This window comes from Oryza sativa, chromosome 7, assembly GCF_034140825.1.
Source record: "Oryza sativa Japonica Group chromosome 7, ASM3414082v1".
NCBI classification, from domain to species: Eukaryota; Viridiplantae; Streptophyta; class Magnoliopsida; order Poales; family Poaceae; genus Oryza; species Oryza sativa.
The window spans coordinates 8,947,796-9,091,217 of NC_089041.1; the positions used below are offsets into that span (position 1 = coordinate 8,947,796).

The following is a 143,422-nucleotide window of genomic DNA, read 5'->3' on the forward strand; positions in this document are numbered from 1 at the left end:
AAAATGAGGAGCATTCATATAAAGATAGGACTACCCATGTTCACAACATTTTTTTTATGAATGCTCCCGATAAAAAAATCCATTGTCTTATTAAAATTTCAAATAAAAATTTAATTTATTACATTTATTTTATTTTTAAAATTTATGTCAAAATTTTCTGCACTAATTATTTAGTCTCATTAGTTTTATAAAATACACATACTGTGCACTCAAATAAAATTTTCAATTGTTTTTGGAGCTTATATTTAAACCTAAAGCATCAAGGGTAAAAATGACATTTGCAACCAAACGTAACAGTGAAATGATGGAAAATGTAACGGTGGGGGCATACAAGGAATCAAATTGAAATTTCAGGAGTATAGAAGGGATCGGGTAAATTTCAGGGGTATGAAAGGGATTGAGTGAACTTTCAGGGGTACACAGTAAATTTACTCATAGATGAATTGGAGCTAGTAGTTGGCTATACTATTAAACTTGCTCTAAGATGCGTACCTTTTAGACTCATAGAGTGCTTTTCAGTTGGAATATAATGACATTAACTTCTTGATTGCTTTTCAGTTGGAATGACATTAACTTTTTGATTGAGCAGTTACCCATGACGTTTTGAACTATTTATGGAGGAAACTAACTAGCTAGCTAGTGCAAGATCGGTATATGCTGCGTAGAATTGATCATTTGACTGTCTTCATACTCTTTTGGAGGAATATTCTGCAATAAGGTGAGATGCTGAAGCTAATAACCATTTCAGACAAGGCTAATGCATATGGTAATGTGGGGCCCAGATGTTGTAATGGCGGCAGAGATCAGGCGCTAACCACTGCATCAAAAATCTGAAAATTAATTAAGCATCGGTAGCTTACGCAACAGTGAACAGAAAACCTGACACTCTTATATATATATGATTTGCCAATGTCCACTTTATGCAAACGTTGACTGTCATATTTTTTATGGCACTATGTTATTCTACAAATTTTTGCAGTTCACATCATGTCGTCGTCCCTGTTAATTATTAGAAAATCAAACAACTCATGTTTAGTACTGAAGATAAAATACACAAAGCATGTGATTGAAGACATTAGATGGATATGTTCATGAACAACTGGATCTAGCAAATATACAATTAGTGTGTCGACATTCTGACTTGTTTGCACTGGTGTTGCGTGATCCATGCATCTCACAATTAATTGTAACTGATGGTGGGTGTCAGCGGTATAATTCTCTGACCCGGTTGATAGAAGATGATGAATAATAATACGTGGAGTAATTAATTAAATTAAAACAACGACGACTAGCTTAATAAACATATAATTGACGAACTAATTAAGTTGTATTTTCTTGTGAATACCATATGTGATAAGGATGTTGCTGATCTATATCTACAGGTACTGTAATTTCTTAAACACATGGGTAGCTTGTGTACAAGTATATACTAGTACATTACTAATACTAATGGGTAGCTTCTTTTTGGCACTTGTTGTGCCGGTTCACAGTGCCAACGGGAACTATCTAGGACCAATATTGATATGTTTGGAAAGCAGAAAAATAAAACAGGGAAAAATAGAAATATAAAACAAAGGAATGTACGTGTAAAATAGAGAAGTAGAGAAAACAAATGAATTTAGTTCGCTGGGGGGTTGTGGATGGTTACAAATGATTCGGTGTTTGAAAACATACTCGTGAATTATCCTTTTGCAGGCCATTTAATTTATAAATCTAAATCCTTTGCATAGAAATGGAGCATCCTGCTAGGGGAAGAAGATCAAGTGCTTTTGGAAGATTGGTGTAAGGTTATCCAGGAGAAGTTCCAGCAAGTGAGACCACGGGTTCTAGCTAGTTTCCCTTCGCTCCATTCCTATAATCCAAACTGTATGCTATAGTAAAATTTACTGTAGTTTCCTCTAGGTTCCTTCCCCCTCCCCTCCATTTATATCCTTCAATCCAAACAGCAAGATGCAGCAGATGAGTGATAATAATGTGAGAAATTGCATATATATGCAGTTCCAATGACAATGAGTAATAGTAGTAAAAACTGTTGTCTCCAGAATGTCTGGGATTTAGCAGGCAGCACGAGTATCTCGTGGTAGGGTGTAATTTTGGCAATGCATTGTTGCGCTCCATGTGCCAAACCCAAAAAACTTACAGAGATCTCTCTGGCATACATCGATGTTGACAAAAGGTAATGATCAATTGGGCTTATAAAAATTTTACTTGGAATATGAATTAATATTCCTAAATATAAGTTTTAGCAAACCCTAGCTAATTGGTGCTAATCAATTAACACTAGCAATCTTGCACACTGCCTAAAAAAGGAAATCTTGCACACTATCTAACGTATTGAGATACAGAAAGTAATTAAATTGGGCATATGTATATATAGAAAATACAGAGATGTATATGTGCCATCTATTTTGTAGCTGGCTGATTTTGAATCAGCTATTCGATTTAGCTACTAACTAATTTTTCATGAACATATTTCCCGAATGGATGTTTTACGAAAAAACATTTAACATAGAAATTTGTAATAGTTAACATGCACTCAATTTATCGTGCACTATATAAGCTGCCTAGGAGAGATATTAGCTGGTACTCCCCTATTCCTCGAATCCTAGTTGAGACGAGTAGTACGTGTTGTTCTTGCTATATAACAATTTTGTTTAGAGACATTATACAAATACAAGTACTCACAGTGTGCGCGCACTCATCTTATTTCTATGAACACACATACATACACCCTACCTCTATGAGCATCTCGAAAAAACTAAGCTGACAAATCTTGCGATTGACAAAGTCAGTATGGACACCTTGTTATCAATGGATACAGTCTACCACTGAAAAAATAATTAGCCGTAAATGTGAGCACCTGTATCTAAAAATTAGAACTTGAACCCGGGTGTGTTGATTCCACCACAAGAAACCTAATGAATTGAGTTACACTCACTTCGTTGCTACATAACAATTTGTTCGTCTATCCAAATACTTAATTATATTTATTTTATCTAAGGCTATGGGAAAAGGCAAGGTTCGTTTGCGCGCATTTAAAAAAGTTACAATATGTTCTCTCTTAAAAAATAAACACTGCCACATAAACCTTCATTAATGTTTGTTGAGAAGATTAATCAGTGTTGGTTTTCTAACAAGCACTACTTTTCGGTTCCCCAAAGAGCTCTACTCTTTGGCATTGATGAGTGGGTAGCATTTGTGGTCGGTTATAAAAGAGTTCAGATCGGGAGAATCGGCTCATTTGAGCCAATGCTTCAAGCGCCTCCCCGATATCCACATACGCATCCATACCCCCTAATCAATCCTTATATAGGGCTTGTTCGTTTAATCCCTAAGAGATCATTGGAGGGGATTGATGGGAAATAATTCCACACCATAACATATATGGAATAAATCCCCTAAAAATCCTCCTCAATCCCTTAGTGGGAGGGATTAGCCGAATAAGGTCTCAAAGATCAATACAAACATGTTCATTACATCACATATAACATTACATTGATTCAGTACTAATCATCATTCCCCATTATCAAGAACAATATTTACAATATCGTACCGCCTTCTCCCCCTCCTCTTCCCTCCTCCCCTCAGTCATCGCCTTCTTCTCCTATAGCTCCTACGGTCACTACACACCAGATCCTAAATGTAAGCTTGAGCAGGCCGCACTGGCTAGATCCGCTCGCACTGAGAGTGGGGATGGGAGCCAAGTCACTTGCCTGTCAAGCCAATATAGTCGATCTCACCATTCCCGTAAAGCCGCTCGATCTCCCTTGCCAGCCTGCCACTCCTTCATTTCGCTCGGTCTAGATTGAGAGAGAAAAAAAGACAAATGGCACATGTGGAGGGCTGAGAGAAGAGAAGAGGGAGCCAGCCTAGCGGTGACGATAGTGAGGAGGACGCGCGATAGTTCCATAGAGAGAACGAGAGGATTTAGTGAGATAGACAGAGAGATCAACCAGGAAAGGATTTTTGTTGGCCTTCAAATAATCGATCGTCCGGCTAGCTCAATCGGCTCAGCTCAGTGCAATACCCATCTATACCGATCAATTTAAAAACCGACAGAAGTCTCACAGTGTCGGTGTTTTTAATGTATAGAGTTGGATTTTTTTAATGAACCAACACTGATGTGATGCATGTATCGGTGCCTGTTCTTCCTTGTAGAGGGTGTGAGCCGTATGGGTGGATAGAACACCCTTATCAGTGCTTTTCTCAACTAAAATTAATAGATGGTACGAGCGAAGCGAGCGTAGCTCCACTGGTTAAGTTTCTTGTGGTTGAACGAGTCCACCCGGGTTCAAATTCTAGATTTGATACGGGTGCTCGTATTTACGGCTGATTATTCATTCAGTGGTAGACGACGTACCGATCGACAACGAGACACATGTGGTGACTTGGTCAGTATCAATAAATGCCGGCTCAGTCTTGCGGAGGTGCTCATAATGATAGGGTGTGTCATAGGGGTGACTGTACGCGTGTTGTGGACATCTGTGTTTATACAGTGTTTTAGAAAAAATAGGACGGTACGATTTAACAGTTGTGTAGTAGTGGAAAAGAGGGTTAATTTATCAGTGGAGTTACCTCATCACTGTTATTTTTTCTTTTGCGGTGACTCTCATACTGACAGTAATGTGCAACTTGTGCAACGCGTGAGCGAAGGGCGGCGTTTGAAAAGAAAGATATCGTCACGTACGATGTGTATCAAAACGTAGGTCTACAGTACCACATGATCGTAAGAACATTATCGCTAAGAAAAGATAATATGAGTAAAAGTCTAAAAGATTGCAAATTTGCATAATACACTCGGAAATTGATAATATGCATATCCAATCCACCAACTTGCACTAATTATTAATTATTGACAGAGATCAAACTACTGCTCCGAAGTCTATACAGTACACTACCGTACGTGTCTCTAGTTTCTGGAAAAAAAGGTACAGCTATAGTACTACTCTTCCAATACTAATATATTAATCTAATTGCTTAATTAATTAATTAATTAATAGTAGTTGATTCATCACAGAAAATTGAAGGACGTTGGCTCTGCCCTGAATTATGATAAATCATATCGTACATATAAATTACAAGGATACATGAGCCACCTCCCCTCAAATGCTTATATATTAATTGCACACCCTTGTCGATCGATCGATCTGCGAGCGATCTGGACCGCACAAATATAAACGAACGGCTCCGACGCACGCACGTGGCATCCATAGAGGATGCACATATACGTACGTAAGTACGTATATTCACAATGTACGCGTATATACGTACGTATACATACGCTATACCATACGTATGCATGTCGATCTTCTTCTTCTCTACCTTGGGAGCGGGATGTCGGCCAGGTCGTCGCGGTACGGCAAGGGCTCGTCGTCGTCGACGGCGAGGTCGCCGGCGTCGGCCTTCTCGGCGTCGACGACGGCGGCGAGGGAGGAGTCGGCGACGAAGGTGACGACGGAGTCCTTCCTGATGGTGAGGTAGACGACGGCGACGATGTAGACGAGCATGAACGGGAAGACGGCGGCGCCGACGAGCACGTTGGCGTACTTGGGGAGGTCGTTGTGGATGAGCCAGCCGACGAAGCTCGTGCTCAGGAAGTACATGTTGATGCCGATGATGAGCAGACCCAGGAACCACGAGAACACTATTATCTGCATTCAATTCAATTCAATTTATTTTTTGACATACATGACGCTAATTAATTCATTGATAGCGTCACTAAATAACCAGTCATCTTTGACGGGTGGTAACTTATATATCTTTTTAACGGGTATCGACTGATGAGCATGCGCAATTTTTATAGGTAGTATATATATATATATATACATATATATATATATATATATATACACATATATATATATACACATATATATATATATACACACACATATATATATATATATATAGCCATGTGTGTAATAATAAGAAATAAATTTACATTTGTTCAATTTTGTTGTAGATCAGTTTATTTATGGTCCTTAAAAAAGAATTACATTTTCTAATGTTGACTTGTATGTGTCTAGAAATGTTTAAGTAGAGATACAACGACATACGTAATGATCTATGTTAAATTATATTTACATTTTACTTCCATGCAAGAAAAAATATATATAGTGTACTGAAGAACTTGGCTCTTCGATGTCTGTAAAGATCAAGCAAGTACGTTACTGCATGATTTTGACACATCATGCCGACGACGCAATACATGATTAATCTCTGGTACTACTGCAAGACAGAAAAATGATGCAGGACGTACATCTTGGTCGTCGTTTTCATATGTACGACGATCCTCTATATGCATGGCTGGACCATATATATACCTGTCCTGCATTGGCCCCTGCTGTGCTATAATACTATTGCATGAGCTAGGTAGCTAATGATTCAATTCAATTCACTGCACATCTCGATCTATATTATGCACACACTGACCTATAGAACATGGTGTCCTGTAGGGGTTGCATGCATGCAGGGTGAAGGACCAGCTAGCTAGCCAACTATCATCATTAATTTATATTCTTTACCAACAATTATTGAAACTCTAATTTCATGCATGGACAGATAGATGCATATATTTATGTTACTTGTACATTTGCTGCCAATTGAGATTAAGAAACAAACTATAATTAAGCAATGCATATATATAGTGTACGATCTTACATAGATAGAGTTCTTGTGGGGCCCCATCTTGCTCTTACTGCTGCTGAACTTGAGAAGAGGGATGAGAGCAAACGGCAGCTCGAAGGACAGTATCATCTGCATGCACACAACACGTACGGATTAGGAACAATTAATCATATATATGTAATTAAGCAAACAAGAACTAGCAATGATCAGATCACTACTTTGATTTGATTTAATTATATATAATTAGTCCTTACTTATTGAGTTGGAAGCTAGTCTAGCTAGATGGTACACTGTATTATATATATGCATGGTGCTATTTTAGATCAGATTGCAAAAAAAGAAAAGATACCTAGCTAGTCAGTGACATTTTGCTAATCAGATCACTACTTTGATTTGGCAATAATCTAAAAAAAGAAGAAAAAGTGCTTTTGCTCTAATGACATATATATATGCTCTTAGTACTATGTCACTAGGTACCTAGTGGATACCCCACTACTACCTAGCTAGCTACATAAATCCGCACGATCGACTGCACACACGTGACTGTTTGGGCATGTGCAAAATTAAAAATTTAAACGCATTAAATTTTAATCGATCGGCGACACGACGGCCGGCCGGTTGCTCGCCGGCGGGCGCCGCCGTATGGCGCACGCAGTTTGCTATAGTAAAATAGTAATAATAGTAAAGATTTGCTATAGTAAATAGTAATAATAAAAATGCTGACCGAAGCGATGATGATGAGGCGGCCGGCGCCCCTGGAGCCGCCGATGATGGAGACGATGAGGCTCGGCGCGATGGCGATGGTTCTTGTCATCAGGTTCCGAAGCCACTTCCTCATCCTGATGTCCAAGAAACCCTGCACATACATGGATCATATCATATATATCAACGCGACATGATGATGATTTATCATATACTCCTTCCGTCATTAAATATTTGACGCCGTTGATTTTTCTAAACATGTTTAACCATTCATCTTATTCAATAAATTTAAGTAGTTATTAATTCTTTTCTTATCATTTGATTCATTGTTGTATATACTACTACTACTCTAGTTTTTTAAATAATATTCATAAAAGTTTTTGCATAAGACGAACGGTCAAACATATTTATAAAAAGTCAACGACGTCAAATATTTAGAGACGGAGTGAGTATATCCTGAAGATCAGTCCTTTGGAGTGAAAAAATAAATATATATTTTCGGGTCCGATTTATCCCGTAACTGAAATACGCTTCATATCATAAATAGATTATTAAGAGGAATGAGACTCGAACTAGATCGGTTAGCCCGCCAGGTAGATTAGGAAAACTAGTTGTTCTCTTTCTCAACGTTCACTTCAGAAAGAAAATTTTACGGTGCGATGGGATATCCTATTTTTTTTAATATAATTTATAGAGTTTCGTTAGCATATTTTTATTAATCAATTGGTTTTCTAAGTATATGTAAACAGTAAAATCGCTGGTTATTGATGAGACTGCACCGTGAAATGGACTAGACCAAAAGAGCGGAGAAATATGGACGAAAGTGGTAAGTAGTGGCAGCAAGGTAGCGTCTTAATTCGATCTGACTTTAACAAAAACATATGGTGAAATCCGACGAGGATCGCCAGATTACCTAATTAATAAAGGAATATTATATCACTAAATATTCGTGATGTAAACAGGATTAGGTGTGCACCCCTACAATTCGTCAGTTAACCTCCATAATTGAACGGATTAACAAATTAATTATGTGGCAGCTAGCCGTTTAATTAATTATAGTTCAATCATTTAATTACGCGCTAAGCTAGCTGGTGATGTACAGGTACAGGTACAGTTAAGTTAATTAATTTAATTAATTACCTGCATGATGTACTGTCCAGCGTATGTGCCGGTAATAGTGGAGCTCTGCCCAGATGCCAACAGTGCCACGCCGTACACGATCGCACTCGACTTGCCCAGCACGTTCTGAACCACATAAAAAAATTGACGTCACAATTTGACCATAAATTAGTTACTCCTCCTATTCAAAAATATAAACATATCTAATAAAGTTATTATATTTTAGGACGGAGAAATCGTGTAGACTAATTCGGTATTATTGTGGTTAATTAAATATTGATTAAATTGAACACATACAAGCTAGTACTACGAATCTGAATAGATTTCTATCTGTAGTACTAGGATACGTCTAATCCATTTAAAAATTTTTAATATTAAGGAGTAGGAAGTAATAATGAATGAATGACCTTGAGAAGGAAGGAGGAGGTGTCGAGGCTGAGGTTGGCGCACTTGTCGGCGTCCTCTTGGGAGAGGTTGGCGGAGGAGCAGGCGGTGCCGGAGACGGAGACGACGGCGATGTTTATCAGCAGCGCCACGAACAGCGCGAACCCGCTCTCGTACAGGAAGAACCTGCACCCGTCCTACGTGGCAATTCACACACCATATAGTACATATTAATTATTAGCCTGGATCTTTGTTCGGTTTCTTTCCATGCATGAAAAAATTCTAAGCTGAATCCAGTGGTACTGGAGCCCGAAATTATAGAAGATTAGTGCTAAAATAAAACTTAGCTAATAAAGTATTGGTTTTCTATGAAATTTACATGTTAATTTAATAAAATTTAAACAAGATTTAAGAGACAGGACTAGATCGAGTTCATGTCCTAGCTACCCTATACCTATCTCGATCTGCCCAGGCTGAATATAGCTACCTTGATTCCTCTGACTGATGCCGGTGTCTTCCTCGATAGCACCAAGGCAGAATGCAAGAACAGATTGTGGCTGCATATATATAAATGCATGCAGTAGTTAATTAACTGATTAGTTGTATGAATTAATTGATTGATTGTTGCGTATGTATGTATGTATGTAAAAGCGTACGGCATGACAAGAGCTCCGAGGAGGGCAATGGCGTCGGCGGTGGCGCCGTCGCCGTTGAGCCTGGGGATGAAGAGCCCCTTCATCACCTCCTTCGCCGGCGGCTTCACGATGCTCAGCTCCCCGAAGAAGCACGCCGCCATCACGAACACCAGCATCGATATCAGAAACTCCAGCTTCCTCACCTGTTTTTTTTCAAAAAAAATTCATCAATCAATTTTCATGCAGTTCCACAGTCAGAGAAAAAAAACTGAATAATGTACATATAATATGCCATTTGAGTACTTGACAATCGATCCAACTAGCTAATTTCATATACTATTCCATTTTTATAATCGTTTCTTTGAGTGCATCCTACGCTAATGCTTGTGATACTAAACAAAAACAACTTACAAAAAATAATTTATACCCCGTATTTTTGGAGGCCAAGAAGCAGTAGAGTGCTGGTGCCGGTGATGAGGACGCCGACCCACACCGGAATATGGAACAATATGTTGAAAGCAAAGGCCGTCCCTATAACTGCATCCACCAAAATTAACAACATCAAACGACATGTAATTAATTAATTAATTATAATCACATCGATCTGTACCTTTCTATCTGTTGATCGATCTATCTATCTATCTATATATCACCTTTGCTATCATCATGTGAGGTATCTTCCATAACTAGTTTAATTTTTTTAAAAAAGAACTTGCATGCATGATCAATTAAAAAGGCAATTTACAACGGTTGAGGTTAACTAATCCCGATCAGCAAAGCTTCGCGCAGCTCCGTTTTGCAACTGCTACACCACTGATCTCTCTTCCATGTTGCTAGATAGATAGATATTTAGATATTGTTGTTATTGTTTAAACACACATGGATGTATACAGGACAGGACAAATGTGAAATGACAAGAGGGTGACAAAATAGTTGTTTACTAATCTGCGTAAGATGATGAACGTACTCACCCAGTGTTTAAAATCTAATCTTGATGTGCATCATTGACACTTTTATGGGAAGCTACTGTGGACGTGGTCACTCCTCTAAACAGCTAAAACGCGCATTTGCTTATGTTTGAAACAGATTATTCAACAGATATATTATTGGTACATATTATCTACCTTATTATATGGATGAATTAAATATTTTTTTAAAAAATGGCTTAGAACTTGTATTCTATGCAATATCGCAGAATATATTTTTTTTAGAAAAACATATTTACTAGCTAGAGACATGAAAGAAATAATATGTGAGAATAATCTGGTGAGTAGCTGAGAAGAACGTGGCTTGATGGTGATTGGTGAGATATTAATTTGCCTATGTTTGTGGATTAGGAATTCCAGTATGTAGGCCCGTACGGTTGGAGCTACATATGCTAGCCAGATCAACTTGTTTTCTTCTACTGTCAGAGAGCTTAAACTGAATTAATTAATTAGCTCAAAGTCAAAGATGGTGACACTGTTAAACACAAGTAGTTTAATAAATTAATTATTCAGGCTGGACCGTGTCAAGTTGTTACTAATAAGTATATACCTTCTGGGATATCTGCAGCGATGACGGCCAACTCTGCCAGCAGCCATAGGAAAATCTTGACGAACTTGGGGTACTCACTCTTGCAGATCTCAGCCAGATGCCTCCCTAGGATGTAAATTAATGCCGGCCATATATTAGCACTTTATCAAGTTGGTAATTACAGTTTAATTGCGTGTCATTTAGTCACCTGTAACCACTCCAAGATTAGCTGCTAGCGACTGTATGATAAGTGCGAAGATGAGTCCAATCAGAATCACCCAGAGCAGCTGCAAATTGAAACAACACAATGGACAGAAAAGCACATAGAAATCAATTAATGGTGCAGATTATTCACTTTTCTCTTTTCTCTAGATGATGTGAGAGTGAGATACATATGCACTGGGGATTAAAAGTGGTTCTGAAAAGTTTGTCAATTTGGAGAATTTGATGGAGCTAGCAGATGAATTAATGGAGTGTGAGTCTGCGAGGGACAAGGAAAGGGACGAACACCTAGAAAGCATGAAAGTTACTCATGCTTTCAGTCATTCAGTGCGTAAACAGTAAAATAAAGTCGACTGTACGTACCTCATATCTGTGGTTGGCTCCGGCTTGCAGATCGGTTTCCACTGTTTCATTTTGTGACAAAATTAACAGTTACAATCCAGAGTTTGTCAAAATAAAAGTTTCAGTTGAGAGAGAGAGAGAGAGAGAGAGAGAGAGAGAGAGAGAGAGAGAGAGAGAGAGAGATTCTCACAATTGCCAGGATCCAAGTAGGCTAAAGACACCATGAATCCAGGACCAACATGGGCAAGGAACCTTTTCCATGCAGGCTCCTGTACACAATTTACCAAAACTGAGAAACTAACAAAAAGAAACACAGACATAATTGAGGATCCAATGTTCCATCAGTCCTTAATTACCACATACACACACACACATGAACATTCATGAGCAATGAATGCCATGCCAGGAAGTACTCTCAAGATCTATCTACATTAAGCTCTGCTCTTGCTTCTGCAGTTACAGTGAACAACTGTCCATGGTGACAGTGGAGTGCTTACAAGAAGACAACTTTGTGATAATTAAGGTAGCAACTGACCTTCATTAGCAGCTGATCATCTGCGTCGAGCTTCTTGGCATCTTGATCATGTGCCGCACTAGCTCTCCAGCTGATGCTCCCTCTCTCACTGCTCTCTCTCTCAATCTCCATTGTTGCTTCCTCTCTTAGCTTCTTCAGGCTAAGCTAGAGCTAAGCTAGAGCTCAGGCTAGCTGGAAGTAGACGAAGAAGAGAATGGTGGTAGTGACGAACTCTCAAGCCACACCCTCCTGTCCTACTTATACACAAACCATGCAAGTATGCAGCCAAATTAACTTGGTGTATGCATGCGTCAAATATAATTTTTTAAGACATGAATAAAAAAAGGAGGAAATTAAAAGAGAAAAAAAATGTGGGGGCCTCCATGTACGTACGGCGTACGTAGAGAAAGCAGAATTAAGAGAGGGGAGAAAGCTCCATTTGGCATCTCCATGGGCACCAAACAGCTTCCTTTCATTGAGGGCATGTCTTAATCTTTTATTATCCAAATGTGTCACACTCGCTAAATATTCATCTGGGCTGTACCTAGGGGAGCCACAGCTTGTTTTGTCCCAAAGCATGGCTAGCTTTAAGCATTTAGTTAATTAATTAATATGATTAGCTTTTGTGTTTTGTGTGTGTCATCACTGATTAGAAAGCAGGAGGGTTATGGTGCCAGGGCCACTATTAATTTGGTGTGGATTTAATTTGGTGGTTTAATATTAATTAGGTGCAAGATCAGTGTCATTGGTTGGGAAAATAGGGATTTTGGTCTAGCTAGCTGGCTAGGTTCCTATACGATTTACTACTTTAATGAGTGTGTTATGCCCTGTGTGCAAAACCTCTTGTGTTCTAGAGGGGAATTGAATGAGAGCCATATGTCGTGCAAAAAGCTTGGTGCCATTGTTAGTTCATTTCTAGAAGAGCAAGAATTAACTAGTAAACTAGAAACTTACATCCAACAAACAGAGTAATTAATTTTAAGATATGCAGTTTACTTGTACACTCAGAGAGCAACAAAGAGCTAAGGTAGAAGTCAATACTATAGTTATGACTTATCATGCATGGATATGTATGCTATAACTAACTTTGCAATCAATCATTAGACCTGACCATTTCTATGGGTACCCTATTCATATAATATGTTAGCTTGCCGATAATGAATAAGGCCAACAAGAACCCAGGCAAAGATTGTGTTAGTTAGAACACTGTAATTGACAATCCTGCCTGCTCATTACTTAATGATGGGTGGTAAGAATGCAGAAAACAGTGGAGTTAACCTCATCAATTTGCCACCAAGCATTTACTCCATCCCAAATTACAAGCTGCGGTTTGACTCGAGACAGTGCTCTTCAACAACAAAACTTTGAAGTGTATTATTATCAATAATGAAACCAACATCATATTAAAGTACATCTAGGTACTAGTCTAACAATACCATATTTATATCACTAAACCTTATATTGTTAGACTAAATGTTAGTCAAAACTAATGAAGTTTAAATTTTAAAATATATGCGCGCCTTATATATAATTTAGTACGAAGAGGAGTTTATACTGTTTTTTGTAAATAAACAGCTGTGAATTTTTCTTTCATCTAGAAAAGGCTGAGGCAGAAATTAATAAAAGGAAAGGGAGAGATGGGAGATGAAGATGACCAAGATTACAAAGAACCAAAGAAGTGCTATAGCGATGTGATTATATATATGGAGGATATATAAGGAAAACAAAGCGCGCCACACAAGAGCTAGCGGTGATGGACCATCATCCAACATTGCAAGGGACGATGGCTCATGTTCTGCAGTATCTGAAGTTTCAACGTCTTAGTGGAGTACTGACTTTGAGGGTTCAGTGGTACTTCAGACACAGGAAAGCCCAACAGGATGGATAGATAGCAGCCGGCCGTGCTAGTATCATATCCAGGGTCTCTACCGATGGAGATGTGAATAATATGTCCACTGTTTTGAGGGCTATGGAGGCTATAGCGGCTGCTATCTGATCGTTTGAGCAACGGCTGATAAACCTTGGAAAAATTATTGAAACATGAAAATGGATGAAAAAACTTAAAAACAACTTTAAAATTAAGTTTTAGAATTTAAATTTTAGTTATGTACCACTGATAAACTAATAAGTAGATGATAAGAGTTTCTAGGAGGAGGAGAGGACTGTTGGGACAACGGCCCAGTAGTTGTGGGAGTTGCGTTCGTGATGGCTATAAAAGTAATTAGGTGATTCCCCGCACTTTACTGCGGGAATTACTAACCAATTCTAAATATATATTTTTCAACAATCAACTAGGAGTAAAAAGAAAAAAAATAATAAAACATCAGGGATTATCAGTACTTATCATGAAACAACAAATGATACATGCGCTTAAATGTGGAACATATTAATAAGTATATGTTAAATTTTATAAAAATGATGGATAGATTTATTAAAATATTGTGCAAATGATGTGACTGGTGATAATTGGATATGCTTGCATATTGATTTGTAGAATTAAATAAATTATAGATGATGTTTTATATTTGCATGGGGTTAAATATATAATTGTTGTTAGTGGGTGATGATGTGACATGGTTGAATGTTGAACTTTAGATTTATAACTTTACAGCATAGATATGGCGGAATCAAACTCACCAAGTGTATATTGAGTTACATGTACCGACTAATTCATTTCAAAAGAGGTAATGAGAAATGATAATTCTCTAACAGTATTCTCACGTGGCATATAATTTACTTAGTTACATCTTACATGCACCAACAACCACGGATCAACCCAAAAAACAATCACTTACTTCTGCGGTCACGACTAATAAGCTAGGAAAGACAAACAATTGTGCAGCATGACCACCATGACCATGACGGGTGAGATGGACCTGTGTCCACGACATTGTGCAGCAGCCCCGGTCGTCCACGGGCACGGTGGTCATGCCAATGTCTACGACCGGCCTCTCTACACCCCCTTGGATGTATGCGGTCAATAGTGGAATGTACATAGTCAATGGTTGTGATCTCTTGCATTTCTGGGGCAACCCTAGCAGCCCTGGCCTGCTAGCTCGATTGCGTCTGTCGGTGATATGGGCCCAGGGTACCCGTGCTGAAGGGAAAAATCATTTCCCCCAGCCATGTGGCCGTGCGTCCCGGATCCCCCGTCGGGGGGTCAGGCGTGCGGGCAAAAAATGGACAATAGATGCCTAGGGGCCTCGGGGTATCCCGTCGCACCCCTCGGGCCTCCACTCCGAGGCCCTCGTTCGGCTACCACGTGGCGGCCGAGTGGACGGAGGTAGGGGCGCTACCAGGCGCATTTATGGGCGGCGCCCCAACCGCCCCCCGTCGTGTTTAATGCGGCGTGGCTGGTCGTGCGCCGCCCAGCAGTTAGACGTGCATCAGTCGCCTTGACCGGGCTATGACCGGATGGGATAGGTGGCAGCGCACCCACGTCTTGCCCTGTGTCAGACAGCGTGGGGGCGGGTATGCCCCGTCCCATCAATGGCAGGGGATCGATGTTCGACCGGTACATCCCATGCGCTTGAGCCCACAAAAGTCTCCAGGAATTTATGAGGGAATGACAAGGGATGTCCCCAGTGTCAGGCGAAGGATGGCGCTAGGGCCCACCTGAGGACGAGCGGCCGCCTTGCTTTTAGCCTAAGGCATGGGTGGCAGCTCGACCCAGGTTGATGTGGGCCCCTCTCCAGGACCGAGATGTGTAGAGGCGGTGTATGTGGTATCCCCTTGAACTATAAAAGGAGGACCTTGCCCACCGAGCAAAAGGAGGACTCTGGGGAGTTTGAACCTTAGGAGAAGACTAGCCAACCGTCTCTTTGGGGTTTTAGGTCTCTTGTAACAGCATAAATAGAAATCCACACATGAGTTGGGTATTACGCTTCCTAACGGCCCGAATCTGGATAATCCCTCGTCTACCTCTTGATTGTCATCCACCGCACTAGCTTGATGCACGGTCAAGATACGCTCTCGATCATCGCGCCCTATCCCCTGGCCGAACTCACAAAGAGGGGTCTCACGTCCTCCCGCTAGAGAGGATCTCTCCTCGACAGCGTCTCTCCCGTGTGGCTGCCACGTGCAACAACCAACATGTTTTAGGCTCCATTCGAGATCGAGCTGAAATGATGAGCTTATATATGGCACATAAAACAAGCTTAAGTCAATCCAGAACGAGCAGTGGAGAGGTCGTTGAGGGCATCAGGACTCAGGCGAGTGGACAGCCGTGACGATGGCGGCTGAGCATGGTCCCATGGTGTGACTTGTAGGTGGTGCCAACCAGCAACGAGGAGGACTAACGTGGCAGGAACGTGGCAGGCAAAGGCACAGCCCCAGAGGAGAGAGAAACATCGGTAGTGAGCTCCGATCGTAAACTGGTGAGCGCGTCAATCTATGTTTCGGGACAAGGGGGTTCCATTTTTCCTAGAATTTATTGACCGATGTGGAGCGGAGGTAGGCTAACAATGATGTTATGAATCTAGAGAAAAGGCGGCCATGGCGGTCATGCATGGCAAAGAAGAGGAAGGAAAAGTTGAGAGCGAATCCTCACCAAGGCAATGTGGTACTACTGGCACAATGGAGCAGCGAGAGAAGCCTAGTGTTGTAGGAGATGCACAAGCCATGGTGCGGGAGTGTCCCAATGCTCGATGATGACATTTCAGAACTTAAAGGCTTACATGTGGGCCCCATGTACAAAAGAGAGATAGAGATAGAGAGATGAGAAACCTAACATGTGGGTCTAAGCTAGGGTATTTCAAAACTTTCATATGGTTTCTCAATCATATTCAACCATAAATTAATATACAATAGGAACGGTGACGAGCTGATTTTCGCGTTTACAAAGTGCTTTCCTCTAAAAGTTAATTCATGCGATGTTTTATAAAGCTAAAACCACGAAGTCACGATGCTCGGTAATAAAATTATCTATGATCTTTGGAGGTCACACAACAATAGCCCGTGACAGATGATTTATCATGCATGCATAAGTATGCTTAGTTGCTAGCTAACTTTTAACTTGAATAAGAAGGCGGCAACAAGTATCCACAAATTATGGATGTTATCTAATTAGCTGTTCTGCTCATGATTTAGGGTGGTGCTAATGGGCGGGTGATCGCCCACAACGATCACCCCCACCCCCCTAAATACACTCCTCTCCCCCTTCCTCCTCCCCTTCTTCTCTTCCTACTACACCATAAATTTTAAAAAAAATAAAAAAACAAAAGTTAGAAAAATTTATGTATAGAAATACTATCTATAAAAAATATTTGAATTCACATTCAAATTCAAATTTAAATCGGATATATAAACTTTTGACTTATAAACTTTGGGTCTATAAACTTTAGGTGTATAAACTTTAGATGTATAGAAATACTATATATAAAAACTATTTGAATTCAAATTCAAATTTGAATAGGATATATAAACTTTTGACTTGTAAACTTTGAGTCTCTAAACTTTTGGTGTATAAAATTTAGATGTATAGAAATACTATATATAAAAAATATTTAAATTCGAATTCAAATTTGAATTGGATATATAAACTTTTGACTTATAAACTTTGGGTCTCTAAACTTTATGTGTATAAACTTTAGATGTGTAAACTTGAGGTGTATAAATTTACTAAAATAGAAAAGTAATGCGGTGCTAAAATAGAAAACCACGTGGAAGAGGGGATGATCTATGTGGGGAGGGGACCGATCGTGCCCAGCGATCGATCGCCGGTTAGGACTTTCGCATCATTTAATTTGCCGCAGAGCATGCGCACATGCCACATGTTAATTCTACCATCTTCCCGTTTTCTGAATTCCGACGACGATGTGCTTGCATATATATGCTACAACGATAACTTCCAAATTAGGCCAATTGATCTGTTCAATTAATTATATGCACGCACTGAGTTAATTAACTGTATGGACAGTAGTCGATCAATGGAATGTTCTTGGTAGCTAAGCTAGGTTAGATGAGACAATTGTAATGCCCCCTTCGAATGCCTAAGTTAATTAATTAGAGATATGAATAATGTAATTAATGTCAACACGCATGTTTGTTTATTTGTACTAGCTCCTTGAACTTTGAAAGATATGAATTGTATAGCCTTTTTGCCAACAATTAATATAGGCATGTACTTGATGAGGCTGTGTAAAATGTCATGGGATTGACATATAGGGTGTGTTTAGTTCCTTAAAAAAATTGGAAGTTCGAAAAAAGATAGAAGTTTAGAAAAAAAAAGTTAGAAGTTTACGTGTGTAGGAAAGTTTTTATGTGATATGATGTGATGGAAAGTTGGGAATAGGAGGAAAACTAAACACGGCCATAGTATATTCCTATAGACAAATGGTAGAGTAGTCCAAGTGTTCGTAGTACTAAGGGCTACGAGGGCCCTCAGCCCTAAGTACTCTTACCATTTGTCACGTAGCACGGTGTACGGTATACCATATGGTCTAAAGATACACGTACAACAGCTTCATGCTGTCGTCGAATGGGAGAAATGACATGCTTGGTGCTTTCGATCTCCTGCTCATCGAGGGCAAATGCTTTCTGTATTGAGATTTTGAACTAATTATAACTTAAGAGCTATAGTTTGATTTGTTTGCAGTTCACAACCACTCCTCAATCACCATATATATATATTTGATAACTCTATTCTACATCTCCTCTCCCCTTACCTCCTAGCGCAGCCCAACCCATCATTTCCCCTTCGTCCCTCCACCCCCTCTCTATCCCTTTCTTCCTATACAGTAGAAACCCACTACAACAATTATTGCTATAAAGCGTATAAAGCGTGCACCACATTTTAGCATATCATTATTTATTCCGAGCCATCGTTGAATTGTTCTGCATGTCTCCAAATCAACAATATCGCAAAGTTGGGTTGGCTGCCATCAAATTTTTTAGCCCCGCCTAGATCACGCACGCTTCTACTGTGAGGGAAAAAAACCCAAAGCGCATCTGCATCAGCGATGCCTGCACGGGAGAAATTCGCGGTGAACCAGGATGACTGCGGCATGGAGAGTGGTGACACGTGCGCGGCTGTTGCCCTATCACCTCTCTCACTTTCCCTCTCGTTAGCCCGATTGGATGCCGCTCCACCATGTCGTGCCTCAGTTTATGTCTCTTCTTTGTTTCCTTAGAAACCGCCATCAAAATTCATCGGAAGTAATAGCAGCCACCTTTTCCTCTTCCCCTCTTATTTTATTGTTCTCCTCCTCGATAACGCCCATGTCCAATGGTTGTTGACATCTTGGAGGTCTCCTAGCTACATGCCTTGCTACTATTTTCTTGCCTGCATGACTGGATCTGTGCGCTAGATAACTAATTTGGTGATTGCCCAAGTTTTTCTTTTTCTACTGCCACTGGCCAGTTGGGGTATGGGATCAGCTCAACTTTGCTTTGGTCATCTCAGCGCTTATTCTTTCCTCCATCTTCACAGATAATTATCAGATAGTACGTTATTCGGAGTATTAATTTAATATTTTGTCACTTTTTAAGATGTGGCAATTAAGAATTTGTCACTCACAGTCTATGATATGTGGGTCCTCATGTGTTTATGACATGTGGACCCAGTGGCAAATTCTTAGTTGCCACTTGTAAGAGTGACAGATAGTTAATTATTCCACGTTATTCTTGCACGTTACTCCTACATACTCCATATGTGTATTTTAGGTACACCTTCCTAATTTGGTACCTCTAAGTTTCTATCTTTTTCCATATGATAAATTTAATTTATTTTCTTTAATAGAAAGCAAATTTAGAAATTCCTAGGTTGCAAACCTTCTTTTTCATATATTTCCTACTGTATAGCAGATTGTTTTGCAAGGAGGATTATTGATTCACGCTATGGTCAATCACGTCAAGTAACTTGCATGTTTTTATTATCTCCCTTTGCAGACATTTCACTAGCCACTAGCCATTAGCCAATATCTATCTAATATCTGCATCAGGTAATGCAACAGTCTATAGTTAAGAGCAAACGTTATTAGTCAGATCGGTTAGCTTCATTGTAAGTGTGCACATGTCATTTCGATGCTATCTCTCTATTTGTCTGTCCAAGTATCAACTATCTATTATATTGGTATTTCTTCAAGTTTACGGTATAGATATGAAGTCACGCAGCAACGCACAGAGAATCAATTAGTCTATACTAGAATAGAGGGAGTACATATGCATCTTTACTCACACAGAGAAAAAGTTAAGTCCATAACTTAAACAAGTCAATGCACAAATTTCAAACATGGTACTTAACTTAATTAATAGTTGCAAGTACATATACCTGTTAATTTATCCCACTTCAAATTGTTGTTTAATATTTTCTAGCTTCACACATGTTCCATACTTACATGTGCACATTGACTCGAGTTACCAGCATTTGATGGGTTTTAATAAGTACTGAGGCTGATAAATGGGCAAGTAGTAACTACTATATGTATCTAGAGTTTAATTAATTAATTTGGTTAGGCCCACATGCCAATACTGGTTTAAGAGATTAAAAATAATTTCTAGGAATTGTCAAGCACATATGAAAGCTCCAAGAATACATGCATGAATATTATCTGTTCTCATCATTTCAGATCTAAGCTTCTCTAGTACTAGAATATAATTGTGTATTCATTAAATTTGGCTGACATGAGCTATGAGTTACTCCTAAGGAGTACAAATTAATTACTGCCAAAAGTCAAAAAAGCATTTGCATCCCAGCTTGATGGCCGCAACATCATGTGTTCTGTAGTCTACGTGTATATCCGTACGTATAAAATTGTAGAGACAAAGCAAGTAGCTTACAAATTCATCATTTTCATGAAGCAACTTGCCAGAATGAAATTAAACTGACCCATATGAACGGGAGATGATGCATGTGCCAAGCGTGAATCTCGATGGAATTTAAGTGTACAGTGCTGACTGGTAAGCAGTCATGTTCGCCTCAAAATAAAGGAAACAACAAAAGGAGGAGGGGGGGGGGGGGGGAGAATTGTTATTGGGACGATGCGATCTAAGTACTCCCTGTGCAGAAGTCCTAAAACAATTACTGTGAACAAGGTGAAATAAATTAAAATGCATATAAATCTTCCTGGCAACTTGACTTATACCACTAAACTTATATAGATTTTGGGAAGATAAATAGTTAGGTAACTTGGCTTTTAAAGCTAAGTTTCCTTCCTTATATACCATTATCCGAAGGAAATGTTCTTCAATTGTTAGTGTTATGAGTTCTGTTCCTCTTAATGTGTCTTTTAGGAGAGTTCTGTTCCACATCAGAATTTTATTTCTTGGCATGATTTGTGTGCTTCTATTGTACATATCCAGTTGAATCGCTCATCTGATTGTTTTAAATGGAACTTTAATCGGAATGGTCAGTTCATGGTAAGGTCAATGTATCTTGCTTTAATTAATAGTGGCTATATTAAGAGAAATAAGATAATTTGGAAGCTCAAGATGCCGCTTAATATTAAGATCTTTATGTGGTATTTGCTTAAAGGTGTCGTGTTAACTAAAGACAATTTGGCAAGACGGAATTAGAATGGTAGTTTGAGATGTTCTGCATGAAAAATGAATCTATCCAACATCCTTTTATAGATTGCCATTATGCAAAGTTTATATGGAGAGCAGTCCAGTTCTCTTTTAGTTTATACATTCCTACTAGCATAACACATATTTTTTATGGTTGGCTTTTAGGGGTGGACAAGAAAAGGAGCAAGTTTGTACTTGTAGGAGCTTCTACGATATATGTTGGGCTCTGTGGTTGAGCAGGAATGATTTGATTTTTGATAAATCATCATCCATCTCATATATGCAGGTAATTTTCAGCGCAACATATTGGCTTTGATATTGGGCGTAACTACAAAAGTATGAAGAAGACGGAGAGTTTATAAAAGTTGCATATCGTAAGCTTGAGACGACAGTTATGCAACTTTTTGTCAATTATGGTTGGAGATTCACAAATAGACTTCAATAATGTGTTTTCCTTATTTTAGTTTCGTTACTTATTTTGTTCATTGGGTGTTTTCAATGTTTTGTTGAACTACACTCTTGATTGAGTGCTACTCTGTAATAATTGGCTGTAACTCTCTTGAGCAAAGACCGGGATGTTATATTCCATTATCTAAAAAAAAATCTTCCTGGTGAAAATGGATTGGGATCCTCTAACGTGAAGTTAGAGGGACGTGGTGACTGACATGTGGGCCCCACCACTCACGGGCCACCTGTCAGTGACCACGTCAGGGAGCAGTTCACATTAGAGGATCCGGTTCCTTTGAAAATATAACTGCGTCCTAGCTAAGGCCATGATTGTTTTAAATTATTGGGTAAATTATTGCTACAGATTATCGATTTGATCATAGGTATAAATCAAATATTTTAATAAATAAACTTAACAAATAACTTAAACAAGTGGTATAAGCAATGCAATAGTTTTTTTTATAAAAAAAGTGTTGTTTCCAAAGAATATCAAATAGGAAATACTCCCTCCATCTTAATTTGATAACTCTCTAAAGTAAATGACATCAAAACCAACAACATTAAAACATCCATCATTGTAAAAATAATCCTTATCGATCAAGCTCCGTCGCTTCGTCTTAACAAAATTAATTCACACATTAAATGTTGCATATATAGGTTAAATGAACTGATAAAAATTAATCTTTATTGGTTGCATGCATGCAGTACATTTCACGATACACATTTACTCTTTGCACAAATAAATAAAGAGACACTTTGTTAGATAATGATCATTTCGGAAAAATCTCAAAAATCTTATGTGATAATTAAATTGGGATGGAGAGAGTAATACATTTCAATAATCCAGTGATTTACTGAAAAGAAATAAGTGCCACATGAAAATTTCTACCGCCTATACTATCAGTTTATTTTTTTATTATAGGATATAATCCATTCGATAGAAAGCAACTGATGGCCTATTATCCTAGGGTACCGTAGAAAAGGGAAAAATAGCACAAATTAAACATACATGGTGGGATCCTATTAGATTATATTAACTGTTTTAAATATGTTTATCATATTATATTGCTCATACAAATACTTAATTAGCATCCATAAATATATACGGACAATTGCTCGTTTAACCGTATTTTGATGCTTAACTACTAACATAATCCTACTTTTTAAAGTTTGCTATTGACCCCGCTTTTCAAAATTGTAGCTACCTTCTGACCTTGTTTTCACTCCACCATTTGTGTTACATTTATGAAAAAGAAAAAAAAATACTAGCCCGAACTAACCAAAATGTCCTTGATTCCGCATAACCGTATCCCCCAACCTTAACAAATCCATGACCCCCGGCCTGACCCAAGTCAATTTGGCGACGCAGCTGGCCTAGCACTAGGTTTTCACTGATACGGAGGGCTGGGATAGAGGGAGCGGTGGCGCGGTTGCCACAACCGGGCACAGAGGGAGGTATAGGCCGGTAGAGGGAGAGCAGCGGCGTGGAGCGAGACCCGGAGCGAGGTCAAGGAGCTAGGTCCGGCGCACGGTTGCTGGCATGTGGCGCGGAGGTGGGTGAGGGGATGAAGAGGGTAAGGTCACTACTGCCATGCATGGAGGCATGCGCGGGTGAAGGGAGAGCAGCTGCGTGGAGCAAGAGACCCACTGCACGCAGGGGAGGCGTGCCACCCAGGGGCTCACTGGCATGCGCACGGAGTTGGATGAGGGGGAGGGTGCGGGAGCTCACCGGGGACAAGTGTCAAGGAAGGCCCAAGAGAGCACGCTGTCGCCATGGCTGCCCGCCCACATTCAGTAGCCGCTTCCCCCTCCATGCCAGCTTTCATGAGACTCTAGACAATGAGTTGAGCCGCCCCCAACCTCGTCGAGCCATCCATAGCCTCGTCGCCGACCACCGTCGTTCCCACGTTGCTTTGCTCGGCGGCTGCGCGCTGCTTGAACGAGAGAGAAACCGAGGGGAATGAGAAAGAGGAAGAGGAAAGAATGAAAGTCTGACATGTGGGTCCATCCATCTGTTAGTGATGCAAGTAATTTTTCGTAAGAAAATAATTCAGAAAAAGAAATAAAGTCCCAACAGTACAGATTTGGTTGAAAAAAAAACGAGAAAGCATGTCAAATGAGTAAGGGTATAAATCCTTGAGTTAACATCGTTAGGTTGCTTTGTGAAATGGGTTAATTGGATCTGTGCCATTATACATTTTCTGATTTAGAAAAATGCTACTCCATCCATCTACTTTAGATTGGCATATTTCAATCCAACCATCTTTCTTCTTAATGACTTTCTCGGATTTAATGCGTGACTCTTCATTCTTCCACATAAGATTGGCTACATGGGCATGGGAAATATAAATATTAATGAATCGCTTGTTTACGAGAAATACTCCCTCAGTAAAAAAACCCAACCCTGGATTTGAATGTCCAGATTCAAATCTAGGATTGAGTTTTTTTTGGGATGGAGGGAGTAACTAATAGCATGTTTAAATATATGATAAGTAGATTTACTTATATATCCTCGGTCATTGTGCCATGATATTCATATTTGCACAATGACCAATGATATTTATGATATTAGCATGCTATCACCATCACATTTTCCATGTTCTTTCTTTTTCTTTTCTTTTCTTCTTCTCCCTGTCAGCATGCTCTGGGGACGTGGCAGCGTGCGGGCGGCGCAGCAGTAATGTCGGTGTCCTGATTGGGGCGGACTGGAGCACGTCGAGCATGGTTGACGTTCGGACCTCAGGCGGATCGAGGCAGTGCAGTACGGCGACGGGCTTCTACCTTCTTTGACATTGGTTGGGGCAACGATATATGTCCAGGACAGGGGAGGTCCAGGACGGTAGTACGGTACGGATCGGAGGCTGGTGTGGCCAATGAAGCTCTGGGCTTCGTCTACTGTCTTTTTTCAATGGCCGCCGTCGGTAGGAGCTCCATGCCAGGGGTGGGGTGATGGGGTAGGCAGGAAGCACTGGGGGATGGCGTTCTTGGCTCCGGCGATGGCCTTTGATGGGGGAGGATGCTCGTCGCCTACCTCTTTTTTATTGATGGAGAGGGGCTTGCCAACTAGCCTCCTCGCAGCGAGAGGATGGAAGAAAAGAAAGAAGAAAATAGAAAATGTTATGGCGATGGTATGTTTTCAAATTTGCAAATTTTCAGTGGCACTTAGCGGATATCGCAAATAATAGTGGTACTTTTTTCGAATTTGCCAATTTGAAGTGGTATGAATTCAATTAACCCTTATGAAATAGGGTCAACCATGATCTTCGTTTAAAAAAAAGGTTTAAATAAGAAAACATAAAACGGGGGCGTTAATATTAGGGAAGGACCTAATATCAAATAATTAAAAAGGATGAGACTTTCAATTCAGATCGTCTATCCCACCATCTTTGTACCTAGCCAGAAGACCGCTGGGTGTTTCTCGAGAAAACTTAAAATAGCAGGATCTAATTGGACATTATAACAGGGTCAAATGCACAATCACCCCAAATATATATATATATGTACCATTATTGTTCGCGAATAATTCATATGCAACGTAGTACAACTAATTTCTGACAGATAGTTGGCCAGGCATTTAAGTTTTTGCCGGCAGATAAATGGTTTTACAACGTGATACAATCATTGTTTTCGTCCCCTCTCGGAGCGCACACAAAAGAATCATTGTGAATTTGTGATATTTTATTACAGTGAAATTATGTTATGTCTAAATTGAACAAATGTGCGTTCAGTTCTCTGGGTCTTTTAAAGCATATGGACACACATCTGAAGTATTAAACGTAGACTAATAATAAAACAAATTACAGATTTCACATGTAAACTGCGAGACGAATTTATTAAGCCTAATTAATCTATCATTAGCAAATGTTTACTATAGCATTACATTATCAAATCATTAGGCTCAAAAGATTTATCTAGCAATTTACATGCAAACTGTGCAATTGGTTTTTTATCCCTATATTTAATATTCTATGTATATGTCCAACCATTTGATGTGACGTTTTTAGCCAAAATTTTTTTATGTAAACAAGGACAAAGAATTCCAACATGCATGGCTAGTATTGTAACTCTGTAAGTCATGGGTGACTTCATCACTGTCTCTTTCGCTTATTACAAATGGAGGTTCATTAACTGTTTTCAATTATAGGGCATGCAGCACAGATCATGCTTGTCCGATCATTTATATAAATTGAAGAACATAATTATTTTAGGACTCTTCAAGAACACTTCATCAGTGTAACTAAGTGATCGATGACTCCATCCTCCAACGTTATGATGAATATATGTTAATTGAAGTCAACTTATCTAAAATATCTTGTGAGGGCTACATATGTCTCGCTGTATGTACTTGTTTGAACAACTGTGTACGGAGACTTATTTTGTAAGATATATTGGCCCCATCGTTTCGCTTTTTTTCTAATAAGCCAAAACGGCTTATTAGGAAATACAAATAAATTTGTAGGTACGTTTCAAAAAAAAATTGTAGGTAAAACTTTTTTACATGTGTTCTTGATGACTTAAAAGCCAATGCTGAAAAGAAACTACGTTGAAAATATCTCACAATCAATCTCAAAATTTAAAAATTTAAAATTTGGCTTTTTCGTTAGCTTAATGGGCCATCCGATGGGAGCCTATATATGTATTAATTAAGCCATTAGTAGACAGATGTTTATCACTGAATTGCTTTCAACATTGATGCAACCTGTGAACACTAGCACAAAAGGCTCACAGAGGTCAGCGTTATAGGTGCCGAAAGTGTTAAAAGTGGCACCTATATAACTTTTCCCTCCTCCATGAGCTGAAAACACAAGAAAGACACATTTAAAAAATTATAGGTGTCGATTCTATAGAAAAACCGGTACTTATAATATAGATGTTGGTTTTTATTATAAAAAAACAACAACTTTAATTTATTATAAGGCCCTGTTTGGCACAGCTTCAACTCCTAACTCCAACTTACCTGGAGCCAAAGCTGTGCCATACAGTTCAGATCCTCTGTTTTTGGGAGTGGAGTTAACAGAGCTACTCCTTAAAAATGAACTACGGGGGTGGGGTTGGGTTTTTGCTGCTCCACAGCTCCACTCCACCCTAAAAGACTCACTACCCTTTAATTTTTAATATATTTACACAAAATATGCCACTGAACTACCCCTTCGTACCCCATCTCCTCCCATTCTCTCCCCTCCCCATATTCCTCCCTACAGCAGCGACGGGCGGCAGCGAGCGGTGGTGGCACGGCGCGGCGTGCGAGAGCCACGAGCGGCGGCGGCATCGGCAGGTGCACTGGTGGTGTTGGCACACGGGCGGCAGTGGCCCGCCGGTGGCGGCAGGCGGCGCACGGGAGGCACGCGGGCCATGCGCCGCCTACCACGGTGGGGCACGGGAGGCAGTGGCCTGCTGGCGTCCCTCCGGCGGCGCACGGGCGGCAACGGGCGAGCGGTGGCAGCCGCAGCCACGGCAGGGTGATGCGTGTTCGGCGGTGGTGGCAGTGGCCCGCGGGCTGACCGGCGGCGGCGGCGACGATGCACGGGCTGAGCGGTGACGGCCGTGGCAGGGCGACGTCAACCAGGTGTTCGACGAAATGCCTACAAGGGACGTGGTGGAGTGGAGCTAACTAATCTAGGCAAACACTTTCGTACCCACTTCAATTGCTGTAGGAGTTAGCTCTCGCTAGAGTTGGAGTTGGGAGCTGGGAGTTGAAGTTTGGAGCCCTACCAAACAGGGCCTAAGTGTTGGTTAATTAGAAAACCAACACCTATATACACTAAAAAACCAGCACTCCTCTCTCTCTCGTCCCGGTGGCCACAGCGGCGGCGTTCTCCCCTCCACCAGATCTGGAGGGAGAGGAGGCGGTGGTAGGCGGTTGCACCCGAGGGGAAGCGGCGGGCATCGGTGGTGCCCTCCCCAAGGGGAGGAGGCAGCAGGCAGCGGTGCCCTCCCCTTCGCCAGATCCAGCAGGAAGGGAGATGACTACGACGCGCTCCCCGCCCCCTCCCTTTGCTATGCTCCCCTCCACGTACTGCTGCTTTAGGTTCTTCGATTTTTATGGGCATTTTTACAGCAGCGGTGGTGTCGAGCGGCGGTGGTGGGTCGAGCAGCAGCAGCGGCGGCTCTATGTCTTATCTATCTGTTCTTGATGTGTATTTTGTGATTTTGTTTTTCATGGAGATTATTAGCTTCGATAGTACCCCGGTGGCTGGGAAGCTGATGTTCTTGATGTTCAGGTTCATATGTTCTTGGATTTTTTTTTGTTCTAGGCGAGGTGAAGGGGAGCTGATCGATGCATCAGCTCAAACCGAGGCGATACATTGAGTCGCCTTTTTTTTAAGATTCCTGGAACCTCAAAGGTGCCAGTTCTAAAACCGATACATTTAATTTCTCTCATCTGTACCGCTTTCTAGGTGACGGTTGAAAAATCCAGCACCTATGCCGGATTTCCAACCGGCACCTCCAGGTTTCTATGGTACTATGGTAGTGGAAGCTCCCGAGCACCAAAAAAAACCTCCAGGGAATACACAAAAGCCATTCGGGAGACTGGTTCCCTAAGGGCAACTCTTGTGGAACTAGCAGTTGGGAACTTCCCTCCCTTTGCGTATTGCGACATGAAGCATCTGTACACGTTGATAGGTTTAAAGAAAGCGAAAATGTTATAATTAGGTTAATTCTCTGTCCGAATTTTATAGATATAACCCAGCTAATATATATTTGGAAGTAAATGCAGTTTTGAACTCCATACATGTTAAGATTATAGGTACTGTATACCCACACGAACAGCTTATCTAAGTGTAGATAGGAGGTATAGACAATATATTAAAAAAATAAGAAAAAAGTATACTCAATAGTCCTCTTAACTATTTCGTTGTACCACAACCGAGCACAGCTTTTCCCCAAAAAAGAAACAAATTATACTTATACTAAGTACACTATACTACCTCCATGCGAAACGAGAGTGTGTAAGTCCACCTCGGTAAGTCTTAGATTTGATACGGGTGCTTGTACTTATGGTAAATATGCTTTCAGCGGTAACCGGTAAGTCCTAGATTTAAGCGATGTACCCATCGATCGATACCGATACACCCGTGATGATTTCATCATTCTCCAGATATACTGGCCTAGTTTTTCGAAGAGAATCATAGAAATAAGGTGTGCGTGTGTGGGTTTATCGGGTTGAGTGCGCACGTATTGTGAGTGTACAAATTTGTAATGTATTTCTAGAAAAATTATATATATTGCCTCCAAATTGTATGAAGCATTAAAGTAATCTCATTTTTTTTAATGTGAGATATATATTTATGTTGCTAGCTATATTATATACTAGTATAATGCCCGTTCGTTGCAATGAAAAAAAATTACTATGGCTTGTTCGTTAGTTGTGGGTTGGGAACCCATCTCCCCGCACAGAAAATGGAATAGTCCATTAGCGCGTGATTAGTTAAGTACTCTCTCCATCTATTTTTGATAGTCATATTTCCAAATCTGAAAAATTTATTTTTGATAGACATATTTCAATGCAACAACCTATCCCTTTAATGATTTTCTCGGATTTAATGCATGACTCTCCATTCTTCCACACAAGATTGGTTGGGCATCGAGAAATGTAAATATTAATGAATCGTTTGTTTACGATGAATGACTAGTAGCATGTTTAAATGGATGATAAGTAGAATTACTTATCCTTGGTCTATGTATCAAGATGAAATATGACTATCAAAAGTAGATGGAAGGAGTATTAGCTAATTTTTTTCAAAAATGGATTAATTTAATTTTTTAAGCAACTTTTGTATAGAGACTTTTATAAAAAATACACCGTTTAGCAGTTTGAAAAGCGTGACACGGAAAACGAGGTAGAGATGTTGGGAACTTGGAACTTTTGTATATAAACATTAGATGATTACGCTTTTAATCTTCATGATCTTAGCTAATTAACATTATATATTTTTTTATGAAACCTTATATATATTATATATGTTTCATATTGTGCGTTAGAGTGGACATGGTGGTAAGTGGTAACTAATTTTCCCAGGAAAATGACCAGTAAAAAAATAGACCAGTTTAATAAAATATTTGTTAATCGAGCCAGTTCATTCAGAGTTCTATAGAAATGAAAGAAAAATAAAGCACTTAATCTCAAGCCGGCGGCTCCGCCGCAAGCTGATTGGTCCATTTTTTACCCATTAACTTACTGCTACGTGTCCCTTAAGCATCTTGTACTGCTGTCTTTATGCCGGAGCAACGAAAACAACAGTGGCTTCTGGGATGTCTCGCGTCTCATGCGGTCTGTGGGCCAAACACTCCCGTCCAGCTCCACATTGACCCATGGACCATGCAAGTGTGTGCCCTGTGCTGGCCTTAGCCCAGCTGTATGCTGAGTTCCCGCAGGCGGATAAAGTCCACTTTGACTCCCTTAAAAAATAGGCCGAATCTAATTAGTACCTCTCAACCAGAAAACCAGATAAGACGACTCCCCCAAGTATTGAAACCAGTGTAATTTGATTTCCTCAGCGATTTTGAAGTGTGGTTTTGCTGAAGTGCTACTAACGTGACAGTGTTACCTGGTATTCGTCTCATGTGATGTTTAGGTGGCGTTAGAATAAAAAAATATTATATGTGAGACCTATTTGGAATTTACACAAGTATAATATGGGACCCACTACCATGTAGGACCCGCATGTCATTCTTTTCTCTGTCTAACCCTTCTTCCTCCTCTCTCTCCCTTATCTCTATCTTTTCTTTCCCCTTCGGCCCTAGCGGCGGCGGCAGGGCCTCCGCGAGGGGCACGCACGGCCTCCGCGAGCGGCGTTGCCATCAACGACGGCAGCGGCGAGTCGCGGCACACCGGGCAAGTGGCGCTCACCTGTAGCCACCACAACCACCGCATCCCGAGCCCGCGCCAGAGCTCCCGACGATGTAGTTGCCGCTCCCAGCCATGAATTGCACCGCGGATGAGAATCGTTGGGGAGGAAATGATAGAAACGAAATTCAACTGGAAGAACGAAATAAAAAAAAAACTGTTATTTATCTACAACGATGATTGGGAAGAAAAAAAGGCCAAGATTGCCCAACGGGTGCCATAGCATGGGCCAACGGCAGAGGATGTGAACCCAGTGATAACCATCAAACACCACGCTGATGCAGACCTGAGTGAGCTCTCTGAATATTCAGACCCAACAGGAATAAACTCTTACAGTCTCCACATAATTTACATAAACAAACTGCATATATACTACTACAAAAGAAGAAAAACCACATAGGTAGTATTATCAGCATAAGACATAACACAATAGCAAGTGCAATGCATCCCGTTTAGAATTAACATTTCCATATTTTGATTACAAGCATCCCTCTCTGTCATACAATAACAAAACATACCAACTCTGGTTGATAACACATTATACATTACTTTTTTTTAGATAGACAAAAAAAGAGGGATATGCCTCGGAATACTTGGGACCTCCTAAATGTCTCCTTAGCATTCACGCACCGTGAGCACTGACGAGATAAATGTCATGTTCACGAATAAAAAGATATAGGAACATAAACCTCTTTCTGAAGAGACGCTGCGAAGACAAAAAAAAAAATGATGAGATCATAAACTTTTTAAAGATGTAAATTTACATGCAGCTAATCTTTGATATGCAAATATGCAATGCAGGTACCCAGATCCACAAAAAAAGAGGTGTACGATTCTTACAAAGGATCAGTGTTCTTGGTGGATGTGGATGAAAAAGGTCTCTTGGCTCCATTAATAGAATCCGAAAATGGCGGCTTCATGGGATTGTTTTTCATTAAGGCCATGCCAGTTCTTGCTGCCTGCGTTAGACAATATCACAAGTTAGAAGACAATAAGCCCCTGGTTATTGGGAATAGCCGTACTAGCTAGGATGGATAGCTCTAGTGGAAACATGATGGAGTGCTCTAATGCCAAATTCCTGAAAGGCAGCAGGTATGAAATTAAGAAGATAAAAAATTGCTTGGAAACAAATAGAAAATTCAGCTGCTGTCGGAAACATGGATTAATTAATTGCTGCTCATAACCTCAGGATGGTGGAAGAGAGGGGATCAAGAGAGATAAGAGTTTAGTGTGGGCATACAGCAGCAGCGCCTGCGCAGGTGACAGAGGAAGAAGACGCATGAGCGGCAAGGAACAGGGGCGTCAATCTCTTGCACAGGACACGCGCGGCGGCCATCTCAGCTAGTGGACGATCGAAGTAATCCGATCCGTTCGAAAGAACAGGGTTTGGCCAGTTGGCCTCGACCGGTGCTGCATATAAAAAGGAGGAAGGAAAGGGCTCAATCCCGAACCAGAAACAGTCGACTCAATCAGACGCGGAATAATATCGGAAAACACAACATCCGATACGGTACAGCGGCCCACACCGTTTTGAAACCGAATCAAGAGGGGAATAAGTTCACTTTGACTCCCTTAGAAGTGACCCAAATCTAATTGATGACCCTGAACCGCAAAACCAGATATCTTAACTCCTAAACGGTTAAAACCGGTGTAATTTAACTCCCTCGGCGGTTTTGGAGAACGGTTTTACTGACATGGCACCTATGTGGCGATATTGACTAAGTCTTCGTTCCACGTGGCGTTCACATGGCACTTGTGTGGCATTAGAATTAAAAAATATGCATAGGACTCATTAGTCATTCACACGAAAAGAAATGTGGACCCACTGACTTGTGGGGCTCACATGCCTCGACTGCCCTTCCCCTTCCCCGCCCTTTTGCTACTACTGCCACTCCCACCGACACCAATCCCACCGCATTATCCAGGTCTCATCTTTCTCTTATTTCATTCTATTGCAATTGCAAACGACTTCAAGGAAGATTATTATCGATTTGGTTTTTGGTGCAGATACGGCGTTCTTCCTACCACGACGTGGTGCGGGCGACGGAGGTGGAGGACGTCCTCGACATCTCCGGCGTCCAAACCAGCCACACGGCGCCGGCGCCGCCGCCTCCCCATATAACTGTCAGATCTGCGTGACTGCGCCCTCGACCTCCTCGACCCATTCCGCTTCTGCTCCCTCGGTTGCAACTTGCAAGGTTTTCATCCTTTTCTTTACTTTCACCTCAATTTCCACTTCTTTATTTCTTCTCCACTATATACAATGCCGATGCAGTTTGTTCTGCTCATCTTTCTCAATCTCATCTACTACAAGTGGAGTACTACATTTTGTTTTCCATTTTCTTCTTTTTGTTTGTGTGTTATGTTGGGTCACGCTTAAGCCTGTGTTTGCAACCCCTTGTTTCCAATCCCTCTCTCTCGTTTTTCGCATGTACTTAAGCCTGCCTGCAGCTGGTGGACAGACACCAAGACGAGGGTGCCCGCGGGGCCACCGTGCAAGCTGGTAAGGTGACCAATGATGATGCCGCCGCCAGCGGAAGCAGCAAGAACTTCGGTGGCGCCCTAGCTCGCCTTCGCCGCCCTAGCTTGCCTGCCGCCACGCGCGCCACCGGCCGAAGGGGAAGAAGAAGGGGAGAGAAAGAGAGAGAAGCGAGAGAGCGAGGAGGAAGAAGGAAGGAGACAGGGAGGGCCCATGGCCCCACATGTCAGTGGGCCCACATTTCTTTTTGTGTGAATGACTAATGGGTCCCACATATATATATTTTAATTCTAAAGCCACTTAAGCGCCACGTCAACGCCACGTGTAAAGAAGACTCGATCAATACCACCACGTAGGAGCCACGTCAGCAAAACCGCCCTTCAAAACCGCCTAGAGAGTTAAATTGCCCTGGTTTCAATAGTTCGGGGGTCGAGATATCCGGTTTTACGGTTTAGGGTCATGGATTAGATTCGTGTCACTTTTAAGGGAGTCAAACTGAACTTATTCCATCAAGAGGCTACAAAAGTACTACTAGTAGATGGACCAGGATAAAGGGCCCATCCAAACAATCCGGGCCGTTCCGGCCTCAGGACATAAGGCCATCGAAAAAGCAAGTTTTGGCATGGGATAAGTTTACTTGAGGTCCCTTATGTTGAGGTGGAGTTTGAATTACGTGCTCGAACCGCAGTATTCAAATATAACGTGTCTCCTGTAACTTGTAAAACTGGAGATTCCAGACAATATGGTGCTGCTAGGGTCTAGCTAATGTGACGAGTCATGCATGTCCTGACTATTTCTTCTTCCTCCGAACTTTTCACTCACTCACTCTCTCTCTCTCTCCATCTCACGCTCCTCGTCGTTGCCCGAGTTCAATGTGTGGCCTAGGGAACACCGAGTTGAAGATACCGTTCGAGGACGTGTACACCGAGCTAGAACGATGACGGCGAGAGCGTACTGTGCTGTGCATGGTTGGCGACGCCGCCAACCAGTGGGAGCAAAGGAGAGTTACGACGCGTGCATGCTGCACAACCCATTTATAGCCCCGGTTTGTAATAGTCCCCGGTAGCAAACAGGACTTCAAATCCAGGACTAATTAAATATCGTTATCTTTAGTTAAAAACCCGAGACTAAAGATCACCAACTAGGAATAAAGATGGCGGAGATTTGGGTTGTTAGGCAGTGGGTATCACTACTAGAGAAATCATCTTTCGTCGGTCGTCCAAAGTCCCTGGTCAAAAAAGTTACCAGATCTAGTTAGGCCCCAATTAACTTTAGTCTCGGTTGGTATAAACAACCGGGACTAAAGATATCTTTAGTCCCGGTTCTTTACCCTAACCGGGACTAAAAATCCTCCCGAGCCGCATGCCCGCCAAGTCTGAGACTTATCGATCCCCTCCCCTTCCTCTCTCCCTCTTTAATATCGGCCTTATCCTTCTCATCTCGATCCAACAACCAGGCACATGCACTTCCCCTCTCCTCTCCTCTTCCTCCCCTTTCCTCTCTCCTTCCCCTCCCCACCAAGTCCTCTACTCTTGCTCTCTGGGTCGGCGGTGGCAGCCGGGCGGGAGCGGCGGTGGCCGGGAGGGCGTGGCGGCCGCCGGGCTGGGGAGGCGCGTGCGGCGGCCTCGCGATCCCCTTCGCTAGATCCGGCGGCGGCGGTGGAGCGGAGGGGATGGCGGCGGTGGCGGCCGGTGGCCAGCAGCGCCCTCTCCTGCCGGTGCGCGCATATGCATGCATGGAGGACGGCCGGGCATCCCCTCTGCCGGAGATTTGTCCTTCTTTTTATTTAGACTTTGTGATTCATTGTATTGATTGAGATGAAGAATTTGTAATTCATTCGATGGATTGAGATGTATAATTTCTTTTTGGAGAATCTATAATCCATTGCATGGATCTAAGATGTATAATCTGTGATATATTTTATTTGAGATGTATTTGATTTGTGGTACTTGGGAATTTAGTTTGATTTGGCGATTTGGGGTTTGATTTGGGGATATGCATTCCACTGGATTTGGGAGAAAATCACTAGCAAAAAAACAATGAAAAAAAATAGAAACTAACCGGGATTGCCGCTGCCCCTCTTTAGTCCCGGTTGGTAACACCAACCGGGACTAAAGATCTAATTTTAGTCCCGGTTATTTCATCTTTAGTCCCAGATTCGTTGTCTCGGTTGGAAAACTAGGACTAAAAAGGATTCCCAAACGGGACTATAAAAGGATTCTCCAGTAGTGTATACTCGCAAACGTTGTAGCCGCACAAGTTATTCCCCTGGTCCTACTTTGCACACTAAAGGAGAAACGACAAGATATTTAATATACAATTCTATTTTAGAGCAAATTAATGATTTAATATAATTTTGGAGCATGTACTCACTGGAATATTAAACCTCCGGCCAAGTTTTTCTTTCCAAGACCCTTTGTCCAAAGCACGGAACCGAGCCTAAGCCCTACGTACAGTTACAAGCTAAGATTAATTATTATCCGAGATCCACATAGTAGCAATAGCAAAATTCATAATGACAGTGGAATAGATGACATTACTTGTCTATCACTTCAAAAATTTTGTCAAAAGTAGACTCCTCTTTATCCATTGAATCATAGACATGGACTCTGTATGAGTCCATGTCTTTGAGGAAAAGGACCCAGTGGAATCCGTAAATTGCGTGAGATGGATTTTATTTGAAGATATCATTACTGGAAATGGATACAAATATATATTCGAACATATCTATTATATACTAAAAGTCTATTAATCTCCCTACAAACGCTCCTAAGCCGCCATGTGGTGTTCCTATAAACGCTCCTAAATTGCCACATGGCAATTTTCAATCTAACCGTTGAGTTTCACTTAAATTGGTGGACCCATTATTTTACACCATTAGATTAGATCTACTTGAAAAGTCATTGCTACACCCATACCGTATAAGCTTTATACATGAGAAAGTTTTACGAGAAAAATTAAAGTATATTCCGATCGGATATAAACCCATACTACTGCTCGCTTAAAAAAAATCAAACAAACATACGTGCAGCTATAAAGCCAAAAAAAGTACTACATTGTACATTGAAGCCGTATATACCGGAAAATCATGTCCATACGAGTGAAACCGCTTATACCGAAAAATCTACGTATGTACGCACAATTAAAAAAAACAGAAACTTTAGGTACTGTTTATTTAAAAATAAACGAACGTACATACGCGTAGACAAAACCAAGAAAAAAAATGTACGTATGCGTAGACAAAAAAACAGATGGTTTTTTAAAATAGTATTTTCTATAGTAGAAAAACAAAACTTATTACTTCACAAATATGGTAAAAAAACGTACAATAAAAAATATATGATTTGAAAATATATGTTTTCAGCTACGCGGGCATTCTTTAAAAAGTTGATCTAGCAATATATACAGTGACTGACTTTATTTATACATGCAAGTGAAGTGGTACTGAAAGAAATAATATATAGTCACTTTTCTTTTATAATTTTTCATATATGTTTGAATGACGTGCATAGGATAGTAAATGGAACATGGAAGAATATACATACATAGGATAGTAAATAGAACATGGAAGAATATACATTTTATGAATGAAGTAGATACTTACGTATGAATTCTAATTGTGATTTTTATCATAAATAACACAATGGTCCAAATAGATAAAAAAATGAAGGTATGATTTAAAAGTTAAAAATTATAATGAGTTAAAATATATTGTTACAAATAAATATATAATTAAGAAGGTTGTGGTTATTTAAAAATTATTGTTGCAAATATTTTCATAAAGAGAAAGGGAGAAAATGTAATCAAGAGGATAAACTTCCTACAAACACTTCTAATCCGGACATAGTACCCTATAAATGCTCATAGACCAGCATGTGGCACTCTAATAAATCATAGAAATTTTATAAAATAAGAAAAAATCCCGACCAATCGGTTTTCATTTAATTTGGTGGACCCATTATTTTCAACTATTAGATCTATCTTAAAACTACAAAATAAATTTATTTGTAAAAAGGCCCATGTCGTATTGGCACGACCGGCAAAAATACATGCATGTAGGTATGTAGGTATTCCTTCTTAAGAAAAGTACGTACCTACGTAGAGTATGTACACAGCTATTCCTATGAACAGTGCGTATACACACCGCGTCCCACATCCTTATTTTTTTTTCTTCTCATCATTTGGATTAGATAGAAAACCAAACTAATAATTTAAACTAATATCAACTATGCTTTGAGTTGTAAAAATATATGCTATTTCGAGTTGTATTCAAATTAGGCGTATGTCATCGAAACACCCATAAAAAATATAAATAAATTGAAAGTATAGATTATGTGATAGTTAAATTAGACTTACATTTTCCAAAATAAAAACAACTTCAAGTGTGTGTAGAATTTCAAAAATTACTCACTCTCTCTCTCTCTCTTGTAAAAAATACTGATATGGAAAAATGATGTTATAAATTTATCAGAAATATTTTTTTATGTATTATGTGTTTACTCTATTCATATATTATTAGAAAATTGAAGATCAAATATATTCATTTGACACCACGTCAATATGTTTTTTCTCCTACTTAGCCTTTGTTCGATCTAGCTCATTGACTTAGCGTATCCAGGGCACATGAAAAGTCACAAGTCATTAGCACAAGATTAATCAAGTATTAAATATTAAAATCTTGAAAATGGATTTATTTGTATTTTTAGAAAACTTCTATAATAAAAAATATTTTGTAAAATATGCACCGTTTAATAATTCGGTAAACATGGTCATGATAAATAATGAAGTAGCCACTCCGATAAGCACTTTAGAACTTAACCATAAATTTATTACTTATGCACTAAAACTAAATATGTAGTGTATAATATACTTTGTGAATCTAGAATAGTATAATATATCAATCGTATGTCCCCGATAAATTCTATGTAATAAGTTCTATATACAAACCAGTGTCAACAATCGTCAAGTTATATTGTTTATGATACATCCATGCACAATGCAATTAATAATTAGTTGACATCCAATATGCACGTGCGTCATCAAGCACCGAAGATATATGATGATACTTAGTGGGAACCCATAAAAAAATGATAGATAAGTAGAGGATGACACAAAATCACAACAAACAATAGTTGACTACAAGTAGACTATGAGTTTAAGCAATAGTGTTCCTATACTTCTACAAACACTTGTGAGATGTCATGTGATGCTCTAATAAATAGGAGGAAATTTAAGAAAAAATATAAGGAGAAAACAAAACATCTACCCATCGATTTGCACTTAAACCGATGAATCCATTATTTTCAACCATTAAATTAGATTTATTCAGGTAAGCCCTTACTTCTATAAACTAGCTAATCCCTCTCTATGCACGTACATATACAAGAGATGACAAAAATAAAAAAAAGAAGTGCGTGTATATATGCACGTACATATACGAGATGTCAAAAATAAAAAAGAAGTGTGTGTATATGGTCCACCACGTCTGGTAGTTTTCAATTTCTTTCTTTGTAGCCCTAAGGTTCTCCTCAAATTATACATATATGTAGCGACCACTCTTTGCGAGGTTGTCGAAGAAGCCACGCTGCCATGGCGCCGCTTCATGTCACCCTCGCCAATTTTCTTGAAAATATTTTTTTGACTAACGATATAAAACGCAATCATAGGCAGTTGTTTAAACATGTGCACAGCCACCCTATGAATATACATACGCACACCCTACCTCCTATGAGAGAGAAATATTTGTCAAAAAAAACATGAAAAAGAACGAACATACGAGAGACTACCATTCGGGAAAAAAAAACTTACGTACATACGTACAATAAAAAATGTCATATGGAATCATATTTTATCCCTTTTAATTATGCCGTTCTCATATAAATTGTGTTAACAATTAGTACAAATAATTTTGACAATATAGAGTATTTCTTTGTACATTACCCATGAACATGCGTAAGTGAATTAGATGTATAATAAAAGAAAAAAAACATCAAAACTCATATTATGTTTGCAAAGGATGATGATAGGTAAGTTTACATATAACCAAAACAAAGTGATTTTTTGTTTGAATATGATAGACACTATCATTTACCTTATCAAATTCACGGTATAAATATTTCCTTCTTTTATGGAAAGGTTACGAGGTAATCTACTGTTCTTATAGTTAATATGATGATATATGACTTTTTTTCAGATTTTTTTTATATAAACATAAAATAAATTGCCCGCGCATCTGCGCGGGCTACCTTCCTAGTTAAGGGAAAAGACAATCATTTACCTGGCCTGCTCTCTCGTTTACCCTTGTTGCAGGCATGAAGAAATCCATGAATTACAATGGAGTAGAATTCTTCACTTTTGGAGAAGATAACAAGCTCAAAGTATTTCCACCAAATACCTATAAATTCAAGCAAAAAAACTCACATAATATTAGACGAACTCCAGGAATGCATATTAGGCAATTTTCGGTACCAATAAAATAGTAAGAGGGAAGAAAAACGTTACATGCTGTCTATACTAAACAGTCTTGCTGAATATTTCCATTTACTAAATGACCTAATGCCAGCCTCAGAAAATAATGAAATAATACAGCAAAAGCCTATATATGTAGTCTTTGATGGAAAGCTCCCCGGAGTTTATATATCCTTTGAAGAAATAATAGCCTAAAAAATAGATGCAAAAATAATGGGCGGCCTATCGTGGAAAAAAATATATCGTGGAAAAAAATATATAGATGTTGATGAAGCTTTAAGTCAAGCCATGAAAATTTTGGGAATAAACTATTATATGGAGCCAGCTGCAAAGGAATATATACAAAAATGCAAAAGAGCCAAAAATAAGAAAGCTCCAGAAACCCCATACTATACGAATATAAAAGTTGAAGGATCTTCTAAAAAACCTTCATATAAAGAATGCTTAACTAAAGGGATGTATCCCTTAGATGGTGAATACATTGACTGAAAAATAATTGAAAAATTTGAAGAAGCCTCCTCAATTGAAAAAAGAGTTAAAAGAAGAAATACTTAAAGAATTAAAAATGATTGACAAATTTGAAGAAATAAAAAAGTTTTATGATGAGGAATTCGATGTATCTTTTTCTGATGTTGATACCGTAGATATGGGCGGCCATGGGCAGCCAGACCAATAAGCAATATAGCCAAATATAAGAAATTGATAATAAATTATCAAATTTTTGGGCATGGTAAGCCTAATAATAATATATAATTTTGAATCAATCCAAAAATGCTTTTCGGTGAATGACAATGAATGACGTTTCACTGCTAAAAACACTGTGGAGAATATAACTTTTGAAAAAGGAAGAGACACAGGTGCAAGGTATCTCCACTCCAGCCAAACAAAGGACGAAGTGAAGCAAAAGGAAGTGCCACTACATGGTGCGAGCCATCCCGTGAAACCACAGTGATAAGCATAGAGCACTGACGAGCTTCCTTCTCCAGCCCCTATAAAAGGAGGAGCCTGGCAGCTGAAGGGGAACAACAAAGACACCACTCCAGAGCAAAGCTACCAGCGCACTCTCATCCTCCACTATACCCCTCCTTGTAGTAATCTCTCTAGTCTTCCTTGCAAACTATATTGAAGCAAGGTGTGTATAAGTGTAAGGTAAGAAGAAAGCTTGTATGCAAGTTTATCTGTTCAGTATGAAGTAACTTTTCTTAAGTAACCCTGTTTGTTCGTTCTAGTCAAGTGTTTATGCTAGGGACCCGATAGGAGAAACCTCTTCGGTTGTTCTCATTTCTAGCCTGCATCTTGCATAGGCGTCTGGAGAATCTGTATCTGCAGAGAAGTGTTCCCTTCGGGTGGAACTGCCTGAGGAGATGATAAACTCTTAGCTAGATCGTTCATGACTAGGGTTATCTAATTTAAGTTGCTTCTAAAAAGACGATAGGTGAGGCATATGGTGAGTACCGAGTAGGTTTTTAAAACTTCTGTTTCAAAGCGCTAGCTGTGTTGGATTCGCTACCATGCAAAGATCCTGAATATTTAGGTTGAATTTTTCGAGTGAACAGTGTTTTCACCCCTGTGAACAGTGTTTCCAGCACTAGGAATATAGTGGTAAATAGTAATTAAAGCACTAGGAATAGTGTTACCAGTTGAATTGTGTAAGCAAATTTACCTTTTTTATTTAAGCCAGTAAATTTTAATTCTATAAGTGTACTAAATTTGCCTTTTAGTTCAAGTGGCAATAGTTCTTCTATATGCATCTTAAATTCTTCTATATGCTTTGGATTTGCTTCAATTGGGCTAGTCTTAATAATATACTCTGTATTTATTATATTAATTTTACACTCGATTGCATTTTTCTCCCAATATTTCATAGGAATTTCTCCTATAATTTGGATATCCTCTAATCTTTGGACGATCTTTTCTATATCCTTTTTAGATTTAATATCCCTATACCAATTTGGCGTGAATGCTTGTAGTCCTATGCATTCTATATTGCAATTTGATGTATAATAGTTGTCTATATTTTCACTGAGCTCATATTCATTAATTCTTTCTTCAGACTCTTTACACTGTGGAACTATATTACAACAAAGGAACTATATTGCACTCCAGAGCAAACATACCAGCGCGCGCTCTCATTCTATATTGGAATTTGTAATATTCTTTTATCTAATAAGGTTATTAAAACTTTAGCTCCTAATTTCTTACTTGTCATTCCTTTGATTCCTATTATATACATTCCTTGGTGAATATACTTATAGCCTGAATATTTTAACCCATTTTCAAACACTTTAGCTACTATTTTTAATTCTACTGGTTTGGTTAATACACTTAATTCTATTTCTCTAGATATTCTATATAACCCATTCTTATTCTCGAAGAATCCCATGTTATAAACTTGTTGAGGTCTTATTGCCCTCAAAGTATCCCGTTGATATTTTCACTTCTGGCGCGAATGCTTGTAGTCCTATGCATTCTATATTGGAATTTGATATATAATAGTTGTCTATATTTTCACTGAGCTCATATTCATTAATTCTTTCTTCAGACTCCAAATTGGGTGTTTCAAGATTATCGAGGTAAGTCTAATATGATCTTTGCAGGTTGGCGAATCCAACACAGCCGGCGCTTTCAAACAGAAGTTTTAAAATCCTACTCGGTACTCACCATACGCCTCACCTATCTGTCTTTTTAGAAGCAACTTAAATTAGATAACCCTAGTCATGAACGATCTAGGTAAGAGTTTATCATCTCCCCAGGCCCTTCCACCCGAAGGGAACACTTCTCTATGGATACAGATTCTCCAGACGCCTATGCAAGATGCAGGCTAGAAATGAGAACAAGCGAAGAGGTTTCTCCTATAGGGTCCCTAGCATAAACACTTGACTAGAACGGACAGACATGGTTACTTAAGAAAAGTTACTTCATACTGAACAGATAAACTTACATACAAGCTTTCTTCTTACCTTACACTTATATTACACACCTTGCTTCAATATACTTTGCAAGGAAGACTAGAGAGATTACTACAAGGAGGGGTATAGTGGAGGATGAGAGTGCGCTGGTGTTGACGTGAAAACACGAGGCTTGAGAGATCTGCTTAACTCTAGTGCAGGTCCAAAACTTACCTTTGGGTGTGTGTGCGTGCCAGTTGATTTGATCCTGCAATCAACAAGAAACAAATACAAAGAAACCGCGGTTAAATCCATAAACGATAGCCGATCGGCTAATTGCTGATGACATATCATTTATCTTCGAGCCGATGTTATATATGCATCAATCGGCAGTCATTAATAAGTAAGAAAGAACTAAATCTACTTGATCGGCTGTAGATATTAACAATATATAATCCTTATATCGATATATACTAAAATCAAGTGATTGGGATAGATCGGTCGCCATGCCGAGACAGTATAAATCACTTAGATCGAAATATATACTAATAATAAGACTATATATGTTGATAGCATAGCCGATCAGATAGATCTAGCATGTATCGGCTAATACTCCGATACCACTCTATATTAAGATATTAAAGCAAATAGAATATACCAAACAGAAAGCCTAATATACTTAAATGCAACAAGATCTTAATATAAATGACAGATTTAGCATGTCAATAAAGCATATAAGATAAAAGCTAAATCAGGAAAGATCGGCTGAAACCCCGATGCTACCCTAATCGGCAACCAAAGGCAGGCTAGAGATTGAGATTCTAATCATGACTCATAAGATCAAACTCAACTAATGCAGCTATAAGTATGAAAAGAAGAACAATATCTAGATAATCAAGTCGTTGGATGTGTCATAGAGTGGTGGATATCCTATATAATCTAAATCAACATCGGTATTTAACCTAATCGGCTGCCTTCTACTGACAGATGTTAGCGAATTGTAGGTTAGATAACGATATTGCCGGAGATCATGCAAGATATATGATAACTCGACGAATTACATAAACAAGATTAGAGTGTCATGAAGATGGAAGCACTAATCCCGAGAACGCAAGCCGCCATAACAAGTTTTACCTCTTGTTGAAGATTGAAATCGATGCAGTCAACTCGAAAGCAAGAACTTGTCGAAACAAAACGAAAGTAAAAAGGGTGCCGATGCACCGAGATTGTATTGAACGTGTGTTAGTTTTATTACATGGGGCTCGGGGCCTATTTATACCCGAGAATTACAAAATATGTCCATATCGGACACGACTCTTATCTCTAACAAACTCTAAGATACCGTCTCGATTCTTCCTTCACATCCGATCCTTGGATTACCAAATTTGGTCGTTAATAGCTGGTAGCTTTGCTCTGGAGTGGTGTCTTTGTTGTTTCTCTTCAGCTGCCAGGCTCCTCCTTTTATAGGGGCTGGAGAAGGAAGCTCGTCAGTGCTCTATGTTTATCACTGTGGTTTCACGGGATGGCTCGCACCATGTAGTGGCACTTCCTTTTGCTTCAGTTCGTCCTTTGTTTGGCTGGAGTGGAGATACCTTGCACCTGTGTCTCTTCCTTTTTCAAAAGTTATATTCTCCACAGTATTTTTAGCAGTGAAACGTCATTCACTGTCATTCACCGAAAAGCATTTTTGGATTGATTCAAAATTATATTGATTTAAAATTATATATTATTATTAGGCTTACCATGCCCAAAAATTTGATAATTTATTATCAATTTCTTATATTTGGCTATATTGCTTATTGGTCTGGCTGCCCATATCCACGGTATCAACATCAGAAAAAATACATCAAATTCCTCATCATAAGCCTTTTTTATTTCTTCAAATTTGTCATTCATTTCTTTCTTTAATTCTTTAAGTATTTCTTCTTTTAACTCTTTTTTCAATTGAGGGGAGGCATCTTCAAAATTTTCAATTATTTTCCAGTCAATGTATTCACCATCTAAGGGATCCATCCCTTTAGTTAAGCATTCTTTATATGTAGGTTTTTTAGAAGATCCTTCAACTTTTGTATTCATATAATATGGGGTTTCTAGAGCTTTCTTATTTTTGGCTCTTTTGCATTTTTGTATATATTCCTTTGCAGCTGGCTCCATATAATAGTTTATTCCCAAAATTTTCCTGGCTTGACTTAAAGCTTCATCAACATCTATATTTTTTTTTCCACAATAGGCCGCCCATTATTTTTGCATATATTTTTTGGGCTATTATTTCTTCAAAGGATATATAAACTCCGAGGAGCTTTCCATCAAAGACTACATATATAGGCTTTTGTTGTATTATTTCATTATTTTTTGAGGCTGGCATTAGGTAATTTAGTAAATGGAAATATTCAGCAAGACTGTTTTGTATAGACAGCATGTACCCTTTTCTTCCCTCTTATTATTATATTGGTACCAAAAATTGCCTAATATGCATTCCTGGACTTCGTCTAATATTATGTGGGATTTTGGCTTGAATTTATAGGTATTTGGTGGAAATACTTTGAGCTTGTTATCTTCTCCAAAAGTGAAGAATTCAACTCCATTGTAATTCATGGATTTCTTCATGCCTGCAACAGGGTAAACAAGAGAGCAGGTCAGGTAAATGATTGTCTTTTCCCTTAATATGTTCGAATATATCTTTGTATCCATTTCCAGTAATGATATCTTCAAATAAAATCCATTTCCTAGTAGAACTCTTTTTCCTATTAAGTTGATTATAATATCCACATATTGCTTCACTGTGGTGACCCCGAAATCCTCGCTGGTCCGGAGGCCACAGTACAATACCTGTGTAACATGTACCAGTCCCAGGATACACAAGCTAGTACACAAAGAACATCGGTGATCCAAAGCAGTCTAATAATATTACATTAGTCGGATAGTCCTTACATAAGTTGCCATCGTGGACAGACCCCAGATGGACAACGATACGACACAACAAACAATAACAACAATGACAACAACAGAGCGGAAGCGAACAGCGGAAGACGACTTAACGACTAAGTTCTAGGCTAGGCACCTAAGGGACTAACTTATTCCACAGGCATGGTTTGGGAACTAGGCCCGAAACTCTAAAAGTCTTCATAGTTGGCGTGCTCCTGAAGATACTCTTCGGCGGTTGGATTATATCCTCCTTCTTTATCTTCAAAGCCTAATATAATTATATGTAGAGCAAGGGTGAGTACTTTTGTACTTAGCAAGCCATAGGAAAGATGACATGTGCGGCTACCAAATGAGGCAAAGGGTTTTATTTGTGAAAACTAGCTGTTGCTCAAAAGGTGTCTTTTTGCAAAGCTCTAGTGTGTCAAGTTTTAGTTATTGGAAAGAGGCTCACACCTCAATCCATTCCACAAGTTGCTTTGCAACAACTTGTCACAAGTAATTAGTGAATATATGTTCTTCTACCAACACCTTAGATCTTCTCTTGCTTCTCCAACTCTTGCACTTGTTTCCACTTCACTTCTCCACGAGCTGTCTCATCTCAGAGCACAACGAGCCATCTCAGCTCAGAACACCACGAACCATCTCAGCTCAGAACACCTCTCGACCAAACAATCCAACTCCTAGTCACACTATGATGCCAATCGACATCCCAGATCACACAGACCTGTTCCAAACCACTCAGGTTTGTCGTCTGCCACACAGGCTAACTCTGGAAATGATTCCCATCCCACAAACCAATTTCACAAACATATACAAACAACACTACGCTAAGAGAATCACCTCACATTCGCCCTTAACCGTGGGCACGACTGTTCAAACAGTTTAATTAAACTCTGCAGAGGTCATACGCTTTACCCACATGACACAAAACTGACACCGGTTGCCCGTCGGCACCAGAAGTTTGTTGCAAGGCCTTTCCAAAGCTAGTCCATAAAAATCCCATACCACGTAGTAGGCCGAGTCTCACGACAAGCATCAGGCAGTCTCAGCCCTCGTCTACTCAGGGTACACTAGGGATGCTCCTCCACCTTATCGGTACCGTATCGCCACAATAGAGGCGGGGCCACTCTTGGCCAAAGATCTCATCAAATACACGCAACTTCGTCTCCTCATCCCCAGTGTCCCACTACTACTGGCATACAAGATAGTCATGGACTAACAAAGTACTTTTCAAGGGGTATGCCATAATACCCGTGTGGTCGCACTATAAGATGCTTGGATGGAATTCCCAAAGGAATCGGTCCTTAACGACAATACATAGCTAGCTACACAGGCTCAGCCTACATACCATCAGGGTTCGCAAACTAGTTTTACTTCGCAAACACACCGATAGGGAGCATCGGGTTTTGAATAGTTGATTGGAAATCCAGGTTTCCCACACGACAATACAATCGTGGCAGGTCCAAGCAAAACTACCTCGATGTTCATACCCGTAGGGAAAGATGTCGGTGCATAATATGTGGAGCTATAAAGGACAGGTCGTCCAATATCCTACAGAATATAAGTGCGACTAATAGGTAGATCCATCGGATGCGTTCGCAACACGAGGCAAAACAGTTTAACGTGTAACCTAAGCATGCACATTTGCAAACAACATAATTTTGCACATATAGGAAGCAATATGGTCAAAGGTGGCTTTCCTTGGTCCTGCGGAGGTTCTTCCTTGACGAGAACAGCTTCCGGTTCATCCGCGGGATCGGCAACTATACACAAAAAGAGCAAAATCAACACAAGAGCTAATAAAGTAGCTCAAACAGTAAGATATTATACTGCCATTAGATAGATCTCATTTTTAGAAAAATTATGGAAGTGGAACGAAGTCAATTGGAGTCACGGTTTAGGAGATATGAATTTTCGAAGATTGAAGGAATTTCTATTCAAAGGAGAAAGAGTTTCTTTATGGGAAAAAGGAATATTTCGGGATAAACCCCTTGCGGGGCCCGCTGTTAGTGGCACGGGAGGAGCCGGCGCAAGGTAGACCACGTCCACGGAGGGCGCCACACAGAGAGGTGGTGGACCGGGCTCGTGGTCCACCGGTCGGTGCGTGTGGGGCCCAGCCATCATAGGCTCGGCGCACATGGACCTGGTGTACACACGGGCACACCGCAAGGGAATGGATAGGGTGGGACCCGCATGTCATTAGCACAAGGATTAAGAAGGGATTAAAACAAAGATTAAGCACAGTGGGCCCACATGTCATTGAGACAAAAGAGGAGGATTAAGGAGGTAATTACGGTGCAAGGATTAATTAGGAATAGTGGGGTACACGGGTCCCACATGACAGTGTCTCACATCCTTCCCTTTTCTTCTCTCTTCTCCTCTTCTCGTTATCTCCTCTCGTTCCCCTCTACTGCTCAGGGTTCCCCATATCGTTTTGACAGAGGTTACCGCACCCCCACGGTAGGACGATTACCGCGATAATCGTGCGATAATCGTGAAAAATCGAACAAAAATCATATCCAAACATTTGAATTCAAATCCTCGGCGGTTTCGCAGCTTTGACGTGATTATCTCGTGGTTTATGGCGATAATCGCGATATTTGTCTGATTATCGCGGACAGTGAAGAGGGAAAGTTGGAAATGAAATTCAAATTGAAAAAAACATAGAAAATACAGTTAAATGTATGTCTATCTTGGATATAATTATAAGAATATGTAGGATACATAGAAAATCTAACATTTGAGTGTAAAATTCGAAAATTCGGCATGACCTATTCTATATTATGGACATCGAAGCAATTCAACATTTAATAGCATAATAAATCAACAACAACAATTGAACAACCTCACATTTCAAAGCCTAATGAAGTCCACACAAAGTAGAAACAATAGAGTCCACGATTACAAATATGGTAGTTCATATGACAAGCAACACAAACATAGAAAGTTGTAGTTTGGAACGAAGGATATAAAGAAGGACATAGCTAGGTGTTCCACTGATTGTAAGCCATGTTGTACTCTTCTGTTGACATGAGCATCAAGCCATGAGAGTGTAGCAATCCCACCTTGTATTCCTGCCAAGTTTGTTCTGTCCATGATGCTGTTGATTGCCATTGAGCGTACAATTGAGCATACCACTGGGGCTCTTGTCATTCATACACCCATGTCTGAGCAGGATAATCAGATGCTTGGGGACGGTTTTACACATAGGTTTGATAGCCACTTTCAATGCTAGAGGCACTGAAAGAGCTGTAGCTATCCTGGGGCGTGTCAAACTGTTGTTGTTGTTGGCGGCCTATCGGATTAATAGTAGTTCTTTGTGAGGTTGGAGCACCATCATCCTGGTCTTGAGTAGCGTGAGTAAAGTCGGCCTCACCTGCAAGTGAAATATTAGCAAGAACATTAATGAGTCATGAATTGCAAGGTGATAGTTGTAGTAGCAAGTAAAGTATATCGTACCAGTGAATTGAATAAGGCTGTGGTGTTCTGACTGAGGTGTGTGACCCCTAGAAGGCACATCAGTGGTGCCTTGGCCTCCTTGGCCTCCTTGACCACCGTCATCTCCATCATCTGTATCCATCTGGAGCTACTGTCATCGGACTCTTGGTATTCCGGGCTTCCTTCAGCGTCGGCATCACTATCGACACTCCTCAACCGTGTAGTTGTAGCTTTGCCCTTTGTTTTTTTGGCTGCAGGTGCTTTTGGCCGCTGTCGAGTCTTCCTCTTCCCAATATGATTGTCGCCTACGTTCTTTTCAGCCCACTCAGCAACACTAGAAGCCCCAGTGGCCCTGCAGATGTCTGTCAAGTCCACTAGGTCGGCTACTAGTGGACTAGGCACAGGGGCGTCACTCTCGGTCGAGTCTTCATCAAGTTCAGGGCAAGCATTAGACCAAGCATTGTCCATCCAGTCTTTAATTTGATTGTTCATGTCATAAAATGAAAGATCCGCTAGCCTCTGAAGGGGATCGTCATCTTCCTTCCTAATTTGTGCATTTGCTTGTTGTATGCGAAGCTGAAGGTTGTAGTTGACATACACAAGCTTGTTGAGTTTCTTGTGTGTAAGTTTATTACGGAGCTTTGTATGTATGAATGCAAACGTGCTCCAATTACGTTCACATCCATTTGAGGAGCAACATTGTCCAACCAAATGTAACGCAAGCTTCTTCAAGTTCGGTGTGTCTGAGGCGAACATAGACCACCATTGTGCTGCAAATGCCAAACAATATGTCATTTCACTATTATGAACACATAGAGCATTGCATTATGAAATTTTTTTGCTACATTAGCAAAAAAAATACCAAGGGAAGTTTTCCCATCCATGGCCATCTTTCTTGCTAGTGGCTTCCCAAATTCGCCACTCTTACACTGATACATCTCAACCTCCAGCAAAGCGGCAGCTGCCGTGTCAATGTCCGTCATCCACTCGAAAGCTTAACGAAGGTCTTGGAAGACGGTGGAACTACAAGTGTAAGCGTAGTGCGTCCTCGGGTTCAATACCGCAGCTACAAAACATAGCCTAAATTAGTTCAAGAGTTATGGGTTTAGGAATTGAACATTATGTAAAGACCGCAACTTACTTGCATTGATGAGTGTTTTAGTGGTGAGGTCGTGCATCCTTCTGTCCACAATATCCATATAAGCGTTGTACTTATCCCTTTCACAAGCGAACAGACTATCATACTCCATTCTCAACAGTTGATATCTCAAAAGAACCTCACTCAAATTGGGGTTCTTGTCCTCGTCGGCAAACCAAAGAAAGGAGTACATCGGTTGCACTGAATTCACTACCGCCTCCAAGTTTTCCCACCAACTCATGCTAGATAGGCAGGCATGTGCATATCTACCCTCTGTTGTGCCATTGAACTTACTTTGCATGAATGTAGAGGAAGCCATCCACTGCATGAACTGATATCGCTTCCTTTAGGAAACTCTGAAGGAACATGCAATTGGTGCCAAACCGCGTAGCATTCCACTTAACCAATTCACCACCTATCGCTGAGACCATCATAGAATGCAGCTTCGAATGATTGTATAGCCATCTGCAAATTTTTCTACCACTAGCAATCACCATATCATGGTCTGCCATCTTTCCAACCTCCTTAAGCATCAAGTTAATTGTGTGAGCTACGCAAGGTTGCCACATAATAGCTCGGTACTCTTGCATAAGCAGTTTGCAGGCCTTCTTATAGTTGGACCCATTATTAGTGATAATTTGCATGACATGTTGATGGCCTACTTTGCATACCACCTTCCTGATCTCCTGCATTAATAAATCACAGAATACACGTAAGTCCATCACCTATACTTCATGATAACATGTGAGGCTAATTTGTTGGATCCAGTGTGTTACCTTAAGTACAAATTGAGCATCCTGGCTTTGGCCTGTCGCATCAATGGACTTATGAAAGAACATTATTCCATTACAGTATATCAAAAAGTTGATGATGGCCATACCGGTCGGTCTAGTCCACGAATCACACATCAAAGTAACACCATAATCATCCCAGTCGTGCTTGAACCTCTCAAATTGTTTCTTCACGTCCTTCTCCGTAGAATCAAGGTATTTACCATCTATCTCCCTACTTGATGGAGAAGGTATGTTTTCACCTACAATTCACATAAGAAATATTAGTGTCTAAAATGTTTATGAAAATATAAGTTGATATTAGTTGCATACGTACCCCACTTCTGTGTCTCTCTCACGACGCTGACAAAGTAAGGATTATCGACATTTCTTGCAGCAATTCCGGAGGTATGTTTTCACCTACAATTCACATAAGAAATATTAGTGTCTAAAATGTTTATGAAAATATAAGTTGATATTAGTTGCATACGTACCCCACTTCTGTGTCTCTCTCACGACGCTGACAAAGTAAGGATTATCGGCATTTCTTGCAGCAATTCCGGAGGTGAAGAAAAACCTTGCCCGTGACTCACCAATGGCCTCCCTAGCCTGCTTTCCCTTCTTTGTGAAGAACCCTGTCTCAATGCGTGTCTGCACAGGGGCCTTGGCAACTGCTAGATTGTAATCTCTCAAAAAAGGTGACTCCCTCTGAGATGTAGCCCTTCGTAGCAAATTGGCAATTGGGTTACTTTTACCTCTCCTTGCCTCAGGCTGAGCGGATCCACTTCCATCGCCATGCTCATATGTGCCACCTCGCTCCTCCACATCCCTTCTAAAGTCTTGCTCTCGCCGTGATGCTTCCATGGCCTGTTCCATTTGTTCCTCCTCGTCGGCATCACCTGTGAGGTCATGATAGATGACCCTTGCCGCTTCAACCCTGGTTGACTTTTCACTCTTACGCCTAGCACCGGCAGCTTTTATCCTGTCCAACTCGCGCTTGAACAAGTCACGGACATCTGGAGGCACTGAATTGCAATATGTTGTCCCCTTTCCCTTTCCAGCCAAATGAATTTTAAGTCTAGTTGCCCTACCACCGCTCTTTTGCTGATGGCAATATTTACAATGAAATCCATTTCCTATGCTCTCCCCGTGCTCCCACACAGGGTCCCTATTATCAGCCATCTCCACCCTGAATCATATGGAAAAATTATATCACTAAAAGAATTAACCAAATTACACATTAACAACAAATGACCCATTATCGTTAAAAGTACATTTACATCAATAAACATGAAAATGTCTACTCACCCAACAAATAACGTACTGTACATAACCACTGTCCACATCCCTACCATAATTCAGAAATCTTCATATCTCAAATAACATCAAACATTTTACAATGTATATTTGACATAAACCAACATACAACTAAGGCTACTACTTGCACAACAGTGAAAAATTCATACAACTAAGGCTACTACTTGCACAACAGTGAAAAATTCATGCACAATGTCGACATCGGCACTGTGGCTGGGGCTTCCAGGGCAAGGAAGGCGCGTCCGGGAAGCGGCACACGCGGCGCGGCACACACGGCGCTGTGCGAGCGGCTCGACGCGGGGTGGCGCACGGCGCTGTGCAAGCGGTGCGGAATGGCTCGGTGCATCACTTGCCTAGCTCAGCATTTTGTCGAGCAGGTGGTGCGCGGTGTGGCTGCTGGGTAGGGAGGAAGAAGAGGGGAGATAGATGGGCCAAGCTGGGCCACCTTGGGCCAGCCGAAAGTGAGGGAGGGAGACAGTAACAAGGGAAACCCAAAGGAATAGGAACTTCTTTCCTTTTTCTGGTAATTGGAAATTTGGAATTTGATGCAAAGGTTGTAAATGGACTGTAAAAGGGACCGTGGACTTTGATAATTCTAGGAGTTTATTTGTGGACATGGAATGAGAGATTTGAGATTTTTAATGGCATAGGTAAAAATTCAAATGAGAACCAAATTTTGAAAATAGTTTTGTATTTAAAATAGGTTTTTAAAAGAAACGAAAAATCAGGATGTTACATTCACAATCTGTCCTGACCGTAAATTCTTTGAATCCCAGATATAACCTAAAAGCATTTATCGCATTGATTATTGCTAAGATTTCTCGATCTGTATTGTTTACAATTTTTACTTTATAACTTCCAGAAGCATACCTACATATATTTTCTTCTCATTTGGTAGAGTATTTAGTAGGTCTTTGCTTTAGTATTGCACCCCAACCTTATTGTGATGCATCTGTTTCAATAATAAAGTAATTCTCTTCTAATGGTAGTTCTAGAGGTTTTAGCTCTTTTACCCTTTCTTTTATTATATGTACTAATTTAATGTCTTTAGAGTTAAAGTATTTCTGACCATTTTTCCTTAATTTAGCATACAAGGGTCCTGCTAGCGTTGCCAAATTATCAATGTGATTTCTAGCATAATTTACAATTCCTAAGAATTGTTGTAATTTATTTTTATCATTCATAACATCAGGAAATTGTAAAATTTTCTTAGCAATATGTTCCTGCAAATGAATTTTGCCTTCTCCTATTTCATGACCAAGAAAGTTAATTTTTTTTCTTTGCATATTTCCATTTTTTTCTTTGATAGGATTAATCCATTCTGCTCAACTTTTCTAAAAAATAACTCTAAAATGAGCGGATTGAAACATTATAACTCTAAACGACAATGTTGACATACAGATCCACGTCTTACAAATATTATAAAAGTCTTACACAAATGCAGCGGAAATTAAAAGGATAACAGTAGCTAAGCCTTGACTTGGATAGCAGCGGGAGACACCATTCCACTGGCATCCTTGACGGCATGGACGAAGCCTACTCCTCTGAGAAGCCACCATCGGACGCATACTCGAACTCTTGGGTTGGGAGATAGAGCAAGACTAAGTACTACCCACTGTACTAAGCAAGTCATACCGGAACGAAGGGTATGATGCAGGATACAACCAAAGAGAGCTAAAGGAGTTTATTTGCATAAAGCTAGCATTTATGAACAGTAGTTGAAAGCGGTAAAATAGTTAAATAATTATCCATCATTTAACCCAATCACTGCTTAACGCTACACCATGTTAAGACAGGCCCAAAACCACCACCTGAACTAATCAGTTCCATTAAGCTAAGCTAGGGGTGAGACTAATCACAGTGAATCTGGTTGACCGCCCATAACCGCGGGCACGGCTATTCGAATAGTTTTACTTTGATCAGAGGTGTACAACTGTACCCACAAGACACAGCCCCACGACACGTTCCCGTGCGCCGGCATGCCACTACAATATACTGGAAAGAGGCCGTGATAGGACCCTTCGCATAGCCCCCTCTAACCAAGCACACCACACCTCAGGTTTCACCCCCACTCCTCAAAAGGTAGCGGGCAGTCCCCTCTCGTGCCTAGGTGAATCCGGAAGCGACAAAGGCCGTTGCAGGGCCCATCCTGCTCCATCACACCCACCCTTGCCTAGATGCGTCGGCTAGAGAAAAGCTACATTACAAGCCCAGCTATTGCCCACGCTGGCTTATGGTAAGTACGATAAGTTCTTCCAGGGCATCCCACGAACCGGTCCTTAATTGCCATGGGCACGACCATCAAAACCATACACCCACAGCCCACCAATTAATGTGTTCTAATTAACTAACACTATTGCGGTGGCACTAATCCAAAGTTATACTATAATCCAAAGTTTATGCGTTAATGTGATTTCCCCTTCGTGTACTAGTTGAACTAAGCATGGCTAAGCAATTCCTAATCCGACATCTAGTTATGTTACAACCCAAGCTAACAATGGATTAAGATGAACAAATAGTATATCTGAGGCAGTAGGTAAACATCCCATAATAACATTATAAAAACAATGCATAATTTAAAGGAAACAATAGAGCATTTGCAATATGGGATCAATATGTTCAAGTGACAAGCATGACTTGCCTTGCTCTGTGGCTGGAGGGACCTCGGCAACTATCTCAAAGTACACCGGAGCGTCGGGAGAGCCGGAATCTATGCGACATACAAGGCAAACAATGCAAACAAGCTATAAGACTACTGAACAGAGAACAAAACCTTTTGTAATGGATTGTTTGCATTTTTCTTGATTTACTGAGACTTGAATGGGCTTAAACGGAGCATGGACGAATTAGTTATGATTTTTAGAAGATTATATGTGTTTATTACTATAACAGAAAATCCTTAATTGATTTATTGCGTAAATAATACCCCTGGCGACATCATCAGAGAGAGTGGCAGCGCCGACATGTGGGCCCCACATGTCATAGGCTCGGGGTGCGCCGGTCCACGGGATCGGTGAGGGGTGCACCACGTGGCGGCGACGTGGGCTGCCACGCGGGCAGCAGCGAACGGCCCCGATCTACTCGAGGGTAGATCGGATGGCGAGGGCGGCTCGCGGCCTGGCACGCATGGGCGGCTTAAGCCGGCCCAGCGGCCATGGCGCTCGGCGGCGCGGTGCGGCGCGGCAGCGGCGCAAGGCGGCGATCGGCGGCGAGCGGCCAGCAGCGGAGAGCGGCGGCGCTACTAGAGGGAGAGGGAGAGGGATAGGGGATGTCGGTCGTCATCGAAGGGTTCAGCCGGCACGGAGGAAGGCGACGGCGAACGACGACGACGGGCGATGGAATGACGATGGCGACGAGCAGCCGAGCTTCGGGGAAACCTAGGGAATGCAATGGGGGAAATTAGAGAGGGAGAGGGAGAGCAGAGAGGGTGGAGGCGCCGGCCGAAGGCGGTGGCCATGGTGGTGCTCACCAGCGCGAGGAGGAAGGCGTGCTCCGGCGGCGGAATCGGCCGGGCGGACGGCGGACGGGATGGCGCTTGGGACGGCGAACGCGACGGGCGTCGACGGCGCGGATCGGCACGGCGGCTAGCGGCGGCTGGAGCGGTGGCGGCGACGGCGGAGAGGAGGGTGACGGCGCTAGGGCAGTGGAGTGCACGGGAGGGCTCGACGAGAACGGGAAAAAGGTGGAGGAGGATGCAGGGGTAGTTTATATAGGGCCGGGGAGGTCGGACATGGCCGAGAGGTGGGAAGTGGCTGGCGAAGTGGGGGAGGTGGAGAGAGAGAGGCCGGTGGGATTCGAAATTCGAATCCCGGCCGTTTCTCGGTACGGGCGTGCGGGGAAAGTGGGGCGGCGGTCGCGGACATGCGGGAGAGGGCACGAAAGGCGGGCGACGTGCACGGGAGGCGCGGGAGAGGCGGGGAGGCGGCGGTTGCAGCGTGGGCGGCGGCGGCGGCCGGAGGTTGGGGACGGGCCCGATAGGTGGGCCCCACCTGTCGGTGACTCGGGAGGGAGGAGGGGCGCACGGCCGGCCTACTGGGCCTCGGCCTCGAGCCGGCCCAGCTAGCGCGCGGGGAGGAGAAGAGAACGGGCTGATGGCCCAATCAAAGGAAAAAGGAAGGAAAAAGGGAAAAAAGAAAAGAAAACAATTTCCAGGGATGAAATAATTGCTTGTGCTCATTTTTAATTGATTAAAATTATTTCTAGAGCTCTGAAAATTCCACTAAAAATCCTGTTAGCATATTTTGACATGAATAACCCAAGAAAAATTCCACATGCTATTTCCAATTATTATTTGCATTCACTACTTTAGGGTTTCTCTCTTGACTTTAAACAACTAATTTCTTGAGACAAATTCCAAATTGAATTTAGGCTTGGGAAGAACTTCAGAGTGTGACAAATACCCTCTCCAGGAAAGTAACTTAGGATTATATACTAACGTAGAGGAATACCCGTACTGAGCTGTCACCATCAATGGCCCACCTCTACTGTCCTGTAGCATATAACCCCAAATAATAATATTCAATAGCCTAAGCACCTCGCTTATGCTACTAAATACTACTCTACAATCATCATCATGACTTAGAGCAATCATATAAATGAACATTATGCCCACACCAATGCATCCCCCAGGTAAGCTAGCTAGACAATTATATCTCAAATAATATATCGAAAAGTCGGTACTCAAGGGATCAGAATGAAGTAAAGTAATATTCTATAAATAGTACAAGTCTTACAAAAGAATGAACTCTTCTGAAGACTCCGAGGATTGAAGAAACTATTCTATTCCTACTCCACTAGCTCTAGAGCACTAAACTAAACTTGAGAGAATATGAGAAGCTCTTGCTTGAGTGTGTGATGGAGTGGAGGATGAGAGCTCCCTTTATAGCCTCCCAATGACGGTTGTGATGGTTGGAATGGTCAGAAATGCCCTCCAACTGTCATTGGGATGCAATCCTGGACGTCCACGCCAAACCCTGCATCCAATGGTGCAGGTGGGGGTTCGGCCAAACCCATGGTTTGGCTGAACCATGGGCTGGGCCAAACCACCCCAATTTCGGCTGGCGGCCTCCTTATCTCCTCCCTTATCCAGAACAGTGAATTTTGGGCCTATTGGATCGTGGCAATTTTTTGTTCTTGTCCCATTTATCCATAAGTCTGGATCTCGACAGCGTCCGATTGATGGATCGTCTATTTTGCTGTCGATTCTCCTCCATTTTGTACTTATTTTCTGCAAGGGGTTATAATCCTAGTGCTAGTGGAAAATAACTTATTCTAACACAAATATGCATTGCAAACATAACTAGTTCTCCTTTATTTTAGTAATATTGACTGGCGAAACTGATCGATAACGATCGTCAACAACGGGCATGTGCGACACGTGTCTGGGGCACCACCGACCCTAATGATTCGCTGCAGAAGTCTTGTCGAAGTCTTTCCATTGTCAGTGGGATAAATCTTCTGTAAGCTTTGGTTTCATCATAAGGGGGGTGCAGTGCCTTACAGCTGACCGTGCCCCTTGCGTCTTTAAGGCGGTAGTTAGGATATTTCTAGTCGAGCTTCTCGAGGAAGATACAACCGGACGGATATCTCTGAGTTACTTCCCTAATAAGCTTTCATGCACTTCCTTCGTAGAGAAGGAGAAACGATCCCTACCGAGGGCAAAGTCAGCCTGGGCCCCGGGCATGCCGAGACCGTGGTAGCCTTTGTTACGTAATCTGACGAGAGCGGGAGAGTGGGAAAGAGAGACTCGCCTGGGTAGGTTCAGCCCGTACCTAGGTCCGGGCGCTTCCTCGGCTCCTACGCTAGGAACGCTCCTTGTTGAGCGCTCTTCCCTTCCAGCCGAAGGGCGCGGGCTTCGGCAAGGAGCTTGGTTAGAGCATCTCCAACATGCTCTCTAAATTCAACTCTCCAAATGTCTATTTGGCCAACTCTCCATTTCATTTGTTAAGTCAAATTGGTTGTTTACTCCAACAATCTCTCCATCCATCCTCTCTATTTTGAGTCTATGACAGCGGGATCTATGCGTCAGCCTCTATACCGCTTCTCCCCCATCTTTCTCCCCCTTTTCCTCTCCCTCTACCTCTTCGCATTAGCACTTCCGACGACGGTGCGGACGGCGGCGGCGGGCGCGGCTGGAGACGGCGCGGAAGGCGGCGGCGGCAGCGGGCGCGCGGCTGGGGACGGCGCTGACGGCGGTGGCTGGCGCGGACGGCTGTGGCGGCAGGCGTGGCTGGGGACGGCGCTGACGGAGGCGGACGGCTACGGCGGCAAGCGTGGCTGGGGACGGCGCTGACAGAGGCGGCTGGCACGGATGGGGCGGACGGCGGCGGCGGCGGCAGGCGCGGCCGGGGACGGCGCTGACGGCGGCGGCGGCGGCAAGCGCGGACGGGGACATCGCTGACGGCGGCCGGCGGCGGGCGCGGCTGGCGACGATGACGACGCAGAGGACGGCGGCGGTCGTGGCTGGCTCCGGCGCCTCTCTCCTCCCTACCGTCGTTGTCGTGTGGTTCTGCGGCGCTGCCTTCTTGCTAGGGAGAGACCGAGAGAGAGATGGGGGTGGGAGAGGGAGTGGTGGGGGCCACGAATAGCCAGGCAGGGTGACTCTCCAAGTTTGGCCATTGAGGGGTGAGATTTGGCCATCTGGATGGCTTAGCTAACATGATGGAGAGGCTATTGAAGGGCATTTTTTCTTTATACTTGTTAAAATTTAACTTGGCTAGCCATTTGGCCATTCTTAGATCGGGGTCTCGGGTCTGGCCCGATCCGCGGCTAACCTCGAGCCGCATTCTCAAACCCTATAGTTGGGGCCCACGACCATGTCCTTCTATTAGTTCCCTCGTTAAAAGGTGCTTTATTGTTTTGACGGTGAAATGGGTACACCCATTCCCATTTCGTCGACAGTTCGTATTAAAAAGTCAAAAAAAATTGAAAAATACATCATGTATAAAAAAATTTTATACACATATGAAAAGTTTGTGTTTGCACGTATATATCCCGTACGCATAAAAAAACCAATAAAAAGGGAAGGAAAAAACAAAAAAAAATACCGAATAAAAAAAAGGCCCACGCGCGGCCCTCGTCTCGGCGAATTAGCAATTTTGCACAAAAGATGAAGTGAACGGAGCGATGTTTAATGGGCCGGGCCCGTGCTGTGGTAGGCTGGACCTCTCAACTAAAGAAAAAGGATATTATAAAAAGAGAGAGAGTGTGTTCCTCTTCTCTTAGCCCCAAATTTGCGATCCAATCCCCTCCTCCTTGGTCATGTCTTCGTCGTTGATTCCCCCTCCACTTGCCGATTCCGACGGCGCCTCCCCGCCGCCGCACTGGGTTCTCATCGACATATGGTGCTACATCGGCGACCTCCCCAACGCCACCACCGCCGAGTCCACAACCAGCACAGGCCTCCCCATCAAGGTCACCTTCCGCACCGCACGCCCGCCGCTCCTCTCCCACCTCTGCGTCCACTGCCCGGGCCTCGACTTCCTCCGCGCCACGCCCAAGGTCATCGCCTCCCACGCCGACCTCCTCCTCCTCGTCGTCCCCTTCGATCCCCTCACCGCCCTCTCCAGCGGGACATGGGATTACTTCGTCTACCGCGCGGCCGACCCTCCTCTGCTCCACCTCATCCCGCCCCCGCCGCGCTCCATGCGCTTCAACGACTCCGAGGTCGCCATCGTCAGCCACGGCGACGGCGAGTACGCCGTCGCCGCCCTCGCCTTCGCCGGCACTTTCCTCTCCGTAAACAAGGATTTCCACCTCCACCTCTACCATGGCGGCAAGCAGCAGCAGGGTGAGTGGGTCTCCAAGCTCTTGACGCTGGAGGATCAGCTGAGAGACAAGCTTGTGCCTTTGCCCAAAGCGGCTGCGGAGTACAGGTTTTACCAGGAGACAAGGAAGACGATCGTGATTGGCGGCGAGCGCGGTACGGTCGGCTGGGTAGACCTCTGGCGTGGCATCATCTTCTGCGACGTGCTCGACGACCACCCCGTGCTCCGCGACATGCCCCTGCCCCTGCCAGCGAGCGGCAACTGGGATCGCCTCCTCAAGCAGACTGACCCCAACTACATCCGTGATGTCACCGTCAGTCTTTGCAGAGACTCCATCAAGTACATAGAGCTGGAGATCGTTGGGACAGGAGAGACCCACACCACTGTCCAGCCAACTGAATCTTACCAGGAATGGGTTCGGCGAAAGCCAAGGTACACCAGCTCAGTTGTTCTCCGTCGTGGCTGGAAGGCCACCATTTGAACCATGCCAATTCCGGTGGCTTCATGGGAGCACTGGCGCCGTGATTGTCACCTCAATGTCAAAGACCTCAGCATCAATGTCCGTGACCCAAGCCACCTGAAGCTGCTGTCTAAGCTGAGTGGATGTGGCCACAGCAAAGCTGCATTGCGGAGCGTAGCAATGGTATTCCCCACCATAAGCATGGATGATGATCATGTCTACTTCTTTTCCATAGCCGGAAGCACGGACAAATTGGAGGCCGTGGTTACTGTTGATGTAAGGAATAAGAAGATACAAGGAGTTGCTGAGCTTGATGTCCGAAAATACTATTTCGGTATGCCCACCTACATCGCCAGTGAGATGTCCACATATCTGAAGAAAGTCACTACAGGTAACTTCTATGTGCTGGTATATACTTCTGATATATGTATAAATGCACTACTTGCTTGCCATCATTGTATTTGTCGCTGTTTAGTTTAGAAGAAGGGCCTTATGATACCTCACTAGTTCCACCAGTTAGGAACATATTGCAGTCTGGATCTCAGATTTGATTACGGCAATGTGAACACAAGGGGTACTAATACGGCTTGTTTCATTGTCTAAGCTGTATGATTGGCAACCAATAGAAATAGAATTTCAAATTGTGCTGTGCTCAATTTAAATTCCTTTTTGTCTTTGAGTGAAAGTACAGCAAAACCGTCTAGGACTATACTCACAATTCCTGAGCACTCAATTTCTTTAATGATGCTGGTTGAGTTTTGACAAATTAAGAATATAACAACACATTTAGAACAAATGCTTGTTGATTGATTGGATGCCAAGCTTGCCTCAAAGCATAGTGCAAGAAGATAAGCACCCAAGAAAATGCGTTTCAACCTTTGTTCCTGGCCAAAAGCACCGTTGAAGAACACAGTATCTCAAAGTTACCCTTTCAGACAAAGGTTATTTTTTGTAGCTTGGTCTTGCTCACTCCCTCCAGTGCAAAAAGAGGGGTAAAGGTGTCATTTTGGTGCCATCTCTAATCAAACATTTAAATTTATAATCAATCTCTTCTAAAATATTTAGATTGGATATAATATGTATAGATATGTCTTGTCCATGATAGTTGATTTAACACACGTTGAATTGAAATTAACGGTCAAAGTTATATATTTTAGAGACTGTCAGTGTTCAAAACAGCATGGTTCTGCTGCTCGACAGAGTAGTAAGATATATTTGATCAAAACAAAGTAACCAACCTACTAGCAGCTAATGACTAGTTCTTGCTATCGATTTTTGTTTTGTTTTTTTTCCCCTGCTACTAGATGATAGTAGTAGTATGGGTACTTCCTCTTTATAAAAAAAAATGTAACCAATTCCAGTTCTAGGCAATTTTGACGAACTCTTTTGTTGTTGTTCAGGCACAGGAGAGGTGGCACATGGACAAACTGAAAGTGCAGCAGTTGAAGTGAGGCGCATGTGAAAGGCGTGGGGGCCCATATAAAGAAGAAGAAACATTGGAAGAAAGAGCATCAGTGTACAGATGGATAGATGGAAGCCAGTTGGTGTTGAGATTCAGGATGCTGGTAACATTGTTGGTGGCGGTTTAGGAGTTCATTTGTCGTTTGCAGTATGGAAACTGGCTTGGGGTTTATCTGCGCCTAGAGAGATAATTGTAGGATACGATTTATTGTGTACTAGTGAACTTTTACTGCAAGCTGAAGCCATTTTATAGAAATGGGGAGCTAGTAGTGATAATTTGGCAAGCAGTTACCATGGTCTTTTAAGGACGAAGCAGCCTAAGTTCTGATGTACGCTATATTTACTATTCGTATTCAACAACATCGTACCACTGCTTTATTTCGCCCTCCCTTGTATGCATCATCTTTACTACTGGTAAAAAAAAATATGGGCTCCGAGACCAAACCAGCTTTGTCATTACCACATGACAATTTTGAGGCTTCCTTTGGTTAGAAGGATTTGTAGATAATTTTGAGGCCTTAAGGCTATAATTAAGGCTATAATTTTGTTCCCTTTCAATTAAGGGCTATATTTTTTTTTAGTTATCAACTGCACTACAATTTATCAACTGAAAAGATAACACCAGAGATGCAAAGCCAGTGCAACAGCATAGCACAACGGTAGGGTGAGCGCAACAGTAGCAGGCATGGGGAGGGTGCCCAATTTTTCAGCACGTGCCCGATCCGATGCAACCTAAAAGTAAATACTCCTATTTCAAAGTGCAGTAATAATTTTCCGTGTTTAATATTTTACTATCCATTTTATTTGAAAATTTTATTTAAAAAATTTAAAAAATAAGTTAAGCATAAAGTATTATTTATTTTTTATAATTTAAAAACAACAAAAATACTAATCATAAAAAAATTAAATAAGATGGATGTTCAAACGTTGGACACATAAATTCACAACTGTGCTTAAAATGGGATAGGAGTAGAAGATTGAGCGCAAGAACCGACGCTACTCAAAAGCAATATACGCTCCCAGCCATGTTATACCGTTTGCTCAAAATCCAAGAACTTCACAACAGAAAAGTAAAGATTGATATAGAGGGTAAGTCAAAAGCTAAACATCTTAGAGCCATGACAAGGATAACAACACAAGGATAACAGCACCGTCAGCCATCAGGGTTCTCGTTGTTGTTAATTGATAATATTCCCTCTATTCCCTTTTAATCATCCCCTAAAACTTTTATGGTCTTCCTAAAATGATCATCTAAAATGATCTATCATCTAACAAGTGTTTTTGTTTGTTTGTGCAAGAGTAAATGAGCATTGTTAAATGCGCTACATACAACCAAGCAAGAATATTTTTTATTAGTGCAACATCATGCAATATATTTAAAACGTGACACAATCCACAAACACGAAACAACAAAACACCTTAACCAATATGGATTAAAATGATGAAGGTTAACAGTCTTCAGTATCTACGCTTTTTAGATTTTTCTTAGGTGATGATTAAACTGGGATGGAAGAACTTTGCTTAGGTGATAGTTAAATTGGGATAGAGAGTACAAAATATACTGATGGACACAACCATCAATGTGTAAGCTGCCTAAATCAGATGAAAACCATCATGAACCAAGTTCGAAGCTCTTGGTATATGTCCTCTTGCCTCTTACCAGGAACCAGACAGACAACCAGTCACAAACAACTAAACAAGACACCAGAGCCAGCTAAACACTATCTACAGGAAACTTTCAGCCGATTACTGTTCGTTTGACTACTCAGGTTCTTTGCCACTAGTAGCTGAGGGCATGGATTCCAGAACGGACATCTGTCGATCTTCAGTTATATCTTCCACTGTTGCAAAAGAAAAACCACACTATAAACACGAGTCTCATGATTTTGTTTCATAAGCAAAAACATACATCATTCATGAATAAAGACGTACATCAGTGATTAAAAGTGTATCTAGTCACTACAGAGGCTCCACCATGTTGTGTACATCCAATATCTCCTCGAACCTACAAAAGAACTCACAGTTAGTTCTCCTTTATGTTTTAATTTGGATTAGATTGATAGATTTTAGGAGAACAAAATACTTACACTTGCCAAAGTTCTTTCGTCATCATACCACTGTAGAACAACTCTTCCAACATGTCATTCAACTCCAGGTAATGTGAATACAGCAAATCTAGCTCTGAAAGCATCTCAATTGATTCATCGTCTAGTTGATACATTTCATCTTCCAAGACTTCATCATCGCTCTAAGAAATTTAATGTTCTGTTAGGATTCAAGTTCAAGTTAAGAAAAAAAAACAAATAAAAGATAGAATGTATTACCTCAAGTTGTGCTGGATCCATCCCGTGTTCAATCACGTGGCGAGTGTAAATAACAAGATGGTTAGCTGAATTATCATACTTCGTCAACTTTGCCATCTTGTAATCTGCATCATTTGTTTTTTCACCACCTTTCTGATCCTTAGAATTCTCACCATTTCCTTCCTTTGTCTTTCCACCACCATTTCCTTCCTTATCCTTTTTTTTGTTGAATAGGTACACTTTTACCAGAATGGGATGGCTGTGCAATAGAACAATAACCCTCCAGTCTGATCTTAATGATAAGCTCCTAAGAATGGCAAGTAGAGTTTTTCTAACTTGTCGATTTGCACATCTCCGGAGCCTGTAAAGATTTGAAAGGAACCCAATCCTAACGACAGGACGCTTCAAAGCAAATTGCGCCATTGCAAAGCATTGAAAATGCCTGAATTCATCGCAGAAGGATGGAGAAGGAGCTGGCATGAATCTTAACAAGGACTTCCGCATCCAAGGAAAAAAGGCAGGACATCCTACTCCTTTTAATTCAAATAGGGAGATCACTTCATCAAAATATGCTATATAATCATTGAGCATAGAGTCCCTGCTGAACTCAGCATGGAAAGGCATAGAGATTTCAGAATAGCAACCATTTCTTACTAAAATGTTCTTTCTTTTAAAACTGCCATTCCAGCTGTTGCGACTAGCATGTGCCTTCAATATTTCTTGAAGCGCACCTGTTGCTATGATTCTTCCAACTCTTGTACCACTTGCAACAGTTAATGAACTCCCAGTAGCGAATAAAGTTCTTGGTTCAACAAAATGATTTCCAGGCAATTTCACAAAAGCCTCAAGTGACATTAATCTGCAAATGTAACAAACATAATAGTTGCATAAACAGGTATAACACAAAGTCAAAGTAAAATAGTGTACAAATCAATTAAGTGAACCTGTCAATTTTCGGTAAGCCATCTATACGAACTATAATGTTGTCGAAGCTTTCAAACTTCTTCATGAACATCCCTTCCAACTGACTTCTAAAATCCATGATAAATGATTTTGCTGCATAGTTCAGATCTAGCCTACTTCTGCAACAAAATGTACAAACCAATTAAGAAGGCAAAAGCATCCTTGAAACAAAAGAAGAAATAGAACAGAAAAATACCTCTCAAAGTCATGGCATATCATAAGTGCAAGTTCATTATCAAATATCTTGATATGATCAAACTTTACGTCCATCATTGGAAGATCAAGAAAAACCATAGAAGCAGCTGTTCCTTTGTAATAAGGCTCTTCGGTATTCCCCAATCTAAACCTGTAGTCATTGTTGGAAAAATGAATTAAATGCAACAGTCTTTAACATAGACTACACAAAATTAAAGTTAGAAGTCTGACCCTCTGAGAAATTCGAGAAAACGATTTGTAAAAGCACTTTGTTGGGCACGGTGCTCTGATGAAGCTTTCGAAATATAGAGGGGTTTGTCAACAAATGAAGAAAACCCCCTCTTGTTGGAAACAGTAGGCACTGACTTGGCCATTACATCAGAGTTACAGACCACCGTCGGGTAAGAAGGCCAATACTTAAGGTCACAGCAACCAAATGAACCGAACAACAATTGAGCCCGTTCTTCTTCTGCTATTATCTGAAATAAAAAAGAACAAATTCCTTTTACTCAATTGGTCTTCATCCTTTGTAAGAGGTACTTCCTATCCATATACATGTAGGCCATTTGAGCCTTCTTAACTCTCTCCTAAATATAAGGTGCTCTAGAGTTTTGATGTACCTTCTCCTTTTCTTGTTCTTCTATGTTTGCCCTTACCAAGTAGATGCTATTGCTAACAAATACATGACTCATCTTTTCCGATTGGGTGTAAATGAAGGGGAGAAAATCATTTGAGTTAATTTGCAAATCCTTGTGATAAGTTTAAACAATTTAAACTTTGAACTGTATATCATAATTTCATCACTAAGTTCTAATAAAATGTTTCTGCGAGACGTAAAACCAGTATCTAAAACTTATTTTAGGAACTTCAATAAAGTCTGGTGCACAATGCATTTTCCAACAAGAATCAGACAATCTATGGCACATCACATGCAAACAAAGAAAAGCTTTCAAGATAGGGGTAAATTCCATTGCTATTAGAGTAATATATAGCTATATCCACATGGCAGACATTTAAATGAAAATAAAAGCTTTCTACCCATGAATGATGCATGCTAACATTTCAGTGTGTTGTCACAACTACGGTAGAATGGGCTGATATTCGTTGCTTTGGGCCAACAACTTTCAATGAAATCAAACTGTTTGAGTAGGAATGGATTAAGAAGTACTACAATGTACTGGGATTCAGATCTATACTACTTTAAAATGTTGGTAGTGGTGGTGGCAATGAATCTACCACCACCACTCCTTTCACTTGTGTGGGCCCCACAATAATGTTAGTGACGCATTTGTGCTCCCTGAGATTCAAATGGAAAGAGTTGTGTGCCTCTGCTTTAACTAGCCCAGTAGACATCCAAAAACTGATGGCGAAATATGACTTGATAGGTCAACAGTTTTAGGCTTTAAAAAATAAAAATGAATGCCAAATGTTATTTTCCAAAATCCCGTAGCAAGCCACAGGCAAATCAGCTAGTGTCTGAAGTATATGATGATCTTGCAATTGTGCCTGAGATTCAGATATTTCAAGTACCTGACGGCCTAGTGGTTGTGGTGAAGATATAGGTGTTGAATATGGCACAGCTTGAATTGAACATTTAGGGGTTTGTGAAGCCGCTGCGTCCTTTAGTTGATCTGATCTTGCAACTTCAGGAGTGCTTGAGGAGCTATGTACCTTTTGAGGTAAAATAACATCTGTTATTTCAGCAGGTGGCAACTGCTCCTCAGTTACCACTTCAACAGCTGACAAGTCCTCATGACTGCAGTTGAGTTGCCAAAGAGAAATTAAGAACAATCTGAATGCAAGTGGTATTGATGACAATAGGTAGTTGTAATGTAGGAAAAAGTTTAACTGCAAGGAACACTTTGATTTAATGAGCTTGGTGGTTTAGAAGCACAATGGTTATTTATATACGCTGAGATGCATACCACTATTAAGCTACCAAAAAAGTGGAACCATGTCAATGTCTGACATATGCAACGCCTTTGAGACATGAGTTGGAAGAAAATGGAGCATAAATTTATTAAAGTTAGATATATACAACGGACCACCCAAAGTTCAAACAAAACAAGGTGTAAACATATTTAAAATCATAGCAGTTATCAATTTATTGAATCTATTGGAAGTCCTACATGCAGAAGAAAAATGCATCGTAGCTGAACCCACATCCTCACTTGACACAGTTGTATGGTTTTCAGACAAGAACTGAACACATAATAGGAAGGTAATGCAGAAACACAATATTATCAACTAAAGGTCTGTTTGGCAGTGCTCCAGTTCCAAATATTCTTGGAGATGGGGCTGGCGATGGACTGGGAATTATATGGTAAGTCCCTGAAAGAACTATATGGCAAGCATCTTTCTTAACGTATTTAATATGTAAGATAGAAGACTAAACGTTAGCCTACAAACTCCATAGTCCATTCTACGAGAATCCAGAAGCTTCCGTAAACAGAGCCTAAATAATATAGTTGAAAAAGAGAAGAATTCAACAAACAGACAATCTTGCTCCAATGATGTTCGTCTCCAGTATGAATAATTATAAATGGGTATAAAAATATAAAAGGATTTCATAGACTAATGATTCAGTGCAATGGAATTTCTTCCTGATACAACTAGCACTAAACAGGAATCAAATTAAACAAGATTTAATAAACAAAAATAACGCCGCACAATGATGATCCATTTCAATGTAAAGTACAGATACCATGGAATTGGAATGTCTGGATTGACCGTATTTTCCTTTCCAGCAGGAGCATTTCTTCCAGTATGATCTGAAGCATCAGAAAATAGTATGTGAAATACAAGAATAAACCATTTTTTCACTAAAGAGCTACTTTGAAGTGGACACAACGAATTAAGATAGGAGAATATCTAATCCTATTCAAATATGCTACACTACTGCAGTTATTATTCACACACAAGTTGGGGTACGAATGGTCCTATTAACTACAAAAATTCATCAGTGATCATTCAATCCATATGTTTGAACATAAATTATAAGACAAGCTAGACTTTGAAGAAAACAAGAAAACGACATGAGCTGTACATAAAGAAAAAATTGGATGCCACATCTATAAACTTGCTACAAAACTTCAAGTTTTGCAGAACAAAGTCATGCCAGCCTACCACTAGAGTTGGATAACTGATGTGAACAATAATTGCAAAAGAGATTCAAGAGACAGACCCAAATAAAGAAGAAATAGTAATCTTTGCCGAATAGGAAGAAAAAAGATTCATATTTCGATACAAGAAGAATCGACACAAGAAAAAGGCAAAAAATTACCCCATTCATTCTTTCCACCAAGTCCCTGGGGCCACCATTGGGGATCAGCAGATTCTTGGTTACTCTGTGAGACATGGCAAAAACAGGCATTAGACATTTCTGTAACAAAGACATAATTGTCTTAACAGATTATATGTCATGTTTCAATATAAAAAGATTCTTGTAATTGCAACAACCCAATTATTTTGCTTAACCAAGATCACTGGCTATCATTGCATTTAAGAACAAGAATACAGATTTACTTCCTACAAACAATACAGAATGTATCTTATGACCAGAGGGAGAACAAACTCAATGTGGATAGCATTTGTATTGAACACTCTTATTGTGGAAATATTTATGTAGCCTCCTGCCACATCATGCTACTGTATTGCAGCACTCCATGGATCCTACCAAAACGTCTACATGGAATATTATAGCTATTCAAATCAATCTAATTGCTGTTCACAATGTAATTACAGCAATTCAGTATATACTTGTATTTGTCATTCTAGTATATCAGTATATGGTAGCTGTACAATTGAACTAGAAAGGTTAGTGCAATTTTTGTGCTTTTCCTGAACACAACTTCAGCATATTGATTTCAGCAAGTTGTTTTGGTTTCTTTGTTGTTCGTTCTTTTGTAGATCAACTAGCAAAACACTCATGCTTTGCTATGGGTAAAAGAAAATATATAATAATATGTTAGACATGTTTGCTTATTTGAATACATAATATTCACTTGATTCAAACAAATATTAGACTATTGTATAATATCAGAAAATATCAAGGACTAATTTGCAGAAAGTACAAAAGTAGTGGTGGTGGCAGAACAACCACCCCACTAGTGTCTTTTATAGTAGTATAGATATTTTTTCAGACATATTTTTTTCTGTTTAGCCATGAGTTTTTGTAATATGTTAGCTTTGAAACATTGAGTAAAGTGCCATCTTAGTGATGCATTTATGATATGCTTCTGCTATAACACATTGTAGATATAAGGTAGTGCTAGTTCGGTTGTTAAGGGTTTAGCCCAGGCATGACGGAATCCTGGGTCCGCCGCTGACTGACAATCTTGTTCAAGAAATTGTATTGTTTAGAATTAGAACATGCCCAAAGCCCACATCACTAAATGTGGTATTTTTGTACTCTCCACTAGCAAAGATTGTCTCAACCATGCTCTCATGCCTCTGGAGCTTTTTTAAAGTTGACCACAACTATTATCTGCTTATCAGTTCCAAGAATGAAGATAATGCAAGAGCAGTAAGAAGCTATAGGCTAAGAGAAATAAAATTCCTTAAGACCAACTATTAGGATAAACTATGAAGTTACAGGTGAATGACTACGACAGATTATTGGAGTGAAGTACAAGAAACAAAACAAGGTACCAGGTTTGAATAACAGCATTACATCGTACAAAGTAGAGAAGTTATACCTGAATTAGACGAGCCTGATCACTGCAGAAGCTTGCTCCTTCACCGGCATATTTAATTGGTGTGAAGGAGCTATCCACAAATGAACCACCCCCATTCACCTAATGTACCATGACTTTGACATTAAGACATGCATTTCAATCAAACAAAAATTAGTAGTAAATAAGGACATACATCTTCCAACTTTTGCCAAACAGCACCGGATTCACTTGATAAGAAACTTGAATCGGAAGCTAAAATATATAATTCTTCTTCAAACTGCAAAGGTCAAAATATAATAAAGGCAGATAAACAAAATTAGTACTAAAATAATCAAAGACTGTTAACCTTGTTTTCTCACCTTAATTACTGTGCTCCAATGATTATTCCAGAAAAGTACACAAGGTTTCTTTTCTTCAAGGTCTTTATGCAAGCATGACAAGCTGCAACAATAAAAAATTGTACTTCAACATGTTCTTTTTCTGTTAGTTCCAAAGTATTCTATTTCAAAACATGTAAATTAAACTTTATACCCATGGGCAGTCAGTTGAGGGCCCTGAAGAAAATCTGAGATCTGCTCCACTAAGAAAACATTGAGTAAAGAATAATATTAATGTTTAGGGTAAAGAATAATATTTATGTTAAGATTGGCAAAGTTATGTTCAAATAATATGTAATTCAAAAACGAAACTAATGCTGTTGTCCCCGTGTTTGATCAGTAACGCTGTTGTCCCCCATGGAAAGTTTAATGGCTCTCAGCAGTTGTTCATCTTCTTCACGATCACCACGCCCTTTAATCCCCATGGCTTCTTTTTGCGATATATACTCTCCAACTTCTAGATTAAGTTCATCATAAGAACTTGTAGCAATAGCTGACGCCAACTCTGAATCCTGATAATCAATGTAACAATTGAAAACCAAAATCTGAGAAATAGTTATGTATATGCTATGGTTGTGTTTGGTTGCCTGCACCTAGCCTAGCGATAGCAATCGGGCCTGATGAGAATGACTCAGGAACAAAGCCCTAAACTAAACCCTAGCAATCGGGCCTGATGAGAATGACCCAGGAACAAAGCCCTAAACTAAACCCTATAGCAGTGCCCTCCTATTCCTTGCCCACTGCTCATGCTCATCCATCATCCTGTTGTATGTATGTAGAGGTAGAAGTGAGGTAAAGCCCTAAACTAAACCCTATAACAGTGTCCTCCCATTCCTTGCCCACTGCTCATGCTCATCCATCATCCTGTTGTATGTATGTAGAGGTAGAAGTGAGGTAATCTGAGGGAGGCGAGGTGACTGATATGTGCACATATGATGAGAAGCTGTATCTCCACTTCTCCAGAGCAGGAACGAAGGCCCACACTTTTGCATTTGCCTGGCTAGGTTTGGAAACAAACATATCCAGCAAAACAGCCAGTTTAATTTTAATACTCTGCTTACACTTTCATCCTCACTTCATGTAAAAGGGTTAACTCGCTTCATATAAGCAGGCCCCCACTCACCTAAACTTCCGAGTTGGTACTAAAACACCACCACAACAACACTTCTGGGCCACATGGGCCAACACCTCCTACATCTACAGGCTTCAAATGGGCTGAGGTGTTCCATTACTGCGTCTGATAATGCGAGAAAGGTACCGTGCAGCAAAGCAAAGACACCACATTAAGCATGATGCTGCATTGAAGTGCAACTGCAATAACTACACATTCAGTGTTCTCGGTGGTCTTACATTTATGCACAAAAAAAGAACATAACAATTAGGTTCTCTTACCTGATCCACAAGCCACCCATGGAATACAGGGATTTCAAGATAATCAAAAAGTGCATATTCAGGTGAGAACACAAAGCCATCAGTACTGCAATGTCAACATTTCAAACATCAGAACACACGCAAGCACAAACACAACCAATCAGCACATTTTATATCATTATCACCTTTTAAAAGTCACATTTATGCATACTTCTCTCCAGAGGTTTTTTGCTACAGATAAAACTTTATGTTGGAATTCTGAGTACTGAAAACCCTCATGCAACTCAAACTGCAAAAGAAAAAGGGAAGCCTGAGTTACATTTGTATTTATTGTGAGAAATTACAGTTATATAAAAGTTGCAAACCTGCATCTTTCTGCATCTTTTAAGGCGAGAAATGATACGACTAAGAAGATCATCCTCCATCACTTCAGTTTTGTTTAGGAACAATCCAATCTCACTCCTTAGGAGAAGAACATTGCCTGCACAGGCACATGAAACTAATGTAAATTAAGCTAAACATAGAACAAAAAAAAAAAGGGAAGCTGTATACTCTTACAGATCACGATAAGACCGCATGGCCCATTCTCATGCTGGTGAATAATGTGAGTGGGACGACCAAAGAAATCAATTGTCCTAGTCTTGTAGGACACCTTCGGAGGTCTGGTCACCACAACATTTTGTTCAGTGTTATTCTTCTCCTTCTTCCGCCTTTTGCTGTCTTTCTTTTTAAATTTCTTCTTGTCCTTAAGAATGAGTTAAACAGAAAGAGAAGGCAGAATATGAATTTTGGTGACAATCAACTATATTGCAAGCTACTGTACTTTTCTGCAATATTGCATGTGTATATTGTAATGTTAATACATGCAGTAGGAACAACCTCATAATGAGAATGGGAACTGGAATCATAGCTGCCATTTGAATTATGAGTAAAAAAAACAAAAGAAACTTGAATTGTCAAAAACAGGAGGCATAAAAGGGTCAGATAAGCTTCTTGTTGATATAAGAAAGCCACTTTTATCCAATCTAATACCTAAGATTGCGACTATTATTCTAGATATATTCCCATTTTGATACAGTTGCTCGATGCAACACAATTATTCTACATCACCCTCTTCTAGCAGTATAGTAAAACACCAATCTAGAAATAACATAACTATATAGCAGTATCAAATGGCACTAAAAACCCAGCAAATTGAAATGTCAAAGGGCCCTTCGCCAAATGTAGTCAAAATGATTTGTTATTAATGCATGGTAAGAGCAGTGAAGTGTGCCCACTCTTTTTGAGTGAAAAATTTTAATCAACAAAAACACTTGAAACTTTACTTGGAAAAACTGATTCTTCAGCTCAGTAAATCATCTGGAAACCACTATTACCTTTGCAAAAGTGATTTCTTCCTCTGCAATTATATCTTTTATCTTCTTTTCATTGTGTAAAAGCTCAGGAAAGTCTCCACTCATTGATTCGATAAATGCACTTACAAGGCTGTTCAAGGAAAAAAAAAGATCAATTTAAGTATTATAAATCCCAGGCAGTCATCATATAGGACATGTATTTTTTCCCTACAGTCTAAGCAGAGTTATTGACCCACATTGCAAGCAATTTAGCCTACTCCAAATAACAATACTTGTACATGGGTGGTGGCAACGGTCTGGGAGGAAAAAAATTTTCCATATCAAAGCCAAGTATCAGCTAAAATAAATTAAACTATCAAATGAAAAGGCACACATGAACCTAAAGCAATCATATCATAGGCCTTTGCTAATGTGAATAGAATCAAACAGTTCGGTCAGATTCCATGTTAAATCTGCCAATGACAAACCAAATATTTGTTGGAAAAAGACTCAGACTAAAACAAAGTAATAGTTGATAACGTCCACCACATCAGCCCCTAAATTCACTATAAAACTAGTTTGTTTCATGTTAAACCTTTTATCATACTCCCTCCATCCCAAAATATAAGTTATTCGTAGTACTAGGATGTGTCCCATCCAGTCCTAATACCTTATATTTTGGGACAGGAGTAACAGATATCTGCAGTAATGCTCTTCTTCCATAATCACAGGTGTAGTCATATTATTCTGCCTCCCATGGTAAAATACTTCCATCTCATGTGCTATTTTTGCAGTTCCACTAAAGACACATAGCATATGCGGTAACAAGTTACCATCTCATATATGCAATACTATAACCTAATACTTCTAGGACTATGATATGCATCAGTGCTGAACTCCGTATGTAGTACCAAGTATCCATCTCAATACATACAAGATAATAGCATCCTACAACTTGAGCTGTGGAGTGTTACTGCTGGTGCAAACAATAACAAAAAAAGATGGAAACTATGTGCTTGATGCAGGGTGCATGATAAAAATTCTATTTACATCCAAACCACCCATGCAGATTGACATGGATATTACCATGCAATGTAGTATATAAAAATTCCATGTGTTCGTGCAGTAAATTTAGTAGTGCACGGAATAAGCTATTCAACTTAGTAAAATTATGTACTAGTACTTTTAGAGACTTATATATGCACATCCATGTTAGCAACTGTACCATTTAAACTGATATTTGATTTCCAAGGTTCATAATGTTTAAATCCACAAAACCAAAAGGACTAGCTTTTGTGTCCAGAGGAAACATTGTTTTGTGGCATTCTGTGCAAGAATAAAGTTACGCAAGCATATGGACCAAAAGACGTGGCAAATAGCATAGACAAGTGATCGTTCTTACATTGTAAGAAATCGTTGCTTGGCCTTCAAGTTTTGATGACCGAAGTAAATAGCCCGCCTAAGCATATTCCTTGCTATCTCAATTCCTAAAAAGGATATAATATTACAGACAGGCAAGAACCATTTTTCACTACAAAATGAAGACTGAAAGGATAACAAACATATGACAAATAAAACAGGTAATGGTAGTGCAGTATGCACCACATAATCTTTTCAGTTCATTACCGTCCCTAGTAAACCAGGTGGACCAAGAATCTAGAGGATGTTCTGATGACAGATAAACTTTGAAGATCATCATACCATATAGAATGCAAGGTGACAAAGCTCCTTATTTCATTAACAAGGCAAATACATCTCATAATCGCATTTGCATGTGTCACAACAAGAAAACCCTAAGCATTTGCATGTGTTTCATATCATTTATCACCATCAAACAGTATATACTTACCAGGCTGAGAACCATCGGCAATAGCAAAACTACTTGTTCTTATGTGATCTGCAACTATCCGGTATGCCAAATCAACTTCATTAATATCATCAGGACCAAATTTACCAGAGTATGGTTGAATTTCATTGCCAGTACACTGCATTTAGATGTGCAAATTATTCATTAATAAATATTAATATATCATATACAGTATACAAAATCAATAGGAAACTATGGCTAACTATTATACAGAATAAAAACATCAAGTGTGCATATGGGCATCATACTTGGCGGATGGAGTCAATTGTCGGCATTAATATGTCGGTGTCAAATTTGCTCTTTTTCTTCTGAAGTATAGAAGTTAATTGTTCGAAGTTCAGTCCAGTGCCTACATGTTTGGCTGATGATGGCATCAATATGCCACCTGCTTCCTTATTGAACTAGAATTAAAATGCAAACAGCAAATGTAAGTATGCATAAGGAAAAACATCATGTACAAATAAAAATAAAATCACTGATTACATATAAAAGCTTATCAACCAGTACCCGAAGAAAAGCAATTAGCAATAGCACAGCACCGTGTAGAAGGAATAAATATGGATAGTCATCATGTACAAATAAAACAAACTAACTGATTATATGTATATGAAAAAACTTTAGCCATCTGCACAAAACAGATTAAAAGAAGTATACTAACCTGAAAAAAAACAAGATTCCATATCTCAATACAACCAGGGTCATCATTGTTCAATAATGAAGCAACATCATGATGACCAATCTGATCAAAATATATTTGACTGCACGGTCCACAAGGACCAGTGTCACCATTTTGGTAGAAGTTACCCTGTTGAGGTTTATATAATTGTTCGTTTGTAAGTAATGCAACAATAGTAAAATCGAATTGTATGAGCAAAATAATCTGAGAGAAACGAACATATAAAATGAAACTAATACAACAAAATGCCCTGTTGCCAAAAGCTCTCATCAGTAAGCCAGCACATGCACAATACCTTGTTGACAAGAGGTAGAACTTTATCTGATGGTAGATATTTAAGCCATATGTGTTTTGACTCCAGATCAGGGGCTAAGCCCGATTTCTCATCACCTCCGAAATATGTCACAAAAATTCTATCAACCTCCAATTCGTAGACCTGCATATCAGAGAATGATTCAGGAGTTACAGTCTGAAGCCCTGAATCAGCAAACACAACATATGCCCTGAATCAGCAAACACAACATATAGGTCGCTGACCAGATCATGATTCCATGAATGCAACATATAGGTCCCAGACCAGATCAAGAGTCCAATGAATGCATTTTAATAACTTAATAGATTGCACCTTCAACTGTTTCACCCGAGAAGCAACACATCAACTTAAGTGACATATAAACGGCGTTTCTCCTAATTGCAGATAGCCACATTTTTCATCTTCAAAAAAAATCAAACGTTCATCCCAAAACAATGGCATTGGCCACCATTTTTATGTTTCAATCAATCGTAGAAAACCGAATTAAAAAAAATCGCCCTAAAAAAACAAAAACTAGTCATTATTCCACTGTATACAACGTCCCTAAATCCCTTCAGTTGCGGAAGAACTAGATACCCCAATTCTCCTGCACATCAGGTAAATCTGCAGCCCAAAAATTAATCGCAAGCCACCCAAGACACTAGTGGATCACAAATCCAAATCCCACGATTTGCATAGCCCAGTCGTATCCACACATGAACACAAGATAGATGGAGAAGAGACTAAGAGAGGGGGGTGGGGGGGCGGGGGGGAACTGTTACCTTAGTCAAGAGCTCCCACGCAAATCCAATTGCCTCCTCCTTGAAGTAGTCCCCAAAGGACCAGTTCCCCAGAACCTCGGTGAAGGTGAGGTGCCTATCATCGACGGCGACGGGGATACAGCGGAGAGATTTGCAGGCGTGTCCCGGGCATCCGAGCTGCGAGCCTTGTGCAGCGGTGTCGAGGAGCACCGGCATGAACTGATTCATCTCGGCGTCGGCGAAAAGTAGAGGGGAATCCTTTGCGGCGAGGATGGTGCTCGGGGAACACCGGGTGTGCGCCTTCGACTCGAAAGAAACGTCTCCCGCACCACGCGGGCGGGCCATTTCGGTGGCGCCGCCATCGTCGGTAGTGCGGGGCGGCGGGGCAGTGGAGCGGCGGTGAGGGGGACGAGACGCGGCGCGAGGAAGAAGGAGGAGGAGGAGGAGAGGCGGTGCCGACCAAAACCCTACACCCTAGGATATATAAGTAGGATGAAAGAGCCGCGCCGAACGCCCGCGTACAGCGTTGCGGTGTCAAGTTCTTAATTAGCCGCACTTAACGTGATTAGCATAGGACTGATTAATTAAGTAGTATTATAGGACTTGTTTGATTTAGTGCCCTACTAAAATATTGGTAGTGCCAAAACTTAGGCAAGTTTTGGCACTACCAATATTTTGGTAGGGTAGCATTTTAGGTGAATGGATTTGGATTGATACCAATTGGAGACCAAATTTTATATTATAGTCAAGAAAGTTCTAGAATTATGTCAAATTAATCATGGACATTACCATTCACTTGGCTTCAAACCAAACCATTACATTCACTTGGCTTCAAACTACCAAACAAATTAGTAGGGCACATTTTGGCATCAATCCAAAATGGCCCATAATATATAAAATTTTGATTAATAAATTTATTACTATATAAATATTTTTCACGTAAAATATGCCGTTTAACTTTTTAGCTAAGCTGGAATAGCCGAAAAGAGCGCAACCTAATAACAATACTCCCTCCGTTTCAGACTATAAGACATTTTGGCTTTTATCAAAGTCGAATTTCAAGTTTGACTATGTTTATAGATAAATGTAGAAATATTTACAATATCAAATTAGTTTTATTAAATCAATAATTAAATATATTTTCATAATAAATTTGTCTTGGGTTGAAAATTTTATTATTTTTTCTACAAATTTGCTCAAATTTGAAGCAATTTGACTTTGACCAAAGTCAAAACGTCTTATAATCTGAATCAGATGGAGTGATAAAAATTAGGGTATACTCCACGCTTTGCTGTGGGATACGTGAATAAATGCAGGTTATACATTATTACAGAAATGATATATGTATAGTTTAAATAGTTTAAAAATGATGTCAAGACAATGATTTGATATTTCTTGCATATTGAATTCTAAAAGTACAACAACGTTGTAAATAATATATCATATTTGTGTTATATTTAAAATATTCTATATAATAATTATTAGTGAGTGATGATGTGCAGCATTTGCATGTTAAGCTTTAGGAGTTAGTGGACATCAACTTTATAATAAGATAGAATATACTAAAATATCATTTGTAATGGGGTTGGTGGATAGATTTGACAATGAGAAAAACACTAAAATACCCTTTCTAATGGCGTTGGACTGTTTTTCTAAGATAATGGAATAAATTTTTGGTCTTTGCTCAAAGAGCTACAGCTAATTATTATATAAATATGCTCAATGACGAGCGCATATCAACAAGTCCATAATAGCACACCCAATAAAAAAGAAGCAAAGCACAAACTAATGACCACCAACATTAAACAAAAAAAACCCCACAATTAGTGAAGCCTATTTGTGAATCTCCATCCGAAATTGATGAAAATCTGCATAATCGCCTCTAGGTTACGATATGCAGAATGCTAAGTTTGATGATGAGGACACAACTAGCTCGGATATAACCATGACTACCTTATGTATTAATAAACCAAAGGTGCATATGTTCTACATTAGGTTTACTTATTATATATTTGAACAAACGTTGCTACACAATGAGTTTTATGTGTTTTCGTTTGCAGAGGTACTTGCTTGGGCGAAAGAAAAGAGACCGAGCGTAAGGAAAGCGTGGATGATTAGAGAAGGTCTACCGTTGTAGCATTTCACCCGAGAGTATTCCAAGGGTATCGTATTTATTTTATCCCGTGGGAAGATCTCTACAGGTATCGTATTTATTTTATCCCGTGGGAAGATCATGTAGAGAGAACTTGACTAATAATTTATATATTACTTGTAATAATCATATTCTAAGTAGGGGTTAAGATAATCCAAGGGTAGAGTGACACACAAGCATCAGCTACTCATTCTCATAATATATTATCTAAGCTAAGTGGAAAGAAAAGAGAAAGATAATCTATTCATATACTTCTAATATACATAGTATACATACATTCTAGTTAACCGATATACTAGCTAGTACCCTCTATCCGATGCCCTCCTGGTAATTCGAGAAGCCATCCCTAACTGCCGAGTTCCTTACGATAGCCCGTCATGACCATACAACCGGGGCTAAATACGGAGGAATACCCTTCCCAGGGAATTATATACACGTGCGCAGGAATACCCATACTGAGCTATCACCATCAGCGGCCCACCTCTCAACTGCAGCATATAACCCCAAATAATGATATCCCGTAATCTAGACACCACGTCTAAATTATTAGATACTACTCTAATATCATCGTCATGACATAGAGTAATTGCATATGCAAACATTATACCCGCACCAAAGCATCTCCCAGATAAGCTAGCAGTATATTCATTATAACATGAACATAATGTAAAGTAGGCATTCATATACTCGGAAATTATTTCAATACCATAAATGTATATAGAAGAATATTCTAATAAAAGTACAAAGCTTACAAAAGAGGAAAGGAAAGCTACTAGAGCCATACCCGAACTCTTCCGAAGACTTCCGGACTCCTGATTTCTACTCTATTCCTATTTCACTATCTTGATACTACTAAACTAAACTTGATAGAATATGAGAGAGCTCTTGCTTGAGGTGTGTGTTGAAGTGAAGAGAGTGAGGGGTTTATATAGCCTCCCAATGACAGTTGTGACGGTTGGAATGGTCGGAAATACCTTCCAACCGTCATTGGGGGCTAATCTACACCGTCCAGCCGCAACCCTGCATCCAACGGCACCAGGGAGGGTTCGGCCGAACCCCCTGGTTGAGCCGAACCAGGGGCCGGCCCAACCAGCCCAGGTTTTGGCTGGTGGCCTTCTCCGTTGCTTCACTTCTTAGACTTGTGAATTTTGGCCCAATTCATCGTGTTAATTCTGAGTTCTTGGCCCATTCATACATAAGTCTGATTCTCGACATTGTCCGATTGACTTATCGTCTGATTTGACATCGATTCTCCTCCACTTTATGGTTATTCTTTACAAAAGGTTAGTGAACCTAATACTAGTGGAATATTATTATTCTAACATGTATATGCATTACAAGCATAACTAGTTCTCCTCTATTTTGGTAATATTGATGGTCGAAACTGGTCGCTAACGACCGTCAACAACCCACAAAATAACCACACATATACACATATCACACACATGCACATTCTTGATCAGATAGTATGACTTGCTATCTCCTTGGGTCCGGTCTTTTGGCTTTGCAAAATATGTGATGCAGGTATGCCCCGATTGATCCCTACAGAGCTCCACATATACAGCCTTTTAGAATAGGGACAATTCGGCATAATATGCCTTGGTGAGGATCCACAAATCAAACCACATGAGTGATTTGAGAGAAAGCCCTTTGAGGAGTATATCTGCTTTGTGAAAATATATGAAAACCCAAGAGATTGACGAGAGGAACAAGAAGGACTTGAGTCACATCCGTTCCATTCATCAATTGCCCAAGATGGTAAGTTAGACAGTGCAAAAATTCATAGGTACAGGTATGGCTTAAAATAATTTGTGTACTTATATTGTACATATTTTCGGAAATTTTATTCCACATTAATCCTTAACCTTTTCTTGGGACGAGTAAAGAGCTAAGTGTGGGGATTTGTTGACGGCTGTTAAGTACCAAATTAATGCCGTCAATACCTGCATAAAACCATAAATGTAAAACATCCAACATAGTGGTAGGGTTTATTTCTAACAATTTCCACGAGTGTTGGTATATATTTGTATGCAGGTGACAAGTTACTAAAGTTGAGAGAAAATATACATGAAGGATGAGAATATAACTTTCATATCCAAGCTAATGGAGTCTTGAGCCCATAAACCCAATAAGATGCAATCATTTGAGCCAATCTTCAGAAGAATATACAATGGGGCCCACATATCAGTCTCTAGGAGGAAGGGCTGGGCTAGCAGAGCCGGCCAGGGTTCGGCCAAACCACCAGCTAGTCCATCCAGGCCCATTTTTCACCTGGCAGTTGCAATCCTCATCCATTGGCGGTTGTGACCGTTTCTACCGGTGGAAACCGTCATAGAGAGGACACTTGTCAACACAAGAGAGAAAATGCTCTTAGGATGCTTAGCATCTCCACATTCCCAAGGCATCTCTCCACCTATAAATACGGCCCTCTCCTCTCCCTCATTCACACACACCAAAGCTTGAGCTAAATTATAAGAGGCTCTATTGTACTTTATTATATATTAGATTAGGGAGAGAGAGTAGAAGAAGTCGGAGGAGTTCCGGAGTTATCAATAATCCTCTTCTTATTTCTTTCTGCTCTGTTAATTACTCTGATTATAATAGAAATATCTTTTGAGTAATTTAGTTTTGCTTGGTGAGAATTACCTCTTAGTTATTTCCTAATCAGCGTGCTAGATCATCGTTCACTATAATACAGTAAAATAGTGATTGCTTTAGTGAGTTCTAAACACTAGAATAGCTATTAATTGCTTAGACATGGTGTCTAGGTAGTTGATTTCCAGTGTTTGCTCTGTATCCCACAGTAGGTGTGCAGTGGGTGTAGAGGTGGTGACAGCCCTCAAGATCACTAAAGTCCTTCCTGTCCGGGTACGTAGTAGAGCGATATCTGGGAGTAGCGAGCTGGCCAGTACCCGAAGTATCGCGTTAGGATTAAAGTTAAGCTTTCCATAGACATTGTTTCTCACCGGTGAATCCTCTCTATCCTTTGCCTATCTTTAGCTTCGTGTCCTTGGATGAACCTGACTAGGAGTTAACACACACGTTCCCTATGGAAATCGATACCTGAGAATACTCCTGGGGTGAAGTACTACATCGGTATTTTCCGTGCGCTTATGGATTCTATCTGTCAGGTTAAGAAATACCAACAATGGAGCAACCCACAATTCAAAACCTTTTTGCTCCTCGGGCTGATCTTTGTGAGCCATCCTGTTCTTCAAAACCAATCCTTTCGGATGGCTACGAAATTAGTCCTGACTTTATAGCCATGATTCAAGAGCAAACCTTCTCTGGTAGTATTGGTGAAAACCTATACCTCCATCTTCGTGATTTTGAGCTAGTGTGTTCGTGCCTATCCATCGTAGGCATGACACATGAAACTCTTAAATGGAAATTGTTTCCTTTTTTCTCTTAGAGATGAAGCAAAGCAATGGTACACTCTGTCTGTCAGGAAATTCCACGGTGAATAGGAGCTAAAGTGCAAATTCTGCCTTGCCTTCTTTCTGTTAACCCGTGTAATTAATCTTTGATTAGACATCCTTTCTTTTTGACGGAACGAGAAGGAATCTCTCGCTGCAGCCTGGGCCAAGTTCTCACTGTTAACTCAGTCTGGCCCATACTCGTCTTTACCTGACCATGTGTTGCTGCAACATTTTCGATATCCGTCGGCGGTCGGAACGCGAGGCTGGGGGCTAGACCTCGTGTCCCGCCCTACGTCTTGCATGCGGGCCACCGCGTCTCGCTCACAAGGCCACGCCATCCCCAGCGGGCGAGCGGAACACGCCGTCCTCCGCGCCTTGGGCGTCGCCCCCACCAGCACTGGGCGTGTGTCCGGTGGCGCTGGTGGCAGGGGCCCCCCAGGTGGCCTCCGCCCTGTGCGCGGTCGGGGACGCCCTGCCAGCAGTTGTATGGGGGCGCGTCGGTCCCCAGGGCCTACTCTCCTCCTGAGGGCCTCGCCTTGGGTTCTACCTCAGGCGCGGTGCCTGGATCCTGGCCCCCTCCTGGGGCCTATTCGGGCTCGGCCTCGGGCGCGGCGTTTGGCTCCAGGCCCCCTCCCGAGGCCTGGGACTCCGCGCCGTTGTCCGGCCACTCCATCTCCTCACCGACCCTGGTTCCCCGCGCCCCGGTCTTGGTTGTTTGCGCCTCGGCCTCAGCCTTCTCCGACCTGTGTGACTTGGGCCGCTAGGAGGGATCGTCGGCAGGGGCGCCGCAAGGGTGGATCTCGCTAAAAAGAAAAAAAAGAAAAGAGAAAAACAAGCAAGATGGAAAAGATAAGCGAAGGGCATAGGTTGAGGAACCACGAGATGTGGCGTTAAGACCGAACCTCAGGGGGTGGCGCTTGAGCTCCATTCCGGGGACTTGATAAACTCCCCCCGGCACGGCTTGGTCTCCGCCGTCTTGCACGGCCATTTCTTCCTCCTCCCAGCCACTAGCTATGCGGTCATTGAGGGCTGCGCCGGTTCGGTGCCCATTGGGCGCCTGCCAACGGCGCACTCTGCGCCGCCCCCGCAGGGCCGGGACGGGGAGGGAGAGGAGTCCCTTTGCTTCCTCTTCCCCTTCGGGTCAGAGGGGCGGCTGCTGCCCGAACCCCCGCCCGTGGACATTCCTCCATGGCCGCCTCGGGCGGATAGGTAGCGGTCCCCCAAAACGTGGCTGCCGCCAGCGCCATCACCTCCGCTGCGGTCCCCGCCTGCGCCTATCGCTTGCATGATGGCCAGGATGGAGGAAGGATGTTGTGGGGGATTAGCGACGGCTCGACATCCCTGAGGCTGAGCACCCACTGGACCACTAGCTTGAGGTTGGCATAGTTCTAGTCCCAGGTCTGCCCCGGATGAGTCCGGATGGAGTCGTCGGAGCCGGTGTATGACCATGCACCCCGGACCCGCTCCCGGAGAGGCGCAATCCGGCAGCGAGTGTAGTCGCTGAAGACCATGGCACCAGTCAGCCCCTTATACTGCAGACCGGCGAGGTAGTCGATCACTGCGTCATACGTGTCTCCCAACACCGACAATGACCGCCAGCTCGACGTCTGAACGGGCGGTGCTGTAGGGAGCCAAAGGTGGACGTTGTCAGGGAGGACGGTGTAGAACCAATCGTGCTTCCAGTCGTCCCACTTCTTGCGTAGCGTCTGCCCGAAATAGTGCTGTTGCGTGTTGGCGCGCGGCTAGAAGTAGCAGCCGTCGGCTTCCGTCGCGGGGGACACCAGTTGCATGGTTAAGAACCAACGGAAGAGGCGGAGGCACGGCCTCACCCCGATGAACATCTCGCACAGATGTGCGAAGATGGCAAGTGTCAGCACGGCGTTCAGGGTGAGGTGCGCCATCTGGATCTCGTAGAAGTCCTGAACATCGAGGAAGAAAGACAAAAAGGGGGAGTCAATCCCACCATGACGAACAAGAGGAAGAAGACTGGCCGCTCCGGATAACGCAGCGTCGGGCATGCCTCGCCCAGGATAATCATTGCCCGACCGGACGACGTCTGTAACATACTGAAAATTTGCTATTTTCTAAATATGCATCATGTCGATTCTTATGTTCTTAATAACCTTCCTAAACCTAAGAAATTATAATTAGAGGGACCTCCTAAAACTAACATGCATAAAATCCCTTTTTGGTATTTAAAATCTTTCGTGGCTTTTATTCTAAAAATTGATCTTGTTAAATTGAGGTATTCTCTTTGATTTTTGCATCTTAAACCTTCTTTCAACCAAAATTTCCTTTATTCAAATTTAGTTTAAAAATCCTTTTTACTTTTATGAATTGTGGTCCAAGAAATCCACCAACACAACCCTTGAACCTAAACCAAAGTAATTCCAATTTTCTTGGAATTAATTGGGTCCTTTGATCTTAAACCTATCCTTGATTCTCGATCCAAATTTCCTTTTAGCCTCATATACTTCTCTAGAATCCATGCCATATATTTTGGGCTAAAATTCTATTTATTCTACTCCCTCCATATTCGCTCCACATACTCAAAAATATTCAAATCTAGAGCCATATTATTTATGGTGTTGAATATTTTGAATTCCTATTTTGAGTGCATCAAACAAACTCCCACTCCAAAATATTGCACTCAAATAAACCAGAAAATCTCTCTTCTGGAAATTATATTTGGATATAATTTCCTTTCAAACCTTCTTATTCAAATATTCTCCGAATTCGAATGTAACATACTGAAAATTAGCTATTTTCTAATCTTGCATCATGTTAATTCTTATGTTCTTAATAACCTTCTAAACCTAGGAAAATATAATTAGTGGGACCTCCTAAAACTAACTCGCATAAAACCTCTCTGGTATTTAATCTCTTTTGTGTTTTTCATTTAAAAACATATTTGGTATTTCCTGTTGGAATTCTATTTATTAAACCTTCTTTCGACTAAAGCTCTTTTATTCAAATTTAGTTTGAAAACCATTTTTATTATTATGAATTATGGTCCAATAAATCTTCCCATATTACCCTTGAACCTAAACCACCGAAATTCTGATTCTATTGAATTAATTGTTAACCCATCCTTTGATCTTAAACCTATCTTTGATTCCCGATCCAAATATCTAAATTCCTCCTTTTAATCTAGCCACTAATTTAATCTCTGTGGCTTGATCTCCTATTCGGCACAAGAATAAGCAATATTATAAATATTAAAATAATTGCTCTTGTGCTAAGAAAATAGATTATATCTTTGTCATCCAAATTTCCTTTTAGCCTCAAACAATTCTTTGAAACCCATGCCATATATTTCGAGGCTAAAAATCCTATTTATCTTCATCCATCCATCTCCTCCCATATTCTCAATTATATCCTCTATTTTAGGAATCATACTATTCATGCCAATATATATATTCTCTTCTTCTCATTTGAGTGCAACAAATAAATTCCATTATATCCTCTCCCTCAAAATATTGCACTCAAACTAGAAAATATCTCCTACATAATTTCCTTTCAAACTTCCCTATTCAAATTCCTTCCAAATCTTCTCCAAATTTAAATTCTAATCACCCAAACCCTTGTCAAAATTTAGAAAAACATTTATTTCTAATCTGGGCCAAAGTCTTCTTTTTCTTCCTTTTTGGCCCACTGGCCCAGTTTGGCCCAACAGAAGCAGCCGCTCCATCTCCTCCTGTGGGCGCCGTCACCGTGCGTCGTGGGCACGCACGGCATACCCGCGCATGCCGCTACCATCGCCGTGGTTTCACACGCCGCCGCCAACGTCCTGCCGTCGTCGCCAAGGCATCGCCGCCGACGTCACCGCCATCTCACGCCGCCGACGTCAGCCTCTGAAGCAAACCGACATCGATGCCCAATCATAGAACGAGAACGATGCCGTCTTCCTCTTCCTCACGTCGCCGCTAACGTGCTCCTCTTCTTCTTCTCCTCTAAAACCGCCTCCAGAACCGCCATCATCCACCGCCCCTCGCCGCCTATAAATAGCCGGCGAGCCCTTCTCTTTTCCCCACACCAAGCCGAGCCCCGAGCTTCTCTCTTCTCTCTCTCTTCCAAATGCCGGCCATCGGCCGATCTCCCTCGTCGGAGCATTTCCGACCAAGCCCTCGCGCCACTACCTTCGCCTCGACGAGGCAAATCCATTCCCTAACCTTTCCCTTCCTCTTCCCCTCCGAGTTAAGCCACCACCGCCGCCCCCTATACCGGCCGAAACCGAGCTCTTGTTGTCGCCGTTCCGGCCTCCTCCCTAACTCCCTCTGCCGGCCACCACCCTCCTCGTATGCGCGTTGCTCGGGAACGCGCATGGCCGCCGACGTCGCCACCCCCCGGCCGCCGGAGCGCCGCCGCCCCTCTCTCCCTCTCCTCTCCCTTCTCTCGGCCCTCTGTGAAGCGGGAGGAAGAAGACGACGGGAGGAAGAAGAAAGAAAAGAAAAAGAAAAGAATCCCTGACAGGTGGGCCCATGAACAGTATACTTTCGCAATTTACTCTATTTAATCCAAATTCCAATCTTTAGAAACCCATATCTCCTAAACCGTAGATCCGATTCCGATAAAACTTGGACCTAAATTCATCTAAATTCAAATCCTTCATTTTGATATCAAATTTGCTATTTTAAGATTTTATTTAAATTTCCTTAATTTATTCAAATACCATTTGAATAAATATTTGATTTAATTATTCTTATATTTGAATTTCCAATTTAAATTTATATTTGTATTCCAAATATTTCCTTTTATTTTCAAAATACGCTTTAGCCACTAAAAGCTGTCGGTTGGAACTTTACGCCTTCCATGGGGACGTTCGCGGTTTTCTATCCCCGACGTCAGACCGTTGGTTGTAAAGCCCGGCATAAACCAAACCCAAGGTCGAAGTGCTGCTCCTGGCACCCCATGCCTTGATGCGTACAGCGGTCGGAGCTTCACTATTCCCTCGACCTCCACAGCACGCCGCACAGTTAGCTCTCGGGCTCTGTGTGTGATCCTAGCCGCCACTCACGGTTGTCGGAGTAACACTTCCGCCCCACTAAACCCACACAAACCTCCTATCCCTCTAGCCGTTATGCTATCTGTTGACACCGGCTAGAGAAGATACCAAACCTAGTCATTATGCTCTAGCATCGACTAGCACACCACCAAACCCTAGCCCTCCTAACCATTTATCGTTTTCTTGTTATTTATGGCTTTTATTGAAATTGGTTCTTCGTCTTTCTTAGTAGAATCTATTTTATTTTGGATGGCAACCTGTGGTATTTCGAGGATCGGATAATCAGGTTGCCTATCTCGGATTTATTTGCGTTGGAGCAAGGCAAGTTATTATTCCTCCCCTTTGAGCATTATTATCCTATATTCTATATCTCTATTATTCCATGCATTACCCATTCATGATTTTAAATGCATAACTTGAACATATAGCAAACCAGATATATGCTAGATTTTGCTTAGCCATGCCTAGTTAGATTGCATAAAATATAACGAACTTAGATTGGAACAGTACGGTAGAAATGCATGATTTCCGGGTGGCTCATACTGTTCCAACCGACATAAGATTGCCAAGTACATCTGAAGAACGAACGAGTACGACCGCCAATTCTAGAATGGGGACAGACTTAGCAAAGTAGGTTATCTAGCAAAGGTGGTACCTCTGTACAGTGGTTCTTCTTTAAGTCCTCACGCAGGAGGCAAATTTACGCCGAGCAGGGCGATTATAATATTTACCGAGGCACAGGTAAATATATTGATTATTGCGCGCTGTGTGTGTATTGTGAAAACCTGGTTGGGATGACGGGGGTCTCTCAACCAATTCTCTCTCTAAAAACCTCGGGAACGCCAGAACTCCTCTCGCTGCTGATAACGTTATGTTCAGAGCGCATGAGGATGAGAGTTCATGGAACAGATGCCACTGATGTTAGTAACCGAAAAGTTTTGCCATGACTAAGCTGATGAATATTAGCATGTCATGGATGGCGGGTAAAGCATACATCTACTGTAGTATGAGTATTTCTGAAACTATTCGAATAGCCGTGCTCACGGATATTAAGCATCGGGACTCACTATGGCATCTTGGTTAGAAATATAACTCCAGATTTTATTAAATATTGTTGCATTCAAAACATTATAGAATTTCTCCTTCTACTTTCTTAGCTTTCTGCAAATAGATCTAGCCACTACGCGAGACCATGTCATCTCTGACGGGCCCAAACCCTCACCTTTGACAGGTTTGATGAATATTAGCATGTCATGGATGGCGGGTAAAGCATACATCTACTGCAGTATGAGTATTTCTGAAACTATTCGAATAGCCGTGCTTACGGATATTAAGCATCGAGACTCACTATGGCATCTTGGTTAGAAATATAACTCCAGATTTTATTAAATATTGTTGCATTCAAAACATTATAGAATTTCTCCTTCTACTTTCTTAGCTTTCTGCAAATAGATCTAGCCACTACGCCGGACCATGTCATCTCTGACGGGCCCAAACCCTCACCTTTGACAGGTTTGGTCTTGGTCAGTGATTAGTGGTCACTGATGACAAAATCACCTGTGACGGGTGTGTCATCTCTGACGGGATAAAACTTGTCACCCATCACATATGAGTTATCAGTGACGTGTCGTAACTACCTGTCCGTCACTGATGACTCATCTCTGACGGGTTGTAACTTACGACCCGTCAGTGATGACAAAGCAAGAAATACAATTTTTGAATTTTAAACGCAACAAAAAAACCTCAAAAAAATATTTTGAATTTTACTAGCCATCCTATACATGGTCACACATCAACTACCTACAAATTCACAATTTTTTACGCAATATAACTTGTATGCTACACATGAGATTCGAACTCAAGACCTCAACCTCCATATAGAGCTCCCTTACCAACTCACCTACTCAACAAATATTGACTACTCACCCAATGTTATTATTTTGTCTATGCTTGTCTGAATCATTTAACATATATTTAACACCCTAAATGACTTCAAATGAAAATATTATCAACTAAATAGTTATAGATCTCATCGTGTTTTATAACTTTTACATAGAAAATATCTTCATTCGATGTTGTTTGAAGAATTCAAAATTTCATTTTTCAAAATATATCTCACTTTATAACATGTAAACTTTGTGAAATGAAAATATTTTCAATTATAATATTGTAGATCTGGTTGAGTTCTATGACTTTGATACGGGGCATGTATCCATCCATGTCATTTGAAAAAAACTCAAAATTTTGTTTTTAAAAGTAGATCTGATCACTTGTAATGCATGTTCGGGGATGTAAATGATCTCTAATAGAAATGTTGTTAGTTATAAAGTTGTGGATATCATCGAGAGCTACAACTTTTATATAGGACATGTCTCAATCCGAGGTTTTTTGTAAAATTTGAAAATTTGAATTTTCACTCATCACTAACGGGTCATGACTACCACCCGTCAGAGATAACGTTATCTGTGACGTATGTTAGTTAAAGACCCATCAGAGATAAGTGGTCTCTTTTGTGATGGTTCATAATACTACACCCGTCACAGATGATCTGTGACGAGCCATTGTTGTGACCCGTCACAGACGATCTGTGACGGGTTACAAGTGCAAGCCGTCACAGATGACCTCACATCTGTGACGGGTCCTCCCTGGTAGCCATATATTGAAGAGGATATTTTTTCGGCCCGTCAGAGATGACTCATCTTTGACGAATTGTGTTGGCCCGTCACAAATGACCCGTCACTGAAGCCCAGATCTGTAGTAGTGCTCTACTCAAATACTATTATTTCATACATTCATACTTGAATATAATAGCTTGCTGAGTACGTTGTACTCACCCTTGCTTTAACCCCCTTCTTTCAGAGTTAATTTGGAGTTCTTGCCGAAGCCGAGAGTTCAATCATATAAGTTAGTTTCCTTTCAACCTAGTTCTCAAGTCTAGATTAGTTAGATGGTTTAAGTCTATAGCAAAACATTAGGATTGAGTCATTCTATAGCTTCTGTTGTATTAGTTAGCCACAATTTGCCACAATTTTGTAAATTCCCCTATTATTTTGTAATATCAACTCCTTTGGAGCCTTATTCTAATATATGCAATGAAGATCCAGATTGTTAAACCTGTAACAATCTACTGATCTAGGGCTTGATACAGTCTAAACATGTCGGTTTCTTTAGTCTATATGCCCCTTCTCTCTCTCTATGCTGTTACACGGGAAGGAGAGGAGGAAGATGACGGGAGGAAGAAGAAGAAAGAAAAGAAAAAGAAAAAGAAAGACTGACAGGTGGGCCCCTGCACAGTAACATTTTATATTTTCCTTATTTAATTCAAATCCTATTCTTTAGAAGTCCATATCTCCTAAACCGTAGATCCAATTCCAGTGAAACTTAGACCTAAATTCATCTAAATTCAAACCCCATCTTTTGACCCCAAATTTGCTATTTTAATATTTTATTTGAATTTATTCAAATACTGTTTGAATTTATGTTTGTCTTTTCAAATATTTCTTTTTAACCCAAAATACCCTTTAGCCACTAAAAAGCCGCCGGTTGGAACTTTACGCCTTCCATGGGACGTTCGCGGTTTACTATCCCCGATGTCGGACCGTTGGTTGTAAAGCCCGGCAAAACCAAACCTAAGGTCGAAGTGCTGCTCCTGGCACCCCACGCCTCGATGCGTATAGTGGTCGGAGCTTCACTGTTCCCTCGACCTCCACAGCACGCCGCACAGTTAGCTCTTGGGCTCTGTGTGATCCTAACCGTTCTGCTGCCACTCACGGTTGTCGGAGTAACACTTCCGCCCCACTAAACCCACACAAACTTCCTATCCCTCTAACCGTTATGCTGTCTGTTGACACTGGCTAGAGAAGATACCAATTTTAGTCGTTATACTGCCCAACTCTAGCAACGACTAGCAAACACCCAAATCCCAGCCGATATTCATCCTACCTCGATATCGGCTTAATCAAATGAAACCCCAGCCAGTCTGCTATCCAAACTCCATACCAACCATTTACCCTCCAACTACCCATAACCTATACATGAAATACGAGCCCATATGCTATCCTATTTCAGCATCGACTCGAGAACAAGTAAATCCTAGCCATTCTTCTACCAAAGCCCAACTACAACCAATACTAGCCACATATCCACTTAACCAATTAGATTATTTAGTATATCCCCTACTCTCCAAGAAACTAAAACCCACACATAAAATACAAGTGACAATTGTTACTTAATCCCCTCTAGCCTCCAACCCTCTAGAACCTCCACATAAAGTATTAGCCCATAATCCCTATACCCTATAAAGAAGATAGCTTATACCCTAAACCCTAGCTCTCTTAGCCGTTTATCGATCTTTTGCTATTTTATGGATTTTATTGAAATTGGCTCTTCCTCTTCTCTAGTAGAGTCTATTATATTCTGGATGGCAACCTGAGGTATTTCTAGCATCGGATAATCAGGTTGCCTATCTTGGATTTATTTGCGTTGGAGCAAAGCAAGTTATTATTCCTCCCCTTGAGCATAATTATCCTATATTCTATATCTCTATTCTATGCATTAGTCATTCATGATTTTGAATACATAACCTGAACATATAGCAAACCAGACATATGCTAGCTTTGCTTAGCCCTGCCTAGTTAGTCTGCATAAAAATATAATGAACTTAGATTGGGACAGTACGTAGGAATTGGTTGATTTTCGGGTGGCTAGTACTGTCTCAGTCAATATAGTTATTACCAAGTACTTATGTCAAACGAACGAGTACGACCGCAATTTTAGAATAGGGACAGACCTTGCAAAGTAAGTTATCTAGCAAAGGTGGTACCTCTATACAGTGGTTCTTATTTAAGTCCTCGCTCAGGAGGCAAACTTATGCCGCGAAGGGCATATGCCACGAAGGGCAAATATAACATTTACTGAGGCGCAGGTAAATGATATGTTGAGCTCAAGTGTGTGTATATTGTGAAAACCTAGTTGAGATGACGGGGGTCTCTCAACCAGTTCTCTCTCTAAAAACCTCGGGAACGCCAGAACTCCTCTCGCTACTGATAACGTTACGTTCAGAGCGCATTAGGATGAGAGTTCATGGAACAGGTACCACTGATGTTAGTAACCGAAAAGCTTTGCCATGACTAAGCTAATGAATATTGGCATGTCATGGATTGCGGGTAAAGCGTACATTTACTGCAGTAAAGTAAAAATGAATCTATTCGAATAGCCGTGCTCATGGAATTGAGTATCGGGACTCAGATGGTACTTTGGTTAGAAACTTAATTCAAGATTTTACTAAATGCTGCTGCATTTCAAGCATCAGGCTTTCTATTTCTATATTCTCTGCCTTCTGCAAGTAATCGTAATCCTACTCAAATATTACCTTTTCATACATTCATTATTGAATATAATAGCTTGCTGAGTACGTTGTACTCATCCTTGCTTCAACCCCCTTTTTCCAGAGTTAAATTGAAGTTCTTGCTGAAGCCAGGAGTTCAATCATATAAGTTAGTCTTATTTCAACCTAGTTCTCAAATCTAGATTAGTTAGATGGTTTAAGTCTATAGCAAAACATTAGAGTTGAGTCATTCTATAGCTTCTGTTGTGATAGTTAGCCACAAACTTGCAAATTCCCCTATTATTTTATGTAATAACATCTCCTTTGGAGCCTTGTTTAAATGTACGCAATGAAGATCCAGATTGTTGAAGCTGTATCAATCTACTGATCCAGGGCTTGATACAGTTAAACATATCGGTTTCCGAATCATTAGTTTTGGGAGCCGACAGCGTCGGCATGAACTTGCGCGGCAGACCCGCGAACCTCTCGTTGGTAATGCGAGAGGGAGGCAGGAAGCTGCCATCCAGCGGCACGGAGCTCCGTGTCATGGCGTCAACGAAGGTGGTGTGGCGAGAAGCGAGTGTGTGTGGCGAGAGGAGGCAAGAGAGCGGCGAGAGCTAGGGCATAGGAGCGCAGCGGATTCTAGTGGTGAAAGGATGTGAACAAAATCCCTCCTCGACGCCCTTTATCCTCCCCTCCTCCACGCCTGGCACCTCGATTCTTGCGGCCACTCACTTCGCCCCCTCGTTTTTCGTGCCCACTATCTCCACGCATCCGTTTCTAGCGCGCGTGCTAGGCACGCTGCCGTTGCGACTGAGACGGAAGTGGAACCACGCCCTCCTTAATTGCGCGCGGTAACCGGGGAAGCCGCCATCATTATTCGCTGGCAAATCCACTGACATATCTGCCCCGCGCACCTACCCAGGTGATGTGGCAGTTACGAAGTGATAGCCCATCATTGCCGGGGAGGCGGTTTTTGCTTCGCGTGGGGCCACAACTACCGAATCGCTTCACAAAACACGAAAGAAAGACCGGGCCCACATGTCATTAGACTAAAAGAGTGGCATCAACCCTGACCACCTAGGGAAGGTTTTGGTCACGGCTAACGCCGGGGGCTATTGTCGGTGATATGGGCCTGGGATATCAAGTGTAGAGGGAGGAGCCATTCCCAAACCCATGTGGCTCTTCCCTGGGAGGGGTCGGGCCCTGGGTGAAGTGGTTGTCACCCCCTCCTCGCTTGGGGGTCGGGTCGCCCCGACCCCCTCCACGTGTCAGCCCATGTGAGCAGGGTTAGGTGGGCGCGCCTAACACCCACCTAACCGCATTTAAGGTGAGCCAGATGGCCGCGCCTCGTCGCATTTAATGTGGCATGCAGGCGTGGCTGACAGGCCGCACGTCGCCCGAATGATGGGTCCGACGGGGTTAGTGCACCTGACTGCTGACTGCTTGTTAGACGGCTTGCAGCTTGCGCTGCCCCATCACATCGGTATGTTGAGGGTTGTTTGCCCCTTGCCTAGGCCTGAGTCCACGTTCCGCTCCGGTCCGATCCGGGTTTCCGTTCCCTAGTGGGACAGGGTGCCCAGAAGTCTTCATCCATTAATGAGGAGTGACACATGCGTCCCCCGTGTCGTCCGGCTTGAATTGATGAGGGCACATGCCGCACCAATGGGCGTAAGGACTTCCAAGTCAGAGGAACAAGACATGCATTAAATGTAAAGAATGTTTTCCTTCTTCCCTAGGTAGCTTTTAGGGCCTCTGTGGTAACCCCTTGAGGTATAAAAGGAGGTCCAGGCCTAGTGAAGAAGGGGGGTTTTTTGAAGGCATTCGGCTTGCGTGAACACTTGTATTCCCCACAGAATCAACCACATGCAGGAGTAGGGTGTTACGCTTCTCAGTGGCCCGAACCTATAAAAATCCCTTTTGTCTCGTTGCTCTAGAGGGGCCCGACCCCCTCCACATCTCTCTTCCACTAAGCCTCAATTCTCACCCGCTACCCCCGATCGAACTAAAGGGGGCCCCATAGTCCCACTACACGACACGACACGACCCACGACACGATCATTTGGCCCGCCCAAGCACGGCACGGTGCGACTGGTGTTGAGCTCATGCCGGCCCGACCCAACAGTTGGATCGTGCCTGGGCCGATGCCTTGTCATGGTGGGTCGCCCCGGCATGACGGTCAAAGAAAAATAGTTGAGGGGTCCAAAATAGACTTACAGCCATATAAGGTACGGCCCAAAGAAAAAAGGATACAAAATAGACTTATTGTAGCCATATAAGACGCAACGCAAAGCTATGAGGGAGGAAAAATAGACTTATTATATGGAGAAACACGATGTTGGGCCTCTCCAGGGCCATGGGTGCAGCCCGTGAGAAGGCTCGGCATGTAGGTCGGGTCGGGCGGGCCATTTGGCCATCTATATCATAGAGTGCAAGGGAGGGGATGATCGAGGCAATCTGGGACGTTAGATTTGGTGATCAAACGGCTACGATTGCGCATGTCTGCCTAATGCGTCTACTGTGTCAAAAATCAAGACCACCATTACGAATAGGGGTGAAAATGGGGTGAGTATTTCCCGACGTACCGCCCGCCTGACCCGAGGCTCGCGGGAGGAATATGGGAGAAAAAATGGGATATCCGATACTATCCGAGTTTAAATCTGAATTTGTTGGGAAAATGTGGGTTAGGATACGGGAAGACATGTATCCGCCCGTATGTCCCTATTATATAACATGTATGAAAATTTATTATAAATCCACCTAAAAACATGATAAAAGATTAGTTAATCACTATTTACGTGCTCATATGTATATTGTATAATTTTTTTTCTTGACGTATCTTTTTTAATACTTTAATTACCTTATTTTATTTAATATCTATGAATTAGAGATACAAATAGATATCCATTCCCGAATCCGATTCGAAGCAAATAATATAGGATAGGATATGGGATGAGTGATATATTATCCGGCACTACCCGTATCCGACTCCGAATTTAAAAGAAAATATGGGTTAGGGTATGGGAATGGCATAATCCGACCATACTTGCTCGTTTTCACCCCTAATTATGATTTTTTTTAAGTAGAAGAAGATTTACAAAACTACTTGGTCAAAAATATATTTACAGTACTATATCTTTTTGTTTTCAAGTTTTACGGATCTTTAACGTTCTTTGGAAGCTTTATTTATATATCTAGATAATACTCCGTACATTGCTGCGGGACATTTTTATATGACCTAGAGTTGTAAACTTGTAGTAATAGATATAGCCCGAAAGTTGTTTCATGTAGTCTAATGTTACATGATAATTAATTTGAAACCCTGATGTTTGTAACAGTAAATTGTGAAGATGTTCACCTGAAATAATGGAAGTTCTTAATTAATTATCAGCTTCTTTGTTTTCTGAATCACATTCACCAGTTTGTTATATTCTTAACTCATGATTGAATGGTTAGCCTGATTAGGTTGCAAGCAACTTCTGAGCTCCAGCCATAGCTAGCTATAAGCCAGCTACAAACATATTTTAAGGAGATAAATAAGAAGAGAGAAGAGTAGAGGGCTACAGATTTGTAGCTAGCTGTAGCACGAACTTCAAGACGCAGTGTGTGTATGACAGGTGGGACCATGTATTAATAGTGTAGTATGTAACTATTGTATGGATGAGCTATTAGATTGGCTATAGATGAATTAGAGCTAGTAGTGGGCTATACTATTAAACTTGCTCTTACAACAAATGAACCTGCCATCTACAGTAACAAACTCGGTTAGTCGAGCAACAATATGTAGGCTGCACATGTGAAGTTAACGGTGTGTAATTAACAGTGTACATATTTTCAAATATAAAAAAAATACGTACAACACACTTTGAACAATAGATTAAGTAAAATTCTATGGGAACATTTGGAAGGGCCAGTTTTACCTCGTAGTGCTGTATTGCACTTTATTGAGTAAACAAATAGCTGAAAAATTTCCCTAGTAAAGCTTATACATTTCTAGACTTTTTTAAACTAAACAAAAACGTGATATTTGCAGGATGAATTCAGAAAGAGAAAAAAACAATCCGTAAAATAGAAGCTACGGAGAACGAATACTAACACACTTAACTGATGGATCTAATATGAGTTTTGAGCAGAGAGTAGTGAAATACCTGCCCTATACTGCAGATGACGATCAGTTGCACTTCTATTTTGTGTATTGATCAAATCACTTCATGCAATTACATCCTTTCACTACATCTGAATCACCTGATAATACTATGGTAAGGTAGTGAATCACTTGATGATACTATGGCAAGAAAAATGAGAAAGAAAGGAGAAAGATTAGAGCACCTTCGGAATCACCTTCTATTATGAAAAGGAAAACTGGATTCTCATAAAGGCAAAAACCATGACATTTAAAGGTAGAAGACCTGGGGATAATAAAGTAAACTACCTCATCATCAGAGAATAAAGGTGGCCGGTTGGGTAGAAGCTTGCTTCATCACTTCAGTTTAGGGAAAATTAAATCTATGCAATATGGTCATTGGCTGGGAAAGAGGACAGAATAATCTGAGCCAGCTGCGGGCCTAATACCAAGATCAAAGATGAATAATGTAAGAGAGAGAGAGAGAGAGAGAGAGAGAGAATAGAAGTATAGCTGCCTACCCGCAGGATAATGGTGGCAGGTGAGAGAATCTTGACCAATTGTTAGCGCCAATACATTGAGCGAGCACATGTTCTTATTGTACAACAAATCAATGACTTAACTGCGGGGGACTCCCTGCAATGTTTGATTCAGAAAATCAACCTAGTACTAATCAGCTGGATTGAACATACGTTAGATCGAGAGTACAACTGAATAAAATTCAGTTAAATGGTATAAGGTATTCATCACCGTTAGCTATTTAAAATAACCATTGAACTTAACTCTGACAAAGAGAATAGGGTAAATTGATCATTCGCTTAGAGACAACTGAATAAATTTCGGAGGAAGGTTTAAGGAAAAGCGGTGCACACCTTTTTTTTTTTCCTTTTTTCAGATTGAAGATCTACAGGAGCAGCATAACACATTCAGAAGGAAGGCTGTAGATACCACATCACCAAATAACTTTCTGTACATATCAAATATCCAAAGGGATAAAAATAAAGCTACTTACTACGGTTATCAATGCAGAACATTGTACATGTGGAAACTCAGATGAAGCAGAGTTGGTGCCTTGGTGGAGAAGGACAGAGAACCTGATTGAAGCATTCCCCAGTAATAAGCGAAGGCCAAGGATGAATTCACCATGACGTTATGGGAGCAGTAAATTGATGTCTTTGATGACAACCATGAAGTCTGCTCTCGAAGCAGCGGTTTCATTTCTCATGACATTCCGAGGAGGCGAAAAGGCTAGGAGGCGGCAGCCGGCAGGTGGGCTTGAACTAAAGGCAGAGGGAGCGCCGGATAGGGGGAGGGACACGACACGGGAGAGGAAGTGACGGGCGCCGTCACCTAAGGCGCTGCGGTATAGGGAACTGGAGGGTTTGCCTCTGGTTAGGGATGGATACCCGTTGAGTTGGGCCATAACATGGGCTTCTTTCGGCCCAATAAACAACCGGGGAACTCTGGGAGGCTGCTTCATGGCTTCCCTTCCGAATGATTCAGATCGTACGGTTCATAGCAAATGGGGCGATGTGAAGCACCAGGAAGCAGAGATTTCCTAGTAGTGGGGATGATTTGTATAGGTATATAGGATAAACGCTCTTCAAAAGGTGCTTTTTTAATTTTTTTTATGTCACGTCAAACGACCAACCACCGGTCACACCATGCTAAGAGACAGGTATAATTCTTGAGGCAGCCTACTTGCCACCCTCCCAAATAATGTTATCATAGATTAGGTGGACTTGAAATGATTTGGTACTCACAAACTCATCCAAATGTATAAATTTGGATGTCATTAAGCAAGACCTCTTCATGTTCCTATGTGTTCGATCCTCTCATGTGTTTGATCTGTTAAATTAGGATGGAACGACGCCGACTTCATTGAGCGTCATCTTTTCATATTTACATACATGTATTTGATCTTATAAATTGGGATGAATTTGTGAAGCGCCAAATAATTTTAGGCCCCCTAGTCAGGCAAAAAAGATCCTCTAAGAGGGTCGCAACTCACAAGTGGGCCGGCTGCAAAATTGCTAATGCCCACGCATCAGCCGGCGTTAACATTGGTGAAGTTTACCACATAAGAAAAAATGTCCTTTGGAAGGTGTTTTCAAGAAAGAAAACACTCCAAAAACGTTATGGATATACTCAATCCGTTTATTGATAGATGACTAACTTTTGAAAACACAATCGGGAACTGACTATCCAATTGTCGGGTGATTTCTAACAAAAATTCACCTAGATTTTTTCTACTATTATATTTACATCCAACAGACTACGAAAGAAAATAGCAAAATTGAATCGGGAAATACTCTATACTCCAGCAACAACTGGGCCCATTCGCTCGGCCCGGCCCACCTCCTCGCACGCCATGCCCACGCCACGGGCGCGCACGCGCAGCTGAAGAGAGAGCACCCGCGCGCCCACGCGGCGGCGCGTGCCCGGCACGCGGCGGCGCGCGCCCCCGCGGCGACCGGAGGATCTCCGCTCGAACTCCCTCTCTCTCTCTCTCTCCAACTAACCGCACGTCACCGGAGGCCGCCACGTACATGTGTTATACATTATATATATCAGTCGTGGTCGAGTAGGAGGTTTCTTGCAGAGATCGGGGTTCGGCGCCGGCGGCGAGTTGTTGAGAGGCAAGGCAAACTCAGGCGACTGAGCTAAAGAAGCCGCACTAGTATGGGGGTGACGAAGGCGGAGGCGGTTGCCGGCGACGGCGGGAAGGTGGTGGACGACATCGAGGCGCTCGCCGATCTCAGAAAGGTTAATTCTCTCTGCAAATACTCCTGGTTGCTCATACTTAAATCTACCTATGAATGAGGGATCGCATCGATGTCGCAGTTGGAGTTGGACGGACAGGAGTGAGAAATTATTATCTCTGATCTGATTCCTGTTGGTATGCACTCTTGCTGTTTGTGAAAATGCCCCAGAGGATGCATCCACAGGACACGGCGCCTTCAATATTTATAAGTTGATTCAATGATGGGTTTCTTTCATGTTTCTTTGCTGAAAAATCGTGTTTAGTAGAGTAGTCTTCTATGTCTCTATTCAAAAGAAAAGTGGCATTAAGTTATAGGAGAAAATAAAAGGGAGAAGTCGTTTTGTTAATTAGGAGCTTCTCCTTTCGATAACTATGACTTAATAGTTCATTTTTATTATGGAACAAAGATGAGATACAAAACAATAGATTGTGATCACCTCAGTTTTTTTGTTTGATATCAAGTCTGACAAACTAAGGCATTACGGTTCTCTGCTCTTGTTTGACAAACGAAGTCTATTGTACAATAGAAGTCTGTTGTTTAATGTCTCTACTTTTGGTCATCTCTTGTATGGTTTAGCCTAGATCTCAGTTTATCTTACTATAGGTCGCCGATAGTACAATATGATTTGTTTCTCCGCCGTACCTAATCCAAAATCATATAGCTTGACATTATCTGCTTCGCATAGATGTTCGTTATAAGCTTCAAATTACAAATTTCATATTGAAAGTTTAGCCTCTTCTTGTTGGACTATAATAGCGAGTCCATGTGAACATCATTTCTTACATTAATATACATTTCTTCACATTTGTGGCTAGTTATTTTACTTGCCCTACCATTGTCGCATTTATTTATATTTCCATAACTCATTTTCCAATGCTTAGTTGAATGTATCATTCACTCATTCTTGTATTGTTTGTACGTCTTTGAGACTTTGACTGAAAATAGTCTTAGTTTTGTACCTATTTTATATTTTGCTTTATGTTTTAATTATTTTCTTTGACATGATGTGCATGCATATTTATTACTAATTGGTCATGTAACACAGGAGCCAGCATGGAAAAGGTTTTTGTCCCACATTGGACCAGGCTTTATGGTCTGTTTGGCTTACCTCGATCCTGGAAATAGTAATATTCTCTCTCTAAATTTATTTTCTCACACTCATATGGTTTCTCACGCTTGACGAATTGAAACAGTGGAGACTGATCTACAAGCTGGTGCCAATCACAAATATGAGGTACATTCTCTAGCCTTTTCTATATGACTTTTCCTGCCATTTATCACAGTTGTCATGTCTTTTGTTACAGCGAGAAGAAAGAAACAATTAACTGATATGCTTCTTGATGTGCTCTTTCATATGTTTCTTAGCTTCTTTGGGTGATTTTGATTGGCCTGATCTTTGCACTGATTATACAATCATTATCGGCTAATCTTGGAGTGGTGACAGGTAATAAATAGACACTTTCAGCACACAATTGATTTAACATTTCAGTTGGAAGTAGCAAGTAATGAATGTCAATTGATACAGGGCGCCATCTTGCTGAGCTGTGCAAGACTGAATATCCAGTATGGGTGAAAACCTGCTTATGGCTGCTAGCAGAACTAGCTGTGATTGCTTCCGATATTCCAGAAGGTTGGAAATAGAATGATAGATCTAAATAAAAAAAAGTTAATGTTTAACTGTCACCTTTGAGTTTCAGTTGATTAAGTTTATAAACTCTCTCACTGATATAAGTGTACGAGCAACACTTGCACTGATTGTATACAGTCTCTTATCCACTAAACATTATGATATGTAGCACTTTTTCTGAGAAGAAAGCAACAACATCTAATCTAATATTTGGTGTTTTTTACACATGTACCTTTTGTGCAGTTATAGGTACAGGATTTGCTTTCAACCTTTTGTTCCACATACCAGTGTGGACCGGGGTTCTCATTGCTGGCTCTAGCACGCTTCTTCTTCTTGGACTGCAAAGATATGGGGTAACCAACTATTTATGACTGGATATATGATAGATGTCTGTATAAAATGTTTTAATGAATGTCTAAACATCATTGTATTGTATTTGATCATTACTGTTTGGTCATTGTAAATGGTGGTCATTACAAATGGGTTTGTTGTTGAATTGACTTGTTTGCATTTTTCCTTCATCTATATAACTAGGTAAGGAAACTGGAGGTTGTGGTCGCGCTATTGGTGTTTGTCATGGCAGGGTGCTTCTTCGTGGAGATGAGCATAGTCAAGCCTCCGGTTAATGAGGTCCTTCAAGGATTATTCATCCCCAGGCTCAGTGGGCCCGGTGCCACAGGAGACTCCATTGCCCTTCTTGGGGCTCTTGTAATGCCGTAAGCAGTCAAACATGCATATATACCCCCAGTTGTTAATGTGTGCAATGTCTTTTTTGCGTCTTAAGATTCTTCTAGGGTAGCTGTAAACATGCATAAGGTTTTCAACTCTCCAGTAATTACAAATCTCCACAATGGTAGTTTTAGTCTTTTTTTAGATTTTGACAAAATGCACTCTTGTTAATCATAAGTGAGCATTATCAGTTATTAATTACAGGCACAATCTATTCTTGCACTCTGCCCTGGTGCTGTCGAGGAATACACCCGCATCAGCAAAAGGAATGAAGGTGATCAGATGTCCGTGTTCTTGCATTAAAAAAGAAATGGTACTCCTAGTTGGCTGATACATATTCCTTCATTCTTTTGTACTCCAGGATGTCTGTAGGTTCTTCCTCTTTGAGAGTGGGATAGCTCTTTTCGTGGCTCTGCTTGTCAACATTGCAATCATCTCTGTCTCCGGCACTGTATGTAATGCAACCAACCTTTCACCAGAAGATGCTGTAAAATGCAGCGACCTTACATTGGACTCCTCATCCTTCCTCCTCAGGGTACTGCATATATGTGCAAAGTTCATCACCATTTATATTTAGTTGTGTTATTTTCTTCACAAAAATAAATTAGTCATGTTATCATTGACCATATAATGGTCATTTACAGAATTATTATTTATTTTTTTTTCAGAATGTGCTAGGAAAGTCAAGTGCGACAGTGTACGGTGTAGCACTCTTGGCTTCTGGACAGAGCTCGACCATTACTGGCACTTATGCTGGGCAATATGTTATGCAGGTATATTTTACCTGAACTCTAACCTTGTTTACAAATTAACCAAGTACTATCTGTGAACTATTTTCTTAATGACCAGTTCAAGTGGTATAGTATTAACCACGCAGTAAACTAGAAGATCTCCAAAATGGTGAAAGAAATGAAAAAAAGTTTGCAATCTATCAAGCTTGAATGTATAGTAACAGTTTTTTTTTTCCATGTATCTACAGGGGTTCCTAGACATCAAAATGAAACAGTGGCTTCGGAACCTGATGACACGCAGCATTGCCATTGTGCCTAGCTTAATCGTCTCCATCATTGGAGGGTCTAGTGGCGCCGGTCGTCTCATCGTCATTGCATCGGTACAATCTTTTACTACAAATGAAAATATCAGTTTGCCCATAAGAACACTCATTAAAAAAAACTGCCATACAATCAACCATCTTCTAATTTTCTCAATAATTAGTAAGTTATTTGCTAATCGAAATGCTTCTTTCTTCAAAAAATGGACGGTATGTAATTTGTTGTACCTCATTCCTTCTGATCATACTGTTAAAAAGAATCAAAACCTAATGCTTGTTTTGGTTTGGCTGTTACGTTTCATACAGATGATTCTATCCTTTGAGCTACCATTTGCTCTGATCCCTCTTCTCAAGTTCAGCAGCAGCAGCAACAAGATGGGTGAAAACAAGAACTCCATCTATGTAAGCACTCCCCCATCAATCAATCAATCCTTCTTTCTAGCTTGTCCACACATAGAAAACAAAAACAAAAAAAATCCTGGAAAACTAATAATGCATTGGTAATTAAAACCTGCAGATTGTTGGATTCTCCTGGGTGCTGGGGTTCGTCATCATCGGGATAAACATCTACTTCCTCAGCACAAAGCTGGTCGGCTGGATCCTCCACAACGCGCTCCCGACATTCGCCAACGTGCTCATCGGCATCGTGCTGTTCCCGCTCATGCTGCTCTACGTCGTCGCCGTGATCTACCTGACGTTCAGGAAGGACACCGTCAAGTTCGTGTCTCGTCGTGAGCTGCAGGCCGGCGACGACACCGAGAAAGCACAGGTAGCCACCTGCGTCGCCGACGAGCACAGCAAAGAGCCACCCGTGTAGTACCCTTCCAGACCGGTTACCGGTGTTGGCTGGTTTTTATTGGATAGATGTTTAGGTCCAATTTTTTTTATATAAAAAATCCAATAGATGTTTAGGTCCAAATTTTTGAATTCAAAAACCGGTTAGCAGTGATAACCGGCTGAAATTTTGGCCCATGGGAGTAGATTGTTGCTTTTTTTCTTAGTGATTAGTTATTGGCAGATTGGCAGAATGTTGTAGCTAGGCAATCTAATTGTATGGTTAGATATTTAGTCATAAATCCAAGAGTGAGTTTTCTTGGATGCGAGGACAAGGACAATCTAATTGTATGGTTAGATATTTAGTCATAAATCCAAGAGTGAGTTTTCTTGGATGCGAGGACAAGGACAAATATAAATGTAAATAAATGCAGTTAAAGTAACACCTTGCTCAAATATAAATGTAAATAAATGCAGTTAAAGTAACACCTTGCTCCTTGTGGACATCTATCTCTTGTTGATGCCAGTGTTGTGGATGACGGAATATGGATGTCGGACGGAGATGGTTCCGCTAAACGAATAATCGGAGTACGGGCGAATAATCGGAATTTGACGGAAATTTAACGTTTTGGACAAATATATGTACATAACTCATAATAGCTTATTATTTTTGATAGATAAATGCATATAACTACATATATACCTACTATTCTTAAATAAAAATAAGGATAACATGGCATTAACTCGGCATATAGTAAAATATATGTCTGAACATATAGTGATAGGTTTGGCTCGTAACGCATAAAGGAAATACCAAAAGCATGTAACACTATATAAGTGACACTAAAACGACGTTCTGTAGCTATATATTGCTAGGTTACACAACTAATGGGCAGTATCATGGGCTGGCTGGCAGGGCCTTCTGGCCTTGTCACATGATTTGGCCCGTTTATTCGGCTGATTAGTCGGAAACGGCTGATTAATTGCTAATGACGGTGATTATACGTCCTTAAACGATTAATGATCAGCGTTTTGCTCATTCGTGACGGAGGGGTCGGCGCCACCGTATTAACGCCCGAATATACGGCCGTACCAACCGTTATCCATAACACTGGTTGATGCTGAATTCATTTGGGCTACTGTTATGCCCAGGTCTTGCTACGTCTATTGATTTCCATGTTTCCTTGAGATTTAGATTTGGTTACAAGTTAAAATAATCTCTAGAGTTTGAGTGAAGTTTGAGTGAACCATCTCTTAGACTTCCATGTTTCTTGAGATTTAGATTTGGTTACAAGTTAAAATAATCTCTAATCTCTAGCGTTTGAGTGAACCTTCTCTTTTTCTTATTTTTCTTGTGGCTCATTAACTTTTCTTTAAGCTTTCCCGCAAAAAATAACGTCTTAGGTACTCTTAAATCCTGAATAGGAAGCTGTGAGCAGGTATAACCACCTTGTATCTTGAGAAATCGGACTTCTCTTCTCACCTTATCTCCGTTTACATTTTTTAATTAAAATTTTGTAGAGCTCTTTTTTGATAAAATCTATTTTGTGCGCATGCTCGATTTGGACTTACCGAACGACACATCTGTGCCCACAAGAAAAACCCACACAGCACGGAGCCATGTTCGTGATGCTATTTTGGGAAAGGCGTGAATGGAAGAGAAGGAAATGAGTAGGCGTGCATTAGGACTAATGCGCTACTGCACAAAGCGTCTTTTTTTTTTCCTCCATATTGGTCATTTGCTTTTATTTAGGTTCAACGTTAGAGCTTTTCTTCCGTAGCCCCGACTCGAGCTGTTTAATTTGGCTTCTCTTTAGATCTTTTGTTTTTCCATTTCTTCGCTCTACAGATCGCCTTAAATTAGTCAGAATAATGGCAAGTAATATCAATAGTTTTCCCCATCGCTCTCGCGTGGGCGGCTCGGGGACGAAACCTAGCCGCCAGCGCCGCCAACCCCCTCACCCTTCCTTGCCACCTCGCCGCCGCAAGAGCCCGCCACTGGAAACCAAGGGACCAGCCGGGAAGGTGGTGGTGGGGGACACAACCCCGATGAAACTCCTTCTCGACACGAGGTGGAGTGGCGCGTGTCGGGTGTGGGGACCAGTGGTTAGAGTGGTTGGCGTGATGGAGCCAGCCACCTCGGAGGCGGATCTGCCTCCCCCCTCAGCCCCCCCCACACACCCCGCAACCAGATCGGGAGAGGACGGCGAAGTTCGCGGCGACGGCAGCACAGTGGAGTCGCGGGGCGGCCCGAGAAAGTGCGGTCGTGGCCGGCGAAGGGGGATGCACGACGCGGCCGGTGGCAAGGCCGACGCGTTCGGTGGCAGCGTAGGCTAGCGTGGGCGATGATAGGGAGGATGTCGCGGTCTAAGACCGCGAGAGGCCGGCGTGGCAGACGGCATGAAGGCTGTCGTGGCTTGTGACCGTGAGAGGCCGGCGTGTTCGGCGGCAGTGACCCTTTCACGTCAACGGCAGGGGTCACTGCGCTGTGGGAGAGGGAGCTAGCAAGCTGCGGAGGCGTCATGGCTGTGGAGGAGACCGGTGGCAGGGCCAGCTAGCGATGGGGCACTGGTGCAGCTGAGGTTGAGTTGGTAGACATTGTGTAGGTGGCAGTGCTTGGGGGTGGCGGGGGCAAGTGTGGTAGGGAGGCTTGCAGACGAAAACCTAGCTTGGGACTTCCCAAGCCAGCAATGGCAGCGTTTTCGGATATCGCGTTCCCCCTTTCGGGGTGTTGTCGAGCGGCCACCCTTCCATCCTTGATAGGACCCTCCAGGTGAAAACCGAGTCTAGCTGGATGGGCAACGATGACTGAAGATGCACTTAAACCCCCTAGTGGGTTTTGGTAATTAATGACAAGGTGGTTAAAGGGGACTAACGTGTTTATCAAGTTTATTCACAGGAGTTTAGTCCCAAAGCAAGTTGTGATGGCTAAGAATGCAAGGAGACCCCCCAATTTGAATGCTCCTAAGTGCGAAAATCACCGAAGGTGATTAGACTAGGTTTTTCACTTTCGAAATTGAGTTTAGGAAAAACCGTACTATTAAAAGGGGTTTCAAGTGTGGTTCTAGGGTATACAAAGTGCTCTTAGTCATATCCATGTGTCAAAATATTTTTGGAATCATTTTTGAAAAATGATTTTTCTCCCCGGGACAGAGAGGGCTACCCGGAGGTTCTGGCCAGAACTTCCGGGCGCCATTTCAACAGCAAATTTTCCTAAGTGCTGCCCGGAAGTTCCTGGCACTTTTTGCCCGGAACCTCCTGGCAGGCTTCCAGTTCAAACTTGTGAGTAACGGCTAGATGACGTCACCTAGCCGTTATATATATGGATTCCGTCCCCAGGTCACCCTTTGGCCATTCCACTTCAGCTCTTTCATGTTCTAGGGTTTTCTAGCCACTCCCAAGATTCCTTTGCTTCCTCCACTCAAATCTAGAGTCTATCTTGTGAGATTGAGAGATTAGATTAGAGTGTAGGAGTGTTTTGGAGATGGCTTGAAGATTAGGTTTGTTTGAGCACTTTAGATACCTTGTGGGCTGTCACTTGGGCTTATTACTCTTGGAGATCTTCTCCTAGACGGTTAGGTGTCGCCCGTGAGCTTCCAAAGATCTTGTGGATGTCCCGGGAAAGTTTGTGAAGGTTTTTCTCACCTCCGCAAGGAAATGAGGTAAGTGAGTAAAGATTCTTGTGCTGAGTTTTCAGAGGTTGTCCTAGGTAGAGCAACTTACACTTGTGGTCTTTTCTAGAAGGAATTGTGAGTTGGATCTTGGTGGTCACTCAATTCTAGAAAATGACCTAGAAGTGTTGAGTTGAAGGCTGTGGACTTCTTCTGGGATCTTTGCATAAGTGAGGCAAGGGGTTAATCGAGACCCGGCTCTTTGAGCACCTCAACGGAGAGTAGGATCCGTGTGATCCGAACTTCGGGAAAAAATCGCCTGTCTCTCTTGTGCATGATTTGTGTTTGAATCTGCTGGTATCTTGTGATTTACATCTTGTGCAACCTTGTGCCTGATTGTCTCTAGCTAGGACTTGTTTTGCTTCCCCAAATTTTGATTTTCTCTGTTGCCCGGAATTTCCTAGCTCAAGAACTCCGGAAGTTCCGGGCTGCTCATCTCTGCCAGGAAGTTCCGGTGTTCTTCACCAGGAGGTTCCGGGCCCTGTTAATTTAACCGCTGCGATTGTTGAGAAAATTTCAGGAAAGCCTATTCACCCCCCCTCTAGGCTACATCTCTGTGCGTTCAATTGGTATCAGATCAAGGTGCTCTTGATTCAAGCTTCACCGCTTTGAGTGATCCACGATGTCGGACTTAGGGGGAAAGGACGGGGAAATTGGAAATGAAGATGGAGCGAGCAACAAGGGAACTCCATCACCCAAGGGAGCCACTATACCTTTTGATTACAACAAACTTACCATTCCCTCTCACAACTTCGTCTCCGTGCCTTCCGGGCGTGCTCCTCAATTTGATGGGACATATTACGCCGCTTGGAAGCACAAGATGAAGTTGCATCTAATCTCTTTGCATCCAAGTATTTGGAAAATTGTGTGTACAGGTATTGACGTACCTCATGAGGACATGGAGCTCACTTCGGAGCAAGAACAACTCATCCACCGCAATGCTCAAGCTTCCAATGCAATTCTCTCCGCCTTGAGTCCGGAGGAGTTCAACAAGGTTGATGGACTAGAGGAGGCCAAGGAGATATGGGATACTTTGCAATTGGCTCATGAGGGATCACCCGCCATTTGTGATGCCAAGATTGAACTATTGGAAGGAAGGCTAGGAAGATTTGTGATGGATGACAAGGAGACACCACAAGAGATGTATGATAGGATGATGATCCTTGTCAACAAGATTAAAGGACTTGGGAGTGAGGACATGACAAATCACTTTGTTGTCAAAAGACTTCTCCGTACTTTTGGTCCAAGAAATCCCACTCTTGTATCAATGATACGGGAAAGGAAAGACTTCAAGAGGCTCACCCCAAGTGACATTCTTGGAAGAATTGTGTCTCATGAGATGCAAGAAGAGGAAGCTCGTGAAGTGAGACAAATGGTGAAGAATGCCGCCATGATCAAGAATCAAGAAGTTGCTTTGAAGGCAAAACAAGAAGAAGAGTCAAGTGGTGAAGAAAGTCAAGATGAAGAAATGGCTTTTATTGTCAAGAGATTCAAGCACTTTCTTCGCAAGAGTGGCTATGGAAAAGGAAGGAAGGATGATGACAAGGGAAAGAGGCAATCAAAGAGAGCGTGCTTCAATTGTGGCGAATTTGGTCATTTCATTGCCGATTGTCCCAAGTCAAATGAAGCTAAGGCTAAGGGAGGCAAGAAGAAGACGGAGCGTGCTCATGTGGCGGAGGCACACATGGCGGAAGTGTGGTACTCTAGAGATGAAGAAGATCCCGAAGTCAAGCTCAAGCCCAAGTCAAAAGACAAGGTTGAAGGAGAAGGTGGTGTTGCTACCATCGCCTTTAAGTCATCCTCTTCAAGCAAGGAGCGTCTCTTCAACAACTTGAGTGATGACGACGACGACTCCTACCACTACTCTTGCTTCATGGCCCAAGGCCGCAAGGTGATGACTCAAAAGCCCTCTCACACTTCTCTTGATGTTGATTCTAGTGATGAGGAAAGTGATAATGAATTAGATGATGTGCTTAAGAGCTTTAGCAAACCTGCTATGCAACATTTGGCTAAGTTAATGAGAGCTTTGGATAGTAAAGAACAACTTCTCGAAAGGCAAGAAGAATTGCTTATTCATGAGAAGAAAAGAAACCTTGCCTTAGAGGAGAGCTTAGCTAAAGAATGTGCTAAAAATGAACAACTAGCTAATGAGCTTAATTTGGCTAATGGTTCTTTAGCTAGCCTTAGAGATGTCAATGAGACTCTTCAAGAGAAATTTGCTTGTTTAGACAAAAGTCATAAAGATCTTGAAGTTCAATTTGACACTCTTTGGAATAGTACCTCTCAACCAAATGTGGTTTCTAATTCCTCTAATCCTTCTACTAGCAATGGTTGTGCTAAGTGTTACAATATTGATTTGAACTCTTATGCTACTAATATTGATGCTATGCAAGCTCTTAAGAAAGAGAATGAAAGGTTGGGCACATTGGTGAAATATGGATGCATGAAGACATACCATTCAAAAGATGCCCTTTACAAGACCATCACCGCTCATCCTAACAAGGATGGACACGGGCACGGGTTTTCGGGTGGAAGTCCTGTGTCTAAGCGTGTGATGGTAAATGGGAAAGAATGCTTGATGTTTGTGAGAGAAGGAAAAGCACCACAAGCAAGTGAGATCACTAATCTTGTGAGCAGCCAGGGACCCGGAACATCCGGACAAACCGGCCAAAACCTCTGGGTGGGAGTCTCCATCTCTCAAAAATTCCCACCAGGAAGTTCCGGCCGGTTTGCCAGGAAGTTCCGGGCCAATGGCCGTGCACAAGATATGACCGGAAGTTCCAGGCATAATGCCAGGAGGTTCCGACCAGATGGTCTTTACTATGATTCATATGTAATTTTCAAAAATTCAGAGGGCAAAGTGGTTGCTTATTTTAATGGGAATTACAATGATGAGTATCGCACTTGTGTGTGGGTGCCAAAGGCTTTGATAACTAACATCAAGGGACCCAAACTTAGACAAGTTTGGGTTCCTAAATCCCAAGCTTGATTTCTTTTGTAGGCATACTCCTCCGGTGGTTCAAGTTGGGTTGTGGACAGTGGTTGCACCAATCATATGACTGGAGAGAGGAGTATGTTTACAAGTCTTAATGATGAGAACGGAACTCGTGAGAATATTGTGTTTGGAGATGATGGTAAAGGAAAGGTAATTGGTCTAGGTAAAATTGCCATCTCCAATAATCAATCTCTCTCTAATGTTCTTCTTGTCAATTCATTAAGCTACAATTTACTATCCGTTTCTCAATTATGTAAGTTGGGTTACAATTGCTTGTTTACCGATGAGGATGTGACCGTCTTTAGAAGGGATGACTCCTCCGTAGCATTCAAAGGCAAGATAAAGGGTGATCTCTATCTTGTCGATTTCGATGTGGATAGAGTGAATCCAGAAGCTTGTTTGATTGCTAAATCCTCCATGAGTTGGCTATGGCATCGTAGACTAGCCCATGTTGGAATGCGGAATTTGGCAACTCTTCTAAAGGGGGAACAATCCTCGGGCTCATTAATGTCACATTTGAGAAAGATCGTGTGTGTAGTGCTTGCCAAGCCAGGAAACAAGTTGGGAATCCACATCCTATCAAGAACATCATGACTACAACACGCCCTCTTGAGCTTCTACATATGGATTTATTCGGGCCCGTGGCCTACATAAGTATTGGAGGTAACAACTATGGTTCTGTCATTATTGATGATTTTTCCCGCTTCACTTGGGTGTATTTTCTCCATGACAAGAGTAAGGCTTAAGATGTCTTCAAGCACTTCGCCAAGCAAGCCCAAAACCTCTATGATCTCACCATCAAGAGGGTGCGAAGCGACAATGGAGGAGAATTCAAGAACACTCAAGTGAAGGAATTCCTTGACGAAGTGGGAATCAAGCATGAGTTCTCCGCCCCATATGATCCTCCTCAAAATGGCATTGTTGAGAGGAAGAACCAAACTCTTATTGAAGCCGCAAGATCAATGCTTGATGAGTACAAGACTTCGGATATCTTTTGGGTGGAGGCCGTGAGTACCACATGTCATGCCATCAACCGCTTGTACCTCCACAAGATCTTAAAGAAAACTTCATATGAGCTCTTGAGTGGTAAGAAACCTAATGTTTCATATTTTCGTGTCTTTGGGAGCAAATGCTTTATTTTGAGTAAGAGGCCTCGCTCATCTAAGTTCTCACCTAAGGTGGATGAGGGATTCTTACTTGGCTATGAATCAAATGCACATGCCTATCGTGTCTTCAACAAAACCTCCGGTATTGTTGAAGTCACTAGGGATGTGACATTTGATGAATCTAATGGCTCCCAAGGAGAGCAAGTTGTTGTACATGTTGTAGGTGATGTGGATTCAAGTCAAGCTATAGGTACTAAGGCTATTGGAGACATACGACCAGTCAAGACGCAGGATGACCAAGAAGACAGGGATCAACCTTCGTCATCGACATCCAATAGCCCTACATTGAGTCAAGTGTCAGTCGACCCGGAAGTTCCGGGACCAGATGGTCGGAACCTCCGAACCTCTCCAAGCCAGGAAGTTCCGGGTCCATCTGCCAGGAAGTTCCGGGCAGAGGACAGTCAAGGCGTGCCTACGGCACAAGTGGATGGAATTGATGCTGAGGGCACTGTAGAGCATCCTGATCAGGCTCAGGTCCCCTCGGTGCACCATCCAAGAATACATCACACTGTCCAAAGAGATCATCCCGTCGACAACATACTTGGTGACATAAGAAAGGAGGTAACTACTCGTTCTCGTGTCGCTAACTTTTGTCAACACTATTTGTTTGTCTCTTCTTTGGAACCAACCAGGGTTGAAGATGCACTTGGTGATCTGGATTGGGTGATGGCTATGCAAGTGGAGTTGAATAACTTCACTCGCAACCAAGTATGGACATTGGTGGAGAGACCCGACCAAAATGTCATCGGCACCAAGTGGATCTTCCGCAACAAGCCAGATGAACATGGAGTGGTTGTAAGGAACAAAGCCCGGTTAGTTGCGCAAGGGTTCACCCAAATCGAGGGTCTCGATTTTGGTGAAACCTTCACACCCGTTGCTCACCTTGAGTCAATCCGAATCCTTTTAGCCTATGCCGCTCACCATGATTTCAGGTTATTCCAAATGGATGTCAAGAGTGCCTTTCTCAATGGACCTATCTCGGAGTTGGTCTATGTGGAGCAACCACCGGGGTTCGAAGATCCAAGGTTGCCAAACCATGTGTACAAGCTCCACAAGGCGCTCTACGGGCTCAAACAAGCCCCTAGAGCTTGGTATGAATGTCTCCGAGATTTTCTTTTGAAAAATGGTTTTGAAATTGGGAAGGCGGATACTACTCTCTTCACTAAAAAATCTAAGAGTGATTTATTCATTTGCCAAATTTATGTCGATGACATAATATTTGGTTCTACTAATGCCTCTTTTTGTGAAGAATTTAGTAGTATCATGACTAAAAGGTTCGAGATGTCTATGATGGGCGAGTTGACCTTTTTCCTCGGGCTACAAGTGAAGCAAGTACAAGAGGGCACTTTCATCTCTCAAACCAAGTACGTGAAGGACATTCTCAAGAAGTTTGGGATGGAAGATGCCATACCCATCAAGACTCCTATGCCTACCAATGGCCACCTAGACCTCGACGATAATGGTAAATGTGTGGACCAAAAGGTATATCGCTCCATGATAGGATCCTTGCTTTACTTATGTACATCTCGTCCCGATATCATGCTTAGTGTTTGCATGTGTGCTCGCTTTCAAGCGGAGCCTAAAGAGTGCTATTTGATTGCCGTCAAGAGAATTCTAAGATATTTAGTCCATACTCCTAATCTTGGCTTGTGGTATCCTAAGGGTTGTGACTTTGAGCTTTTGGGCTATTCCGATTCGGATTACGCCGGGTGTAAGGTTGATAGAAAAAGCACAACCGGGACTTGCCAATTTCTTGGGCGGTCCCTTGTTTCTTGGTCCTCCAAGAAGCAAAATTCTATTGCTTTATCCACCGCCGAAGTCGAATATGTCGCCACCGGTTCTTGTTGTGTCCAACTCCTTTGGATGAAACAAACCCTAAAAGACTTTGGCTACAACTTCACCAAGATCCCACTCCTATGTGACAATGAGAGTGCCATCAAAATAGCCAATAATCCCGTTCAACATTCTCGAACCAAACACATAGATATTCGCCACCACTTTTTGAGAGATCATGAGACCAAAGGAGACATTTGCCTTACACATGTGAGAACCGAGAGCATATTGGCCGACATTTTCACCAAGCCTTTAGATGAGAAAAGATTTTGCGAGCTTAGGAGTGAGCTCAATATCTTAGATTCTCGCAACATTAGGTGATGGGTGGTTGGCTAATTTATAGCCAAACATATGTCACTAAAATGTAAATTAAAAAAAATAAAAAAAAATTAAGCTTTTGTGTCTTGAGATCACTTCTTGTGTAGAAGATGGTCTTGATACCAGGAATGAAGCTAAAACATTCCCCTTTTATCCAAAAACTCCCTTTTGTGAAAATTTTTGCAAAATCCTTTGTGTGCCTTTTATTGCGAAATTTTGGTTTTTATTTCCTTCTTGTGATGTATTGTGACCATAGTTATGTAATGTTGTTTGTTGGCTGGTCATATACATCATAAGTCTCTTCATGTCCATAGTTCCTAATTTCCCTTCGTTAAATTCTCTTCTCCTCCTTGTTTTTGGGCCTGACTGCCCTTGTTCTGTCAGGCCGGAAGTTCCGGGCCTCCCTGTCCGGAACCTCCGGGTGTCGGGGAGTATATATACTCAGGGGGAGTTAGAAATCCCGGTCTCTCTCCTCACTTCTTCTCCCTCCCCGACGCCAGCCCTAGCCGCCGCTACAGTACCCCTTGTGGCGATTTTCAATTCCATCCGTGAAAATTTGATTCCTCTCTGTGGAATCAATCACATTGGTGGCTAGGAGGTTCTTCCCGTGATCGATCTGCGATTTCCTCTCTCAAGGTAGCACTTTTGATCTTCTCTTTTGGTTCATCATGTTTTTGCCCCAATCTCTAAATCTGTGAACCTAGGGAGAAAACCACTTGGATAGTCTTGTTTCTGCTACCTTGTAGATCACCGATCTATAGGATTTGTTCACATGCACTGGCTATTTTTGAGACCACTGTTCTTCATTTTTGCCGGCCGGAAGTTGCACCTGGAACCTCCGGGCGCTGTCCAGCCAGCCTGCCATTCTTGATTCTCTCAAATTTTGCCTAACTACTGCACTCCAATTTGTTGATTCCTGTTGCAGTAAGCACTATGCCTCGTGAGAAGAGACAGAAAGCCTCTCAGGATGTGTCCGGTGATGAGAGTCCTCCTATTCATTTTCCTCGTGGTCGTTTGGGAAAAGAAAAAGTGGTTGAAGGTGGCAGTAGCAGTGGCACTCGTACCTCTCCCAGGTTTACCAGGCAATCCAGCAATCGCCCAGTTCAGATTCGTGATGTTGACAGTGGTCAAGGTAGTGATGCTCCTTCTTCAAGAGGTCGTGGGAGAGGTGGTGGTCGCACTTCTGGGGCTGGAAGGGCCTCTCATGATTTCCTTGTTGGATCTCGTGTGAATCCCGTTCGGCTCTACAAGACTATTGGTTTTGACACCACTCCTATGCATCACATTGGAAGACCCAAGTCCAACTACCTTCATCAGCTTGCCAAGTGCAGAAGGGACCGTTTGATTGATCCAAAGACACAGCCTGGGGAGTCACAGGATCCTCGTTTCAGAACTTTAACTCAATTGGATTGGTACAACTCAGTGATTATGGCTAGAGACAATCCAGTGGTTGAGATGAAGTGGATTGATTGGACTTACATGAGGAAGAAGAACAATGAAGTGTTCAACCAAGCAATGCAAGTTTGCCACAACAAGAATCTTGGAGATATTCTTGCCTTGGAGTATGATTGGAATGAGGAGGTCATTGCACAGTTCTATGCGACAGCATTCTTTGATACTACTAGGAAGGGAACTTCTTATGTAAAGTGGATGACTGAGGGTGTTAGGCACAAGATTTCCATAGCACAGTTTGCTGAGATATTGGGCTTAGAGGATGAGGATCTCAATAGGCCTAACATACATAGTGAAGCACTTCTTCCCATGATCAAGACTAAATTCATGTATACTAGGGATGCTCCTAGGACTTGTATGGGAACTACTCATGGTTTGCATCCAAACTACAAGGTGCTGTACTCCATCTTTCGTTGGTCTTTGCTTCCAAAGGTTGGAGATGCCATTGCTTTGCCTTCCAAACATGTTCATCTTCTCAGTCGCATGCGCTACAATCAGCCTCCTTTCAGTGTGATGCAGTTGATTTGGTATGAGATTGCCAACACCATTCTTGAGCCTAAGCGAGGTTGCATCTATGCTCCATTCATTATGAAGATGATTGAGACAGTCACCGGGGTGTTCTACATTAAAGATGGGCGCCACAATCCTTTCCTCTTCTCCAGTGGCACCTAGATCCATCCCTTCTACCTCAGCTGGTCCTTCTTCTAGTGCCCCACCGCAATCCTCGAGCTCTTCTCCCATCAAGAAGGCACTTCAGGCAATCTTCTGTATGTGTGCTAAGACTGCAAAGAAAGTGAAGAAGATAGAAAGGCGTCAGAAGGAAGATAGAAGAGAGGCTGGGAAAGAAGTGTCAGATGATTCTGAAGATGAGGTCTATGTGGATCCTTTTGAGGCTTATGAGGCAGCCCGCAATGTTGCCGGTGAAGGTCCATCCACCTATTTCAATGAAGAGTCTTCCCAATCAGATGATGATGATGATGAGGATGACACTGAGGCAGCTGCTGAGGATGCTCCTACTGATGTTGACACCGCTGCACAGTCCGATGAGTCTCATCTCTTCGGCGATACCGAGATTGTTCCTTCAGATGGAGATGGAGATGAGTGATCCTCTTCTTCTCTTCATGGTTTCTTGCTTTTTGGTGCCTTGATGCTAAAGGGGGAGAAATTGTGAATTGAAGGGGGTCATTTAAATCATTTTTGCTGCCTTGACTGCTGTCTGGTCATTTGGCCAGAAGTTCCGGGTCCTGTGATCTGGAAGTTCTGGCCAAGCAGATTCCCTCCCTATTATCTATCTCTCTATGGACATGTAATCGTATTCTATTATGGTTGGATGTAATGACTGTTAGATGTTTTATTATCCTTTATGTCAGTAAGTTAGACTATATGAATGTTGCATTTTGATGTGATGTAGTGTTCTTTTCATCTTTTTGAGTGTTTGCAATGTCATCTAGTTCTTCTTCTAGCATATCACTCATCATTTAAGCACTCACATCTGCTTCTTATTTGATTGGGGATAGTGTGAAGTTACCTTTGAGCTTTCCTTCGTTTTTATGCATATTGTATTCTTCTCTCATTTCCTTATATGCATATCTTTAGGGGGAGCTTCACACTTCTCTCATCATTTCAATTTAAATTCTATTATCTTTTTGTGTGCTTTAACCATGTTGTCATCAATCACCAAAAAGGGGGAGATTGAAGATGCACTTAAACCCCCTAGTGGGTTTTGGTGATTAATGACAAGGTGGTTAAAGGGGACTAACGTGTTTATCAAGTTTATTCACAGGAGTTTAGTCCCAAAGCAAGTTGTGATGGCTAAGAATGCAAGGAGACCCCCAAATTTGAATGCTCCTAAGTGCGAAAAACACCGAAGGTGATTAGACTAGGTTTTTCACTTTCGAAATTGAGTTTAGGAAAAAACATACTATTAAGAGGGGTTTCAAGTGTGGTTCTAGGGTATACAAAGTGCTCTTAGTCATATCCATGTGTCAAAATATTTTTGGAATCATTTTTGAAAAATGATTTTTGTCCCCGGGACAGAGAGGGCTACCCGGAGGTTCTGGCCGGAACTTCCGGGCGCCATTTCAACAGCAAATTTTCCTAAGTGCTGCCCAGAAGTTCCTGGCACTTTTGCCCGGAACCTCCTGGCAGGCTTCCAGTTTAAACTTGTGAGTAACGGCTAGATGACGTCATCTAGCCGTTATATATATGGATTTCGTCCCCAGGCCACCCTTTGGCTATTCCACTTCAGCTCTTTCATGTTCTAGGGTTTTCTAGCCACTCCCAAGCTTCCTTTACTTCCTCCACTCAAATCTAGAGCCTATCTTGTGAGATTGAGAGATTAGATTAGAGTGTAAGAGTATTTTGGAGATGGCTTGAAGATTAGGTTTGTTTGAGCACTTTGGATACCTTGTGGGCTGTCACTTGGGCTTATTACTCTTGGAGATCTTCTCATAGACGGTTAGGTGTCGCCCGTGAGCTTCCAAAGATCTTGTGGATGTCCCGGGAAAGTTTGTGAAGGTTTTCTTCACCTCCGCAAGGAAACGAGGTAAGTGAGTAAAGATTCTTGTGCTGAGTTTTCAGAGGTTGTCCTAGGTAGAGCAACTTACACTTGTGGTCTTTTCTAGAAGGAATTGTGAGTTGGATCTTGGTGGTCACTCAATTCTAGAAAATGACCTAGAAGTGTTGAGTTGAAGGTTGTGGACTTCTTCTGGGATCTTTGCATAAGTGAGGCAAGGGGTTAATCGAGACCCGGCTCTTTGAGCACCTCAACGGAGAGTAGGATCCGTGTGATCCGAACTTCAGGAAAAAATCGCCTTTGTCTCTCTTGTGCATGATCTGTGTTTGAATCTGCTGGTATCTTGTGATTTACATCTTGTGCAACCTTGTGCCTGATTGTCTCTAGCTAGGACCTGTTTTGCTTCCCCAAATTTTGATTTTCTCTGTTGCTAGGAAGTTCCTGGCTCAAGAACTCCGGAAGTTCCGGGCTGCTCATCTCTGCCAGGAAGTTCCGGTGTTCTTCACCAGGAGGTTCCGGGCCCTGTTAATTTAACTGCTGTGATTATTGAAAAAATTTCAGAAAAACCTATTCACCCCCCCCCCTCTAGGCTACATCTCTGCGCGTTCAATGACGTCTAAGACGTCATGGCCTTCCTGAAGACATTGTCTAGGAGGTCATGTTCCTTGCATTCACCACCTTTTCTTTGTTTGGTCATCGGCGGTTTTTGGTTGTCTTCATCAGGTTGGGTGAGGGACTAGTGGATCTCCTTCTCTCTTGACCTCTTCCTCTCCTCAACCTCTCTACGTGTGGATAACTGAAAGCTTTTTGACGTCTTTCTATATTGAGTCGGTGTTTAGCAGAGCATTTGTAACCTCCCGGTTGGCCAAGTGGTGATTGATCACGCTTAGCGGCGGTCGGCTTGGTGCTATTGTCCTCTCTAGGGTGTGCTACGAGGAGTTGCCAGCTCTTGGTGGTGGTGTGTTTGTTTTCATTTGTTTTTCTTGGTTACGACCTCGTAGGGTTGTAATATTGTAACTTTTTCTTGCTATACTAATATGAATTTTGCATTGTCTAGCGTGAATCATTAAAAAGAGAATCTAAGAAATGCCATTGATAAGCATCCAATTTCAAGAAATACCATCAACAAGTTCAAGTTCCATGAAATACCATCTTACAAGCAATTTTATCCTAGAAATGCCATCATCATTAGGATTCCGTCCATCCCGCGCCATTAAATACATTGTAACTTGTAAGTGCAAGTTTTATTATTGAAAGAATAGCGTATGTGACTACGAGGAGTCCATGGAATTGTCATCAACTATAAGAGCTTTCATAAAGAATATAGACAGAGTTATCCATAAAATAAAGGGGTTGTTTGGTTTTCATAAACTCCCTGCCTCCCAGCGCACGCAAGCGACGTGGATGCCTCCGCGTGCGAACATGCTACTCGAAGCGCTCTCAGCTAGGGGTGGAAACGAGCCGAGCCTCGTGAAAGCTTGGTGCAAGGGAAGCTTGGCTTGGCTTGCTCGCTACAAACAACGAGCTAAAACTGTAGCTCGGCTCGGCTCGGCTCGGCTCGTTAATGGGCTCGAGCTGGCTTGCGAGCCTGGCATCAAGTAAATCTCAAGTAGGTCTAACAGAAATCGAGAAACATTTTACCACATAGAATTTATAATACTGTGATAGTTTTCTTTAATATGTCATCACAACACATAAATAGATAATGTGGCAATCAAACTTACCATTTCCAACAAATAAATAGTTAGAAAAGGTGCAAAATTTTTGTATATAACCCTATGCACTAAGCCAAACGAGCTTGCGAGCGGCTCGTGAACCAGCTCGGGCTTGACTCGTTTTTGAAACAAGCTAGGAAGGAGGCTTGGGCTCGGCTCATTTGGCTTTCGAGCCGAGCCAAGCCGAGCTATAGGAGCCCGAACTTTTTGTCCACCCCTACTCTCAGCTCCGCAATTCCCAGTAGCTTTTAATATAACCGATTAAAACAGAAGAGAGTAAGTTGGAACAACCATTAGAGCATCTCCAACAGTCTCTCCATATCTAACTCTCGAAATGTCTATTTGGCCAAGTCTCCATCTAATTTGGCAAGTCAAACTTATGGTTTACTCCAACAGCATCTCCATTCACCCTCTCTATTATGAATCTACGACAGTGGGACCCACATGTCAGCCTCTACAACCCTTTCTTCTTCCTCATACTTCCTTTTCCCCACGCTCTCGTCTCCGTGCTGGTGGCACTCCTCTGCGTGGCGGCGGTGTCGCCGGTGGAGGTAGGGGTGGCGCGGTTCGTGTGCAACACCTGTTTCTCCTCTCTCTCCACGCCGCCATCCACGCCGGCGCCCTCACTGCTCTGCATCTGATTCCCTTGCCTTTGTTCCAGCGGGGCCGGGGCAACCTTCCAACGCCCCACCTATTGCATCTGCGCCGGCAACACCCTCGACACCATCGCCAGGGGCGTCTCCGCTGGCCTCGTCCCCTACCAGGACATCGCTGCGCCAGCAACATCTCCAACCCAAACAAGATCGCCGTCGCCCAGGAGCTCTGGATCCCTGTGCCTGGGTGGACCTCCTTCCCGATGGTGACGGCGAGCTCGAGGAAGGATGCAAGCAAGCGACGACGCGCCTCCTTCCCTATGTCGGCAGCAGGCACGAGCGGAGGCTTCCCCCGGTGGTCTCGATGCAGGAAAGGAGTTGGAGGCGCCCAGGCGGGGTTCGGCTTCTCCAAATGCTAAGCCACTACCGCCATTGTTGTCCTCTTGTCCCATCGACGTGGTAGATCGGAGCAGCAACGGGGGCGACGATGAAGGCCAACGATGGGGGCGGCTATAGGGCCGGCGACGGAGTCCAAGACGAAGACACCTCCCGCTCCCTCCTTCCTTAGCTCGGCCTAGGACGAGGCAACGACGGACGAGGGCGTAGGTAGTGGAGACAGTGGAGGGCGGCGATGGATGCCGCCACAGTAGCCGGTGTCCAGATCATGGCACGGGCGATGGCTGCTGCACGCGCTCAGCAATGCCTCGGATGAAGGGTGTGCATGGAGAAACAGGCGTGGCTCCCATGGATGGCTAGCCGGCTTTGGCTGGCCAAACTAGCCGGCTTTGGCTGGCTAAGTTTGGCCAGCGAGGAAGCAGTTTGGATGGCTTGGCCATTCAAATAGCAAGCCTGTTGGAGTACAATTTTAGTCTAAAATTGCCAAATTTTGACTTGTGGGATAGCAAGACTCTTGAAGATGCTCTTATAGCTCTACAATTTCTGAATAATCCTTGAAAGCTTTAACAAATAAGCATATTCACACGACTGATACGAGGATTAAGTGCATACAAAATGAGAAAGCCTTATACATTATTAATTAAGTTTAATTATTATAAATTAAAAAATTAGATTATATAATATTTTAGAAGAATAACTTTTATAAAGTTTTCATACGAAATACTGTTTAGTGGTTTGAAAAATATGTTAACAAAAACCAACCCAGAATCAGGCGTGAGTAATCTTGAGCGGTTTGTAACATCTATATAAAAGGTTTTCTCATAAATCATGTGTTAACAAGAAAAAAGAGCGCATATTATATTAGCACTCTCTCTGTTAATAAAAAACTTAACTTAACCAAGGACAAATGTGACTTATCTTAGTAGTATAGTAAATATAAATAAAAGGTTACCGAAATTTATTCGAGAATGCTGGGAATCGGTAACCGGCAGGGGGTGGGGGTGGAGCAAAATACGCGCACGTGCCTTCCCCCGGGCCCCCCACATGTCTCTGCTCACCTGCCACGTGTCTCCACCACATACTCCGTTGCAACAAATCACCCACATATTTTGGAAATGCTCTATTAAGGGAATTCGTTTATTTTTTTATTCCAAAAAAAATGTTTCACCTAGTGCATTCACAATGTTTGCCCCCCCCCGACGCGCACATGCCTCCCCCGGGCCCCACCACATGTCCCTGCCCACCTGCCACGTGTCTCTACCAATAAATCACCTACATATTTTGGAAACCCTCTATTAAGGGAATTCGTTTCATTTTTTGTTCCACAAGAAATGTTTCACCTAGTACACTCACAATGTTTCACTATATATAAATCTAAAGTTGCAGTGAATTGAAACATTCTTTGCAACAAATCAGCCACATATTATAGAAACCCTCTATTAAGGAATTCGTTTCATTTTTTTCCACAAAAAATATTTCACCTAGTGCACTTATAATATTTTAGTATGTATGGATTAAATCTTTCACTATTTACTGAAACATTGTATTTATATAAGGTGAAACAACGCCCTATTTAAATGACTGAAACATTTTCGATCTACTTAGTGAAACAATTCCGATATAATTGGTGGAACAACGTGCAACATTTAAAAATAATTCAATAATAAACTAATTTTTTCATCGAAATATATCCATATATGGTCTTGTTTTAAATATTTAATTGCAACGAATTTAATGGTGTAATCGGATCATGATTTAGATAAATAATTTAAGATAAAAAATAGTTTAAAGATTTAATTGCAACAAATTTAATAGTGCAATCAGATCTGATTTAGATAAATAATTTAAGATAAAAAATAGTTCAAAGTAGTTTTGGATGCATGCATGCTGATGATGTCAGGCTGATACGTGCGTCTGATTTTTTCTATCTCCATCGAAAATCCGACGCGTAGACGTCTCCCATTTATTATATTATATTAGAATGAGTCACGTTTAAGGTAGGTTGAATTTTGTTCAGAGAAAAGTACCAGAAACTCATCCGTGAGTAGGGCCTACAGAGCCACAGCCTACAAGGCCCATTTATAAAATTCTCCAACCGGGGGCCCATCCATCCATCCATCCTCGACACCACCGTCTCCGCTTCCCTTTCCATTCGCGCCGCCACCTCGCCGTCGCACCCAGCGGCGGCGCCGCCGTGCCGGAGGAGCGGCGATGTGGTGCCAGTCGTGCAAGGAGGAGTACGAGGAGGAGGACGCCGGGACGTGCAAGGAGTGCTACGAGGAGGCGAGCGAGACGGAGGAGGAGCTCAAGCGCGAGATCGACGACCTCCGCTCCCGCCTCCACTTCCTCCGCCTCCCTTCCCCTTCCCTCGACGCCTCCTCCCTCTCCCACTCCGACCTCCTCCTCCACGCCATCCCCGCCGATGCGCCCGCCCGCCCCGACACCCCCGCCGTCCCCGCCCACCGCGTCATCCTCGTGAGTCATTCTTGCTTCACTTTTTTCCAATCGATTAGTCCCAACACGTAGCTTTCTTTGTTCATGCCATTCTTGACTTCTCATGTGCTAGTGCTCAATTAAGTTTGTGGACTACTATTTGCCAGATTGATCTAGGATTGATGTTCCGGTAGCCAACTAGTTCATGATTGATTATATATAAATTGGGGGTCCTGCTGGCTACTTAGCGGCAGGTCGCTGATTTTTTGCTGGCTTAAATCTTGTAACCCAGAGCTACCCCTGTAAGGATGAACTTCGTTTCATTCTGATGCCTCTGGTCTTCTTCTTCTCTAGATTGATTTGGATTCTAGAATTTCCCTAGCCATAACCATTGTTTGCACTGCCTTTGTTTCGATGTAGCCTGATCTGTGACGTACAAATTTCTCTTTCCACAAAGAACAAAGATATGTATGCATTATATACTAGGACATGTTTAATTGAGATATAGAGTGGGTAATGTGTTAATGTCTGGCTTAATATTGTTACTTTGCTGTACCACTGCAAGTCTGCAACAACATGTTAAACTAGTCTAGTAACTAATAAAGGAGAAGAAGCTGCAGAACTGTATAAGTGTGCAGATTCTTCTTCGCATGTTTTTAGTGTTTTGAGTTCCTTTTCTTTTTCCAATGTGTTGGTGCTACTTGCTTTGAATGTGTTTGAGTTGAACTCAGGCATGTTTTGCAATGAAGTTTTACTAGCAGTAAAAGACATTATCTAGCAAGTAAAGGCTTAAAGCTGATATCCAATACTCCAATGTGATGAAGGAGGTTGAATTTCACTATTTTAGTGTCTCAATAACATTGCATGTTGTAAACAGTATGACACTGACTAAAACTATTTTGAGGGCATGTAGTTTTTGAAGGCATGAAGCATAACAGAGCCTGGACTTCAACTGTGATCTTACACTTATCACTGTTGATGGACAGAGTTTAAGTGGCTTCTAAAAATGTAAGCTGTAGGGTAAACAGGAAAATATGCTTCTCGGTACATGTGTATTCCAATGGTTATTGACTGGATGTGACAAAATTTGTATAAGACTGATTTTGTTCCTAAGAAAGTTAACTTATTATGGTACAATAATAAGCTACAAACTGTAGCATGCTCATAAATCTCAAATACAGTCACTTTAGGCTGTGTTCGGGAGGTGAGGTTGGGAACTCACCTCCCGTGCACACAAAACACTTTAGGCTGTGTTCGGGAGGTGAGGTTGGGAACTCACCTCCTGCGCACACAAAACGGAGCGACGCATTTTCTTATGATTAAATAAGTATTTGTTATTTTTTTTTTGAAAAATGGATTAATATGATTTTTTTAAGCAACTTACGTATAATTTTTTTTTGCAAAAAACGCACCATTTAGCAGTTTGAAAAGCATGCACGCGGAAAACGAGGGAGGTGAGTTGGGAAAGTTGGGGAAAGAACTCAGCTGGAGTAGTACAATGAGCAAGCAATGGCAAGATATCATGTTAACATGGTAAAAGAGTCATACTTGAGTCTTTATAAGTTATTAAGACTTCATTTATCTAGTTTGGAATGCATTCGCCCATCAATACCTTGACAATTTTTGTTGCTCTTTTTTTTTTAAAAAAAAAGTCCGCATTAATTGTATAGGAGCATGCATTTGATCAAGTGAAGTTGCATAGAACCTATTTTCTTATGATATAAATCAATAAATAACAGATACGACAATATATATTTTTGAGAGTGTCTATAGTACTTGCATACCAATTTATGTATCTAATGCACAAATGGAATTAGGTACTCTTCTGCTTTTATGTTTCCTTTTCACTTTGTCTTTGCTCTTTTGATATTCCAAAAGTAATTTCCATGTTGTTAGATCTGGAAAGATAACTTTGGCAATGATGATCCATATATCATTCGCCTGTAGTGCTGTTATGATAACTTTGGCAATGATGATCCGCATGTAATATTTGTAACCTTGTAAATATTTCCTTTTTTTATAAAATTACACTGCTGGGCAAAGCCCTAGCAGTTTTCCTGGTAAAAAAAAAAAGATCTTTGATGGGAGTTCGAACTACAGGACATCACCTGCCTCACAGGCAAACATGAATCTCCCGCTTCTTGAATAGGCACCCCACAGTAGCTACTGCTGGTTGGACAACAAGGAATATTACCATGACTATACAAATTTTGGATTTTGCTCTCAGTGAGTGGCTTTAGAGTATATTCATAGAGGCTTTGGAAAATATGTATTTTTGAACTCGACGCAATTCCATTCAGATTCCTTGATCTGTCAACTGTACTGATTCAGTATTTAACTTTTGGCTCATATGTAATGCATCATATCTGTTGTATTTTGGCAAAGATACAAATAGCTTTATTCCTTGTTCACAGACTTTCAATTATATCATCGTTCTTCTAATTTCTTAGCTAGCTATTAGTATGTTCTGTAGTTGATTTGCTTGAGATATTTCGCATTTGTGAATTAGTTGCATCTTACTGATGCACACGGACTAGTTTCTGCTGTAGAATTTATTTTATTATCCATTAAACTGAGTTTCTTCTCTTTGAAAACAGGCCAGCAGATCTCCTGTTTTCAGAGCTATGCTTGAGAACGAGATGGAAGAGAGCCGGAGTGGCATCATCAAAATATACGATGTGTCCTACGACGTCCTTCGTGCTTTCGTCCATTACATGTACACAGCAGAAGCTCTCCTTGACGAGCAGATGGCATCTGATCTCCTGGTGTTGGCTGAGAAGTACGAAGTGAAGAACCTGAAGGCCTACTGTGAGAAATTCTTAACATCCAAAGTGAGCAACGACAATGCCATCACGCATTATGCGTTTGCGCATCGCCACAGCGCGAAGCAGCTGCTCGAGACATCCCTGGCAGCGATCATGGACAACATGTCAACGCTGGCAGATCGGGAGGAATACAAGGAGCTTGTTGAGAAGGACCCAAGGCTTGTTGTGGAGATATATGAAGCCTATCTGAACAGACAAGTGAACACTGCTGCTGGGAAGGAGACAGATTCCAGTAGTAGGAAGGGGTAATTCAAAAGAAAACTGCTATCAGAGATGTAATTAATGTTCTAACCAAGCTTTTGCATGTTCATGCTAGGCAAAGACTGGCACATCAAATTGTCATCCTGCGGTGTAGGCGCAGAACAGCTATTTCTGTATATGCTTGAATTGATACTGTGTGCTCGCTACTGATAGAATGAGATCTATTGCCATCTTTATGTAACATATAGGTCAACTGATATGTGATGATCATCAAACACACTCAGTATGAACAAAAAACTAAGTGTAAACTATTTGCAACGTTGAACGGTTAAATTGATTACCAGGGCTCTGTAGTGATTTGTGCATCGTTCCGAGAGTGCAGAACATTGCATGAACCGGACTAGCTTCTACTAACCTTGATCGATTTCTTTAGTGTTCATTGCCATCCCTATTGCTACGTTCATGCACGTTTCATCGGCGTTGAGATTAAAAAGATAAAATATGTTCCAACTAGCTGAAGAACATATATTATTCGGCTGGTTGCCAAATACTATGAGAAAGTGGTCTTACATTTGGTGAATATTTGAAGTCTCGACATTTGAAATAGGGCCTTGAGCTCTCAAAAAGCCAGAGATAAGTTGCATGAGAGAGTGCTAAATGACAGTTAAAAGTGGTCCCACTCACCTACATCAATTATACTTTTTTACTTGTGATGTATAACTCAAATAGAGCAAAAAACAAAACTCATAATTAAGGACTATTGTAATTCTTTGCATTTTCCTCCATTAACCATTAGATTGAAGTTGCCATTGTCTAGCAGTAACTTTTCTGACCTTCGATAAATACAAAAGGCTAACCTTTTTCTTTTCTAAAAGACCAAAAGGCTACATTTTCTGAAGAGAAGTACTCCCTCCATTCCAAATTGATCTACATATAGTTTTTTTGAAGTTATTCCTAAATGATCTACATATTTGTGTTCATTTATTAAGTCTATTCGTTATTTGTACATTGGAGTAAATAGACATTGATGCATGCATCCATGCATACAAGTATTTATAACCCACATGTAATATCTTAATTTGTTATTGGCTAGGAAATAGTGAGAATGATGCATGCATCGAGTTTGTTGCTAGAGTAAATATAGTATGAGAGATTTATTAGTTTTTCTTGGTCTTAGTATACCATGAAATATGTAGATCAATTTGGAATAGAGGAAGTAGCATTCAAGTTTCTAGTGAAACAAGCTGACAAGATCCTTCAATCCTATCATATTAACCAGGGATTGCAGGTTTGCACAAGATTGAAACAAACAATTCCGTTGTCTGCAAAGGCTCCTTTGCGTGATGAGAGAAGGTCTCATCCACTGAAAACATCAATTACAATTTAATATAATGATGTTGTAATGATCTGGGAAGCTGCACTTATCTGAAACCAGAGTGTGACGTGATAGCCTGAGTAAATCGCTAAAGTCTACCAAAAGCATCAACCATTAAGATAGCCAGTTCAAATTAAGTACCAAATCTGGTAGCTCCTTGATCAGACATTCACTCCTATCCTAATAGTCAGCAAACAGTTCAGATAGCTGATCATCTGTCCATTCAGTTACAGAAGCCATCTTATTTGGCTGTGAATGCAACGATGCACTGAGAGTAGTTGCATCACTGTTACTTACAGAGCTATTTTCTTGAGTTGGCAGGACAATGCCCAAAGTTCCAGTAATGAAGTCCTTTTGCTGATGCTCATTGGGTTTTTTGATTGAAGCGTGCTCAACAAGATGTGCGACATCATCCAGACCAATGTTTAGATTATTGGCTAACCCATAGGTCTCAATATTCGTACTTGACATAACATTATCTGGCAATACCGCATCACCCCTTTGCTTTTTGCTATTAGGGTGCACCCGTTCACCTTCAAGAGGTCGACTCAGCTTTTCATCAGAACTAGCTGCAATAGAATTTCCCGTTCTAGACATGACCGAGCATCCACCTAGAGTAGACTGGGAACATCTTGTGTTTGGGTTTTCAGGATCATTCAAAGTTTGCTGGTGATGCTCTTCACCATTGTGGTTTGATATATGCCTGCTGCTGAGGCGCTGCATCAATGTTTGTAGTTCAATCCCTTGGTGCTTACCTGAACTGGAACTAGTTTTTTGGAATTGCTGATCGGCACTGTAGCTTGGTGTATTCTTGTTTGAAGGATTTATATCTTTTTCCTTCATCCTTGTATCTAGGTGATTTCCTACACCTTGAGTACTGCCATTGTCCATTCTTAACGTACTATCTCGAACAGCATTTCCTGCATAATTATTATCAGAAAGTACATCAGCAATCCTATCATCCCTGGTACTTAAGATCGTGCGGCAGATACCTGTTGTTTGTCCGTATGTTTCAACTCCAGTTTTCCTGATGCGGTTATCTCCTTGGCATGAAGAATCCCGTGTTTCTTGACACTTTACTGTTATGGAATACATGTAACATATTATTGTTCTTAAGAGATTAATATAGAGAAAGGGATATGAACTGGAAGTTACCAGGATGTTGACTTTCAGAAGGACTTGATGAAAACACTTGCTTAGATGGGAAGCAGAAGTCCTTTGGCACAAGCTGCAAATATAAAAACATTCATACCGCCATGTCCTTAAATGATTATGATGTTAATTTAAGGAACATTGTAATGGCAGTTCAAAAGTACCATTGTGAAAGTTTTGTGAAATGGTTACATGCTTCTAAAGAACTGAGACTTGAAATACAAGTGAATCCAAGTAACTCTGCTGATAATGCAAAGGCTTATTCTTGATTAACACAAGGTCTGAAGCATGAAAGGCCTAAATATGATGGTTAATCTGAAGGACAAACATCCTCCCAGCCAGAAGTTTTGATTTATATAATTACATGTGCAAGAATGTTTGGAAGATCTAAAATGGTAAAATAAAGTATGATTTTTTCATCGATGAACAATGTGGCTATCTTGAACTAATGGTGTATTTTAACTTCATGAAAGTTTTAGAAGCAATAAAACAAACAACAGGATCATGGAATTGTAGGATACCTCTCTACCATTTTCACTCAAAAAACTGAGAAGGAAAAACAGAAGACAATGATGATTCTTTACACAAGTAAGATTCACAGAGTGCCTTCTTTTCATCCTTTACTGATGCTCTAGTATCATTGTATTATAGCTGTCTACTTCCGTAACATTATGTATCAGTGCATCTTATATTATTTTCACTCTACTGTGCAGTGCACGTATAGTAATAATGGCAATTATTATACTAGATAGTAATATAAAGAAATGCAAATAGTACCATCTCTAGATTTTCTTTGGTGACATTAAGATAGCAACCCTTGTGAGATGGACGGAAAACAGCTACCTGAAATTAACAATGAACCAATTACTCCATATACTAAGTTAGTTTGCCAACAAAAGAAATCCTTTTTCACCACAACACCTTACATTTTTCAGAACAATGCAAGACCCTACAGATACAACCATGTTATCCTCCTTTGTAAATACTTTCTGGTGAACTGAAGCACCAACCGTACCACTTGGATCCTATCAAGAATAACTCACCATTATTTCCCAATCAGTTAGCATTCAATAAATATTCCGTACTCAGATTGTAAAGTAATATTTATGGCTTTCGGTTTAATTACTTATCTGAATGTCTCTTAATGTAGCCCACTCTACATGTAAGATGCAAACATGAAGAGATGCAGATAATGCAATAAGAGGTGATAAGTAATCAGAAGAAAACCAACCAGTACATCAATCAAAGACCAAAGTCCCTTTTTCCAATTTTAACACGAGCTAATTCCCGCATGACGCGAACATGATAACTCGGCCAAGTAGGGATGCAAAGTGGGTAGTCCCGCTACCCGCATAAAAACCCGCTTGCTAATTCATTTTTCATATGGCAGTATAAAATTTAGAAGAAAAAATGAACTAGAAGTGGGATAAGCGGGTTAAAAACCCCGCTTGCCCGCTCCGCTTGCATCCCTACGGCCAAGGAATCCAACTCATTCCACAGTACACACATAATCATGCCATGATGCTTTGTGTTCGCTCACCTTGAGAGAAAGGAAGAGATCACCGAGCCTGTTCGGCGCGCACGACGTCACCACGCCGACCACCTGATCACAACCAAACGCCCCAAGACTAATCAAGCCATCAGCAAAGACACGCACAAAACTAGCGAAACAGGTAGAGCCAGGAGATGTCCACACTCCGCACGCACCAGACGTGCTCGATACAATGCCCGGTCGCCACGGATGGCCGCGATCTCCTGCCGCTTCCACGCGCGCGCCTCGCCTGCATACCCACGCCACGATGAGCAACCGAAAACGCAAAACCAAACACGGAATGTCTGATCCGGTCACCGCCTCCACTCCACCCTCACCGAGGGAACCCAGCGCGTGGAGCCACGGGGCGAGCGAGAAGTCGGGGTCGGTGGCATGGCCGCGGGCGGCGGGGCCGGACGAAGCCAGGTGGGGCGGGGAGCGGAGGCCGCGCGCCGCGCCCTGGGAGAGCGAGGCGGCCGGCGCGGGGTCATCGGGGCGAGGGGGGCGGAGGCGGGAGGGAGAGGAGGCCGGGCCGCGGCGGAGGAAGCCGGAGTCGTCGAAGTCCAGCGCGTCTGCCCAGGCGGCGTCCTCCTCCTCCTCCTCCCCGGCGGCGGCGGCCGCGGCGGCGCTCGCCGGTTGGGACATGGAGGTTTGGGCCTATGGGGAATTGGGGGTTTTGGGGCGGCAGCGCCGGATTTCGGTTTGAATTTGTTTTTTCTTAGGGAGTATGGGCTTGATTGTTTGATACCAACTTATCGTCCTACTAAAATTTTGATAACTTCAATAGTAGCAAATGCCAAGTTGTTGTATTTCTAACAAGTTGTTGCATTTATGCGATCACTTATAAAATTCTTGTACTAAATTGCACGTACATGCCAAGGTGTTATACTAAACGCTCATTTCTCAAGTTCTTACACCAAATTGTACCCACCTGCCAAATTGATACACTATAGGTGCAATTTACTCTAAATTTTACATACAATAGTTCAAATTCAATACTACCGAAGGTTTTGGCACTACCAAAATTTTGGTATGGCAAAAATTGGTTCTAAACCAAACAAGCCCTATTCCATATTAGTATTATCAGAAAAACGGACAGACGGAATCCAATGGGGCGGGGGGCATGAGAGCACGGGATATAAAAGATGTGAGCGTTATCTTCCATATTCGTTTCTCCCATCAACTCATTTTTCTCCTCCACCAAGCAACAACGCTTTGCCTTCCTCCTCCCTCCATCCACTCTTCCATCCCAGTGATCATCCTCCTCTCTCCCTCCTCGACTCAAGACTATTGTCTCCAACGCTGACGACATCCCTATCCTCTTTTCTTCCTTCCTATACCGGATCCGGAGCATGTGACGGAGTGGAGGTTGGAGAGGGCATGAGAGGGAGCTAATTATGGCTGTGAGGTTTGGGGATTGTCGTGTCTCATGTGTGAGAAGGAAAGGTCCTGGGAACCGACAAGAAGATGGATGCAGCCGGTCTCGATGTATAGTGACCGTGGAGTTGATGAAATGGATGAGCGGTCATTGGTTTTCTTCATTACTCATCACTGTTGTATACAGGTACGTTGCAATTGATACCCTTGGTATCAGGGGATTATTAGTACCAAGGTCTGGTACCCCAGATATCATGCCTGATACCTAGGTACTAGGGTTTGGTACCTCGAGTATCATGCCTGATACCCAGGTACAAGCCTACCAGGGTCTAGTATCTCGGGATATCGTGCCTGATACCTCAGGTGCTAACCGATACCCATAGCAATTAGGTCTGATACCTGTGGTATCGAGTAGAGTTAAGGCGTGGAGAAGGAGAGCGCGTTGTCGTCGTTTGGCTGGCCAGTAAGTCAACTGTTGTTGTCTCATCTTCTCTTCTCCCTTCCTCTCATCGACGCCTTCCTCCTTCCTGTATTGTTGCTATGGTTGGTGGGGGCAAGGCGCTAGGGGTTGCCGTTGCTTCAACGTTGGAGCTTGACCATGGTTCCTCTTTGCTATGTATAGCAGCTTGAAGGTTTTATTTACTATGTATAGCAGCTGAATGGTTCCTCTTTGCTATGCACGTCCAGGCTCCTTAGTCCATATATTTGGAGGGCAGAAACCATCATCTTCGTGCACTCCATCATTCCTACGAACACTCAAAAGCATAGGCTCATCTAAAGTAATTTGATTATTTAACACAAGGTTAGCATTCACCTGAGAGTGAATTTCCTTCCCCAATTGTTTGGCTCTGCTCCTTGTAATTGGACCCACTATATTAGATGCACTTTTATTAGGAGGTGGGGAAGAGTGGCTACTAGGGATGTCCTCATCAGCCTCCCCCTCTTGAGAAGGAGTCGTCCTCGACTCAGACTCACCAACAAATGGACACAAATCTTTGACATTGAATGTTGCACTCACATTGGTATATTCTTGAGGGAGCTCAATTTTGTAAGCATTATCATTTATCTTCTCTAGAACCTTGAATGGATCGTCACCCCGAGGGGATAACTTACTCTTGCGCTATTGGGGAAATCGATCCTTGCGTAGATGCAACCACACTAAGTCGCCGGCTTGGAAAATAACAGTTTTCTTACCCTTGTTCGCTTGCCTTGCATATTGTGCAGTTTTCTTCTCAATATTCCTCCTTGTGTCGGCATGTAGCTTCTTAATGAATTCATATCTCTTGGCAGCATCCAAATTCACCTGTTCCTGTAATAGTGAAGGCAAAAGGTCCATGGGCGTATGTGGTTTAAAACCATAAACAATTTCAAAGGGACAAAATTTGGTTGTGGAATGTACTGCCCTGTTATAAGCAAATTCAACATGTGGAAGGCAATCTTCCCACATCTTTCAGTTCTTTTTCAGCACAGCCCTTAGCATTGTGGATAGAGTATGGTTGACAACCTCAGTTTGCCCATCAGTTTGTGGGTGACAAGTGGTGGAAAATAACAACTTAGTGCCAAGTTTACCCCCTAATGTCTTCCAAAAATAACTAAGAAATTTGGTATCATGATCTGAAACGATAGTCTTTGGCACTCCATGTAGACGAACTATCTCCCTGAAAAACAAGTCAGCAACATGTGATGCATCATCGCTCTTATGACATGGAATAAAATGTGCCATCTTTGAGAAGCGATCGACAACAACAAAAATGGAATCCCTCCCCCTCTGAGACCGAGGTTACCTCAGAATAAAATCCATAGATATATCTTCCCAAGGTACATTTGGAATAGATAATGGAGTATATAGACCATGGGGATTAAGACGGGACTTTTCAAACAGGTTATGCACCGCTCAACGTGTCGCTGGACATCACGTCGCATATGTGGCCAAAAGAAATGATCAGAAAGCATGTCCAAAGTCTTTTTTACACCAAAATGACCAGCCAACCCCCCAGCATGTGATTCCTGCAAAAGAACATTTCGTATCGAGCAAGCTGGAATGCACAGTTTGTTAGTCCAAAATAAGAATCCATCATGCACATAGAATTTGTCCCATCCTTTTCCAGCAATACAATTAGAGAAAGGTTCGTTAAAATCAGGGTCATTAGCATAAAGTTTTTTAATTGATTCCAAACCAAGCACTTTTGTATCTAATTGTGTAACCAAAGCACATTGTCTAGACGAAGCATCTGCAACAATGTTATCTGTGCCACACTTATGTTTGACAACATAGGAAAATGTTTCAATGAACTCAATCCATTTCGCATGTCGACGGCTCAGTTTGCCTTGGCTTTGCAGATATTTCACAAATTCATGATCAGAATGGATTACAAATTCTTTAGGTAATAAATAATGTTGCCAGACTTCCAAAACTCGAACTAAGGCATAAAAATTTGTGATTAGAATGGATTACAAATTATTTAGGTAACAAATAATGTTGCCAGACTTCCAAAACTCGAACTAAGGCATAAAGCTCTTTGTCATAGACAGAGTAGTTTAGATGTGGACCATTTAACTTTTCAGAAAAGTAGGCAACATGTTTACCTTCTTGAAGTAGCACACCTCCAATGCCAATACCACTTGCATCGCATTCGATCTCAAAGGTCTTACCAAAGTTTGGTAGTTGTAGCAGCAGTGCTTCACAAAGCTTTTGTTTTATCTCTTCAAAGGCATGGTCCTGTTCAGCTCCCCACTTGAATGGAACATCCTCCTTTGTCAAATTGTTAAGGGGTGTAGCGATGGTGCTGAAATCTTTAACAAATCGTCAGTAGAAACCTGCAAGTCCATGGAAACTTCGAACTTGCCTCACATTTTCAGGTGTAGGCCAATCCTTTATCGCTTTAATCTTTTCTTCATCAACCTTGATGCCAGCTGCAGTCACCACAAAACCAAGAAAAACAACACGGTCTGTGCAAAAGGTGCACTTAGCAATAATTCCATACAATTTCTCTGCTCTCAAAACAGCAAGGACTTCACAGATATGATCAAGATGTTCATCAATTGATTTACTATAGATCAGGATATCATCAAAATATACAACCACAAATTTTCCAATGAAAGCTCGTAAAACATGATTCATTAAACGCATAAAAGTGGAAGGAGCATTCGTCAAACCAAAGGGCATCACAAGCCATTCATATAAATCAAATTTAGTCTTAAATGCTGTCTTTCATTCATCACCAATTTTCATGCGAATTTGGTGATAACCGCTATGTAAATCAATCTTGGTGAAAATGGTTGAACCTATAGATGGCCATGTGGGCCGCCCGGCACGGCCCGACCGACGCACCGGGCCGTGCAGTGCCAGCCCACGTGCCGCACTCACAGCCCAGGCCGGCCCGAAGGCACGATGGGCCATCGTGCTTTTCCTCAGAATAAGTCTAAATTTTCTCCCTCCTATTGGGCTGTGACATTGTATAGCTAAAAAAAGTCTATTTTACCTCCCTCTTCTTTGTGCTGTGGTATATAAATAGCTAAAATAAGTCTATTTAAGGTCCCTATTCTTTAGACATTGACATTTATATGTCTATTTTTATTCCCTATACTTTGTGTACCGGGTCTGGCCTGCCAGCCCATCGTGCCGGGCCGGCCCGACCGTGCCGGGCCAGCCCAGCGTGCTGGTGGGGAGGCCCAGGCACGGCCCGACAGTCGGGCCGGGCCGGCATGGGCCCGACCCAAGTCGGGCCGTGCCGTGCTTGGGCCGGGCCAAAAAGGCGTGCCGTGGGCCGGGCCTTCGGGCCTCGGGCCTTATGGCCAACTATAGTTGAACCACTCAATTCATCTAACATGTCATCAAGCCTAGGAATTGAATGGCGATATCTAACAGTTATAGCATTGATAGCACGATAATCAACGCACATGCGCCAAGACCCATCTTTCTTAGGGACCAAAAGTACAGGAACATCACAAGTTGAGAGAGATTCACGAACATACCCTTAGTCCAAAAGCTCTTTTATCTGTCGCTGAATTTCTTTTGTTTCTTCAGGATTGGTGCGGTAGGTTGGACGATTGGGAAGAGAAGCACCACGTACCAAATAAATTTGGTGTTCAATTCCGCGTATGGGAGGAAGTCTAGCTGGAACCTCATTGGGAAAAACATCCTCAAAATCCTGTAATAAATCAAGAACAACACTAGGCAGCGACAATGGTAAATTGTTAGCTGAAAATAGGACCTCCTTGTGCAAGAGCACAAAGAACGAGGCTATGGTGTTCCTCACTTCTCTCAAATCACTCTTTCTCACAAATAAAAAATGTTGTCGTGGCAGTTTTGTATTTTCAGGAGGCTTTATGTGGCTGGATGGTTTAGGAGTCTCTCCCTTACTATTTGTGTGGCTCTCTCATAATTTTCTTTTCTCACTCTCATCTCTTTTCATGCGAGCAACATCAGAAGAGCTTATGTCTTCAGGAGATAATGGAACAAGAACCACCTTATTCTCTTTGTGAATAAATGTGTGTTTGTTCGACTGGCCGAAGTGCACAGAATCCACATCAAATTGCCATGGGCTACCCAAAAGTAAGTGGCAAGCTTGCATAGGAACAATATCACAATCAACCTTATCATGATAGTCACCAATTGAGAATGACAAGCGGACCATAGATGAAACCTTCACAGTCCCTGAATTATTCAACCATTGCATATGGTACGGGTGTGGATGGCGACGTGTTTGCAGGCCAAGCTTCTCAACAAGCAAGGCACTAACAATATAATATTGTTGCAGCTCTCACCATCAATTATAAATTTGCACACCTGCCGTTTCACTTTGCATCGTGATTGAAACAAATTATGGCGTTGCCCTTGCTCAGCTGCAACTAATTGAGTAGAAAGAACTCGTCGAACCACCAATGACTGGTCTGGTGCATTCAAACTATAAGCACGCACGGTGGAAGTTGTAGCAGACCCAAATGAACTATCATGTCGGGGCGAAATAGGAGCCTCCAAATAATTAATATCAACAAGCAAATCATCAAAATCGGCACTAGTGATTTCCTCTGGATTTGGAGGAATTATACGAAAAAAAGATCAAATCTATAAATAAATCATATGGAGAACCAAAGGCACAATGCTGCTGCCGACCAGTATATACTTTGCAATTACGTAAAAGAATATATATATATACTTTGCAATTGCCGTCTTTTGGTGCTTTATCTTCGTAAAGCTTTTGTTCCGGCGGTTTCCTAGGAGCGTTTGTTCCATTTTTTCTGCTACACTCTAGTGGAGTTATATAGAATTCTTTGTTTCGGCATTGTGAGAAAAAAAAAAGTGAGAGGTTAACGGATGGCACTGGGACAACCTAGCAAAATCGGAAGAGAAACACTCCCATAAATGGCATCTCATAGAATTTGCATTTATCAACAAAACAACTTAGGATATTCACAATATAAAAATAGGATCGGTATTAAGCCTTGTATGATCTACTTATATATATTACGGAAGTGGCTTTTATAAATGTCCTTAGTATGAGCTATCCATATGCATATGAACTATCTGTATAGAATAAATTAAGTAATACATCGATCTCTACTCCCATCTCTCTCTCCTTCTAATGCTACAATGGCATGATATACAATGAATAATGCAATAGTTAAAGCTAATATGTGTGGACCCCATCTATATGGATTATATATTTTGTTGATGCTCTACATAGATTCCATCACCAACGATAAAACACATAATTTATCCAAATAACAACAACAACGAGAAGAATTAATCATCGGTGTGATGATGTATTAATAATGCTGGAGCACGACTCTACGCACTATACTCGCTACAAACAGTTGGATTTTCACCAATGTGGCCTATATATCCCAGGTGGTTAATTAATTAGTGACATTAAAAACCTCATTATATATAGAAAGCCAAGGCGATGCCATGAGAAGAAGAAAAACAAGAACACACACGTTTCAATTCCATCGGAAAGAAAGAAAAGAAAAGAAAAAAAAAACAAGAACACGCTGACACCATAAGCAGTACGTACGTCGATCCGTTTCATCCGTCTGGGTACGTCGGTGATGATCGATCGATCGATCGATCAGCCGCGGCATTTCTCTTTTGCTATGCATGGCCTCTTGGTAACGGCGACGCCCGGTGGAGGCAGCTTCGCCTTGAGGTTGCCGTAGTCGAGGTAGCCGGTGCCCGATTTCGCCGCCGGCGAGTCGCTGCTGGACGATGCCGCGTCGACGGTGGCCTCCTGCAGGATCGCCGCCAGCACGACGCCCACCAGCACCAGGGCCACCATAGTGCCCAACCTGCAGCTCATCCTCACCTTCGTCTCCATGGAAAATTGGTGCCCAAAAAACTACTACCAACAACAACAGCAGCTAGCAGCTGCAGCTGCCTTCTTATGCCTTATTTTTTTTGTGTGTAATTATTGAATTTCTCTTATGTGTTTTGGAGGTTGATGATGGCTTGCTGGGAGAGCCCTTTTTATGGGAGACTGTTTGCCTATAAATATCAACGGCGGGGCTGAAATTTAGAGCCGGATTAAATTATAACTAGTCACGGGCTCGATTTTTAGCTTGTACTAAATTTGGTGATCGGACTCGACACAGGGAATAACCGATGACCTAAATTTAATTATAACTAGTCACCAATATGTATATTTGCATGGCCTTAGTCTTGGTACTGTTTTTGGGAAAAAAAACAGTTTTAGCATGTGGCCGGAAAATGACTTGCCACACTGCCTGTGATTTAAGGCATGTGAAAAAACACCTTTTGCAGATGGCGGACGGCCGCCTAGCGGCTATGTTAGCGTTATGGGACTATCTACACAAAAATTCACAGTAGTGCTGAAACTAATTTCTATAGGTCCTCAAATGCATAACCGAATAAAAAGCGAATAAAAATTCACAACACAAATTAATAGAACAAAATATTAAAATTTATAGCACAAATTCATGAAACTCGTAGCAGTTGAAGACGTGGTTCGATCATGTTGCTGCATGAAGGGTTCCCCTTCATGACCTCATCCACCTCCGCCGCTGTGGACGGCCTCTCCCCTCTTCTGGATCCGCACGCCACCGCCATGGACGACACCTCCTAATCTGGATTCGCTAAGTCCTCCTCATAGCCTTTATCATATGCATTTACAACCCACTAGTTTGCTATAAAATTCCATGTACATTGAAACATATTATCTTATGTTTGGTATATAAGCATATTATCTTATGTTTGGTATATAAGCATCCAAGTATCATATAGAATTACAATTTCATATTAACCACTATAGAACGCATTATCAAATAAGATAATATGAGTACACGAGATGATTATCGAGTACACGAGATGAACTGGTGTCTAGAGCCGTGCTAACTAAAAGACTGCTAGCACGGCTTCAGACACCAGCTTGGCCGGAATTACATGATGTTGTTCAGACAAATTCGATAATCATCCAGCAAATTCGGTAAATGAACGAAGCAAAAGGCCGGCAGATGCAACACCATGATAAAGAGACAGCAATACGGTACTGTACATTCCAGTTTTCTTCTACTACCTGGTAGTAGATTGCATGATGCATCTACCAATTTCAGTCCTTGCTCTTTTCGGTACACACTCCATTGCAGGCAGCATCATCAGTTGTCCTGGAGCACTCGGCAGAGCTGAGCTCCCAGTGCCGGCAGCGTGACCGGTTTCTGGACCAGCCCGTTGATCCCGGCACGCTGGCACAGCTCCTGCACGGCGCCGCCATCATCGGTGGCGACGACGCCAGCCGCGACGGCAATGACGATCAGCAGCCAGCAGCTGTTCCTGAGCTCCCTGATCCTGAGGGCCACCTCAAACCGGTCCATGGCCGCCGAGGGCACGGCGCGATCGTCGAGGTCGAGGACGACGAGCTGGAAGGAGGCCTCGGCGCTCGCCAGGAGGCTCAGGCAGTGGGCGCCCGACGGCGCCGACATGACCTGGCACCCAAGCCTCTCCAGGATCTTCTTGGTCACCCCCCGGTTCATGGCGTCGTCGTCGGCGAGGAGCACCCTCAGGCCGTTCAAGTGAGGGATGTACGGCGGGGATGCTTCGACATGTCCCTGCTGCAGCTTGAACTGCAGGATCAGGGTGACGCTCTCTCCGACGCCCTCGGAGTCCGACGCCGACCACATGTTACCATTCATCATCTGATCAAGTAATACATAAAGTAAATTCATTTGTTTCCTCGGATTACACAACTCTTACAGGTGTTAAAGAACCTATAATTAAACTGAGAAGTTTTATCAACAAACTACTGATAAGTGATGATAATTCTAGCATTTCCAGAACGCTTTCTGTCGGTGAGTCAGTGTGTGTTAAACAATGGCTGTGTTAAACAATGGGATATGTAGGTACTTGCTATGTGCTTATCAACAGAGGCCAGAGAGATGTCAACCATTTCTATTACTTCATCCGTTTCATATTATAAGTTGCTTGATCTTTTTCTACAAAGTTTGATTAAGTTTATACTAAAATTTAGCAATATCTAAAATATTAAATTAGTTTCATTAAATATAACATTGAATATATATTGATAATATGCTTATTTTGGGTTGAAGATGCTACTATATTTTTTTATAAACTTAGTTAAACTTGAAGAAAATTGATTATGAAAAAAGTCAAACGACTTATAATATGAAACGGATGAAGTATTTAAAACAGAGCATAATTGAGTACAGTAAGGCAGCAAAATAGATTTGGAGATCTGCTTCCAGTACTTGTATGAGAGTGTATTGTGAGTGATCCCATATACCTGCACAATCTTGTTGAAGTAGCCGCTGAAGATATGCCCCATCTGAGAGCTGGTAGTGGCCGCAGAACGACGAGGCAATTCGCACGGCAAACTCCTCTCAATAGCACAACTCCTAGATCTCCCGATCCCGACCTTGAACTTGACGCAAACGTTGCAACCGGAGAAGGTCGGTCGCATCGGGATCCAGTCAAGGCTATACCTCTCTTCACCCACATTGCAGATCCTGACCGAGAACGAGAGGCGGCACGCCCCGGACCCGGTGTTGCATCGGTTCAGCAGGGTGCCCACCATGTCAAGCAGCAGGTGGAAGACCCTCCTCTCGTCGCCGACGACCCATTCGGGCAGCGCGCATTCCGGCTGGTGCAGGAACCCAGCTCCCCCGCAATGAGACAGGCAGCCGGCGACGCTGATGGCCTCCTTGATCAGCGCGTGCAGGCTGAAGGGTTTCCTCTGCACGGACAAATGCTGCCGGTTCACGGTCACCTCGTCCATGAGCGCCGACAAGAGGTTGCTTGTTCGGGCAATGGCGTCGACGGCGAGCCTCTGCTCCGGCCGCATTGTGTCTGCCTCCGGATGTTGCAGCATTGAGACCAGCCCGACTACGGAGTGCACGGGCCTTCGCATGGCGTGGCACATGGCGCTCTGGATGGAGCTGAACGCCCTGGTCGCCATGGCGGCCCGGTGCTTGGCCTGCATCAGCGCTCTGTGCTGCTCGGCGAACCTGTCCCGCATCGACCGCGACTCCTCCAGCACCGCGGCGTGGGAGAGCGCGACGGCGGCCTGGTCGGCGACGACCTGGACGATCTCCAGGTCGTGGCTGCTCCACCCGCCGGCGGCGTCGTGGGGGGGAAGAAGCAGCACCAGGATGGCGTAGCTCGCCTCGGTCACCTCCGGCGTCCCTCCTCCGTCGTAGATGGACACCCTGAGGATGGGGATCCGAATGGCGGCCACCGCCCCCGCCGGCGCCGCGCCGACGCTGCTCGCCATGGCGAGCGCCGAGTCCGGCCCGAGCACCTTGGCGACCTTGCTCGCCATTACGTCGACCACGTCGGGGTCATCGGCGGCGACGGTGCACGCGTCACCAACCTCCAGCAGCAAGTCGGCCGCGTCGTCGGGCCGGGAGGTGAGGTGATGCACCAGGACGAGGTCGTGGGGCCGGCCGGCGGCGGGCATCCAGACGGCGCAGGCGTGGAGGCCGAGGGCGTCGGCGAGCTGGAGCGCAGTGGTGCGGAGGATGGCGTGCGCGTCGGGCGGGGAGGCGCGGATCCGGCCCGTGAGCTCCCGCACGGCGCGGGAGGTGGCCTCCTCGCGGCGGCGGACGAGGCCGAGGTCGCGGTGGAGGCGGCTGGCCTTGTCGCGGAGCAGCGACTCCCTGACCTTGATGCGGAGCAGCTTGGGGATGAAGGTGAGGAGCGAGACCGCTGCCGCCGACGACGCGACGGCGGCGAGCACCTTGGCGGCGGTGAGCGCCCTGAGCAGCGGGGCGGAGTGCGGGTGGGCGTGCGTGAACGCGGCGAGGAGGTGGGTGGCGCCGCAGAGGACGATGAAGGCGCAGAAGTGGAGCACGGCGCACTTGACCTCGGACAGGTCGGCGCAGGTGGCGAAGTAGAAGAGCTCGAGCGGGATGGAGAGGAAGGACGCCGCGATGAGCAGGTCGCTCACGCGCTGGCACTGCATCAGCGCCTCCACCCCGCCGTCCTCCCGCATGTCGCACGCGCCGCCGCCGCCGCAGCGCCGCCGCCCGCTCCCCAGCTCCGCCGCCGACGCCAAGAACTGCCGCGCCGTCACCATCGCCATCGCAACCGAGAGAGGAGGAGGAGGGGAGTGAGGAGGGCGATGGATATTGGATGGGAGGGCGGCGCGTGGAGGTGGTGGAGAATCGTGCGAGCGTGAGCGGGTGACAAGTGTAGGCAATGCAGCGCCTCGTGCTGTGTCGAGTGGTGGGAGAGACAAGTGTAAGGGATACCCTTGCCGCTGGGCACGCGGGCAAGGGAAGGCAGAGGCCGGTGGACTGGACAGTTTTGAAAAAAACAAAATTGGCGCAAAAGATTTTGAAATGGTGTTTGGTTTGCCTCGTGAGATCGTGTCATCCGTGTCTCCGCCTCTCAGGCAGCGGCGAAGCCACATGAGTATTAGGGGTGGAAACGAGCCGAGCCGGCTCGCAGTGGGTCGTAATAAATTAGATTTGGCTTATCTTAGCTCAGTTAAGAAAACAAGCTAAAACTTAAGCTCGGCTCGACTCGTTTCCTGGCTCGAACTAAACTCGAGCCGACTTGCATGCCTTCCTATTGAAACACCTCTTCAAATATATTTTGTAATTATTAAAAAAAAATAAGAACAAATCATCAACATATAAAATTTAAGTTTATATATTCAATTCTTCAAAATCTTAATGATAAATTTTAAGTTGACAAATAATAACTCCATAAAAAGTAAAATAATGGATATAAACATATGATGGCCTAGCTCGTGAGCCAGCTCGGCTCGGCTCATTTAAGCAACGAGCTGAAAAGGAGGCTTGGACTTGGCTCGTTTGGCTTACGAGCCGAGCCAAGCCAACCAGGCTCGAGCCAAGCTCGAGCTTTTTTTCCACCCCTAGCCACAGAACAATGAGCTAAATTAATAAGGGTTTAATTTTTTTCATAATTACATAACATTTTTTTTAAATATATAATGAGAGTTATGGGGTTAACATAGGGCTTCAACCTTAGCTGCCCTATGCCTATTAACATTCTTGGTCATAGAAAGCAAAACCAATGGAGAGTATCTACGTGTTATTTACGAGTAGTTTGGAATAAATTATTAACTGAACTATTATAGTGGACTAGATGTTTGCAGATCAGATGGTTTCAGACTATATCCGAACCCATGGTCCTATTTGGTTTCATTGCTAGATTGACTCGTCCACTAGATTGACGAGTTTCTTTTTATAAAATACCAGACAACATTAGAGCGGCTACGACTATTAGCCAGCTATAAACATATTTTAATGAGATAAAAGATAAGAAGAGAAGCGGGCTACAGATCTGTAGCCAGCTGCAGCACGGACTCCAAGACAAAATGTGTGTATGACGGGTGTGTCGAGGAGTGATCCTCTCTAGCGGGAGATCGTGAGATCCCCTTTTGTGAGTTCGGCCGAGGGAAAGGGTTCGCCTCTCGAGATCGTATATCCGCCCTCAGGGTTTCTAGATCGCGTGCCGGCGACAAGATTATACAGGTTCGGGCCGCTATGGAGCGTAACACCCTACTCCTGTGTGTGGGATTTATGGTTGAGTGTTACAAAGGTTCCTCAACTCCGAAGAGCGCTCTTGGTCTTCTCCTTCTAGAGCTCAGGCCTACTGAGTGTCGTCCCTTTTCTCGGTGGGC

The 143,422-nt window shown here is 42.1% G+C and overlaps 8 protein-coding genes, 2 long non-coding RNA genes and 1 pseudogene across 17 annotated transcripts; 4 read left to right on the forward strand and 7 right to left on the reverse strand.

The window, feature by feature from the left end:
- Positions 1–4,818: 4,818 nt before the first annotated feature.
- Positions 4,819–12,331, reverse strand: LOC4342859 (metal transporter Nramp5-like). The gene is made up of 13 exons (NM_001403041.1): positions 12,082–12,331; positions 11,737–11,815; positions 11,568–11,608; positions 11,191–11,269; positions 11,004–11,108; positions 9,895–10,004; positions 9,489–9,670; positions 9,320–9,389; positions 8,856–9,029; positions 8,470–8,574; positions 7,352–7,483; positions 6,661–6,756; positions 4,819–5,651 (listed from the first exon to the last, which is right to left on the reverse strand). Exons 1-13 carry the CDS (start codon positions 12,190–12,192, stop codon positions 5,319–5,321), a joined length of 1,617 nt encoding a protein of 538 aa, NP_001389970.1. The 5' UTR covers positions 12,193–12,331; the 3' UTR covers positions 4,819–5,318.
- Positions 12,332–31,281: 18,950 nt separating this feature from the next.
- Positions 31,282–32,296, reverse strand: LOC107281732 (uncharacterized). Its single transcript, XR_003243573.2, has 3 exons — positions 32,100–32,296; positions 31,700–31,818; positions 31,282–31,565 (listed from the first exon to the last, which is right to left on the reverse strand). It is a non-coding gene; the product is annotated as an uncharacterized lncRNA (long non-coding RNA).
- A 15,008-nt stretch (positions 32,297–47,304) lies between these two features.
- LOC107281586 (uncharacterized) lies at positions 47,305–52,147 on the reverse strand (annotated as a pseudogene).
- A 7,357-nt stretch (positions 52,148–59,504) lies between these two features.
- LOC4342860 (uncharacterized) lies at positions 59,505–62,347 on the forward strand. Its single transcript, XM_015791214.3, has 2 exons — positions 59,505–60,899; positions 61,909–62,347. The coding sequence occupies exon 1, from the start codon at positions 59,543–59,545 to the stop codon at positions 60,527–60,529; it is 987 nt and encodes a 328-aa protein (XP_015646700.1). The 5' UTR covers positions 59,505–59,542; the 3' UTR covers positions 60,530–60,899; positions 61,909–62,347.
- A 1,124-nt stretch (positions 62,348–63,471) lies between these two features.
- On the reverse strand, positions 63,472–77,241 carry LOC4342861 (alanine--tRNA ligase). 2 transcript variants are annotated; one of them, XM_066312575.1, is made up of 26 exons: positions 76,806–77,241; positions 76,027–76,167; positions 75,714–75,860; positions 75,304–75,456; positions 75,038–75,173; positions 74,591–74,675; positions 73,231–73,339; positions 72,413–72,599; positions 72,220–72,335; positions 72,040–72,143; positions 71,876–71,960; positions 70,796–70,995; positions 70,638–70,686; positions 70,466–70,547; positions 70,300–70,383; positions 70,128–70,226; positions 68,714–68,777; positions 68,135–68,201; positions 66,961–67,186; positions 65,662–65,909; positions 65,432–65,581; positions 65,217–65,354; positions 64,294–65,131; positions 64,057–64,217; positions 63,902–63,974; positions 63,472–63,810 (listed from the first exon to the last, which is right to left on the reverse strand). In XM_066312575.1, exons 1-14 carry the CDS (start codon positions 77,127–77,129, stop codon positions 70,530–70,532), a joined length of 1,854 nt encoding a protein of 617 aa, XP_066168672.1. In that variant the 5' UTR covers positions 77,130–77,241; the 3' UTR covers positions 63,472–63,810; positions 63,902–63,974; positions 64,057–64,217; positions 64,294–65,131; positions 65,217–65,354; positions 65,432–65,581; positions 65,662–65,909; positions 66,961–67,186; positions 68,135–68,201; positions 68,714–68,777; positions 70,128–70,226; positions 70,300–70,383; positions 70,466–70,529. The 2 variants fall into 2 exon arrangements, with proteins under 2 accessions (XP_066168672.1, XP_015646701.1); XM_015791215.3 differs by lacking the exons at positions 71,876–71,960; positions 72,040–72,143; positions 72,220–72,335; ... (6 more) ...; positions 76,027–76,167; positions 76,806–77,241 and having other exon boundaries at positions 70,796–70,931.
- Positions 77,242–86,387: 9,146 nt separating this feature from the next.
- On the forward strand, positions 86,388–90,475 carry LOC136357354 (uncharacterized). 2 transcript variants are annotated; one of them, XR_010742662.1, is made up of 4 exons: positions 86,388–86,828; positions 87,590–87,681; positions 88,592–88,720; positions 90,220–90,475. It is a non-coding gene; the product is annotated as an uncharacterized lncRNA (long non-coding RNA). The 2 variants fall into 2 exon arrangements; XR_010742661.1 differs by having other exon boundaries at positions 88,592–90,475.
- Positions 90,476–99,404: 8,929 nt separating this feature from the next.
- LOC4342862 (metal transporter Nramp1-like) lies at positions 99,405–104,241 on the forward strand. Of its 3 annotated transcripts, none has more exons than NM_001403042.1 (13): positions 99,405–99,575; positions 100,620–100,698; positions 100,768–100,808; positions 100,940–101,018; positions 101,100–101,204; positions 101,445–101,554; positions 101,736–101,917; positions 102,135–102,204; positions 102,292–102,465; positions 102,599–102,703; positions 102,910–103,041; positions 103,288–103,383; positions 103,499–104,241. In NM_001403042.1, the coding sequence occupies exons 1-13, from the start codon at positions 99,492–99,494 to the stop codon at positions 103,796–103,798; spliced, it is 1,557 nt and encodes a 518-aa protein (NP_001389971.1). In that variant the 5' UTR covers positions 99,405–99,491; the 3' UTR covers positions 103,799–104,241. The 3 variants fall into 3 exon arrangements, with proteins under 3 accessions (NP_001389971.1, XP_066168062.1, XP_066168061.1); XM_066311965.1 differs by having other exon boundaries at positions 99,408–99,575; positions 99,654–100,698; XM_066311964.1 differs by having other exon boundaries at positions 99,408–99,575; positions 100,620–100,667.
- Positions 104,242–122,522: 18,281 nt separating this feature from the next.
- LOC4342863 (BTB/POZ domain-containing protein At4g08455) lies at positions 122,523–126,109 on the forward strand. Its single transcript, XM_015789576.3, has 2 exons — positions 122,523–122,884; positions 125,440–126,109. The coding sequence occupies exons 1-2, from the start codon at positions 122,621–122,623 to the stop codon at positions 125,914–125,916; spliced, it is 741 nt and encodes a 246-aa protein (XP_015645062.1). The 5' UTR covers positions 122,523–122,620; the 3' UTR covers positions 125,917–126,109.
- Positions 126,110–127,168: 1,059 nt separating this feature from the next.
- Positions 127,169–132,654, reverse strand: LOC9272173 (uncharacterized). Of its 4 annotated transcripts, none has more exons than XM_066312576.1 (8): positions 132,498–132,654; positions 130,103–130,176; positions 129,936–129,998; positions 129,322–129,420; positions 129,173–129,238; positions 128,399–128,471; positions 128,236–128,322; positions 127,169–128,163 (listed from the first exon to the last, which is right to left on the reverse strand). In XM_066312576.1, exons 1-8 carry the CDS (start codon positions 132,637–132,639, stop codon positions 127,424–127,426), a joined length of 1,344 nt encoding a protein of 447 aa, XP_066168673.1. In that variant the 5' UTR covers positions 132,640–132,654; the 3' UTR covers positions 127,169–127,423. The 4 variants fall into 4 exon arrangements, with proteins under 4 accessions (XP_066168673.1, XP_015645397.1, XP_066168675.1 ...); XM_015789911.3 differs by lacking the exon at positions 132,498–132,654 and adding an exon at positions 130,265–130,615; XM_066312578.1 differs by lacking the exon at positions 132,498–132,654 and adding an exon at positions 130,265–130,615 and having other exon boundaries at positions 129,936–130,023.
- Positions 132,655–136,973: 4,319 nt separating this feature from the next.
- On the reverse strand, positions 136,974–137,745 carry LOC4342864 (uncharacterized). The gene has a single exon (NM_001422079.1). The coding sequence runs from the start codon at positions 137,618–137,620 to the stop codon at positions 137,375–137,377; it is 246 nt and encodes an 81-aa protein (NP_001409008.1). The 5' UTR covers positions 137,621–137,745; the 3' UTR covers positions 136,974–137,374.
- Positions 137,746–138,551: 806 nt separating this feature from the next.
- On the reverse strand, positions 138,552–141,867 carry LOC4342865 (ethylene receptor 4-like). Its single transcript, NM_001422077.1, has 2 exons — positions 140,057–141,867; positions 138,552–139,451 (listed from the first exon to the last, which is right to left on the reverse strand). The coding sequence occupies exons 1-2, from the start codon at positions 141,851–141,853 to the stop codon at positions 138,915–138,917; spliced, it is 2,334 nt and encodes a 777-aa protein (NP_001409006.1). The 5' UTR covers positions 141,854–141,867; the 3' UTR covers positions 138,552–138,914.
- Positions 141,868–143,422: the final 1,555 nt, after the last annotated feature.

Bases quoted from the DNA above. Each gene is read 5' to 3' on its own strand.
- LOC4342859 (NM_001403041.1), bottom strand. From the start codon at position 12,192: ATGGAGATTGAGAGAGAGAGCAGTGAGAGAGGGAGCATCAGCTGGAGA. The intron at 9,030-9,319 runs GTAGCTATATTC...ATTGCCACGTAG, and splicing joins CATCAGTCAGAGGAATCAAG to GACGGGTGCAGGTTCTTCCT. The intron at 5,652-6,660 runs GTAAGATCGTAC...AATTGAATGCAG, and splicing joins CCCACAAGAACTCTATCTAT to ATAATAGTGTTCTCGTGGTT.
- LOC4342860 (XM_015791214.3), top strand. From the start codon at position 59,543: ATGTCTTCGTCGTTGATTCCCCCTCCACTTGCCGATTCCGACGGCGCC.
- LOC4342861 (XM_015791215.3), bottom strand. The intron at 67,187-68,134 runs GTATCTGTACTT...ACTCAACTGCAG, and splicing joins CCAGACATTCCAATTCCATG to TCATGAGGACTTGTCAGCTG. The intron at 63,975-64,056 runs GTAAGTATTTTG...GTTCTTTTGTAG, and splicing joins ACGAAAGAACTTTGGCAAGT to GTTCGAGGAGATATTGGATG.
- LOC4342862 (NM_001403042.1), top strand. From the start codon at position 99,492: ATGGGGGTGACGAAGGCGGAGGCGGTTGCCGGCGACGGCGGGAAGGTG. The intron at 100,809-100,939 runs GTACATTCTCTA...TATGTTTCTTAG, and splicing joins GTGCCAATCACAAATATGAG to CTTCTTTGGGTGATTTTGAT. The intron at 101,019-101,099 runs GTAATAAATAGA...CAATTGATACAG, and splicing joins TAATCTTGGAGTGGTGACAG to GGCGCCATCTTGCTGAGCTG.
- LOC4342863 (XM_015789576.3), top strand. From the start codon at position 122,621: ATGTGGTGCCAGTCGTGCAAGGAGGAGTACGAGGAGGAGGACGCCGGG. The intron at 122,885-125,439 runs GTGAGTCATTCT...CTTTGAAAACAG, and splicing joins CCGCCCACCGCGTCATCCTC to GCCAGCAGATCTCCTGTTTT.
- LOC9272173 (XM_015789911.3), bottom strand. From the start codon at position 130,571: ATGTCCCAACCGGCGAGCGCCGCCGCGGCCGCCGCCGCCGGGGAGGAG. The intron at 129,999-130,102 runs GTGCGTGCGGAG...GGTTGTGATCAG, and splicing joins CATTGTATCGAGCACGTCTG to GTGGTCGGCGTGGTGACGTC. The intron at 128,323-128,398 runs GTAACTTCCAGT...ATTCCATAACAG, and splicing joins TTCTGAAAGTCAACATCCTG to TAAAGTGTCAAGAAACACGG.
- LOC4342864 (NM_001422079.1), bottom strand. From the start codon at position 137,620: ATGGAGACGAAGGTGAGGATGAGCTGCAGGTTGGGCACTATGGTGGCC.
- LOC4342865 (NM_001422077.1), bottom strand. From the start codon at position 141,853: ATGGCGATGGTGACGGCGCGGCAGTTCTTGGCGTCGGCGGCGGAGCTG. The intron at 139,452-140,056 runs GTATATGGGATC...TTACTTGATCAG, and splicing joins ACTTCAACAAGATTGTGCAG to ATGATGAATGGTAACATGTG.